The following is a 144179-nucleotide window of genomic DNA, read 5'->3' as shown; positions in this document are numbered from 1 at the left end:
AGCGCCAGCAGGTCCCAACGAGGATGAAGGTTGCAGAGGGCCGCGGCAGCGCCAGCAGGTCCCACGAGGATGAAGGTTGCAGAGGGCCGCGGCAGCGCCACCAGGCAGGACAGTAGTTCACAAGGCAGGGCTGTGGCAGCGCCAGCAGGCCGTCAAGGATGAGTTCTTCTCGGTGTCTCTCGACTCCAGGATACAACTGCCTTCCTGTCCTGGGGCTGCCTCAGTTATAGGTCTGGCGCCCTTTGATGTCCGGACCCTCGCTCTTGGAGGTCGGGAGGTCTGGGATGAGGGAGTCCAGACACCCAGCAGGGGGGTGGAGCCAGCGCCCGAGGAGGCTGGGGGTGCTCGGCACCTGGCGGGGGAGAGCCATCGACACTTCTTACTCCCATTGACCTGCCAAGTGGTCCGTTCACCTCCTGGGTGGAGGGTGGTGCCGGGATGTCGGGGCCTGGCCAGGCCCAGGGTTGGGGTCGGCCTGAGGCCGCGCGGCCGCGTGGTGCCGTGTCCAAGATGGCGGCTGGGCCGGGCAAGGGTGCTGACGGTGGCCCGGGCCCTGTCCTGCGGGGAGGGAGCAAGCCCTTCAGGTGGCCTGTCCAACAAGGTGCATCTGGGTGCCCTGAGTTGGGTCTGGTATATCCCTCCAGCTTTTCTCATTGTTCCCATTCAACTAATAGCTTTTAATTTATTCATTGTTTGGATCAGGATCTTAAATCTATATATTGACTGGTTTATCAAAACAGTAGTAAATCCGTTGCCATAGAATGGGCGCAAATTTACTAAGTTTTAGTATTCACTGATATTGACAGTAGTAGGGTAGGCAAGCAGCACCAGTCCTCAAGTTTCCAGGCACACTACTGGCGATCAAACACCCGAAAAGGTGATGGGATGAAAGCTTGCAAATGGCTGAGCCAGTGGCAAGCGCTCGGGGTAACATTCCAATCCATCGTTTTTCACTCACCTGCTGTGCCACTCTAGACAGAGGCCCAGCTAATGCCAATTCGTACTTACCCCGTTGCTCATGGAAGCATCCCACCCCGAATCCTGGTCCTCTCACCCCTCCAGCCTGCAGCCCAGTTGTGAAGTTTGAGATTCACAGCCCCGGATCTCACTGGTGGAGCCTCTCCTGCTAGAAGCCAGGTCTGCTAGTGATGCTGCTGAGAAGTGGGAACCAAGGAGGGATCTGTCAGGGCACATTGATACATGTCATGGACTGCAGAAAACTAAAGTTCTCGTGAGTGCTCCTCCTTGCCTTACACGCACACACATGCTAACGCGGGATTTCTGGTTACTAGTTACATTACCAAATCCCAAACTACGTCGATTGAATCGTTGGTACCTGTCATTGAGTAAAAGGTAATCTAGCAATAAGTCAATCAATTTAAGAACTTACACCACTCTAAATGACCACTGACCAATTTTTAAGTTTCAAAGATTTAATATAAAGTCAAAGATAACTGAAGATACAAACTTCTCAAAATGAGATTAAGAAGGTAAATCGGTATCACTATGAACATGAACTTTTTGAATAGTCTGAGTCTGAAAAACAAAATAATAAGTACAAGCTCAAAAACCATAAGGGTTGTCAAAATGGATATAAGTTGTAACCTCAAAGTCATTACAGAAAAGAAAATTAAGGTTAGTCTGTCCCTACACTAAACTAAGTGACATCCCTACTTAACAAGATCTTTACCCCTCTAGGTGTCAGCCGTGGTGACTTCCTAAGAAGATCACACACTTCTCTTTGTCTCTCCTCTGATAATGGGTCTCTCCTGATCAGCCTATCTGCCTACCCATCCGCTTCCTTAGGCTCCCAAAATCATCTGCTCTGCTCTCCTCCCGGGTCTCTTTCCCTAATACCAAATCACATTTCTGATAGGAACGCCCCTTGGGACGCCCCTCACGTGGTATCTCTGTGCGCGGCAAACTCCATGATGGTACTCTTGAAGACCCTCGTTAAAGTTGACCTTGGTTCCCAGGCTTCTTCTCCAATGCGCCGATACCCCCTAAATTCCTGGAAACTCCTACAGGCCTGCGCAAGGCGCCACTGAACAAAGTCCCTTTCATTCGAGCTGATTAGGACCCTCGCACCTGCATACAGCTCGTCCTGCAGTGGGCCTCAAATTCCAGACTCCACCATATCTTTAGTCGTAAAACACTCTCAAAGCTCTGTGCTGGACACCTCACGACCTCTTCTCTAACGAGCACATGGCAATTTAAACGACATGACATTATCTGCTCTGGCCTACTTGATTTACATGCAGCAGGTCCCTGCACTCTTAAAACGTTAACTTGATTTAAACAGCAAACATTCTTAACTAGCATACGTTTCTAAAATAACACATCTATAAAGCATATACTTTTAACCCTAAGTTCAATAGTACATTTGGAAGAACCATGTCAACCTTATCTCACATTATTTTAGCAGCACGTTCAGGTTTGCTGTGAATTGCCCTAAGGCCTACACATTATACTGGATTTCAAAGTTACATTTAATTCGGACATGATTCTTTTAACATGAGAACATGAGGTTTTCACATATATTCCAACATTTCTACATTAATCTCACACCGTTATAATTATAGTTACTCCACTTAACATTCTATACATTTCGCTACTGAATATAAAACACTCTGTATATTTCACTCCTGGATATAAAACACTCGTGTGCAAAACATGTTTAAACTAACTACGTGCTTGTAAATATGGCGTACTTATACATTTTTTTTCAAACTTGTGCTCTCTCAGTCCCCCCTTTGATGACCTTCAGGGGTCATCATCACCAAGACACCAAAAAATGTAGAACCCTTCAAAGTGAAGACAGGGCAGTGCCACCTCTTTTCATACTCTCTAATGCTTTCAGACTCTTATATTGAGTGTCCTGCATCGCTGTCAACTCTTCTTCCTGTTTCTTCATAGCTCTCTGCAACCTATTTGCCCTATAACATTGATACAAACGCACCAATCCCCACAAAGTGATTACACAAATCACTATTATGATGATGGGTTTCAGTATGTACCAAACGATACCCTTTCCTAAGTTGGCAAACCAACTTCCAACTTTACCCATTCCATGACCCACTTTTTCCCACACATTTACCTTTGCCAGGTCCTCAACTTCGTAGTGTATGGCAGTGATGTTTTGTATATACTTCTCTAGAGGTTTTGAATTGTCTGGAATGTAAGTACAGCATTCCTGGACCTTCAAGGCCTTACAGACTCCTCCCTCTTTAGCTAACAGAACGTCTAAAGCAAGTCGGTTCTGAAGAACCATTGCCCTAATCGATTGCATCTCCCCTTCTATCAGCATCAAGGATCTTGCAGTACTGGCAGATAGTCTATCTATGACTGTAGCTAACCTCCTGATCTTAATGTCAGTCAATATCAGTCCTAAGATAGGGAATGCAGCGCCTAGTACATCTCCAACTACCTCTGCTGCACCCAGCCCTCGCTTCCATCTAGTTGGTATTTCTTTCTTTGGCGTGTCTAAATTCTCAACATGATATATTTTAGGGAAGACAACAGCCAGATAGCATGATCCGTACCAATTATCTGGTAACTTCACATAGGCATTTCTTCCACATACAAAATATACATTTGGTATTGCTTGCATCCCTTTCAAAAAGTCCTTAGAGTAATACTCCAATTGAAAGGCATGTTCACAATTGACTTGACCTACATAAAAGTTTTCATAATAGGAGTAACTCCTGTGAATGCACAGTTTCCCCCGTTTCTCCTTATCCAAAGCAATTGGACCAATACTACCTTTTCTTTGATGTGCCCTTTCCTCCTTGGTCCAATCTGTTTCCCATTGTCCTGATGCCTTCAAAATCTTCTGTCTCCTGTATCTAGTATCTACCTGTCCTATAAACTTTTTCTCAACTTCTGATATTTGACAAGTCAGATTGTTTCTTCGAGCATGTGAAGTATCTAACGTTTTCCATGGAATAAACCATTTGTGTAATCTGTCTTCGCTTTTATAATAGTCCCATTTGTTCAAATGCTTGAAATTCGGGACCTCTGGCAATGTCGAGTCGAAATTCGAGAAATAATACTCAAATCCATCTCGTCCATAAAATATGCTCAACAACAACAAACTGCATGTGATTCCATATGTCAATGGAAGATGATGGTATCTGATACCCTCCTCTACCGAAGCTGGTAATTGCATACAAACGTAACAATCCTTCACTTCCATGGCATCAACATATTCATAAAGCAATTTAGCATAAGCATTTGACTTGTAATTTCCCTGTGACGCATCTGTATGTAGCCTTTTTATTTCTGCATCTAACAACGCTTTGTCTTTATCATTGATGTTTCCCTTTTCCTTAATAATGGTAGTTTTCGGTGTTGACACTCCCTTGACCTCCTTGACTGCAGTTTCATCCCTTTCGTGTCCCACTAGGAATGAAACAGTTACCACTAAAATTATAAGAGAAACCACTATTCCTAAAAGTGTAACAATTATACATTTTGCCCTGCGGTTCGGGTTGCCAGCCTCCATGTTCTCAAACAGTGTAGTTCTTGACTTTCTTCCAGCATTCACTTCTTCTCTTTCCTGAGCCAAAAGTCTTTCTTTCTCGCAATGTCTCTCTTTTGAACACTTGGAAGCTTGACAATTTATTCCGCAAAACAGTTCAAAGTCCCGTAGAAATTAGACAACCCTAGCCCTTCTCCATCCACTAAAATGAAACCCCTACCATTTTTCTTCTTCCACTCGGCGCTAGGTTATCTTGCAAAAATTTTACAATTTCTTTTCAACAGTCTTATTTTCGTCAACAGTCTTATTTTCGTCTGAAGTTATGTATGACTCAAGGAGTGACACTACGTCTTCATAAATGTCCATCCGAAGTATCATTCCCTCAGGTTCTGGGCAGTTCGTACCACAACATGGAAAGTCAACTTTTTCTAAGATTATTCTCCTTATTTCGCTCAGGACAAGTGGACGGACGAAATTGAGAGTTAGCGTTTTTTCAATTTCTACTCCTGGTACTATCCGTTCTACATCCACAATTACAAAGGGGTCCGTTCTAATCAAGATCACTTTCTTCACCTTTCCAGTTCTGCGCCCCTTTGAAGACATTCGTAATGATATTAATCCACAACAATAAGCGCTCCTAGCATTTCTACTACTCGCTCAAGCATTTCCAAACGAAGAAGAGTTCCCTCCAATATTGGATATCGTGAACAGCAAACTGGAAACTCAACTGTCTCTAAAATCAATTTTCTTATTCCACTCAGGAGAGCAGGATGAACGATGTTGAGTGTCAGCAACCTTTCGGTCTCCGCTCCTGGCAGTAGAAACCTTATTTGCACTGTGATGATCGGGTCAGTTCTGATCAGTTCCACTTCCCTGATCCTCCCTGTTCTGTGTCTCCCAGACATCTGCAACAAGGTAGGTCCAGTCGGGAGTAGAGTATCTTCTGCTAGGCACTCGCACCCTTCTTGATCTTCTAAGACCCTCCTCGGCTTGATCCTGGATATCTTCTTCTGGATCTGAGTCTTCGGATATAGGAGCAAGCGTTTCTTCTTGGGCCGACCTCAAACTTAGCCTTCTTCTCCTTGCTGGCCAAGTGGCAGCTCCAAGCCTTATTCTCCTATTCCTTGTCCTCTCACTTGGTTCTTGGTCGCTCTGATACGGATCTGAGTCTGAGTCGTATTCACTTCTGCTCTCTCCTTCAGTTGCGTCTTCTGTCTCACTGCCGTCCTGCCTTTGCTCTTCTTCTGAATCCGTTGCGTTCCCAACTTCTTCCGACACCCCCTCAGCTGCCTCAATCCCTTCTTGCAACTCTTCTTCCACTTCCGGGCTTTCGTCTGGGATGGGAGCTGTTCCTTCTAGAGGTGCTGGAACTCTTCGAGTATGGGAAGCATGGATCCAATTTGGCAGCCCCCCGCACTTCACCGCGGTGTTCGTTATCAGGATTACCTGAAAGGGCCCACGCCAGCGAACATCTAGGCAGTTCTTCCGGACGTGTTTTTTAACCAAGACCCAGTCCCCTGGGTTCAGATCATGACACAGGTTCCTCGATGCTGGAACTTCAGCCGCATGCACCTGAAGGGACACAGAATGGATGGCGTCAGACAGTCCTTTACAATAATCCAAGATCAGATCATCTGTAATATTCAATAGGGCAGTAGTTGGAACTGTAGGAAGTCTCATGACCCTCCCCATCAGGATCTCGTGGGGAGAGAGACCTGTCCTCCTGTCAGGTGTGCTGCGCATGCTCATGAGCACTAAAGGAAGAGCATCTGGCCAACTCAAAGATGTGGATGCCACTACTTTAGCCAATCTATTCTTCAACGTGCCGTTCACTTGTTCCACAATTCCTGAAGCTTCTGGTCGATAACTACAATGCAGCTTTTGATCGATATTCAGTGTGGAGCACAACATCTTCACTATTTCGCTGTTAAAATGTTTTCCTCTGTCCGATTCCAAAGAGGCAGGCACCCCGAAGCGCGGTATCAACTCCCTGAGCAACAACTTTGCCACTGTGAGTGTATCGCACCTACGTGTAGGGTACGCTTCAACCCATCTGGAAAATACGCATACAATCACCAACACATACCTAAGGCGATTGACTCTTGGCATTTCGATGAAATCTAATTGCATTCTATTGAAAGGCCCCCCCGACCTCCCAATGTGACTCAGTGTGACTGGTGTTCGTTTGCCTACGTTCAGTTGTTGGCAGGTAACACATCGCTTACATACTGATTCTGCTGCTATTCTAAATTTAGGGCAATACCAAGTTTGCCTAAACACTCTCATCATAGCATCCCTTCCTAGATGTACTGGACCATGTATTTCTCTCGCCATGGGATTAGCTAATTCTTCAGGTAACACAGCTCTCCCATCTGCTGAAACCCAAAAATCCATTTCACTTCGCACACAACCTGCTATTTCCCATGCCTTTTTCTCTGTTTCAGGTGCGTTCTCCTGCATTATTCTTAAATCCTCCCAAGTGTCTACAGTTTCTAACATCATACTTAATTCAGTCTTTTCTTCTGCACCTTCTATTTCCACCTTTGAGAAAGAATAATTTTGTTCCGCACAATAGCGTGCGACTTCATCAGCGTATCTGTTGCCTTGTGACACAAAATCTGTATTCTTAGTATGAGCTACACATTTTACTATTGCGATGTCAACTGGACCTTGCAATGCTTCTAACAACAGCCGCACAAATTCTCCATTTCGAATGGGCGAACCAGAGGAGGTCATGTAACCCCTCTGAGACCTCAACTGCCCGAAATCATGAACCACACCGAAACCATATTGGCTGTCAGTGTATATGGTGACTCTCTTTCCGTTTCCTGCTATGCAGGCACGAGTTAGGGCAATGATTTCTGCTACCTGTGTGGAATGTACTCCTTCCAGGCAAGCGGCTTCCACAACTCCAGTAATGGTACAAACAGCATAAGCTGCTCTCAACCGACCAGTATCGTCTCTTAAACATGAGCCATCAACAAAGTAAATTTCATCGGGGTCAGACAAGGGCTCATCCACAATATCTGGTCTGGGTTTCGTGCATAGTTCAGTCACATCAAGGCAATCGTGGTCTTCACATCCTTCGCCTTCTATTACAGTAGGTAATGGCATTAAAGTAGCAGGATTCAAGACAGAGCATCTCCTGAGGGTCACGTTCTCCGCGGCAAGAATAACTTGCTCGTAGCGCGTGAGCCTACTATTGGTCAGATGCTGCGTCTTCGTCCTGGTCATTAGCAATTCAACTGAATGTGGTACATACACCACCACTGGATGTCCCATCACAATACTCTCGCTCCTTTCAATGCTGACACCCGTTGCAGCAACGGATTTGAGACATCCGGGCAACGCTGCGGCTACTGGATCTAATGTAGCCGAAAAATATGCAACTGGTCTACGGGCATTTCCGTGGGTCTGTGCCAAGACTGACAAAGCACATCCCTCTCTCTCACAGCAATAGAGTGAAAATGACTTTTCGTAATCTGGCATTCCCAGAGCCGGAGCACGACATAAATCGTCTCTCAGCTGTAAAAACGCCACCAGACATTCTTCATCCCATGGTACCGGATCACTCACCTCCTTGTGCGTCAGTTTCTGTAAGGGCTTTGCTTTCAGTGAAAAGTTAACTATCCACTGTCGGCAGTAACCCACCATTCCTAGGAACATTCTAACTTCTCTCTGTGTTGTAGGCGCATTCATTTTCATTATCGCCTCAATCCTCTCTGGTGACACCTTACGTTTTCCTTTCTCTAACCGGTGCCCTAAATACTGTACTTCTGTCAGACAATACTGCAACTTGCTCGGAGATACCTTATGTCCATTTTCAGCTAAATGGTTCAGTAAGGCAATTGAATCTGTTTTACAGGCTTCCTCTGTCTCTGACGCAACAAGTAGGTCATCTATGTACTGGACCAGAACCGAGTTCTGCGGCAGTACTAGATTTTCGAGATTCTTCTTCAACAACTGATTGAAGATGGATGGGCTGTCTGTGAATCCTTGTGGGATTCGACACCATGTTAAAACGCGATCTTCCATTTTAAAAGCGAAAAGATACCTGCTCTCTTCATCCAATGGGATTGAAAAGAAAGCCTGACAAAGATCTATCACTGTGAACCATTCTGCTTGACATGGTATTTGAAACAGTATCACTGATGGATTTGGTACCACGGGACAACATGAAACAACTATGTTGTTAATCTTTCGTAAATCCTGAACTATCCTAAACTTCCCGCTAGGTTTCTGCAAACCCATAATCGGGGAGTTACAAGGACTACCCACGATTTCTTTCAGTATTCCCTGTTGTATCATTGACTCGATCACAGGTTTTATTCCCGCAATTGTTTCCTGGGACAATTTGTATTGAGGCGTTCTTGGAAACTCAACATTTGGTTTTACCAAAATTTTTACCGGCTCTACCCCCTTAATCAATCCTATTTCTTCTCCTGTGAAATCCCATACCTCTGACGCCACTGCATCTCGTAGGTCTTGGGGAAGATCTTCTATTGTCAGAGTAGGATATAGTTCTACACAAGATTTTGAATTGGCCACCTTAAAAGTAGCATCTTCGTCGGTAGTCTGTACCTCCACTCCTTGCGGGGTGCAGTATATGGTGCAGTTCAATTTGCACAACAAATCCCTTCCTAACAGACATACCGGACTTGAGTCACAAACCACAAACTGATGTTCGTTCATGTGGTTTCCAATTTTCACAGACACTGGTTCTGTCAAAGGACTAGTCATTCTTTTATTTGCGACTCCTACCACCTGAATTGTTTCCCCTGACATTGGCAAGTCTGGAACCACCGCTGATCTCAGAGTCGAACGAGTAGCCCCAGTGTCCACTAAGAACGTAGTGGGACACCCTGCCACTTCTGCCTCAACAAATGGCCCTCTCTGATCCACTTCTAAGACTGCCCCAAGGGTACAGTCCTCTTCACTGCTCACCCGTTGTCCTGTCAATGGATCAATGTAATAACACTTTTCTTCCTCGATAAACAGAGGCATTTGTTTAAAGACCTTTCCCCCAGCTGCTATCTTCGGTGGCTGTGGGAATTGGGCCCGTGGAGCCGAAGTCCCCCCTTTGGCCACCTTACTACTTGGGACTGTCACCTTTTGCACTGGGACTTCTTGGACCTGCTCTTCTACTTCTAGCTCTCCATTTTCAGGGTTAAAGGGACACTCGCGTCGCCAATGCCCCACCTGGTGACACTGATGGCACTTTGTCGTTTTCTTTAAAGTGGCAAAGTCTATCCTAGGTCTCTGCCCTTCCTCATTGTCCTTATTCTGACCGTTTGGTTTTCGTCCCATCCCCTGCTTCTGCTGGCCACCATAATCCGGCGGACTGCATTTGCACCACCATCAATTTCTCCTTTAGATTCTTGGCTTTAGAATCTATCTCGTCACTGCAGTACCTCGCATAACGTAAAATCTCATCTAGTGGTTTGTTCTGCCAACAGATTAAATGTTGCTGTATCATCAAACAAATATCAGGTCTCAACCCCAGGACAAACTTTGACACAAACTGCCCTATATCTTTGGGATCCATTACATCTAGTCCACTGTATTGCTTGAATGTTTTCAATAATCTTTCATAAAACTCGTGAACTGTCTCCTTGGGTTCCTGCCTTGTTCGGTCTATTTTTACCCAATCTATGTCCTGTGGTGGTACCTTATCTTTCAGCCATGCTATTACCCTTTCATACTTTCGCATGACAATCTCGGACGGTCCATTAGTCCGAGCATCCCTCACTGGTTCAGTATTTGGCCATTCAACACTAGTCTTACAAGGGGTCCACAGATCAGATGGGACCACGATGTCAAACAACGTGTTCAAATCAATCCACAATACCTTCGAAATTTTAACAAACCTCTCTACCTGCTTATACCACTCTACTGGATTGTCCCGCAACTTCGGAAATGAGTTGGTGAATGCAGCTAAGTCTCCTCTACTCCAGGGCACATGTACATAATTTCCATTTGATATTTCTCGCAAAGGGAATGCCTCCATATGCATTACCCTTCCCTCGGGGGTCATCACATTTGCACTTCGTCTAACCGTGCCCTTTTTCGACCACCTTTCTTCCCATTTATCCAGTTCCCTCCACACTCTTATCCCTGATACCAGCTCTCTTATGTGTGTTTTTAATCCAGTAGTTCTCTTCTCATCTAGATCCTGGTCTGCGTACTGTAATCTGTGGTTACTCTGCAATGCCCTTGTCCTAGACAAATCCACGGCATATCTATCTGCCAAATCAGTCAGTTTCTCATGAAACGCTCTAGCTTTCCTAGTAATATCCTTTGCCATGAACAATAACTCATCCTGTTCATACAATTCTATCCTTTCCAAAGGCAATGTTCCATCTATTATCTCATCAACATCTGATTTTAAACTAGTAACATCAAGCCTTTTTGCCTTAATTTCAGCTTTCAAGACACTCAATTTAGCTCCTCCATCCGCATCTCTCCCATCCCAGCTCCGAGATCTACGTTTAGGTATTGGTGAGTTATAGGGAGTCCTCCCCTGTTCCCATCTCTCTAGGTCCCATGCCTTTCCATCTTCTCGGGGTGGGTGGTGAAACACTCCTTCACGCCTCATAGCCCCTCTCTCCCCATCCTGGCTAATTTCACGGGATGCAGGGTAAGATGTTCCATTACTCCCTTTTTCTTCACTACTTCCCTGTGATTCCTGATTATTCGAGGCGTGGCGGGACCTATCGCTGTTCTCCTTTCTCCAATGTTGAACGTCTTCCCCGAGTGTATGATGAAGGCACCTAAACCTATTCTGAAAAGCCCGTACCGCCTCATCTCCTCCTTTCCCCCAGAGACGGGACATTTCCTCACATTCTACAATCCTAGTATTTTGTTCCGGCTGTTCTCTCTGATTTGTAGGACATGCATCCCCTCTATTCTCTTGACTTTGGCCTTCCCGGCCCTGACTGCTTTCGCTGGCCCCGCAATGAGATACAGTCCCGTTACCCCTGCTTTCCCACTCTGGTTCCGTTCTTGTCCTGTTACTCGGAGATACTATGGACCCGTCCCATTCCCTCAAATCAGCTCTTAACTCTGAATAGGATCTTGGCCGTGGTCCCCTTAGATCCATTGGTCCTCTCGGACCTCCCTGTTCTGAATTGGGACCGACAGTTATGTCTAATGGGGTATTCCATGTTACTGATCCTGGCAATTGTTTCCATGCATTTGTCACATTATTCCTCCTTTCCATCTCAATCCTTTCCCTATCCAATTGCCTTTGTTGTTCCCCTCTATCTCTCTCAGGGTTATAGATCGAAACTATGGGTCCTATGGTAACAGGCACTTGAAGAGCGTCTGGTAATCCCACAGACTCAGCCCTTTCGGTGGTTGGCGTTTTCTGCACTACAAACCTTCCCACTACACTCTGTACAGTGTTGTTTGGAGGTGTTTCTCCGCCTTTGATAGGTGTCCATTCCGATATAGGGAGTGGTGTATATCCCTCTATGTCATTCCCATCTTCCCTTGCGAGCCCTCTATCTTCTATCAACCCCACTCTCGGAGGTGGTCTATCCATTAACAATCTGTTTATCAGATTGTCCTCCGACTCGCTTTCCTCGTCTTCTTCCATGAGGTTTCCTCCTCCTCCTGCCACCTCCCTCATCGGATACATTTTTTCCACCTCAATAGCCTGTACCCTCCATCGCTTTGCTTCCTCATCCCATTTGGAATCTCGCACTGCCCTTACCGATCGCGTCAGCCTTTGTTGACGCCTGTTCAAATTTCGGTCGTGTGCAGCCTTAACCCATGCATTAAGGGCCTCAAACTGTGTTGGTCTAGGTGAGGGTTTCAATGAGGACATGGTTGCTTTTAGCCGATGTAACACCTCTAACTTAAACGTTCCGTACTTCGGGAACTGCATTTCCTCATTCCCTTCCGTAAGCTTATTCCAAGCCCCAATCCATAATATGGTATGCAGCCCCACATCCGTTGCCATATAATGAGCTGGCGTACCCTCTGGCGGAGCCTCTTCCCCGTAATAATGTTCACTTCGTTTACGTTTAAAAATCCCTTTCAAACACTTAAAACACTTCATGATTTCTCTTTTCTCTGCGTTTGTTTACTTCCTGATGACACTCCACCAATCTCAGCGCCGTTCTCACTAACTGGCCTATCCGTACGCGACTTTCCTCCGACGTCACTCTAGCCGCCCAACCAGAGCGCGGCTCTAGCTAACGTCACACCAACCGCTCAATCACAGCGCGGCTCTAGCCGACGTCACCCGTCCCCCTTCGCAGCAGTTCCCCTCCTTTCTCAGCTCGTCTCCTCGGTCATGCACGCGTCCCATTCATACTCTGAAAAATGATTACTTCCGTCCAAGCGATCACCTTTCTTGACTGTACGCCCACAGTCTTTCTGTAGTTGTCACCTTAACTTGGCGAAATATCTTTCCGTTTACTTCCAGACAATCGCCTTCTCCGATAGGTTACTCACACACAGTAACTTTCGACCAGCGTCCGTTACTCATACACTCACTCTTACACTCCCCCTATCTTGGATCCACGGCGGTCAATGGTACCTCGTGACCTCCGTACTATGGTCGACAACTACCCTGGATGTTCGATACACCCAAAACCACTTAAGCTCTGGCCTGAACTTAAGATTTCACCAGTTCACCCGTTTACCAGGTTACCAGCTTACCAGGTTGCGCGCGCTCACAACCTTCTCTCATTCACACTACAGGCATTCAACTCCGCAAGACATTACAATACAAATACAACACAAAATACCGCAATCTGTTCACGCATGACCCTTTGTTATACTCACTCTCTTCCGATACTGCTGCTTTTCTCGCACCGTCTGCACCTTTCGGCACACGATTCTTCCGCTGCTCGTCTTTCGACGTCTCGGGCCTTGGGGTAAACTAACCTCTCTAGATTACCTTCCTCAAGAAGATAACCATCCTCTGCTACCAACTGCTAACGCGGGATTTCTGGTTACTAGTTACATTACCAAATCCCAAACTACGTCGATTGAATCGTTGGTACCTGTCATTGAGTAAAAGGTAATCTAGCAATAAGTCAATCAATTTAAGAACTTACACCACTCTAAATGACCACTGACCAATTTTTAAGTTTCAAAGATTTAATATAAAGTCAAAGATAACTGAAGATACAAACTTCTCAAAATGAGATTAAGAAGGTAAATCGGTATCACTATGAACATGAACTTTTTGAATAGTCTGAGTCTGAAAAACAAAATAATAAGTACAAGCTCAAAAACCATAAGGGTTGTCAAAATGGATATAAGTTGTAACCTCAAAGTCATTACAGAAAAGAAAATTAAGGTTAGTCTGTCCCTACACTAAACTAAGTGACATCCCTACTTAACAAGATCTTTACCCCTCTAGGTGTCAGCCGTGGTGACTTCCTAAGAAGATCACACACTTCTCTTTGTCTCTCCTCTGATAATGGGTCTCTCCTGATCAGCCTATCTGCCTACCCATCCGCTTCCTTAGGCTCCCAAAATCATCTGCTCTGCTCTCCTCCCGGGTCTCTTTCCCTAATACCAAATCACATTTCTGATAGGAACGCCCCTTGGGACGCCCCTCACGTGGTATCTCTGTGCGCGGCAAACTCCATGATGGTACTCTTGAAGACCCTCGTTAAAGTTGACCTTGGTTCCCAGGCTTCTTCTCCAATGCGCCGATACCCCCTAAATTCCTGGAAACTCCTACAGGCCTGCGCAAGGCGCCACTGAACAAAGTCCCTTTCATTCGAGCTGATTAGGACCCTCGCACCTGCATACAGCTCGTCCTGCAGTGGGCCTCAAATTCCAGACTCCACCATATCTTTAGTCGTAAAACACTCTCAAAGCTCTGTGCTGGACACCTCACGACCTCTTCTCTAACGAGCACATGGCAATTTAAACGACATGACATTATCTGCTCTGGCCTACTTGATTTACATGCAGCAGGTCCCTGCACTCTTAAAACGTTAACTTGATTTAAACAGCAAACATTCTTAACTAGCATACGTTTCTAAAATAACACATCTATAAAGCATATACTTTTAACCCTAAGTTCAATAGTACATTTGGAAGAACCATGTCAACCTTATCTCACATTATTTTAGCAGCACGTTCAGGTTTGCTGTGAATTGCCCTAAGGCCTACACATTATACTGGATTTCAAAGTTACATTTAATTCGGACATGATTCTTTTAACATGAGAACATGAGGTTTTCACATATATTCCAACATTTCTACATTAATCTCACACCGTTATAATTATAGTTACTCCACTTAACATTCTATACATTTCGCTACTGAATATAAAACACTCTGTATATTTCACTCCTGGATATAAAACACTCGTGTGCAAAACATGTTTAAACTAACTACGTGCTTGTAAATATGGCGTACTTATACATTTTTTTTCAAACTTGTGCTCTCTCACACACACGCACGCACACACACGTACAGCACAGGGCACTGTCTCCTCCTTTCCTATCCCCATTGATACTTTCACACAGCAGGTACAGCCGGACAGCACACTGCCCCCTCCTCTCCTAGCCACATTGCTGTTTTCACATAGATGCAGCACAGCTGGACAGTGCACCACCCCCTTCTGTCCTATCCGCATTGCTATTTTTACACACTTGCAGCACAGCCGCACAGCACACTGCCCCCTCCTGTCCTATCCACATTGCTGGTTTCACACAGATGCAGCACAGCCGGACAGCACACTGCCCCCTCCTGTCCTATCCACATTGCTGTTTTCACACAGATGCAGCACAGCCGGACAGCACACTGCCCCCTCCTGTCCTATCTACATTGCTGTTTTCACATAGATGCAGCACAGCCGGACAGCACACTGCCCCCTCCTGTCCTATCCACATTGCCGTTTTCACACAGATGCACCACAGCCGGACAGTGCACCACCCCCTTCTGTGCCATCCACATTGCTATTTTTATACACTTGCAGCACAGCCGGACAGCACACTGCCCCCTCCTGTCCTATCCACATTGCTATTTTCACACACTTGCAGCACAGCCGGACAGCACACTGCCCCCTCCTGTCCTATCGACATTGCTGTTTTCACATAGATACAGCAGGGCCGGACAGCACACTGCCCCCTCCTGTCCTATCGACATTGCTGTTTTCACATAGATACAGCAGAGCCGGACAGCACACTGCCCCGTTGTTGAACTTGGCCCTCTTGGCAGGGTCATCCCTGAACTTTTTGCCTTCCTCCAATATTCTCTCTGACCTGTTTTTGTTGGTTTAAGGACTCTGCTGACCAGTGCTAAAGTGCATATGCTCGGGGGCGTGGCCAAGCAACATGGCCGACAGGACGTGAGCTTCACCAGCTCCGTCCGAGGACCCACTATATCCTGCCTAAAAGATCCTTGCTGGACCCTCCAAAGGGGTGCTGACGGTCCGGATCCTCTCTCGTTACGTCTGGGACCCCCACATTGCCAGGAGAGCCTCCGGTGCCCCAGTAACGCCGCCGGAGAACGAAGCGGCGCTCTGAAGGCTCCGCCTGTCTCTACGCGAGACCGCGGACTGGGCCTGCGCGCGGGAGTAGCGGTGCGCGCGGCCCGCTTGAAGAAGGCGTTTCACGGCTACGGAGGAGACCACGTCCACGTCGGACCCCCCGATGGTTGGAGATGTATAGCGGACATCCTGAGAGGCTAGTGGAGGGCTGAACTGGGGTCCGGTGACTCCCGCTGACCCGTGTAGGGGGTTGAGGTGCCCGCCCCTCCCCCCGCCGATCCTCTGCTGCACCGGAGCTCCCGGCTGTGGAGAGCAGCTCCGGGTGAGTGATTCCCCTGGTACCTGGGGCTCTGCGTGAATCTTGGGGGACTGAGCCAGTGCGATCGCCGAGAGCTTGACGCTGGTCCGGCCGGAACTGTTGGCCTTGGGGCCCACCTCCGCACTGAGGGCCGGTGCGGCCTGCGCGGGCTGCCCCTTTTGGTTTCCCTGCAGCTGTGGGGATTGCGGCCTCCGTCCCTACCACGGAGCACTACAGCGGCCCTTCCACGTGGAGCCTGCACTGGCGCTGGGACTGGTGGCGACCTGCGGTGCCGACCTCAGAGGGACACGGGCGGCTTGGAGCCCCCCCATGGACTACGTGCCATTTTGCTTGACTGCCGGAGCAGCCTCCATCCTGCGTGGCAGTGGAGTACGGACTGTGGTGCCCCTGGCCCGCGGTGCGCCCTACCCCTAGAGGCTCGAAAAGCGACCTGTTGCACCCGGGAGTTGAGGGGGCTCGCCCGGGGTGCGCTGGTTGGCGGGGGTACCGGCTGGTAGGCTGTTCTCGACCTGATTGCTGGAGATCCTCCCGCCCGGCCCGGTGAGTGCATCTTGAACACTGGTTGCCACGCTCTCCCTTTTCTCGTGGTGGGAGTCACTGCTTGGACCGGATCTGCCTGGTGCTGCCTGCTGAATTGTCCTCTCTCCCGGTCCTCCCGTCTTCGCTCTGTCGTTGGGCTCTGTACCTAACCGGTGGGACCAGGTGAGTCCTAGCTGAGACGTTTGATGGGGGCTCTCGATCTGTCCCCCAAGATGACGACCCGCAGGGATAGAACTGCGAAATCCTCCCAACCCAACACCATCGTGCAGTATACCACCCCAAGACTGCCGTCACAGAGGATCACACGGAAGACAGGACCGGAGGATGGGGGCGATGACCCGCATGAACCTTCCCGGGCGGAGATCCTGAAGGCTATCCAGGGATCCCATTCTGCCTTGGAGAGGCAGATCGAGACTGTATCGATCGATGTAAACCTCCTCCGGACGGATCTCCGTAAGGTGGCAGACAAGGTCTCAGACGCGGAGGGCAACATTGCACAATTACAAACTGAAGTGGCTTCCCTGCAAAAATCAGTTACACACCTGACGTCCACTACCCGTGCACTGGAGAGAAGAGCTGAAGATGCGGAAGGTAGGGCCCGTCGGAGTAACATCAGGGTCCTGGGCGTCCCGGAACGCCTTGAGGCGGGGAACGCTGAACGCTTCTTGGAGACGTGGATCCGTACCCAGCTATGCCCGACCGGCCTGTCCAGTGTCTTTGTCATTGAGAGGGCACACAGGGCCCTGGTTCCCCCTCCACGCCCGGGCGAGTCACCTAGAGCCATCATTGCAAAGATTCTGAACTATAAAGATCGTGATTGTATTCTACGGGCCGCGAGAGAAATGGGGTCCATCACCATTGAAAATAGCCGTGTTTCCATCTATCCTGACTATACTCAACAGGTGCAGGAGCAACGGAAGTCCTACCTGGGAGTCAAGCAGGAACTTCGGGACATGAAGCTACAATACATGCTCCTTTACCCGGCCAAACTCAAGGTGCTCTCCCAGGGACGCGCTCACTTCTTTGAGTCCCCGGCGGAGGTGTGGGAGTGGCTCGAGATACGAGGAGACGACCTACCCCCTGGTGAGCGAGGCGGCCCCCGCGAGACCTGGGGGACCCGGCCCCCGAGGCGCCGGCGAGGCAGAGGGAGACGTAGATCTGGATCTCGGGGTTCTCCCGAGCCCCGGATTACCGTGGGAGAAGATGGGGCGCTTCACGTGAGACCATCGACGGCGGGGGCCGCTCCAGAGTCACCTGAGGCACCTGCACCTAGCGAGATCCTGGTCCCGGATACCTTGCAGGAAACTTTGCCGGATGTACACTCCGCTCCCCCGGTGATACCGGAAACTGCCCTTTCCGAAACACGACCTGAGTGAACTCTGATATGAGGTACTGTCTTGTTAAAATGTTGTTGCCCTAGGAGGTTGGGTGGGCCACCCATCCTGGATTTTGTCTACCCAATGCTGTCTCTACCTGGTGCTGGGAACCCTGGTTGGTGGGTTGAGAAGAGGATGGATACCCCGTTGGCCGAGGTGATGTGGTGCGAGGTCCAAGAGTTTATGGCGTACCGTCGCCCAGAATTGGAACTGTCTATCATGGACATTCCCGGAGACTGTCCTGGAACATTGGGTCCTCGGGGAGTTGGGGGGGAGGGTGGGTGGTTCTGGTCGGTTGAGTGTGAGTGTGGGGTGCGTGTGTTGTATGGGGTGGCTGTGCACGTCCTGGCACTGGCAGGGGGAGGGCAGGGTAGCGTTTTTGGTTGTTGCTGTCCTTTTGCTCGCGGGTGGGGGGGGGAACTGGTTCTGATGGGGTGTTGAGTCCTATTGTTTTTGGATGGCGCTGGCGGGGGTGGGCGGGATGGCGTGTTTTCTTGTTGCATCATTCCTGCTCATGGGTGGGGGAAGGGGGGGACGATTTCAGAGGTTGGGTGGTTGCGGGTAATGTGGGGATGGGGGGAGTTGTGGGGGGAATCTGTTTTTGGCATAGTGTGAACTGCTGTTCACGCCCTTGGGAGGCTGTTTGCAGAGGTTAAACTTGGGTGCCCGGATGGGCAGGACCAAAGCTTATGGGATTTACATTTTTAACTTGGAACGCGCGTGGCCTGGGTACTTGCTCCAAGCGGCATAGGGTGCTGTCCTTCCTTCGTCGGCATGGAGTGTCTATGGCGTGTTTACAAGAAACGCATATGAATGAAGAGGGTGCTCTTAAGTTGGCGAAGAAATGGAGGGGTCAGATGTTCCATTCCTCCTTCTCTACCTATGCTAGGGGGGTCCTGATCTGGGTGGCTCCCGGGGTTCCCCTGGCAGTCCAGTATGTTGAGGCAGATGTTGAGGGCAGATATGTTCTTATACGAGTAAAACTTGATGGGAGGGACTTCCTGCTGGTGAACTCCTATGCACCTAACGTAGATGACCCGAGTTTCTTTACAGGCCTGCAGGAGCTTATAGCGACAGACTTGGATGCCCCCCTCCTCTGGTTTGGAGATTTTAATTGTGTACTGGATCCACTACTGGACAGGCATCCCCCCCGTGCGGGTACAAAACCTCGGATGACCGCACGACTCCGCGAGGTGATGGATAATCTGGGTGCTGTCGATATCTGGCGCCTCGGCAACCCGGGACTGAAGCTTTACACTTGTTATACCCCCACACACAACACACATAGTAGGCTCGACAGGGTACTTGCTGCCAACATTGGTGCATCCCTTGTCTTATCGGTCACACATCAGGCCCGGTTTTTATCCGACCATTCGCCTGTGACGTGCATGGTACAGTGGGTGGACCGGTCCTCCCGCCCAAGGACCTGGCGGATGCCAGGGGATCTTCTACAGGATCCGGTGGGACGGGACCATGTGGAGACGTCCCTGCGTACCTATTTGGACCTGAACTGGGAAGTGGGTGATATCCCTTTTGCGACCAAATGGGATGCCCTCAAGGCAGTCGTGCGAGGCGCTTGTATGGGTCTGACATATGGAGTCCGTAAACAGCTGCTCCGTGGCCTCACGAGTGCTGAGGAGCGCCTCAGCCACTACCAATCCTTACCGGACCCGGATGGGTTGAACATGGACTCGGAGCGGACGGCCCGAGAGGGCGTCCATGATATCCTGGACCGGCTGCATAGATTCACTCTTGGTCGATATCGCCAACGCCTCCACCGAGAGGGGGACAAGTCGGGCTGATTGCTGGCCTGGATTCTCCGAAGGGAATCGGCCCCTGCGCGGATCGTTGCGTTGAGAAACCCCGCTGGGGTCCCGGTACACTCGGAACGGGACCTCCTTGCGGTGCTCCGCACTCATCTGCAGAAGGTCTATACCGCTGACCCCCCTGGTGACAGAGGCATCATATCAGCCATACCTCCGGGATTTGCCCCTTCAGACCCTCTCTAAAGAGGATGCTGAGGACATGGATGCTCCAGTGACGCTTCATGAGGTCAAGGTGGCGTTGGCCGCCCTACCGAAGGCTAAGACGCCGTGTGGAGACGGTCTTCCCCCAGAGTTTTACCAGGCGTTCGCTGATACCCTCGCGCCCCACCTCCTGCAGGTTTACCATGAAGCGATGGAGCGAGCCGCACTCCCGCCCACCATGCAGCAGGGTGAGGTCTGCATGCTCCTAAAACCGGGTGGGGATAGCTGTGATCCCGCGGCCTACCGGCCAATCACTTTAATCAATACCGACGCCAAAATCCTTACTAAGATCTTGGCCACCCGGCTGGCATCACATATGGCGCGCTTAGTCCATCATGATCAGTGCGGGTTCATTCCGGGCCGCAACACCGACATGAATCTCCGGCGCCTGAACCACGTTCTACATGAGGTGTGCAATAGGGAGGATCCTCAGGTCCTGGTCTCGATAGACCTGGCTAAAGCCTTCGATACAGTTAGCTGGGGGTACCTATTGGAGGTGCTTCGGTTGGCGGGGGTGGGGCCCCTTTTCTGCGCCTGGATTCGTATTCTATACAGTGCGCCTACAGCCAGGGTCAGACTCGGAGCGGCCCGCTCGGAGGAGTGGCAGGTGGGCAGGGGCACCCGCCAGGGGTGCCCCCTGTCACCGCTCCTATTCGCTCTGGCGATTGAGCCCCTAGCGGTGTACCTCCGTGCGGAGATGGCACCCTGGGGAATACGGGTGGGGGATGTGGTACACCTAGTCTCGCTTTACGCAAATGATGCGTTGTTCTTCCTGACCTCCCCACGGGAGTCGATACCGATCCTGTTACGCCACTTGGAATGCTTTGGTGCAGCTTCTGGGCTGCGTCTTAATCCTGAGAAGTCCCTGATCTTTCCCCTTGCGGGATGCGGTGAAGACCCTAGTGTGGGTTTCCCGCCCCTGGGACTGCGGTGGGAGATGGAGGCCTTCCGCTATCTGGTTATTCAGGTGGCTGTCTCTGATGAACAGTTGCTGGCCCGGAACGCCGACCGGGTGCTCAGTTCCCGACAACAATCTGTATCCTTCTGGAATACGCTTCCACTCTCTCTCATGGGACGGTTGGCCGTCTCGAAGATGGTGATGCTGCCTAGAGTATTGTATATCCTACAGAATACCCTCTGTCCTCTTCCTCCTCATATTTTCAACAAGCTTTATACAATGCTCACCTCCCTGCTTTGGGCGGGCAGACGCAGCAGAGTTGCGTTACGTACGATGGTCAGACGCTGGGAGGAGGAGGGCCTGGAAGCCCCGCGCTTTGATTTATACTATTACGCGGCCCAACTTATACCAGCTGCGCGCTGGTTCGCGGGCGCGGACAATTGGGAATTGCGACTCCTGGCTGGTAGCGCAGATGAGTAGGCGTTACAAGTGGCTCTGATGCGTGGCAGAGGAGCGGATGGCGCCCTGCCGTATATTGTCCGACACACTGCGGGACTTTGGCAGCGAGTGGTGGAAAGAGTGCTGAGACGGGCCCCTTTTCATAGGGAGCTACCAATATGGATATTGGCACCGGTCGCACTAATGGAGGAGCACATGTCGTTTCGGGAATGGCGTGAGGGCGGCTGCGACACCTTGGCAGACTTGTATCCGGACGAGTCATTCGTGACCCTGGAGAGAGCTATAGAGGCCTTCAGTCTTACTGGGGGCCAATACCTTCACTATGGAGGCCTGCGGGACATGGCGAGAGCGACATGGCCACAGTTCCCTGAGGCGCCCCAGGTGTCCCATACTTTGAATATCCTGCTATCGTGCGGCACGGGACGGCGATTGATAACGCTGTTATATACAGCGATGAGATGCGACTCAGCGCCTCCGATGTCCCCGTCCTGGGCGGCATGGGAGGCGGATCTAGGGGTCGCCCTAGACCCGAGACAACGGAAACGGGTAGGGACGCTTACCAAGAAGGTGTCGTGTAACGCACGTTTCAAGTTGATCCATTTTAATTTCACAAAGACAACAAGGGTCCTCAGGGAATAATAATAAACAGAAAAAATAGTTTTACAGACCACAATCGGTACTATAATCAAATTTCCAGACCCAGCCAGGTGAGGAATTGTTTATTTTGAAGATAAAAAGGAAGTGTGGTTGACCTGAAGGTGGTCAGTTATGAACAATTCAGATGGGGCACAGTCCTGTACCTATCCATCAAAGAAAAGAATGTAGCAGAGGTGCTACAAAGGTAAAAGAAAGGGTTTACAGGCAAGAGGTTTGGAGCCAAAATGTCGCTTGTAAATTAATGAACAATGCAAAAGCAAGTTTCGACATGCAGTATTTACAGAATGGCATACAATTGAATTTTCTGTAATACTGTTTAAACCGTCAACGTTTCGATCCCCTGGCTCCTAATGAACCGGGATCATCATCAGGACTATTAAAACATTTGCCTGTTTCTAGGAATGCCTGTGGAAAATGAAAGAGGAGAAAAAGAATAGAAAACATAAGGCATCCGCCTAAAAAAGATATATACAAAACATTTACAAACAGTTTGCGTGCCGAGGACTACTTACACTATGCAAGTTTGTGCAGTTGACCTGAGGAGTACTCATAGTGGTGGAGCCGTCTGGTGATTTGAGAAAAACGGATTCAATGGTGAGCGTGGGCAATTGTGAATTAATGAGTGAAAAACTCCTGCTGTTGTCGGAGTTCTTCGTGACTGGGTGCCTGTCATGCACGTGGGGTTTTTGTCATAGCGAGCAGTGCCTCCAGTGATTAGAACATATCACGAGCGCGCAGTGAGCGTGTGGGACCATGACCTATAAGTGAGGCCGAATTGGCCAGTGAATATATACCATGCACAGGCGGGGTGTCAGGTCTGAGAAGGAAAAACCTCCGTGTTCACGTATTTCGAGTGACTATTATAGCCAGTACTGACCTGCCGGGCAATTAGTAATGTCCTTGTCAGGCACTAGAGTGGTCAGAATACCGAAGGATTGTCGGTACCTGGATAGGGAAAAATAAACCATTGTTTTAAGGAAGGTGCCTATTGTGCAACTCAACCACGTGGATGTTGAAATTGGCAGTTTACCTGGTTGGGAGGCTGGGAAATTAGCCTCAGAGTAGAGCGAGCCTTATAGATATCAATCGAGGCGGTAACTTGCGTCCTAATTTTAGGGCGAGTATTGTTCCAACAACCGGTGGGCTGGAAAGAAACAAGGGGGGAACGAGGTTTAGAAATTGGGCGGACGGAAACCTCGAACGGGGTTTCCAGGGGAGCCCTAGGGCGTGCGCTTACCTGTTGTTGCCTCGTGAATTGGGTCAGGATGTCATTTCATGCACCGCACTTACGTAACCCCAGTTGCTCTGCACCGCATTGCGGCGGATAAATCGGATGCCTGTCCTAGGTGTGGTTCAGTCGGAGCCGGATTTCTCCATTTAGCTTGGGAGTGCCCGCTGGTCGGGGACTTCTGGAGGGTAGTAGTAGCCCACATCCGGAGGGTCACGGGACTGCGTCTTGACCTGACCCCGATCCATTGCTTGTTAGCCCTGGTCCCCAAACCTAAGAAGAGGATTCTATCATATTTTGGTGCTGGCTAGACGGCGGGTGGCTATTACCTGGATGGGACACAGGGCACCAGACATGACATTGTGGCTTCGGGATGTGGGGAATGGACCCTAGCTGAAGAAACGCACATGCAACATACGCGTAGAGATGAACGGCTACAGGAGGACTTGCTTGCATGGCGTATGATGTGTGCTGTGGGGTTGTCTGACAGCGACTCCGATGCAACTAGTGCTGCATTGTTCTCATCCGAGGAATCGGGACCTGAGGAAGGGGTGGCGGGTGCTGGGGAGGGAGAGTAGGGGCTGGGGTAATGCCCTGATGACTGCGCATATGTTACTTATTGTCAGTTACTATACTTGCACTGCATCCCGTGGATCTGATTCTTGCATCTCCTGTTATATCTGCAACTGTTGAAGCCGTACTAGGACTGTGAACTGCGTACACCTGTATTTATCTATACTGATGCCAATCTTGGGGGGGGGACTGTATTGTTTATTCTGCTGAAAAAATAAAGTTAAAAAAAAAAAGTGCATATGCTCTCCCTACTGTAAATTGCTATATTTGAATTTGAATTTGAATTTGTAGAGCGCGAATTGCTGCCCTGAGGCGTCCAAGCGCTAGTGATAACCGGAACCTACCGGAGAGACATAGGAGGGGGATGAGGTTAAAGGGGTGAGTTAAAAAGGAAGGTTTTGAGCTGTTTGCGAAATGAGGTGAGGTTGGAGTTGGCTCTGAGGTGAAGTGGAAGGGCATTCCACGTCCTGGAGGCATTGTGGGCGAAGGTCCTGCCGCCAGACCTGGCTCTTTTTATTCTAGGAGTCACTGCTAGAAAGGTCTGGCTGGAGCGGAGACTTCTGTTGGGCGTGTAGTGAGTGACTAGGTTGCGAGTAATACTCGGACCAGTGTCCCAGAAGGCTTGATGGGCAATACACATTGCCTTAAAAAGAATTCTTTGACGAACTGGTAGCCAATGGAGGCTGGCCAGTCAGGCCCTTACTGAATGTCTGCGAGGGATCTCCAGCAATAAGCGGGCTGCGCAGTTCTGCACTATCTGCAGCCTGCGCAGAGTGTAGTCTGGGGCGCCAAGATAGAGCACATTGTTAAAATCAAGGCGTGATTGTATAAGCCCTTGTATAGCCACCTGTTTTGCTTCCATGGGGAGGAGGGGGAAGATTTTCTTTAGCATCCTCATGATGCCAAAGCAGGTGGCTGACAGTTTCGTGGCCTGCGTATTGAACGATAGGGATCTGTCCAACCAGACTCCGAGGCTCTTGATATTGTCTTTGGGAGTTGGTGGAAGACCCAGACACGGGGGCCATAGGGCATCGGGGAGGCGGAGATCTGGGGGGCCTAGGAGCATCAGCTCCGTTTTGTCCCCGTTCAACTTGAGGGATGAAGAGGACATCCAAGTCTTCACCTCTTCTAGGCATGTGATTGGTTTCCATGATTGGCTCATTGGATTTACTGTCAGTCCCCAGTAAAGTGCACCAGGAGTGCCAGGGCTTGTAAATACCAATACTGCTAGTGGGCCTGCAGCGCTGGTTGCGCCACCCACAGAAGCAGCCTTTTAAAAAATGTCTGAGGTCTGCCACTGCAGAACCTGCGTGCAGTCTGGTACTGTCATGCTGGCTGGGCAAGTGCACACACTTGCCAGCCCCTAAACCTTCCCTTTACTTTATATTAGTCACCCCTATGGTAGGCCCAAGGGCAGGGTGCATTGTAAGCATAAGGTAGGACATGCCCTGATGTGGGTGCCATATCCTATTAGTGAATTACAGCCATTTTCGTTTTCACTGCCAGGATGTGTATCTGCTGTCTGGGTTGTGTGAGTGACAGGGCTGGGGATGACAGGTGGTGAATAGAGAGATTACACCAGGATGGGTGGTGGGAGTGCCCCTTGACTCTGAATAGGGCTGTGCTCTGCCACCACAATGCTGGCTCCGCCTGCTGGGGAGCGACTGATGACTCTGCCCGACACCTGGTCCAGGAAGAGGGAAGACTGTCAACAAAGTGCTCCTGACTGTACTTGTCATCACAATGCTGGCTCCACCTCCTGCGGAGCGTCTGCTGTCCCTGCCCCATACTCTGAAAGAAGAAACCAGAGCCTGGAAAACAAAGTGCTCAGAGACTGACTGGATTAGGCAAAGGCCCCCTGCCCTGCAAGAACAAAAGAAATGTCCTATAAAAGTAGGAGCCCTGCTCCTAAGAAATCAGATCCTGTTTACACCAAGAAGAAACTCTGCCTGAATGAAGGACCTGGGAAAACTGCATGGAGGAGTACTGTCTCTAATCCTGAGAGACTGGCCTGTGGTGGGTGCCTTGCTGCATGAAGGAGAGAAGACTGAGAAAGACTTTTAATTTCAACTTGTGCCTCTGCTGTGAACAATCTCCAAGGGCTTGCGTGTGAGCCTGCCCCCCTGAACTGTGCCCCAGGAACATTGGGCGCTACCCCCCTCCCTGAAGGAGGAACTGCTAATGGTGTTGCCTGTCCTGCAGTGCCCACGAAGAGAAGCTGAGTGCACTGTGTAAACGCGCCCTCTGAGGAAGCTACGCATCACTGGTCCCGCCGAGCAAAGTGACCTGTGACCTGGCCCAAAAGCTGCAGCCGCAAAGTAAAGCCCTGCCCCGTCTGGCCTGCACACCGTATCTGCCGCCCAGAGCCGAGCCGTAGCTCACGCAGCAAAAGAGGACCTGTCCGGTCCGAGTACCGCGATGCTGTGGCACCCGCGTCAGAGATCGCATCACGAGGAAGGACGTCTGCCTGCTTTGCTTACCTGCCGTGAGCCTGCCAAAGTGCGCCCGGCCGCACTGAGACTCGCCATCAGCCCAGACTCCCCTTCAGGACCCCAGGACTCAGCACTTGTGAGCCTGTGTCCCCCGGAGCACCGCCAACCAACGGAGAAGTGACCCCTTGGCCTCCGCGCCACCCCGCCCTCCAGGACGGCACCGCAACATAGGACATCAGCATAGAGCCGTCCGCCCCGATCTACAAACCAAGGTAAAGAACTGTGCGCCTCGTAGGGACCCGAGACTGTATTAAGCTGGAGTGTGCGCTGAGACCTGTGCGCTTCCCCGATACACCTCGCACCAACTCTACGCCTCGTACCATCTGCCTTAAAAACCTGAAGTACATGCGCTGAAGGCTGTGTGCTGGGCTTGAGTTGAGGGATACGCTGCGAGCGGTGCGATTGAAGTCAGAAGCAGCGTACGCTTGCTCCCAAGCGAACTGTATGCCCCGTACCTCTCCTCTACATCGACCGCACCGTACGCTTGCTCACGCGAGAAGCGTGAGGTGTAGTGGGGCCCTTCCCTGAAAGCCGTACGAAGCATACAAGAGCGCTACGAAGCGCACAAATCTAAGAGAACTGCCTAAAAGAACCAAAACATTGCATTTTAAGAACTGTGGCATACTGAAAGTAACTGGAACCCTTCCTAAAGTGTGGTAAATAAATAATTAATTACCGGTTCTATTTTTGACTGGATACAATATAAACAGATAGCTCAATAAATAAGAGTCAAGATTCGAGGTAGCTGAAGTTGACAGGCTTTAATCAGGCATAAAAGGACAGGAACAGGACAGCCTGTACGGGAATGGGATGGCAGGGCCCGGCAGCTGCCGGGGCAGGATCTGGGAATGATGCGCACAGCTTTTAATAACAGAACATTAGTATATATAGTTAAACAAAATACATTGCATTCAATACAGTAGGCGTAGCAGTAGGCGGAGTTTGTAGCAGTCGCGAAAGATAAGGCATAAAGTGGGTGTAACAAGAGGTGTGTACATAGACATGTGATGTAAACGTAACAGAAGTGTCATAAACGGGGCGGAAACATGGAGGGGGCTACCTGAGCAGCTGGGACCTCTAACCTAGTGGTGCGCGCAAACTGGCAATGACGTGTTACCAGGGAGAACTGGGGGCTATGACTTCTGCGCTAGAAGAGGAGACTAAAGTCTAGAGTGTCAGAGCGACATGTACCTAAAGCCTATCTAGTATCTGGTGTTTAGAGAACATGTTGATAGAATCCAAAAGTTATCAGGGTAAAGGCTAACAGACATTAAGACTGGTGCATGCATAATTCTACATGTAGCGCTTGTGCGAGGAATATTTTATGAATATAAATACAGTATTTCTCTTACATGGAGACATAAAGGCTAGACCATGACGGAAACTATTGATGCGATTCAGTAGCTTAGGAATGCAGAGAAGGAGGGCTGGACTGATAACTAGAAACATAACATACTCTTGGCAGACTGAGAGGCAGAGCCAGGCCGAGCCGGGCACTGCGTGGCATGAAGTAAGCTAAGGGTCAGGGATACAGGTGGGGGCTGTATCGCTCCTCGGAGAGGGTTCAGGAGACAGGAGCTGAATCTGAGTCCGGGCCCTTTTGAGGCCTAGAAACGGGGACAATTCAATGAATTAACGTGCACACTGTAAAACGTGGCAACGTAGCTTTACATAGGCCTAATATTCGTTGCTTTCACGAAGACTGGAAACTGGCATACTAGAGATGGACACAACTGTAATTGCGTCTTTAATCGATCAGGGGGGAATACATGCATATCGATCATGCACATATAGCATAAGATGGGGAACACGTAGGCACATACAACATGGCAAAATTTACTTTTCCACATTCCCTCCTTGTGCCCTACGTTTCCATCAGGAAACATCAATATTCATGATACCATCTATCATTTCATATAGCATCATTTGCTCGTCTCGAATTGTCTTGGAACGGGACTTAGGACTAGGAATACAAGAGGTAGCACAAATGCCGCAAATCGCAGGGCCACATTGTATACAGAGGCAGCAACTGAATATGATCATTACTGCAATACCTAGGAATGACAATACTTTCCATCCCCAGGCAGATATGATACTCCAGAGCCAACCGGACCATGTCCAGGTGCCTGGATTCTGGTGTAACTGATGGGCAATTTTATGAAGTCTGGTTATAGCTGAATAAACAGACGGCGCGTTATTAGGAATGAAAATGCAGCAACTAGATCCGATGACTCTACATGCTCCTCCTCTATCGGCCAGTATGACGTCCAGAACGAGACGATTTTGGAGCACGACAAATCTCATAGCAGATTGCTCTTCGGTTAAGTTACCTAGAGCAGAAGTAGTCTCATTCACTACTGCTTCAAGGGTTCTGGTTAATCTACGGATTAGCTTACTATTCTGGATAGGGCCTATAAAGAAGAAGAAACCTCTATTAAAATCTGTATACTGTTCTAGAGCAGTTTCAGTTTGATCGACAATTGGGGACTCGATCTCCCTTCTATGTCTGACGTGTACTAGATGTGTGTTTCTGTGATAATCTGATGGGGCTAGAAAAACTGGTGGCAGTAGGAAGGCAATGTAACATGTTCCATCCCAATCGAGGGGCAGACGAACATATGCGGTCTGACCACAAACAAAATAAGAATGACGTGAGGCTTTGAAAATAGATTTCCCACTGTCACTATACTCGACAGTAGTAGTACAATCACTATGTCCTACATGTGCGGAACCATTCTTTCGGACACATAATTCGCCTTTGACTGGTAGTACTGAAATAGCAGGCAAATCTGGAGTAGTATCAGACTGAACATTCAGGACCATAAAATTCGAAGAATAATTACCTAAATTATAAACTTCATTTTCTAGATCTAACCCTGTTCTATGGGAGAGACCTTGCTTGTCAGGAAAACATGTTCTATTCAGAAGGGACATATCATTGGAAGATGACGTTAACGTGGACCATGCTCCACACGAACCATTATGTGAAAACGGATAGGGAAAGAGTGGCAGAACTCCCTTCGGTGTCTGGAAAGGGGGGAGTCGACCACACACCCAACAATTAGTGGCATTGCTGGTCTGGTGTGAATAGTGTAACATTCTAATGAATGTATTATTACGCATAGCAAGACGATAGGATAACTCGTGAGGAGGCAGATCACTAAATGTGTGCTCTACTGTAGCATTAGAAAACTTATTTACATGAGAAATTGGAAAACATAAATGCAATGCATAACTTGTGCAGGTAACCATTAAACTTAGAAACAATAAGAAACTTAGAACGACGATACATCTGATAGAGTTTTGACTAACTCTCTCACTATGGGGGTCTATCTCATACATGTCAGGGACCTGTCTAACCGTTTCACCCGAGAGGGACTTAGACAATTAAACTGGCTGACTTATTTTACTAGACCGGAGCTTTAACTTATACTCCTGCTGCGGAGTTTTCTCTAACAGAGGAACTTTCAGTTCAGGTTCAAGTTCTGGTTTCAGGCAGTCTTTAAAATTTTGGCAGTCCTTTTCGAATGTCTTTTTACGAAGTCCATGGAATTTCTTGATGTGGGACAGATGGACCCATCCCTTGCAGCCCTCCAACTTCACGGCCGTGCGGGTGGTCAGAAGGACTAGTCGTGGCTCCCTCCAACGAGGCTCTAGCGGACTTGAACGATCAAAGTTCCTTACAAGGACAAGGTCGCCTGGAATGACCTCATGCGGTTTCACTTCGGTATTGTCTGGAAATGCGGCGGCAACCTGTGAACGACAAGAGTGTAGGGCAGACATCAAGGAAGCTAGGTAATCTGTCAGCATATTACTGGAAACATCTGTAATACTGCGGGGTCTAGGTGTACCCCACATATTTGGGGGGCGTCCGAATACGACCTCATAAGGGGACAGACCTGATCTGGAATGTGCAACCATCCGCATGAAGAATAATGCAACTGGCAGAGCAACTAGCCAGTCTACACCTTTCTCTTTACATGTCTTGGCAATACGGATTTTCAGAGTTTGATTATGTCTCTCTACGAGACCGGCTGCTTCAGGATGGCGCACACAATGGAACTTCCACTGGTACCCTAACAGAAGGGAAACATGTTTCATTAACTCAGATGAGAATGGCTGGCCGTTATCAGAATACACGACCCTAGGGAGTCCATAGCGGGGAAAGAATTCACGAACCAACTGCTTGGCAGTGGTCGCGGCTGTGTAATCTGGGACTGGATATGCTTCTGTCCACCTGGACAAAGCGCATACAACTACGAGGACATACTTGAAACCTCGACATCGCTCCATCTGAATATAATCCATCTGGAAGACTTCAAAAGGGTGGTCAGGAGGTTGGAATCCACCTTGTTCCACCGGGACACTTTTACCTGGATTGAACTGACAACATATCATACAAGTACGGACTTTCTGCTTGGCTGCAGCTCGTAAATGCTTGTTGAACCAAAGGTTCTGAATGGTGTCTAACATAGCTTTTTCTCCTAGATGTGCTGGACTATGTGCGGTATTAATAATGACTTGAACCATAGAGTCGGGGAGAAACCATGTGGCTTTTCCCTTCGTCACCCATCCCTGATCTGTCTGGACCCCTCCTTGTTCGGACCATTTCCTGATTTCCTCGGGAGTAGCATGTAACTGTATGTCTATGACATCTTGTGTAGGGTCCTTAACTGTCATACATGTAGTCTGATCTGGAGTTAGTGTCTGTGTCGTGTTAACTGGAATGTCTGGTGTCTGAGCTGTAAACTTGGCTGTTCGATCTGCTAGATCGTTACCTTGGGAAATGATATCAGTAACTTTCGTATGTGCCTTGCACTTCATGATGGCGATAGCTGTCGGTAAATGTATTGCATCTAACAGAGCTTGAATGAGGAGACCATGCTGAATCTTGGTTCCATGAGAAGTCATGAAACCTCTCTCCTGCCAGAGCACACCGAAGTCGTGTACAACTCCGAATGCGTAACGTGAATCTGTATATATGTTTACTTTCAGGTTCTTAGCACGTATGCAGGCTTGGGTCAGAGCAACTAGCTCTGCTGCTTGAGCAGACAGGGTGTCAATACGGTGTGTTTCTATAACTTCGGTTACAGTAGTCACTGCATACGCGGCTACTAGTTCTCCTGTACTAGTTCTCATACATGAACCATCCACATAAAGTGTCAGGTCGGGATTAGGTAATGGAATGTCTGTCAGGTCTTGTCTTGGCTTAGTCATAGTGTTAACAACTTCCACACAGTCGTGTGTGGCAGGATTTGAAGTAACTGACGGTAACAGTGTAGCTGGATTTAAAACGTTGCAGCGTCTGATTTCTATGTGTGGCTGGAACAGTGTTAGTTCATAACCTGTTAAACGTGCAATTATCAAGTGCTGAGTCTGTGTTCGGTTTAAAAGAACTTCCACGGATTGTGGAACTTGTACTGTCAGGGAATGTCCTAATACTATGGAATCACTTTGTCTGATAGCTAGAGCTGTGGCTGCAACTGACTTGAGGCATGCAGGCAGAGCCTGGGCTACTGGATCTAATGTGCTCGAAAAATAAGCACAGGGCTTGTACTGTCCTGCTTGATCTTGTGTGAGAACAGATAATGCAGTACCATCACGTTCTGTGACAAAAAGTGTAAAAGGCTTACTGTAGTTCGGTGTAGCTAGAACAGGTGCTTGGCATAAGGCTTTCTTTAATTCATTAAAAACAAGTGTATGTTCCTGGGTCCAAGGGAGGACAGTCGATACGGCTGCCTCTTGTGTTGTTAACTGTATCAGTGGCTTGGCTAGAAATGCATACTGAGGAATCCATTGTCTGCAATAAGAAGTGAGGCCAATAAAAGCTCGTACCTCCTTCTGTGTCTTGGGCTGTGGAAGACTCGCTATTAACTGGATACGGTCTGGTGTCAACTGCCTACCCCACTTGGACAGTAAGTGGCCTAAGTAGATCACTTGCTGGACACAGAATTGTAATTTGGAAGGGGACACCTTGTGCCCCTGCTCGGCCAGAAAATACAGAACTGTAAGTGATGCTCGCTCGCAATCACGTTCAGAACGGGCTGTGATCAGTAGATCATCGACATACTGGAGCAGGGCAGTGTCAGCTGGCATGTGAATATTGTCTAGTTGTCTCTTAAGTGCTTGACTGTAGATACTAGGACTTTCTGTGAAACCTTGAGGAGCTCGTGTAAATTTATAGCTCCTTCCATTTAAACAAAAACCGAAAAGATACTGGCTGTCTGGATGAATCGGGACACTGAAAAATGCATTCTTGAGGTCGATGACAGTGAAAAATGTAGCTTCAGAATCAATGGCTGTCAATAGGGATGAGATATCTGGGACTAATGGATACTGGGGTATGATACATTTATTAAGCTCTCGAAGGTCAATCACTAATCGATATACTGGAGGTGCATTTGGATCAGTACGTTTCATGACTGGAATGATAGCAGAATTACATACATTGGAGTCAGTTTCTACAACCACTCCTTGAGCAATGAGCTCGTCAATAATTTTGGATAAGGCTGCTACAGCCTCAGGTGGCAATCTGTACTGTCTGATTCGTGGCAGGACTATACCTTGCTTGAGAGTCACACGATGGGGTGTGATTTGCATAAAACCTACATCAGTTGGACCTTGCGCCCATAAATGCTGCGGTACATTTGATAATCTTGGATCAAAATCACGTAATACATAGTGACCTTTAAAGTCACGCAAAAACAATCGGATTCCTTCTGGGGAACAGCATATAACTGCACCTAATTCTTTCAATGTTTTAATACCTAACAAATTTTCTGGACATGATTTCGTAAGTAACAAATCAGTGGTTCGGGACAATGGACCAACTTCTAGAGAAACTGGTTTGGAAATCTCGTTAACAATGGGCTTTCCTGAAAATCCAAGGGAAACATTTCTAGAGCCTGAGAGCGGAGCCCCTGGAACCTCGTCATGACTGATAGTAGTCCTACTTGCCCCTGTATCAATCAAAAACTTTCTGTCTTTCCCTAATACTTGACTGTGCACATAGGGACCCTCTTGATCTACAGGTATCTCGATGAGAGGCAAGCCTACCTCCCTCTCTAGGCTGTTTCATGAATACTGTTGATACTCTGGATACTCTGTCTGGGCATACTGGTACATCTGCTGTGTAACATGCTGTGTTGCAGCAATAGGCTGCGGTGCTGGAGCTGTCTGTTGTGCATTCTGTGGTGACTGAGAAGTCTGTGAAACTTGTTCTTGTCTAGGCGGACGTGGTCTTTCTTTAGTCTTACCAGTGGCTATATTGTGTTTCAGAACTGCACACTCGTTTATAAAATGACCTGGCTGTTTACAATAATTGCATGTCCCTTTAACGGGAGCTGCAGGATGACTGGCTTGATTCGGACCCCTCTTCTGACTGTCTTGTGGAACAGATTGTGCAACTAATACTTTCATTTTCGTGTCTTTCATACGTCTCCTTTCGTGTTCTTGCTCTTCCCTGATTCTGTTCTGGTGATACTGGAGCATCTGAAGCATCTGTGACGGGGTACTAGCTTGCCAGGTACTTTCGACTTTCAAAACTCGATTTTTAACTTGTGGACTTGAATTCTCGACTAGTTTAGTAACAAAAAGATGAGGGTATGACTCGCTACTCGTCTTCAAACCACTGTTAATAATAAAACATTTCTCAAATCTAGAATAAAAATCACTAGTGTCTTCATCCTGTTTCTGTTTGCATGCTGAGATTGCATCCCAATCTTCCTTTTTCGTGGCTAGTAACCTTGGCAAGACCTGTATCAATAACTCGGGCAATTCTTTACATTTGTCCCCAAGACCGGTACCTGGTACTCGTATTTTATCTTCAGCTTCTAGAGCTGTCCAATCAATCTTTTTCTCTCCCACCTCCCATTCTTTTTCCTTGAGTTTTTCATATACCCCTGCGGGCAACAGGACCTTTAACATTTTAATGATATCTGGATACGTGTATTCTCCCATACGGAGCATGTCTTTTACTTCTCGATGGAACCCTGCTGGATCTTTGTCGTGACAGGGAATTAATTTCTTCATCTCTAAGAGTTCCATCTTTGTGATAGGGGTGTAAACAAATACTCGTTGCATTTCACCACCCGCTGTCCTAACTGGGTGTACTTCTCGTAACGGATGCTGTCTATCTATGTAAAATGGTTTACTTTCTGGGGGTGAGACATGAACAAAATGCGGATTCAGAAACGTTCCATATTTGTGGCGCTGTTCTAGAATGACACTAATTAAATCGGTACCTAAACCTTTCCATCTATACTGGAGTAACTCGTTCAGAACATCATGTAACGGACCTGGATCAGAATGTTGTCCCTCATACAATGTAATGAGGTGCTGGATCATATACATACCCACCAGTCGCTGCTCGGCTGGGGGCAGTTTCAGAAACATTTGTGCCACTATTTCGTCTGGAAAAGTGGTAGAATCAGTAGTCCATCGGACCGCTGATCGGGCTAGTTCTTGTTCATGCATGGTACTAAGTTCACTATAACCGATTCGTGATTTCAGAATGTGATCGGTAACTTGAAATACTTGCTCAAGAGAACCTTGTTCTGGTGCTGGAAGAGAGAAAACTTTCTTGTGTTCTAGACGTGAATGTCGGTCGGGAAGTCTAGTTCTACCTACATACGCTATTCTGGTAGGATTCTCGTCGTTTACCTCTTCAGTATCAGAGTCGTCTTCTTTCTCGCTTACTTGTGCTGCTTTGCGTTTCTCGTGTAACCTTATTATTTCCTTACGAATTTTCTTGTACATACTCTCTATACAACTTAGTGTCCTGTGTCTACCCTCGGCTATATTATCACTCCATTTTGTCAGAACTCTCATTTCGGTCGGGTCTTTAGTCGGATAATCTTGTTCCCTTATTAAACAATTAATTAGAAACTTTCAAAGCATGAGCTGGGTCTCAGCTTTCCTTTGAGACATGGCTTCGCCAATACTTTCTGGATCTACTCCTGTACGGATGAAACGATATATTCTGTCTAGATCTTCTTTCATATTCGGTAGGGTGTCCAAATACTCGGTCACCCGTCTTACACGCAATGAATATATGACCATATTATCATCGCCTGGGACTGGATCATAACGGCATTCGGTAAGAGCTCGCTTGATATCTGCAACGGACTGAGATTTAGGCGTACGCTGTAACGCACGTTCATGTAACTCGAGTAGTGTCACACGTTTGTGTTGGGGCGGGGTACGAGGAGGATCTCCCCCCCCCGCGGCTCCTAAACTGGAATCGTCGACGGGTACTGTACGGGCGGGCAGAGTGACTGATGTGGCGGGTACTTGTACTGTGGGCTGGACCGGGGGTACCGTAACAGGTGCTGTAACAGGTGCCCCGGTGGCTGGAGGAACAGGAATTACATTATTTACAGGAGCTGGCGGAACAGGATTTGCATATTCTGGGACTGTGTCGTCCAAGTAGGACGAGAGAAAGATATCAGCTGCGGTCGGTTTGTGACGTAGCTTAATCGGAACTAATGGCGGCGGAAAATTACATGGTGCTTCCGGGGTTGCTTTGGGCAAGCCCTCGGCAAGAAGAGGATACATACCCTTAATGAGGGCATTCCTCTGTCTGTCTGACTGTTCGGCTTTAACTCGTTCACCTATTTCGATTAATTCCCTTTCTTGGGCTCTTTCTGAGGATTCTCTACTTAATTCTGACTTTCTGATTTCTTTTTCGGTTCTTTTATGAGATTCTTTGCGCCATAACTCGATGGCATCTTTCTGGGACTGTCTGGCTTTCTTCTTCCATAATGCTTCTTCTACTCGCATGATGCACTCGGCATCCCACGTACCTGATACAGGCCATCTATATTTCTCTTCTAATTCCTTGGTGTACTCGACCCATAAGTCTAGATATAATATGGCACTTATGCCATGCTTATGATACATAAAATGACCTGGACTGTCCCTAGGCGGGACAGGAACTGCTTCCTCGAGCAGACCTTTCCTAGTTCTTAACTGACGTAACTTTGAGAACAAAGGCATGACTTAAACTGGAGTCTGGACACGATACAATACACGATAAAAACACAATAATAACTTGAAAACAAATCACTCATACCACGACATTGAAAACACATGAAATAACATTTAAAATAACAGTTCGGACAAAATACTACCTGAAATACTGAGAACAGAACACATGAATTTCTCGAGAACAGAACTTACTGGAACAGAAACTTACTAGAATGACTAGATGTACTGCTAAAACAGTACGAAACTTACCGGTCCCATAAAGAGACACGTCAGGACCCGCATCCACCTAGGTGGACACTTCGTGTTGGATCTGTGTACCCAAACCCACGGACCAGAGACAAATTAATTGACCCTGTCTAGATACTACCCCAGCAACGGTACTCACCGGGCAGCAAGAACGGAAGGCCTCGGACTGGACTGGACTGCTACGACGACGGACGGACGAACTTCGGACTTCAGTTACAGGTGGGCCTCCGGATACCTCGGACCTTGGACTCTCGGCTTGGGCTCTGGTCGGGACTCGCCGCGTTCCTCCACCGCCTCGTCTGGACGCTGGACCGCAACCTCCGTCTCCTCCGTGGGCCTGAGGGATACTTGAAGCAGAAATATCTGCACGTGCACGGTATGGTTCCGTCACGGCTGCAGAGGATCAGGGGGCCTGCGTGGCTTCTCCGGCGCGTGGGGAAAGGGCAAGTCCCTATTCGGGCGCCATTATGTGGTAAATAAATAATTAATTACCGGTTCTATTTTTGACTGGATACAATATAAACAGATAGCTCAATAAATAAGAGTCAAGATTCGAGGTAGCTGAAGTTGACAGGCTTTAATCAGGCATAAAAGGACAGGAACAGGACAGCCTGCACGGGAATGGGATGGCAGGGCCCGGCAGCTGCCGGGGCAGGATCTGGGAATGATGCGCACAGCTTTTAATAACAGAACATTAGTATATATAGTTAAACAAAATACATTGCATTCAATACAGTAGGCGTAGCAGTAGGCGGAGTTTGTAGCAGTCGCGAAAGATAAGGCATAAAGTGGGTGTAACAAGAGGTGTGTACATAGACATGTGATGTAAACGTAACAGAAGTGTCATAAACGGGGCGGAAACATGGAGGGGGCTACCTGAGCAGCTGGGACCTCTAACCTAGTGGTGCGCGCAAACTGGCAATGACGTGTTACCAGGGAGAACTGGGGGCTATGACTTCTGCGCTAGAAGAGGAGACTAAAGTCTAGAGTGTCAGAGCGACATGTACCTAAAGCCTATCTAGTATCTGGTGTTTAGAGAACATGTTGATAGAATCCAAAAGTTATCAGGGTAAAGGCTAACAGACATTAAGACTGGTGCATGCATAATTCTACATGTAGCGCTTGTGCGAGGAATATTTTATGAATATAAATACAGTATTTCTCTTACATGGAGACATAAAGGCTAGACCATGACGGAAACTATTGATGCGATTCAGTAGCTTAGGAATGCAGAGAAGGAGGGCTGGACTGATAACTAGAAACATAACATACTCTTGGCAGACTGAGAGGCAGAGCCAGGCCGAGCCGGGCACTGCGTGGCATGAAGTAAGCTAAGGGTCAGGGATACAGGTGGGGGCTGTATCGCTCCTCGGAGAGGGTTCAGGAGACAGGAGCTGAATCTGAGTCCGGGCCCTTTTGAGGCCTAGAAACGGGGACAATTCAATGAATTAACGTGCACACTGTAAAACGTGGCAACGTAGCTTTACATAGGCCTAATATTCGTTGCTTTCACGAAGACTGGAAACTGGCATACTAGAGATGGACACAACTGTAATTGCGTCTTTAATCGATCAGGGGGGAATACATGCAAATCGATCATGCACATATAGCATAAGATGGGGAACACGTAGGCACATACAACATGGCAAAATTTACTTTTCCACAAAAGTATAAAGACTGTATTTGAATCCTGCTTGAACACTTCTATATAAAGAGTATATTTTTATAAATACAGTCTTGTGTCTCTGTGTGGTGGGTTGGTGATTATTGTGGGACATTGCAAATGCTTAACCGTATGTACTCCAGAGATTAGCCTTGACTGCTTGCGCCACACTACCTAGAGGAAGAGCAGGGGTTATTTCCCCAGAGTAATCCTTTGCCCTGACTTAGAGGAGATGGTCCCTGCTTGTCGCAAGTACATACCTGCGCCAACCAGAGACCCCCAATTCTAACATTGGAGGCAGCGGTGAGGATCACAAATTTGCATTTGTAGTGTCTGCACAAGTGATTGTTGACCATTACATAGGGAGTCCAGTCCAGTAACTGAAGCCACAGACTCCTTTTGATTTGTGCTTTGCTAGAAGAGATCTCCATGTGTTTTTGAAGTCATGCCTGTGTCAGTGAAAATGGAAAAGGCAGCACCCATTTCTTCTATTAACTGTGATTGGGAGACACTAGAAAACTACAGCAAGAAACAGCTCAAGAGCTTCTGCAACAATGTGAACATTTCCATGACCGGACTCTCCAGAAGGGAGCAGTTCCAAAAGGCGCTGAGGGCCTTGGTCGAGGCAAGGAATGCCCCTGGAAAGGATATTGAATTTGAGGATGCAGAGCAGCAGCTGGAGGGGCCACAGGGTCCAGGAGGGAGGGGTGCAACCTCCCCGTTGGGTAGCAGTGTTTCGGCCCGATGTCTGTCGCCAGAGGAGCTGGCAGGTAGACAGGCAACCCGAGATCATGAAATGAAGTTGGCAGAGCTGGAAATAAATGGGCAACTGGAGCTAGAAGCTAGGAAGTTAGCCCTGGAAGAAATGAAAATGCAGCTTGCGCATGACTTAAGAATGAGGAAACTTGACTTGGAGCTCGAGGGGCTTGAGGCCAGGAGGGCTTCAGCCCAGCAACCAGAAAGGTGTGTAGCTCAGAGATTGAGCTTTGCTGAGTTGGAGGTGGAGTCCAGCCCAGATGGTGGCAGCAACATTCATGTATCTAGTGCTGGGAGAGTAGTACACACACCCAGAGATGTGGCACCTGACTTGGAGGGGGTTAACATACACCAGGAGGTGTATGCAGCACAAATATGCAGCACAGCCGGACAGTACACTACCCCCTTCTGTCCTATCTGCATTGCTATTTTTACACACTTGCAGCACAGCCGGACAGCACACTGCCCCCTCCTGTCCTATCCACGTTGCTGTTTTCACACAGATGCAGCACAGCCGGACAGCACACTGCCCCCTCCTGTTCCATCCACATTGCTATTTTTTACTCTTGCAGCACAGCCGGACAGCACACTACCCCCTTCTGTCCTATCAGCATTGCTATTTTTACACACTTGCAGCAAGTCGTACAGCACACTGCCCCCTCCTCTCCTATCCACGTTGCTATTTTTTACACTTGCAGGCACAGCCGGACAGCACACTACCCCCTTTTTGTCCTATCAGCATTGCTATTTCTACACACTTGCAGCACAGTCGTACAGCACACTGCCCCCTCCTGTCCTATCGACATTGCTGTTTTCACACAGATGCAGCACAGCCGGACAGCACAATGTCCACTCCTGTCCTATCCACATTGCTATTTTTACACACTTGCAGCAGTCGTACAGCACTCTGCCCCATCCTGTCCCATCCCATTGCTATTTTTACACACTGGCAGCACAGCCGGACAGCACACTGCCCCCTTCTGTCCTATCTGCATTGCTATTTTTACACACTTGCAGCACAGCCGGACAGCACACTGCCCCTTCCTGTCCTATCCACGTTGCTGTTTTCACACAGATGCAGCACAGCCGGACAGCACACTGCCCCCTCCTGTCCCATCCACATTGCTATTTTTTACACTTGCAGCACAGCCGGACAGCACACTGCCCCCTCCTGTCCCATCCACATTGCTATTTTTACACACTTGCAGCACAGTCGTACAGCACACTGCCCCCTCCTCTCCTATCCACGTTGCTATTATTTACACTTGCAGCACATCCGGACAGCACACTATCCCCTTCTGTCCTATCAGCATTGCTATTTTTACACACTTGCAGCACAGTCGTACAGCACACTGCCCCCTCCTGTCCTATCCACATTGCTGTTTTCACACAGATGCAGCACAGCCGGACAGCACAATGTCCACTCCTGTCCTACCCCATTGCTATTTTTACACACTTGCAGCACAGCCGGACAGCACTCTGCCCCATTCTGTCCCATCCCATTGCTATTTTTACACACTTGCAGCACAGCCGGACAGCACTCTGCCCCCTCCTGTCCAACCCCATTGCTATTTTGCACACATGCAGCACCGCTGGACAGCACACTGCCCCCTCCTGTCCTATCCACATTGCTATTTTGCACACATGCAGTACAGCATGTCCTGTTAGGCAGATTGTGTTCCCTGCACACAGACTATTTTTGGACCGGAAAGGGCCGCGTGCGCCGGGCAGGCTCTGACCTTGCAGGTTTGCATTACACAGGCCCTGTCGGGAGGATCTCGGAGGCAGCAGTGACTGCAACTCCACAGCGCAGCAGCACTGCACTGACTGACAGCACTCCAGGGTACAGCCATGCATGGAGACAGCAGCTCCAGCCACTGGTATGTCATGCACTGCAAGGGCTGAGAGCCACCGGTGGGAATGATGCACTCAGAGCTGTTTCCCACTCTTGCTACATCATAAAGGAATTCCAAGCTTCTCTGGCTAAGCTCTCTGAGAGCCTGTCAGGGCAGTGTTGGAAGCCATGGAGCACAGCTTCTGGAGGAGGGGGCACAGAGAGTGCTGGGGTGGGCTCTCTAAGAGCATGTCAGGGCTGTTCCGCAAGCCATGGAGCACAGCTTCCTGTCGGAGAGGACACAGAGAGTGCTTGGGTGGATCACTGATACAACATCGATTCTCATAACATCGAACTACAGAATTATTGAGTCAACAATATCGTAAACAAAAATATCGACACACAATACACAAAAAAGAAATAACACTAATATCGATAAAACAATATTGTTGAAATAAATCTCGATGACAAAAATATCAACGACAAAAATATCGAACACAAAAATATCGATAACATTAAAATAAAATGAAACACATCAAAAATATCAATACAAACAATATCGACAACACAAACATAGATAAAATACATATCAACTATGTTGAAAATAAAATGTAAACATAAAAATATTATTTATAATAATAAAATGAAATAACATTTACCAATTACTTTAAATAAACATCACAATTAATTACAAATTACCCACATTAATTTAAACAAATAAATGAAATATACAAAAACAAATTAGTAAACAAACATAAATATATAATATATAAAAAAACATTTATCTATACATAAGAATTAAATAACAACAATAAACACAATAAAAACAAACAATAAATAAACAGAATAAACATTAAATAAATTACAAGGTAACAGCAAAAAAATCAAAAAAGCTATCTCAACCAATACATTTAAAGCACATGAACACAAAACAATAGAAAACCCAAACTAATTAAACAAACACTATAAAAACAATGAAATAATTAACATAACATTTACTGTATAGCGTACAACCACGAAGGAAGAGCAAATGAGAGAGAGAAGACAAAACAAAAAACAACTACACCAAAAATTATTCCAAACATCCATCAATAAAGGTAAGAACTATACTTTATGAAGAAATAAATAAAAAAAACATGTAAAATATTATAACATCATTTCCTTTATATATTACAGATTCAACATCACTAAAATTTCTTCTAGAAAATTCAACACAAAGATTTACGTACAGAACAACAATAAAATATAACACTAGGGGGCCGATTCCGATCTGGGTCGGAAAGCACTCCATCCGAGCCGGATCCGGGGTGTTTTCTAACTGATCCGGATTCCTGCAGTCTGACCGAGCGAGTACGATGCAGCCATATGCTGTCAGACTTGTTTCGGTCGGAATCCCATAGAAGTCAATAGGAGCCGGTCGTACAACGCGTACGTGGGCTCACATTGACTGAATGGGTACGTCGAGGACAAGTGCACCCCCTACAGTGGGTACGCATCGGTTCCATCCACACCGTACATGCCTGTCTCCTGTGTCTGAGATTTAAGGATGCGGGTAACAGGGGGACCGACAAGGACCCCCGAAGTCCAACTCCGGGAGCTATTGTGAGCCAGGCGCTCTGACTCAATCCGGCTGTCCGAATCGAGCATCGTACTTGCTTGGTTGTGAAACGTCTCCATTGTGTGCCACGGTTTGCTTGTGACCGAGTCGTACAGAGCGGTTCAGACCCGGAAACGATTCGGACTGAGGTTTCGTGCTTGTTTGTATCGTACTTCGACGTCCGGACCCGTGTACGACTCAGACAGAAATTCAGCCTCCGAATCGGATCCGCTAATGCCGAACCCAATTTGGTGCCCTTCTGACCGAGATCGGAATCGCCCCCAAGGTAAGTATATGACTTTACCAACCACTAACGTAAATTATTTAAAAGAACTAAACTAAATAAAATAGCAAAATAAAGTTAAGAAATGTTCTTTTATTTTTAACAGCTTCTACAAAAATCGACAAAACCAGAAACTCTACCAAAATCACTCCATCAACTAAAAAAAGTAAGTATATTTATTTAATTACAAATAAATACAAATAAACACTTAGGGGTCGACTCTGATTCGGGAAACGAATCCGTACGATGATTCGTATTCGTACAAATCCGTCCGAATCGCGTAGTACGATCCGTAGTCAAAGAATACGTACGAATGTTTGTGAACCGTACGAAAAATGAGGTTAAATCCGCACGACATAGAGCCGCACAGTGAACCGTACGATTTGTAAACATGCCGTACGACCCGCCAAAGTACGATCCGGACCGGGGACCGAGAATGTCATTCATATGGAAAGCGGCGAATGAGCTATTCGTACGGAGAACCACACATACACATACGCACCATACCCCTGCGATCATGGGAGTACGCACTGTACCCCTATGTTCTGCACCCCTACGCACCGTAAACCTACACACCGTACACCTACGCTTCGTACACCCATGCACCGTACCCCGATGTACCATACCCCGATATACTGTACCCCTACTCTCCGTACCCCGATGCACCATACCAGTTCGCACCGTACCCCTGCGATCATGGGGTGCACTCGCGTACCTGGGAGGGTCCGTTTCGCACATGTTTCGAGTCGAAATGTGCTTTTACGGATGTTTTAAAGTCCCGTAGAAAAAGAGTCATACGGAGTGTCGTCCTGACGAATCGTACTTGCTGGTTCGTAAAAAGCTGCTTTGATCAGTACGAACATTGCGTACTCCGTGTTCCGAATGCAATTCGTACGGATTCTTAAGTCTTATGGTCTTTCGGACGATTCGTATGGAGATCGGCGTTGTGTTCTGATCGTACTTACTCGTACGTATGGGGACGTTGAAGGTGTACGATTCGTACGGGAAAAACGCTTCGTACGGCGATTCGTAGGGGATTTTACCGAATCGGAATCGGCCCCTTAATAATATAAATAATCAAATTAACTAAAATTACAAAGTAATGTTTTAATTTCCACAGATTATAATTCACAACAACTCCACCAAAAAACCCTAAAACAAACATTATGGGGTTTTTTATAATGGCGGGCAGGTCGCCACCGCCCGTATGGCAGTGGCGATCTGCCCACCATTGTTCACCGCCCGCCTCCCATTTCCTCCGCCATATTAGGATGGCAGGGGGACCCCGGCGGATGGAAAGACCGTCCGCCAGTTTTCGGCCGGTCTAAGAGGAGACCGGGCGGAAAAAGGGATTGATATGGTGGCGGTGTTTGCAAGACACCGCCATCCATATCAAGATCTAGGCGGTGACGTGCCTTTCCATGGTGGCGTTGCCGTCATGGAAAGGCATGCCTAGTCTGCATGTGGGGGCACGTTGCGGGCCCGCAGGGTGTTTGGGGGTGGGGTGTGCACATGGGGGTACCTATGGTGCCCCCCTGTATTTGCATGCACAATGTGGCACGCACCGCCACGTTGTGCATGCAAATGCACAAATGCCTTTTTAACATTGCGATGGGTGCTGCTGAAAACCAGTGTGGCGGGCGCATCCTAATTGGATTTGCAGGACCACCGCACACAAAGCGGGCAGGTCCCATTTGCCGAAAAGATGGTGGGCGGGATAGACCCCTTTGTTTGAAAAAAAGGATAAAATCAAAATACTAGAAATGTATAATGCAAAGTAAGGGGCCTTTTACGATGTCCGCACACCACCGCCATGGAGCAAGGGACCGACCGCCGATGTTGAGGCGTTCCCGCCATGCAAATTAGGATACACACTGGCGGGCGTATCCTGGGCCTTTTACATTGCAGGTGAACCTGCTGGCTGCAGCCCCGCTCGCAATGTAAAAGGATTGTGAACAGCATTGCCATGGACAACATGCCAGGCACCACGTGGTGCCTTCCACGTAGTGCATTGCAATGTATGGTACCCCAATATGCATCCCCCACGCCCCCAACACCCTGGGGGCCCGCAATGGGCCCCCAATATCAAAGACTGCATGCCTTTCCATGGCGGCATAGCCACCATGGAAAGGGCAATTTCCGCTTACATCATAATATGAATGGTGCTGTCTTGCAGACGCCGCCACCATATTGTGTCCCTTTTCCGCCCGGTCGACAATTTGACTGACTGAAAAGCGGCGGATGGTCTTTCGGTCCGCTGCGGTGCCCCCGCCATACTAATATGGTGCGGGAGAACCAGGTACATTTGGCAGGCGGATCACAACCGCCGGCCCGGCGGTAGCCGCCACCGTGCCAGCGGTTGTGATCCAGCCATCGTAATCGGCCCCTAGGTATCTAAAATAGCCAACAATTAGACCTAACTATTAAAAAATGATAGATTTAATAAAAAATGAATTATTACTAACAAACACTTTTCTCTTAACAGCTTCTACAAAATTCAACAAAAAACAAAATCAACAAAAGATACTTCACCAACTGAATTTAGTAAGTATTTTTATTTCTTCAATAAAATAGACAAAAAAAGCGAATAAAACAAATAAACTAAAGCTATAACCTTCTTTTTTATATTTCACAGATTACAGCTCAGTAAAAGCCCACCTAAAAACAACAAAGCAAGGATTAACTTCGAAAACAGAGACAAAAGCAAAATTACAGAAAAAGATAAAACCAAGCATATAAATTAACCACAAAAACACAAAATAACAAAATTAAAACAAATTAAAAAGCAAATATAACTAACAAATATTTTTCTCTTGCCAGCATCTACAAATTCAACCTACAACAAAATCATCGACAAAAACATCTTTAACGAAAAATAGTAAGTATTTTTTTCCCAACTATATAAAAATAGAAGCTAAACAAATAAAATAACACACAATAAAATAACACAATAAAATTTAACACTTTAATAACAATAACATTTTGCTTTTATACCAACAGAAAAAACAAAGTGGATGAACATCAACAATAGAAAGAAGATCCATCAAGAAAATAAAACCAAAATACATGTAAGTTTCTTTCAAACATATTAATTAATCAAAATGTTTATTGTTCAAAATAGTATAATTAATGAACATATATACATATATTCGCAGATTAAACAAAAAATGGCAGAGGGAGCAAAATTAATTACTTCACAAAAGGGGAAACTACTTCTCTGCTACATGGGATACACGTATACCCAAGAGAAAACGAGTGGAAACAAAACACATTTGAAATGCAATAAATATTACTCAAACTCTTGCTATAGTGGAGCCACTACAATAGAAGCCAATGTAGTAAATGTCAAAGAACATAACCATCATCCCAATGTAACTGAAATTGAGATTAAAGATGCTTTCGAGACAATAAGAGAAGCAAGTACCAGCTCACAACAAACAAGTACCCAAATACTTAAAAGTGTGTTAACTAGGGTGCATGAGCATGTTACGGGACAGCTACCATCCATCTCCACTCGGAAGAAATTAATTTCCCGAACTAAAAGAGCTACAGCTCAAACACCACCCACTCCTTAAACGTTTGCTGAAATACAAATATTACCTGAATATACCATCACTCACATAGATGAAAAATTTCTCCATGATAACAAAAGTCATGAAAAACGAATTCTCATCTTTGCAACTAATAACTTACAAAAACTTAAAAAACTGCGAAACGTGGATGATGGATGACACATAGGGCCTGATTCTGATGCGGTTAGGAAGGCCTCCTAACGGCATTTGCTCCGTCCAAATCAGATTGGGAATATGTCTTTCTGACCGGCTCAGAAAAACTTCCAACCGACCGAGTATGATGCGAGCTAGGCTTTAGGAATATCCCAATCCCGAGCGGCTTCCTACCTAAAACGTGGGAACCACCTTGTGCTCCCTAGTTGCTTTTTTTATAACTTGTATGGCACTCTTAGCATTCGTGGGTGTGATAGTAATCTTTAGTACACAACCCTCATTTATCACATTAACATACAACTAATCAACGGATAGGTTTAATCATTCATGCAATGTCATCTTCCTATTGCCGGGCTCACGCATTTTGAACATTAGTTTGTTCATTATAGGACAGCTTTAATGATGGTATTAGGATTTGCTTGGGGATGCAAGATTCAAGAAATCATTGAAAAAACAGTAAAAAATGTGAAAATATTTCAACCACTATTATTTTATAATGAAAACCAAGTTTTGTTCATGAATCAGTGAATTAATATAGCATTATCATTCCTAAATTAGCATTTCTGGTAAATAAAAAAGCGTGAAGAAGACAGAACACAAGCACTTTTTTAAAGCCAGCACATGAGCTGAATAGGAAGTGAGCTGAAAACCGAAGGCCACTTCCTAATAATTATGAAAAGGCATTATAAAATAACTGCGACAAATTAAAAACAAACTCTCTGAATTTTTTATTTGCACAGATTATCGGCACGCAACTCTTTAGGAAGTATACAGCATGCATCGCGCCATCAAAACAGACGTTACTTTTATCCTTTACGTTTTTGCACCAGAAAGCAGAGCAGGGCCTCAATTGCAAAGCAAGGGCCGGGCCGCAACACATGCACAACAAAGCCGGACACTAGTTAGCACAGCATGCCACTAAGCGCCAGCTAGCATGTCTTTATGAACTTGTTCTCTAGTCATCTACTGCTACAGGTCTCATTAACATGGCGCCAGCCGCCAACTGTAACAGAAAACACTTGTTGCTAGCGCATGATCATGCGCGTTCACAACCTCCATTAATGTGGCGCCAACCGCCACCTGTAACAGAACACACTTGCTGCTAGCATGTGATCACACGCGTTCACGACCTCCATTCACCCTGCGCGTGCATATGTCTTGTCTCCCTTCCGAGGCAAGTCGACAACAAAAGATCTCCCTGGCGACAGCGCTTTCGCGCTGCGTTGCCAGGCGAGACCTAAAAACCTAACACCATCATTGCCCCTGTCTGGACAAAAATCATCAACTCCTCTCTCACATCAGGTTGTGTCCCAGACTCCCTTCAGCTAGGACAAATCACACCTTTACTCAAGAAACCAGGGACGACCCCAACAAGCTCAACAACCTCAGACCTATTTCCAACCTTCCGTTCCAAGCACTTTGTCGAAGTGCATTCTCCAGCAACTTAGCAAACATATTGACAACTTCAACCTCCTCGACACTTTCAGTCAGGTTTCAGGAGAAAGGTTGTAGCACCAAAACAGCAGTGCTCAATGTTACAGATAACATCCACAGAGCCTTAGATGATGGTTCTGCCTGCCTCCTCATCCTTATTGACTTATCAGTGGCATTTGACACAGTAAACCATTCAGCTTTACTTCAGACTCTGAAGTGCCAATGTGGCATTAATGGCACAGTACTAGAATGGTTCACTTCCTTCCTTCAGCATCGTTCGCAACAGATTAAAATCAACTCCTGCCTCTCGGTACCAACACAAGTCAAACTTGGAGTCAAGCAAGGACCGATCCCATCACCATCTCTCCTCATGGAACCCCTTGCAATTATATGACCACCTATATGCTGATGACACACAAATATACTACAAAATCAAATCGCCCACTGACGTCCGACACCTCAACGTCACACTTACCAAGATCCAAACCTGGTTTAACGCAAACCACTTAAAACTGAACCCGGGTAAAACTGAATTAATACTGTTCTCTCCGAAAAGTAACCACCAACCAACTCAAGTCTGGCTCAAGGAACTGGATGCTCTAAACTGCTCCCTCGCCCTATCCGACTCAGTAAAATCACTAGGCATTACCCTGGACAAGAACTTGTCAATGAAGGACCACATAAAGAATTCTGCAAAAGCTCTACTCCCTAAAACACCTCAAGAAAATGAAACCTTTCATTCCTCAAGATGATCTCAAGACAATAGTACAATCCCTAGTCCTTTCTAAACTGGACTACGGTAACACCATTCTAACAGGTGCTCCAAAAGCTCACCTAGCCCCACTAAGGTCAGTCCTTAACATGGCGGCCTGACTCATAACTGGCGTAAAAAGATTTGAACACATGGAGGGCGTGAGTTTTGAGTGTCCAGGGTTTGGTTCTGGGCCCCTCGGACAGACTGTGGTGTCGGTTGTTGTTCTTGTATATGATCATTGTTTTTGGTTTGGTTGTTGTTCCTGTGCATGATTGTTGAGTTTTGCTCCCCTTGGGCCGTTGTGCTCCATCGTCTAGCACATTCTTCGTTCACCCAGATGTATGGGTGATCTGTTGGATGTTCAACATTTGATTCGATGCCTTTTGGACTCCCCATTTGTCTCTTGTTTCGATTGTTGTTTTGGGTGCTGGTTGTTGTTCCTGTATATGATTGTTGTATGTGCTCCCCTTGTCTCGTTGTGCTCCATCGCGTGGCCCACATTCCGACATTGTTTGTTTTGCTTTTTGAGCTAGAGTGCTGTCATATACGCTCCACCAATGTATTTGGAATTTGGGTTGCCTACGGTGCCCTGACCTATATAACCTTCCTACCCAAGTATCTTCGAAGTAGTCTAGGAAGGGAGTTCATTTTATTTTATTTACCTGATAGAAGGGGCTTTCAAGAAGTAGAGATTGTAATGGGTTTGTACTTCAGTTGTTGGTACATAGGCCAGGGCTAATATTTTTTTTATTTGGTAGGTGAAGTTGCTATTGATGGCCTAATCTATACTTAAAGTAGATTTTTGTATGTGCCTCCAGATACTTTGACATACGTGGTAGTATCAACCTTGTATTGCAGTGTGTGGGTATAATTTGAAAATTGATTAAATCATTGATTGTTCAAAATCAATGATGATTTTTTGTGGAAAGTAGTTGTCAGTGTATTGTTTTAATATTGTCAGGAGCTCTATGTATGTGGTGTTCTGTTTATTAGGGAGTAGTGCCTATATGAAGGGTATGTTAGTATCTTCATATTCTCCGTGGATTGTGTATAATTGATAAAAAAGGCTTCTGTTATGTAGCAGTAGATGACCTGGGAAATCCAATAAATCCATAGAAGATAATTCAAAAAACAAATTCATTCGAAAAGGGAACCCCAAAAAAATGCAAACATACACCAGTAGAAAAAAATATGCAATCCTGTCAATAACAAAACCCTTAAAAACCTGAAAATGTGTTTCGAAAAACACAAAAATTAAACTGTAGAAAAAGGCTCCAACAACGCAATCTTCTCAATAACAAAACCCTCAAAAACCTATAAAATAGCTTAAAAAATGCTCCAACAAACCCCCAAAAATAAAAGGAAATTTTAAAATTCTTGTCTTCAACAAACAAAATGCATTTCCTTTTTTGTAAAAAAAAAAAAGAAGGGTTGAGACCACCATCCGTTCACAATCGAGAAAAACCTGTAGATAAAAATAAAATAAAACCCACCCACAATACAATGTACAAACCCACAAATATTAACATTAAGAATAAACACAAATTCAATTCAATTCAATTTAATAATCTTTATTCAGATATAAAATATCCATAAAAGCACAGTTCAAGAATATCAGCAAAAGTTCGACTTTTGTTAAAAATACAATATAAATACAATAGGTAAAAAAAAGGGGGGTTATCCGATTATGAAGACTTCGGTTATAAATGTATGTTAAAAGAACATATTATACAAAACAACGCTATCATAGGGATAGTTGAAAGTGGGCAGATAGCAGCATAATAATCTTGAGCACTTTCAAAGGTTCGACAAACAGATAGCAGCGTATTACAATAAAGTGCAGTTGATTGTAAACGATTTTAGCAGCATAATATAAGGTTCAACAAACAAATAGCAGCATATTATAATAAAGTGCAGTTGGTTGTAAATGGTTTTAGCAGCATGATATCAGGTGCAATTTAAGTTAAATCTTTTAGGGTAGTCCAGTCCACAGGTAACGATTTCGTTTGGTGCTCGCGCTATAAGGTATAAGTAAATTTGTCCAGTGGAAAACAGTGTTGTGTATTCAGGGACACCCAAATGAGTTAATAAACACAAAGTAACACTATTAAAAACACATAACTAACACTGCATAACACTCTACTCTAATCCAACACAACGGCAAACACATAAACTAAACTACCAAAACAACACAACCACACAAATAACGAACAAACAAGGTTCTCACAAACTTAACTACACTAATACTACCTCGCTCCTACCCTAAACTACCTTAAAAGCTAATTAAACCAAACTTACCTTAAACGGCGATACACAACTCCCAACCACGAGGTTCTGTCTTCTAAAATGACATACAAATTAAGCAAATAGATAGTAAAGTGAGAAAACTAGAATAAAAATGGCCGCATAATAAAAAAAACTTACTCCCCACAGAAAACGATGGAGAAATAATATTAAAATACAAAAAAATCTATCTTTTTATATATTGTATTTTATTTATTTGTTCAAAAAATATGCAAAAAACTGTAAAATATATCAAAAATATTATATTATCAAAAACTAAAAATAGAATATTTAATGTTTATGAACATTTATGTTTATTTCATGTGCTCTAAATTTACCAAAAATATATTTTTACATATTGTATTTTTTTATGTGTTCCAAAAATATGCAAAAAAATGTAAAATATATAAAAAATATTATATTATCAAAAACTAAAAATACAATACTTAATGTTTATGAACATTTATGTTTATTTCATGTGCTCTAAATTTACCAAAAATATATATTTGTAAATTATTTAGTATATTAAATATTATTTCAATAAATATAATATTCAATATACCAAATAATAAAACATTAAAAAATAGACAATGAAAGTCAAATGTTTTAAAATAAATAAACTATTGATATATTTACTTTACTAATACATGACTATACTTAAAAAAAACAAGTTTTCAATTATGGTTTAAAAATATATGTATATTAAAAATATATTAATTTTGCTATTCTACATTAAAATGTATGTTAAAAACATTGTAAATTTTACAAATCTACATGAAAAATGTATATTTACAAATAATGTTAAAAATATTTTATACTTTGAAATCAATTTTGAATAACATCAAAATACCTGGATAATGTTTTTAATATTGTGAAAAAATGTATAACAAATGCAAATGAGAACAAATGAACTGTAAGATAACAAAAAAAATGTGTAACCAATAAAAATGTTTACAAGAATAACTAACATACATCTCCTTTCTTATTTAACCCGTAAACCGCGTCGTAAAATCCATCGGGGTGCGGGTGTTTCCGTGCGCGGGCAGTGCCGCGTCGGAGGTAGTGCTCGCTACGGCCGTTGGCCAACGCACGCAATGAATGGGTTAAATGCAAATACAAAATAAAAAAATACAAAAAAGTCACTGATAACAATGAAACTGTGCTATGCCTAACTCCAAAACCATCAAAACACATGGTAATTGTTGGATAATAAAGTAAATTAAATTACTACTCCAAAACCAACTAAACTCAGGGAAAGTGCTGGACAATAAACCTAATTAAATTACTATTCCAACTCCAAAACCAAAAAAACTCATGGAAAGAGCTGGATAATAGACCTATTTAAGGGGTTCCTTACGATGGCGGAAGGCCCACCAGCAGTGCGGTGGCGGGCCTTCCTCCATCGGAAAGCAATTTCCCCCTGCCACATTACGATGGCAGAGGAATCGCTTTGCGACCTCGACGGTCGCAAAGACCACCCGCCACGCTTCCATCTGGTGGAGCAGTCAGCATGTGTAAAATGGCGGTGGTGTCTAGCAGGCACTGTCCGCCATATTACAATGCTGGCCGCAGCCAGCTTTTCTGTGGTGGGTAAACCGCCATTAAAAGGCTAGCGGGGATTGGTTTTGGGGGCCCGTTGCAGGCCCCCCTTGTGCTGGGGCGAGGTGGTTGTGCACAGGTATGGTACCCATGGTACCCCCTGCATTTCCCTGCACTGAGTGGCAGGGACCACGTGGTGAGGGAAACTCAGGGAAAGTGCTGTATAATAAAACATAATAAATCACTATTTCAACTGCAAAAAATAAACTCAGGGAAAGTGCTGGATAATAAAACAATATACATTTACTATTCCAACTCTAAAATCAACAAAAAAAACAAGGAAAGTGCTGGATAATAAACCTATTTAAATTACTATTCCAACTCCAAAACAAAATAAACTCAGAGAAAGTGCTTGATAATAAATCATAATAAATTACTATTCCACCTCCAAAACTAAAAAAAACTCAAAGAAAGTTCTTGAGAATAAATAGTAATAAATAACTATTACAACTCTAAATGTATAACCAATAAAATAATGTTTTAATCAAATTTAGCTTTATGATACATTTTGAAATTAAAAAAGTAATAATATTTTTCTACAAATTAATTTTTGGGAAAATACATTACCAAAAAATAGAACAATGTACTCAAATATAAATATAACCTCGATATTTTTACAAAAATTTCTAATAAAAATTATCACTTTTTAAAATTTTGCAATTTCTACTTTTAATAAAAAATATTTTTGAACAACATTAAAAATCTACTCCCTACTCTTATCCACTATAAAATCAACATCACACTACTAAATTCTCTCTAACAAAAATGGCATTTTCACTATACCGAAAACAAACCACTATAAAAATTTTACAGATTTTAAAAACATTTCTATTTTCATTATATTTTTGTAAATACTCCACATACATATCCCCTATAAATACATCTCACAAATAAATATTTGAATTTAAAAAAAAATATTTTTTAATTATTTATATTTTTTTAAAATAACTCCCCACCCTTATCCCCTATAAAGCCAAACTCTGAAAACTTTACAAATGTATTTAATATTATACCAATTTTTTAAATGTACTCCCAACCCTTATGCTAAAATTTAACAAAAATTTAAAAAATATTGAAATTTTAATCCTACATTTTTAAATTACTCTCCACCCTTATCCTCTATAAATCCAGCATCCCACTCCTAAAACTTAATTAAAAAGAATAAAAAAACTTTTTAACATATATCTTTTTAACCTATAAAACATAAAATAACTAATACTAACTTAATAATAATAATAAAACACTAACATTAAAGAAAAAAATGAATATAATATTTTTGATATCAAAATTTACAAAATCAATATTTTTTAAATACATACAATTCAATATTTTTAACTATGAAAAAACGTACACCATATTTTACACCATCGATATTCTTGAGTCAATATTAAAGCAATTCGATATTTCCACGTTGATATTCTGTCTCTGCACCACTGGGGTGGGCCCTCTAAGAGGTTATCAGTGCTGGAAGTCATGGAGCACAGCTTCCGGAGGGGGACAAAAGAGCACTGGGGCGACCTCTCTGAGAACCTGTCAGGGCAGTGTTTGCAGCCATGGAGCACGACTTCTGAGGGAGAGAGGACAGAGTGTGCTGGTGTGGGCTCTCTGAGAACCTAGGGGCCCAAAACCAGCCCCCATCCCTGACGACCCACAGGGGAACTGCCCGGTACCCACTACGGCCAGTCCGGCCCTGACAGAGTGTGTTGGGGAGGTGGCTCTCTAAGAGCCTGTAAGTGCCAGAAGCCATGGAGCACAGCACCTAGAGGAGGGGGCACAGAGAGTGCTGGGGGGGGGGGGCTCTCTGAGAGCCTGTAAGTGCCAGAAGCCATGGAGCACGGCTTCTGGAAGAGAAGGCACAGAGAGTGCAGGGGGTTGGTGGAGAAAGCCAGGTTTTTCTTGTTTTTGCATTTTGGGTATGGAAAAGAGGCCATGAAAAACACCCCTATAAATCACTGTTATCCATCTATAATTCTATATGTCGCCCACTGCAACACACTGCACTGAAGAGAATAAGTCCAACTGCAGCACTCAGCATGTATTAATGCACTGACATACAGCACTCAGAACTGCATCAGTGCATGGATTGTATTTCAAAGAGCAGCACAGACTGCACTTGTTTAGAGCAGCCAGAGATCATCAATGTACTCATCTTGAGGGACCCAAACTGCAGCTCTGCAATGATTTATATAATTCCGACCTGCAGCACTGCGATGAGTTAAATCATTCTGAACCGCAGCACTGCAATGAGTTAAATCATTCCGAACCGCAGCACTGCAATGAGTTAAATCATTCCGAACAGCAGCACTGCAATGACTTAAACCATTCCGAACTGCAGCACTGCAATGAGTTAAATCATTCCGAACCATAGCACTGCAATGAGTTAAATCATTCCGAACCACAGCACTGCAATGAGTTAAATCATTCCGAACCGCAGCACTGCAATGACGTAAATCATTCCGAACCGCAGCACTGCAATGACCTAAATCATTCCGAACCGCAGCACTGCAATGAGTTAAATCATTGCAAACTGCAGCTCTGCAAAGATTTATATCATTCTGAACTGCAGCACTGCAATGAGTTAAATCATTCCAAACCACAGCAGTGCAATGAGTTAAATCATTCCAAATCACAGCACTGCAATGAGTTAAATCATTCCGAACCGCAGCACTGCAATGAGTTAAATCATTGCAAACTGCAGCTCTGCAATGATTTATATCATTCCGACCTGCAGCACTGCGATGAGTTAAATAATTCCGAACTGCAGCACTGCAATGAGGTAAATCATTCCGAACCGCAGCACTGCAATGAGTTAAATCATTCTGATACACAGCACTGCAATGAGTTAAATCATTCCAAACCGCAGCACTGCAATGACTTAAATCATTCCGAACCGAAGCACTGCAATGAATTAAATCATTCCGAACTTCAGCACTGCAATGAGTTAAATCTTTCCGAACCAAGTACTGCAATGAGTTAAATCATTCCAAACCGCAGCACTGCAATGACTTAAATCATTCAGAACCGCAGCACTGCAATGAGTTAAATCATTCCAAACTGCAACACTGCAATGAGCTAAATCATTCCGACCTGCAGCACTGCAATGAGTTAAATCATTCCGACCTGCAGCACTGCAATGAGTTAAATCATTGCAAACTGCAGCTCTACAATGATTTATATCATTCCGACCTGCAGCACTGCAATGAGTTAAATCATTCCGAACTGCAACACTGCAATGAGTTAAATCATTCCGAACCACAGCACTGCAATGAGTTAAATCATTCCGAACCGCAGCACTGCAATGAGTTCAATCATTCCAAACTGCAACACTGCAATGAGTTAAATCATTCCGACCTGCAGCACTGCAATGAGTTCAATCATTCCAAACTGCAACACTGCAATGAGTTAAATCATTCCGACCTGCAGCACTGCAATGAGTTAAATCATTGCAAACTGCAGCTCTACAATGAGTTAAATCATTTCGACCTGCAGCACTGCAATGAGTTAAATCATTGCAAACTGCAGCACTGCAATGAGGTAAATCATTCCGAACCACAGCACTGCAATGAGTTAAATCATTCCGACCTGCAGCACTGCAATGAGTTAAATCATTCCGACCTGCAGTACTGCAATGAGTTAAATCATTCCAAACTGCAACACTGCAATGAGTTAAATCATTGCAAACTGCAGCTCTACAATGAGTTAAATCATTTCGACCTGCAGCACTGCAATGAGTTAAATCATTGCAAACTGCAGCACTGCAATGAGGTAAATCATTCCGAACCACAGCACTGCAATGAGTTAAATCATTCCGACCTGCAGCACTGCAATGAGTTAAATCATTCCGACCTGCAGCACTGCAATGAGTTAAATCATTCCAAACCACAACAGTGCAATGAGTTAAATCATTCCGAATCACAGCACTGCAATGAGTTAAATCATTCCGAACCGCAGCACTGCAATGAGTTAAATCATTCCGACCTTCAGGACTGCAATGAGTTAAATCATTGCAAACTGCAGCTCTGCAATGATTTATATCATTCTGACCTGCAGCACTGCGATGAGTTAAATCATTTCGAACTGCAGCACTGCAATGAGGTAAATCATTCCGAACCGCAGCACTGCAATGAGTTAATTCATTCTGATACACAGCACTGCAATGAGTTAAATCATTCCAAACCGCAGCACTGCAATGACTTAAATCATTCCGAACCGAAGCACTGCAATGAATTAAATCATTCCGAACTGCAGCACTGCAATGAGTTAAATCATTCCGAACCGCAGCACAGCAATGAGTTAAATCATTGCAAACTGCAGCCCTGCAATGATTTATATCATTCCAAACTGCAACACTGCAATGAGTTAAATCATTCCGAACCAAGTACTGCAATGAGTTAAATCATTCCAAACCACAGCACTGCAATGAGTTAATTCATTCTGATACACAGCACTGCAATGATTTATATCATTCCAAACTGCAACACTGTAATGAGTTAAATAATTCCAAACTGCAACACTGCAATGAGTTAAATCATTCCGACCTGCAGCACTGCAATGAGTTAAATCATTCCGACCTGCAGCACTGCAATGAGTTAAATCATTGCAAACTGCAGCTCTACAATGATTTATATCATTCCGAACTGCAACACTGCAATGAGTTAAATCATTCCGAACCACAGCACTGCAATGAGTTAAATCATTCCGAACCGCAGCACTGCAATGAGTTCAATCATTCCAAACTGCAACACTGCAATGAGTTAAATCATTCTGACCTGCAGCACTGCAATGAGTTAAATCATTCCAAACTGCAACACTGCAATGAGTTAAATCATTCCGACCTGCAGCACTGCAATGAGTTAAATCATTGCAAACTGCAGCACTGCAATGAGTTAAATCATTCCGAACCACAGCACTGCAATGAGTTAAATCATTCTGACCTGCAGCACTGCAATGAGTTAAATCATTCCGACCTGCAGCACTGCAATGAGTTAAATCATTGCAAACTGCAGCTCTGCAATGATTTATATCATTCCGAACTGCAACACTGCAATGAGTTAAATCATTCAGAACCACAGCACTGCAATGAGTTAAATCTTTCCGAACCACAGCACTGCAATGAGTTAAATCATTCGGAACTGCAGCACTGCAATGAGTTAAATCATTACAAACCGCAGCACTGCAATGAGTTAAATCATTCCGATCTGCAGCACTGCAATGAGTTAAATCATTCCAAACTGCAACACTGCAATGAGTTAAATCATTCAGACCTGCAGCTCTGCAATGAGTTAAATCATTCCAAACTGCAACACTGCAATGAGTTAAATCATTCCGACCTGCAGCACTTCAATGAGTTAAATCATTGCAAACTGCAGCACTGCAATGAGTTAAATCATTCCGAACCACAGCACTGCAATGAGTTAAATCATTCAGAACCACAGCACTGCAATGAGTTAAATCATTCCGAACCACAGCACTGCAATGAGTTAAATCATTCCGAACCGCAGCACTGCAATGAATTAAATCATTCCGAACCACAGCACTGCAATGAGTTAAATCATTCGGAACCGCAGCACTGCAATGAGTTCAATCATTCCAAACTGCAACACTGCAATGAGTTAAATCATTCCGACCTGCAGCACTGCAATGAGTTAAATCATTCCAAACTGCAACACTGCAATGAGTTAAATCATTCCGACCTGCAGCACTTCAATGAGTTAAATCATTGCAAACTGCAGCACTGCAATGAGTTAAATCATTCCGAACCACAGCACTGGAATGAATTAAATCATTCCGAACCACAGCACTGCAATGAGTTAAATCATTCGGAACCGCAGCACTGCAATGAGTTCAATCATTCCAAACTGCAACACTGCAATGAGTTAAATCATTCCGACCTGCAGCACTGCAATGAGTTAAATCATTCCAAACTGCAACACTGCAATGAGTTAAATCATTCCGACCTGCAGCACTTCAATGAGTTAAATCATTGCAAACTGCAGCACTGCAATGAGTTAAATCATTCCGAACCACAGCACTGCAATGAGTTAAATCATTCCGACCTGCAGCACTGCAATGAGTTAAATCATTGCAAACTGCAGCTCTGCAATGATTTATATCATTCCGAACTGCAACACTGCAATGAGTTAAATCATTCAGAACCACAGCACTGCAATGAGTTAAATCATTCCGAACCACAGCACTGCAATGAGTTAAATCATTCGGAACCGCAGCACTGCAATGAGTTAAATCATTCCGAACCGCAGCACTGCAATGAGTTGCATCATTCCGATCTGCAGCACTGCAATGATATAAATAATTGCAAACTGCAACACTGCAATGAGTTAAATCATTCCGACCTGCAGCACTGCAATGAGTTAAATCTTTCCGAACTACAGCACTGCAATAAGTTAAATCATTCCGAACCACAGCACTCCAATGAGTTAAATCATTCCAAACTGCAACACAGCAATGAGTTAAATCATTCTGACCTGCAGCACTGCAATGAGATAAATCATTGCAAACTGCAGCTCTGCAATGATTTATATCATTCCGAACTGCAACACTGCAATGAGTTACATCATTCCGAACCGCAGCACTGCAATGAGTTAAATCATTCCAAACTGCAACACTGCAATGAGTTAAATCATTCCGAACCACAGCACTGCAATGAGTTAAATCATTCCGAACCACAGCACTGCAATGAGTTAAAGCATTCCAAACCACAGCACTGCAATGAGTTAAATCATTGCAAACCGCAGCACTGCAATGAGTTAAATGATTGCAAACTGCAGCACTGCAATGAGTTAAATCATTGCAAACCGCAACACTGCAATGAGTTAAATCATTGCAAACTGCAGCACTGCAATGAGTTAAATCATTGCAAACTGCAGCACTGCTATGAGTTAAATCATTGCAAACTGCAGCACTGCAATGAAATAAATCATTGCAAACTGCAGCACTGCAATGAGTTAAATCATTCCGAACCGCAGCACTGCAATGAGTTAAATCATCCCGAACCGCAGCACTGCAATGAGTTAAATCATTCCGATCTGCAGCACTGCAATGATTTAAATCATTGCAAACTGCAACACTGCAATGAGTTAAATCATTCCGACCTGCAGCACTGCAATGAGTTAAATCATTGCAAACTGCAGCACTGCAATGAGTTAAATCATTCCGAACCACAGCACTGCAATGAGTTAAATCATTCCGACCTGCAGCACTGCAATGAGTTAAATCATTCCGACCTGCAGCACTGCAATGAGTTAAATCATTGCAAACTGCAGCTCTGCAATGATTTATCATTCCGAACTGCAACACTGCAATGAGTTAAATCATTCCGAACCACAGCACTGCAATGAGTTAAATCATTCCGAACCACAGCACTGCAATGAGTTAAATCATTCCAAACCGCAGCACTGCAATGAGTTAAATCATTGCAAACTGCAGCACTGCAATGAGATAAATCATTCCGAACTGCAGCACTGCAATGAGTTAAATCATTGCAAACTGCAGCACTGCAATGAGTTAAATCATTCCGAACCGCAGCACTGCAATGAGTTAAATCATTGCAAACTGCAGCACTGCAATGAGTTAAATCATTGCAAACTGCAGCACTGCAATGAGTTAAATCATTCCAAACTGCAGCACTGTGATGATTTACATCATTCTAAACTGCACCATTACAATGATGCGCAGCTTTCCATGTGCAACACTGCATTGAGGAGCAGATCTCTGTATGCAGCACTACGCTGATGAAAAGTCACCATGTGCAGCACCACACTGATGAGCAGCTCTCAATGCACAGCACTGCACTGATGTGTACCTTTCGATGTGTAGCACTGCACTGATGATCAGCTCACCATGTGCAGAACCACACTGATGAGCAGCTCTCAATGCACAGCACTGCACTGATGTGTACCTTTCGATGTGTAGCACTGCACTGATGATCAGCTCACCATGTGCAGAACCACACAGCGATGAGCAGCTCTCTATGTTCAGAACCACACTGGTGAGCAGCTCTGTGTGTACAGCACCACACTGGTGAGCAGCTCTGTGTGTGCAGCACCACACTGGTGAGCAGCTCTGTGTGTGCAGCACCACACTGGTGAGCAGCTCTGTGTGTGCAGCACCACACTGGTGAGCAGCTCTGTGTGTGCAGCACCGCACTGAGGAGCAGCTCTTCTTATGGAGCACTACAATGAGCAATGGTAAATTCCAGTTCATGAATAATGAGGTCACAACTATAGGTTTACTCCAAAGCCAATGTCCCTACTCATCAGCTGGGCAGCACAGGGCAGTCTCACAACAGACTCACGTGGGCCGCTCCCCCTCTCTTACGCACAACAGTCTAGGAGAGGGGTGGAAGGTGGAAGGAAGACCAGGCCCTGCTAGACCACTCACCCAGGATACTACATGTACACTCACAAGAGCACACTGGTCTGCAGCACTTCAAACGGCAGCACTCAACCATGGACTGCAGCACTCTGAACTAAAGCACGGCATGGGATGGCAGCAGGTGAAACAGCAGCACTGCACCAATCACAGGTCTCCAAACCTGTGCAAGGTACTTATGCACAACTGGGTCAGATTGGCTGCAAAATACACAGTTGCACCGATTTACTGCACTCTGCACTGCACCAATGCACTTAAAGCCCTGTAACACTCAACAAGGGCACGCTGCACTGACCTACAGTACTGGAAACCGCAGCACTGCACGGATCAAGGTCACACAAACAACTGCACTGTACTGATCTCCGGCAGTCAAAACTCCGGTGCTGCACATGTGAAGAGCGCAACAGCACCCGACCTGCAGCATAGCACAGATGTGCAGCACTCAAGACACTGCACTGAAATGCACTTTGGTATTCCACAATGCTACACCGACACTCAGCACTCTAAAGCACACGCTGGAGTGCAGCCTGCATTCATCACTGCAACATATTGTGATCGGCAGCACTCCACACTGCACAGATGAGGTGATGTGTTCCCTGTAAATTGCAACACTGCAGTGGCCAACAGGATTGTAAAGTGTAGCGCTGCGTGCACCAATGGCAAGCAGTGGCACTAGATGCACAAGTCAGCAGCACTGCGCGGTCTACAGAACCCCAAAGATTGCAACAGAAACAAGATGAAGTCAAAACAACAGCACTACATACCCAGCACTGCACAGTTGTGGTGCTCTCCAAACGACAAGATTGTGCTGTGCCTCAGGGCTCACAACTGCAGTAACTTCAACAATGCCTTGTCTTGATGACAAACCACAGAGAAGGGAGACTCTTCGCCCTAGCCAGGAAGTGGGGGGCTGGTGGGGATAGGGGGGGAGGGTGCCTGCTTCTAAATACAATTAGGAACACTGGCAACCCACTGGTTTCTGAGAAATGTCTGTGCGGCCAGAAAGAGGACATGGAACACTTGATGCTGGTTTCCAGCCACTATTGTAAGGGCAGGTTCAACACAAAGGGGAAGATCCTGCTGAAAGAGCACCTGGCAACAGAGCAGAGCAAGTATTCTTTTAATTGAGTGACCTGAAGGGCTCTGAGGCCAGGGCCACAGGCTTCTATCTGAGGATCAGCTGGGAAATCCGTGCACAACTTCAGAATATTTAACAAGTTTATTTTGTGTGTCCACCATACCTTATTATGGTTCTGTGAATTTTCCCGCCTGTTTGTCCTCAACTACTGCTTTACGCCTCGGTGCTCTCCGGCCTGTTTTATATTTCTCTGATCCACTACATTTAGGGCCAGATGTGCGACTTCTAGAATTAGCGACACGCAAATTGCACAAAATTGCGACTCTCAAATTGCGAGTCACTAATTCTAATGTACGTAGAAGACTGGTCCCAAATTGCGAGTTGCAAATGATTCGCATCGCAATTAGCGAGAAACATAATTTCAAATTGGTAAGTGGTTTATAATAGCAACCGCGGCAGGAAAATGTGATTTGCGCTCGCAAATAGCAACTGCAGGAGAAAAGGGCGTTTTGCGGTTGCAAATAGTGACTGCTGGTTAAAAACAGCAGAAACACTTTCTGTGACAGCAGAAGGACCCCAAAACAGGAAGTGGTGTCCCTGGAGGATCCCGGTCAGCAGTCAGAGCACATGATAAGGTGCAGCAGCACCACGAGAGGACTGAATCGGACGTCTTCTCCATCGCTCATCTAGTGATCGCGGTTGCGACGCTCCCCTTTTCACTTCACCGGGTGGTGAAGCTAATTTATTTCCATACATTGGAAGATCTCCTAAAAGAAATCCAGGATAGGTGTCGGCTGACACCTTCCATCGTGTAAGCAACAAGTCTACGCTATAACTTCCTTTACTTCCAGGCTGTCCGCCTCTTTTTGTCCTGATGAAGACCCGCTTCGGATGCAATTAACTGTGCACCACACTTTAGGGTCGAAACGTCGACGTTATTTACATCAATCCGTCCATGAAGAGTTACAACACTCTAAGCAAAAGAATACATTTTGTTGTGACCAATGTAACGCATATGGACATCTGATATTCTATGTTCTTTAATAATGTTTATGCTAAGTGTTTGGATCCCTGTATAAACCAAGTTTCACGTATCACTACCAGTCACTGAAACCGTTTCACTGTATGTACGATTTTTTACCGTTTTTATTTAGGACAGCCACAACATACACTGTAATAATATCTCCAAAATAAGAAAAATGACTGAAAATCTAAGAAAAGTGTTGTGTCTTTATGATGTGTGCATAGCATGTTCTCCTATAATGTATGAAGAGACTTACTATTGATTTAGATACACAAAGAAATTGCCTCATTCCCGACAGAACCACTATTCTTGTATCACTTTAGGACCCAGGTTCTGAGGGTTACGGGCAAACCCCATTATGAAATGAAATGAAATAGACGTATTTGTAAAGCGCACTGATACTACTAAGTGTCCTGGCGCTGTACTCATACCGCTAGGGAACCCTTCCTGGCTTTTCCCCATGAAATGTCCACTCCTGGGCATCCCCAGGGTGCAACCAGGCATCCCCAGCGCTGTAGGGGGCCGTTGTGGAGACTAAGCAAGCTATTGCCCAGAGTTGCAGCGTGGGACCCATGCTTAGAGTAGGCACCGAGGCGAGAAATCAGGTCCGGGGGAATTATGAGCCCAAGATCCGCCGAGACCAGCCGAGGCCAGCCTAGGCAGGAATTGAACCCTGGTCCCGGGCCAGACCTCTGCATCAGGGTCTGCCACTCTAACCATTGAGCCACACTTCTCCACACAACTCCACATAACTACAAGCAGCACAGACCTACACCACAGGCAGGCTCAACAAGCAGAGTGGGAAGGCAGCAAGGGAGGGAACTGGACAGCCTCACTGGGGAATGCTGCTACAGCCATGAGCAGCCTTTGGGCATGCATCTCACACTGCCCCCGAGTCTGAGAAACGAAACATCTGGAGGAAGATCCAGCTGAGCGTCAATGCTCTTGGTGTGGCCGACAGGTCCATTGATGAAATAAAGGAAAGGTGGTATGACCTGCGCTGACGGGCCAAGGACAGGGTGGCAGAAAGGCTGTGTGATGTCCCGGGAACAGGAGAAGGGCCATCCAACGTCACTGACCCCTCAGCTGCAGGAGCAATGGTGGAGGGAACCCTGGAGATGAAGGCGGTGGTTGGCTTTGGAACCCTCAACACATCTCAACCCCCACTACCCCCTGATAAGTGCAGAATGTCTACCATGTCAGCAGTCCAGCCACAACCCTGCTCTCCACATGCATGCCACACCCTCATCCGGGTACACCAAGATGCTCCATTTGCATGACCCAAAAGTCACAGCTGTTGCATTATGGGAAACATAGTCAGTGACATAAACAGTGCAGTTAAGATCTGACATAAGCTGAGCAACAGAGTACCACCACTGAGAGTCTGTCTCACACATTTATTTTATTTATCTCCCTTATTGCCACATAGATACACCTCTGGGAGGAGAGGAAAGGCCTGATGGTGCATGCGAAGGCCAGGAGCAAAGCCAGATGGGTGCAGGGCAGGATGGGGCTACCGGGAGTCAGCAAAGTTGTTTCCATGTCCAGGCCAGTGCTGCATCCAGTTCACCACAGACTCCAGTGATACATGCCCCAGCATCCCACCAGCCAGACACAATCAGACTCAGTCCTGTCACCTTGGTCTGTCTGCTGTGTCCAACACAGCAATCAAGAAGGCGGCTGCAACAAGGCTGGACACTCTCCCAGGCTGGATCAGATAATCAGTCGGTGGTTGGTGGTCTTGAACAGGCCATGTTGAAGGTTCAGCACCTGCAGCAAAAACAAATAAGGCCAATTAACAATAAGATGAGCCAAGGCTTTGATAACATCACCCTACAGATGGCTGATAACCAGGCACGTGTTGAGGAAAAATGTGATGCCCTATTGGGCACCTGTCTACCAAGTTGTCAGAGGAGGGAGGGCATCAACTACGCATGGAGCGTGGCCGGGCACATAGGATGGAGGCAATGCCCAGGGGAATTGGGAGGTAGGCACAGGCAACCTCCCAACACACAAAGCGCACCCTGGCCCTGCAGATTGAGATGGGACACTACGGTGGTGACGTTGCATGAGGGCCACAACAAATAACCGCAGCCGTGGAGGTGATGCAGACCGCCACATTTGCCATTGGTGGAGCTGGAGAGTCAGCAGACAGTGAGGTCTTTAGCCGCAGTAGTGTCTCTGCTGCAGACACACAAATGCAGCATAGGAGCAGCAGCCGCCAGCCTGCCATTCCACCTGCCAGATCCCCCCTGCTGGATTTAGAGGGGAGAAGTAACTTTTGACTGGCAATGTGCCATACAGTTTCCCACATTATTACTTTGTAGGTGGTGGAGTAACCACACGAAATGTATGACTTTGTTCTGTTATGCTGATGAGGAACGCGTAATCCACCAAGGCTTTTGTGTAACCTGAAAATAAAGGGAAACCTTTATCGTGAAATTCACATTTCGCATTTGTCATTTGTCGAGGGTAGTGTGTCAATGGATTGATCGTACCTTGCAAAATAATGTCTGGCTATGTGGTCCCTGCGCCGTCTCCCCTCTGCTGCTGTGCTTTGATCGATTTGCAGTTGGACGGGTGGATCAGGGTCATCAGCCTCCTAGTCTGATTCAGGACCCTCTATGGGTGAGCCACTCCTGCAGGCAATGTTGTGGAGTATGGCACAGGTTGCCACAGTTTTTCACACAGTCTCAGGCGTATAATGCAAGGCTCCGCCACTCTTGTGTAAGCACCAAAAGCGTGATTTGTGCAGGCCAAATGTGCACTCACTCATGAACCTGGTGCGCCTATGTGCCATGTTGTGCCACCTTTCATGTGGGTTGTTAGGAGACAGGTGCGGTGTGAATATCCATGGCCACAGGGCATACGCACTGTCACCTGGTGAAACAAATATATGGGAGACACAACATACAGAGGACACAGAATGTGCCACTATATTTTACTGTGGACATTACCTAGTAGGTATCCGTCATCAAATTCCCCTCTTTCTAGTCGTTGGTTTATGCCACTTTGCCTAAAAATGTAGGAGTCATGGGTGCTTCCTGGATATTTGGCCACAATGTCCGTGATGATGCTGTATGCATTGCAGACAACTTGAATGTTGAAGGAATGTGTGCTTTTTCCGTACCGGAATATTTACTTGAGGTGAGATGGGTCCCATCTATGCACCCGATGACGTGTGGAAATCTTGCTATCTGGTAGAATGAGGATGATGTGCAGAACATCGTACTCCAAGCAGCTCTTCACGAATACCATGCTAGTCATCAGAGGCTGGATAAATAGCAATTAGTTAAAACTCAACTCTGATAAAAACAGAGATTATCATCTCCATCAAAAAAATTAAATTACTGGACTCCTCCTTAGTGGCCAGAAGAGTTAGGTCCCCCACCTAACCCCAAGAGCATGGTAAAAAGTCTTGGCATCAAAATTGACACAGTCCTATCCATAAAAATACAGATAAGCACGGCTACGCTGTCCTGCTTTTTCCAACTTTAAGGAAAATTTAGGAAAATCAGACGAATGTTCACCAGGGAGGCACTTACATTGTTATTACCTTGATCCTGTCTTGAATTGATTATGCTAATGCTACTTACCTGGGTCTCCCTATTAACCGAAATCACAGACTTCACATGATACAAAATCAAGCTGCTAGAATGATCTTTCAAGAGCCTAGACATTGCCACACAAAGCCGCTGATGAGGGGGCTTCATTGGCTCCCAGTAGCACAGCGATCCATGTTTAAAACAGAATGAATTAACTTCAAAGAAATCCACAATAGAGGTCCCAAATACTTATCCACAAGGATCCACAGATATTCCCCAAAATGCAACCTTAAGTCTAGGCAAATGAATCTACAATCAATCAAATCAATCCAGCAGGCGTTTGTTAAGTGCGACTACTCACCCGTAAGGGTCTCAAGGCGCTGGGGGGGAGGGGTTAGCAGGGTCCAGTCCATCAAGGGGGGGGGGGGTCTGTCGAAGAGCCAGGTTTTGAGATTTCTTGCGATGATGGGGAGTGATGTTGTCTGTCTGAGGTGGAGCAGCAGGGCGTTCCAGGCTCCGGCCGCGAGGAAGGAGAAGGAACGGCCTCCCGATCTGGTCTTTCTGGTGCGGGGGATCACAGCATAGGAGAGCTGGGCAGATCGTAAGGTCCTCTGGGGTATGTGGAATTTGAGTCGGCTGTTCCGGTATGCTGGTCCGGTGTCATGGAGGGACTTGTGGGCATGGGTGAGCATCGAAGGTGACTCTAGCTTTGACGGGGAGCCAGTGGAGTGTGCGCAGTTGCTGGGAGATGTGGCAGTGTCTTGGCATGTCGAGGACCAGTCTTGCGGCGGCGTTCTGGATGTTCTGTAGCTTGTGGGTGAGTTTTTTGTTTATTCTGGCATAGAGTGCGTTGCCGTAGTCGAGTCTGCTCTGCTGGTGACAGGGTGTGAGTGACGATCTTTCTGTGTTCGAGGGGGATCCATTTGAAGGTCTTACGTAGGAGGCGGAGGGTGTGGAAGCAGGAGGACGAGACAGAGTAGATCTGGTGGTCCTTTTTGAGCTCGGAGTCCAGGATGATTCCCAGGTTGCGTGCGTGGTCCGTGGGGGTGGGCGGGCTTCCGAGGGCGGGGGGCCACCAGGTGTTGTTCCATGCATCGTGGTTTGGGCCCATGATGAGTACTTCTGCTTTGTTTGTGTTTAGTTGAAGACAGCTGTTTTTCATCCATTTGGCGACGGCTTCCATGCCTTCTCGAAAATTGTGTCTGGCGGTATTGGGTTTGATGGATAGGAAGAGTATGAGTTGGGTGTCGTCTGTGTATGACACAATGTTGAGTCCGTAGGTTCTGACGATGGGGGTGAGCGGAGCCATGTAGATGTTGAAGAGTGTTGGGTTGAGGGAGGACCCCTGGCGGACTCCGCAGGTGGTAGGTGTAGTGTCAGAGGAAAGAGGGGAATCTGACCCGCTGCATTCTGCTGGAGAGGAAGGAGCAGATCCAGTTGAGGGCCTTGTCTTGGATCCCTGCATCGTGGAGTCTGCGTATTAGGATGCGGTGAGAGACTGTGTCGGACGCCGCTGAGAGGTCGAGGAGGATGAGAGCTGCTGTTTCTCTTTTGTCCAGACTACTTTGTCTCCTGGTGGTCCAGAGATTCAGATGCAAAAGGATAGGAGGCTCACGATTTTCCACGCTAGGACCCCAGCTCTGGAACTATATGCCTATTGCAATCAGACAGACAGCAAATTAAATGTGTTTTATAAAAAAATTGAAAACATGGCTTTTTACTCAAGCCTATAGCTAGATTCAGATTCAGTGGTGACCACTAACATAGCTCCAAGAGACCTGTTGGTGTACATGGGCTTTATAAATCCCCCCTAACATAACATAACAGAATATAATGTTTATATTTTATTGTTCCACATGATCCCTTGGCAGGTAGATGTGTTGGTGTATGAGGTGGAGCATGGCGTCTAATAAATTGTGAAAGAAATGCAAAAGTGCACTCTGAGACAACCATCCAGCCACTGCAATGGCATCTTGGTAACTACCGCCGGTCAATAGATGGAGGGGGCACAACACAACACCTGTACATGGGTGGGGACAGTATTGCTGCACTGGATTCTGCTCTATAGTTGTGGCTTCAAGGTTGCTATTAGCTCTAGAACCACTTGTCTACTCAGCCTGCACCCCTCATATATCTCTTTCTCTGTCTTTTCAAACAAGGTTATCCTCACTCTGAAAATACTTTCCTGTCTCCGCCTCCTCTGCTGAGCATCCATAATTTACATCCTCTTCACTATCAAGTACAGGGCAGTTATAGTTGAAAGATTTCTGATCCATTCTGGGCCTGTTTTGATAGGTTGGGCCCTATCATCACCTGTTTTGGATTCATAGTAAATTGCAAGTGCAAACGGGGAATTTGCGCGAACTCACAAGTTACGACTCATTTGTACATGCCGATTAGCAACTCGCAAATTGCAACTCGCTATTTGTGACATGCAAATTACACCGCAGATGTTTGCGAGTCGGTAATCGGTCGCATCGCAAATTTCTGATTTGCAATTGCCTGTCGTACATCGCGCAAGGCCCATTTTGCAGTTGGGAATCGATTCGTAACTGTTTTGAAACTCGCAAAATGGTCTTACATCCGGCCCATAGTGTTTTAGTCTTGTTTTTTAAAAGTATTTGTATGTGTATTTAACTTGTTTGTGCAAAAGGCGACTTGTTTTGTACTATGGGCTGAAAGTACTTTATTAAATATCAAATATCACCACTGCAGTACTGCAAGGGTAAGCGTCCTCTGGGCTGCAGCATCCCAGTCATCTGTATTCTCGAAACCAGAGCACTGCTATTCTTCTTCTTACTGCACAATGTAGGGTAGAATGCACAATCTAGAATACAGCACTTTAAGCTACATAGGTTCACCGATGTGCAGCACAGCAATGCTGCACTGGTATTCATCAAATCACTCTCTTCAAAGCTGCATTCATTGCAGAGCTCCAAATTGCTGCAGAACAATGACCTGCTTCACTCAAAGCGGCAGCAGTTAAGCAATTAGACTACTCCAAGCTGCTGAAATGCATTAATAAAAGCAGTGAGAACTACCCTGATATACAGTACTCTAAAGTGCAGCACTACACTGAATTGCAGCACTTAAGTGGCATGACAGCACTGATCTACAAGCTCCAAACTGCAGTTTAAGATTGAGCTGAAGAAGTCCATCTGCCAGTTCTGAATCAATAAACAACACAAGCAGAAAGTGCTTGAGAAGTATGTGTGGGATGCTCATGGTCTTTATCCTTCTGCACTTGTAAGAGTGCAGCACCAATGGCTTGGGTAGATGCGTTGGTCTCAACAAGGAATCTCTTAGGAGGACCAGGGTGGAGATAAACCTGAGCAGATATTAAGCCTCCTCCAACAATACCCTTCAAAAACGTGGACTGTCAGAAGAATGTTGAGAATGGTCTTTACTATATCGCTGATTAAACCTAAAAAAACACAAAGTGTGAGTTTCTTTGACAGTAATTGAAGAGGTCAATCAATAACTCCTGCAGTGTTACAAGGAACTATAGAAAACCAGGAGAAGTTATTAAAAGTTCAGAACAGTCCACACTTTCCATTTAAAAATTGCAGTTTTCAGATTTATCCACAAACTAATCATTGAAGAAATTCATGAAACATGTTTTATATTTGGATCACATGAGGAAGAAAATATCTCAAACTCATCCAAGTATACCTAAGCATGTTACTTCAGGTTATCAGAAAATGGAATCCATTAAGTGTAATAATTACAGAGGCCATTACTCTGTATTCATAATGACTAAGACATGCCCTCGAGGCAATTATCTACACATAATCTTCCATAATTAGGAGTAAGTGGTGGGTTCTATGTAAATCTAACTTGCTACTATTCAGGCACCTCTGACTCCTCAATATCACTTAGAGAGGTAATAGATGTTAATAATTTTGAGGCATTATCTTCAGTTCTCTATAATCAATACAAAGTCAAAGATCCAAAGTATGTTTAGGTACAATCAACAATGTTGCACCGGCAGCCAAATATGAAGTAACAATAAAATTGTGATCTCGTTTTTTCTTAAACAAAAATTAATATTTCTTTCTAGGATTCAATGAATTGATGTGTCCAAATAAAACCACTGCTCCACACTAATTGCAGTAATATTCTAGACGAGGTGGCAAACTGAATTATTTCTCTTCCATAAAGACATATGAGTAGCTAAGAGCAGCTGGGCAGTTAGCTTGGTTTGTCAATAGCATGTATCTGCTTTAAATTTCAGATCTTTCCATAGTATCCTTCTTTTCCACTAAAATTGGTGCCAAATGACCAGAGGAAGACATAACATTTTAACAGACTCTTAACTGATTATTTCTCCCAATCATTAGTAGGAGTATGTTATATGAATCAAGGAATTCCAAACACTGAACAATTTTTGGGCTAACAATACGTTTAAATTAAACAATGTCCTTGATCAAGGATTCAACCCATCACTGTTTTGCTTTCTACAAACTCTGCGGTAGCAGCAACCTTATATATCTGTGAAATGAAAAAAAGCTTCCATGGATGCCGCTGGAGTTTGCACCCTGGCCTAGCTGGTGCTTTTAGAAATGCTGTGACATCCCAGCCTTTTTCAAGTACCCTACATTTCTAATGTGAAGCATCCAATCGCATAAGTAATCAATGCTCATTGTTAAACATTTTAGGAGGTTAAGTCATGGGAGGGTGGGAAATATGGTGTACATAAGGGTGGCTCTGCATAAAATGTTTGAAAACTGCTGCATTAAAACGTACGCCCTTTGCCACTTTAAAAACATTCCAATTCTTATGTTTTTAAAAGAGCAGTGCCAAAGAGGGAGTTAGGTCAGAAACGGATCACTGACAGAATACCGAGCTACAGGAATATTGAGTCTACAATATCGATGGACAGAATATCGACAGCCTATCTCTACACTGGTAAGTACAAAAATATCGAAACAAAAATATCGTTGTTTAAAATATCGTTATTTAAAATATAGTTATTTAAAACATCATGTTTTTAAATGTTTTAAAAATAATATAAAAATAAGTAAATAAATATACTTTATAAAAACATAGTTAGAATGATTTAAAAATGTTAATGATAAATGATAAATGATAAATGTAATATCAAAAAAATTAAACATACATATGTAATATTTTTATATATATTAACTAAATAATATTAATAAATGGTTATTTTATTTAATTATAAAATGTCAGAAACATAAAAAAGTTATAAATACATATACATAAACCTGTAATATAAATTTATAAATACAATATATATATATTACATTAAAATATTTAAATTAATATTTATTAAAAAAATATATTTTGCACTACATTAACTGTAAAAGTAGGGAAATGTTGGATAGCGTAGGGGAATAATTTACTGTTCCCACTACAGAAAATGCAACAGTAGGGAAAGTGTTGGATAGTGGGTGGGTGAAAATTACTATTCCCACTCCAGGGAGTGCAACAGTAGGGAAAGTGTTGGATAGCGGGTATGTAAAAATTACTATTCCCACTCCAGCGAGTGCAAGAGTAGGGAAAGAGTTGGATAGCGAAAGGGAATAATTTAGTATTCCCTCTCCACCAAGTGTAACAGTAAGGAAAGAGTTGGATAGTGGAGGGGAATAATTTAGTATTCCCACTCCTGCAAAATATTTAAAATTAATTAACAAATAATTAATTTTTCAAAAATAATTTACCTCCCACTATATTCCCCTGTAAACGTCAGCACCAATATTGTGAAATATTACACAATTAACATAATTATTTAACAATTATTTAATGAACTCATAACAATTACCAGGCAAATTAAAAACAATCAACAATAAATTAGTTCACACAATTAACACTATAAAATAACTTTAAATAAATATAGTATATATATACAAAAACTCATAAAAAATTACACAATTAACATATTTACTAATTATTTATGAATAATTAATATCCAATTAATAACTACTTAATAACACGTTTTAACACAATTACAAATATAAAATTAAAATATTAATCACATAAATATTATTTTACAAAATTATTAATCAATTCGTTATGATTAAATTACTTCCCACCGTACTCCCCTATTAAACCACAACCCACTCTTCAAAAAATTACACAATTAACATATTTACCAATTAAGTATTAATGACCAATTAATAGTTAATAACAAATTAAGTAACACAATTAACAATATAAATTATTAAATACAAAAATATTAATTAATACAATTTTTAATTCATTCATTTAAATTAAATTACTTCCCACCCTATTCCCCTATACACCCACAACCCGCAACCCGCTACGGAACTTAAACACAATATTTATGTTTTTTTTAAATTAATAACTTCTAAAAATGTATTATTAAATATATTATAATTAAATTACTTCCCACCCTATTCCCCTGTATACCCACAACCCGCTGCGGAACTAAAATACGCAAAAATGTATTAACATAAAATGAATTACTTGTAATGAATTCAAACATACATTACACAAATAAGCTATACTTTTAACACATATACTAACATACAATTACACTTTTAAAAAAATCGATATTATTAACAACGATATTTTTACTAACGATATTACTAACATCGATATTAATTAAAACGATATTTCTTACCTGCATGTCGATATTCTTGATGGTCGATATTCTGTCATATCGATATTTAAACATCGATGTAATGGTATATCGATATTTAGACATCGATATTATGTCTGCATACCGTCAGTGAAAAACTTGTGGCCCAACAGTCCCAGCAGCCAAAAGCCGAGCAGCTGCTAAAGGACTGGCGGCACCACGCGTGGTGACCATCTAGCGTCCAGCATTTCCTACAGGTGTGTGGTTACGTTTCTGACTGTGCGATCTGTGTTTGATGTAAATACCACTTGTGCCTCACCCAATGTATTCCCTGTAACAAGATTTCTTGTAGCAAGCCTTGTAATGCAATGTGGTGGAGGACTGGAGGAGAAGGCAGATGGGAGATTGATAGAGAAAGCAAAAATATTTTCCAATGGAGAATAAGGTTGGCGGAAGGTCAGAAGAGCGGCTAGTAGAAGGGACTGTGGTGGAAGAGGGAAAGCGTGTAAGATAAAAGGATGTGGACAGCGAAAGGATGAGCAGGGCTAAGCGGAGAATGGGGTAAAATCTCTGTGGTAGATCTGAAGGAGGAAGTATGAGTAGGCCAATCATTAAAGGGAGATGGATAAGGAGGGAAGAAGTGCTAAGTGGTTGTAGGACGAGGAACAGAGGAGGGACTCATAGGTAGGTGAAAGGGCTTGCTGCTCTGGGACAAGAGGACGATGCACTTTGTGGCAGAGAATTAGGGACTGTTTGGTGGAGGATGATAGAGAGAAGGGCAGCAGGGTTTGCACTTTGATGTTTAAAGTCCCCTGAAGCACCCTTGTTCCATATACTGTCGCTATACACGTGCCATCATGGGGTTCTTTAGAGAGATCTAGAGAAGGAGGCAATGGAAGAGAGATTGAGACCAAGAAAGAGAGAGACTGAAAAAAAACTAAAAATAGAGACCTAGAGAACGTGACAAAGACCAAGGTAAATTTGAAGTTGATAAGATTCTCTGAGGGACAGAGGGACACAAAGAGAAAGAGAAACATATTAGTGGTTCAAAGTGAAGAAAACATTAAATTATACTTTTAGAATGAAGGGACAGTTGTTGTCTCTGTCTTAACCTCTTCGACGCTCATGACGAGCTGAGCTCGTCATGAGCCACGACGGAGCTCCGGTGCTTTGACGAGCTCAGCTCGTCATGGCCCGCCGAACGCTCAGGTGCGGGGAGAATTCCCCTGCTGTGCTGAGCGTTCCACGGGAGCCAATACACCTGTGACGAGCTCAGCTCGTCATGAGCACCGGAGCGCCGTAGCTCATGAGCATGGGGGCGCTGTGCACACCCCCCTCACCCCCAGCAGAGCGGGGGAATAACCCCCACAGCGAAGGGGTTAAAATGTTACACTGCTTATTTGCATAGCTCTATTTTAGAGCTTTGATAAGGTCATCTAAAAGCACAAAGTGGGAAAGAGACATGGGCAAGGAGAGACGAAAGGAAAGGATAGTTGTGGGTGAGGCAGGTATTGATCAAGACATTGGTATCTTATTGGAGAGGCAACAGTGATGTATAGGTAACCAACCTCAGGCATTGTACAACAGGTAGGGAGAGAGGAAAAGGAGATACAGATGGTGGCAGGAAAGATGATAGGAGGGGAGTAGGTTTTTGGGGTGACAGTGAGAAGAATCAGGTAGTGCCAGTGCTTTGTAAACCATGGGATGCTAATAGCGATGCCGTCAAGGTAGGCCGAAAAGAGTCCATTGAGTCAGGAAACTGCTCAGCCGCTCTGCAATATCTACAGCTGAACTCTAACGCGCGTGCTCCTCATAGTAACATTTTGCTGAGTGGCCACTGCTGAAGGTGGAGTAAGGTGTGGAGGAATAACTGGGGTCTTAGGAGGGCAGAGAGGGCATGAAGGATAGGTATTAGGGGGCATATTACTAACAAATACCGATATTTATCGCTAAGTAGGCTTAGCGGCAATATTTTTATCGCCGCGCATCACCGTTTTTTATCGCTGAGATAACTTGCTATTAGCAAGGTTTATCTCAAAAGTGATAAAAATCCAGGCGATAGCAGCGAAATGCGTGAATATCACCGAGAATACAGCTATATTCACGCATTAGCGATGAAATGCTCTTAGCCATGTTATCCACCTCCCATTGGATAACATGGCTAAGAACTGGTCTGGGCAAGTGTTAGTATTTGAAGATATTCGCGCTTAGCGCGAATATTTCCATCACTACGCCTGCCTTGCTAATAGGCGATAGCGATGTTAGCGACTGCTTTCAGTCGCTAACAGGTTGGGTACGCCCACTTTGCATAAATATCGCTGACATGCAAAGCGGGCCCCAAACCGCTCGCTATCGCCTACAAGCTGTCGCTAACTGCTGTTAGCGACAGCTTGTGAATAGGGCAATAGAATTATCACCGTTTAGCGGCCGAAAACGGCTGCTAACGCGGCGATATTCGCCTATCGCCCTCCTTGGTAATATGCCCCCAAGTCTTTTCGCAATTGTTTATGGAGTGTGAGTGATTGGGTTAGGTTAAGTGGAGGAGCAGCGATCATTTCCTAGTTTATCCAAAACTGTTTTCTCAAATGTTCTGAATTTCTACACATCAATGCTGTTGGAAGCCAGTCTACCATAGTTCTATAAATACATTTTTATGCTCCTACTGAACATTAACTCAAGACGCCATATTTCATGATCCTTTTGCTTCAAAAAAAGGATTCCAATTAAATATATTCACCATGCTATGTGTAAAACATTGAGTATAATTCCACAGGTGGAAGTTTTTAAGTTGTAGCATTTTTTTCTCCATGCACTGTTGCTACACATTTCTAGAAAGTATTACTATTCAAACCTCTCCTGGTAATAATATTCCTGTATGTGGTACATGCTTGGGTATTGGGTCTGTGCACCAAGGACTTCACGTGTATTCATTTATAAAGTTTTATATAGCACGAACTTGACCCGTGGGGGTATCAGAGCGCTTTACAGATAGTCGGAACAAAATGGAAAACAAAAAAGCAATCAAAAAAGTAACCATGAGAGATGAAAACAGTGTAGGTTCACAGATTGAGGGAGGCAAAATCTCTTGGATGACTCAACTACCAAAGTGGAATGACATCAAGCACACTCACCACAAATGGCTGTTCACGGCTCACCCCTTCACCAACAGTGAGATCCTCAGCAGATTCCATTGACTCCTCTAGCTGGAAGAAAAGGAGAGTGAACCAAAGGCCATTTGAACTAGGGTCAATTTGTGATCTTGCCACCTTATTGATGAACCACAGAACCAGCAGCTGGCAGGAGAGTGCCATGATAGCAAATGGCCTTACAAGGTACACCTGTTAATATGCTCGTTAAGTTTCATCTGTACGGTTAGAGGCACCATTGATACCCACACTTCATGCTCAGTTTCTGCACTCCATCTGCTGTTAACACCAAATTCTTTCCAAATAGATGCATTTCAAGAAATGGCACAAGCCAAGGGGCATATCAGCACGGGCCGGCGTTAATTAGCGCTCAGCGCGAGGATAATTATCGCCGGCTAACGCTGAATTTTATCGCTGAGATAGCGTGCTACCAGCAACGCTTATCTGAACAGCAATACAATTCCAGGCGCAAGCTGTCGAATGTGCGATTATAGCTGGAAATCCAGCGATAACCGCACAACGTTTGGCGATAGTTTGATGATAGGGCAGGGCAGACTCAGCCATGATATCCACCTTCCATTGGGTATCATGGCTAAGTCACACTGAAAGCAGGCGTAAGGAAAGTAGCGATAACCGCGGTTAGCGCTACTTTTCTTATCGCTATGCATGATAGCGTGCAGCTTGATCATTGGAGAAATGTCGGTTAGCGACATTTCTCCCGTTATCTTGGGGAGGAACGCCCACTTTGCATCTCATTAGAGATGCAAAGTTGGGAGTTAACCCGTTGGCTGCTGCCGGCGGCCAATGGTCATCGCGAGCACTACCTTGGTAGTGCTGCGCACGTCCGTTGGCCGACGCTGCCCACCCGTTTTTCGAACGTTCAGCACTGGAACTGAACATTCGACGCAGCCAACGGGTTAAGATAAATGGTGTTGAGACATGGAAACACACGTTAGCGTGTCCATGCTGATAGTGCGATAAAATTATCGCCGCATTTCGTCGAAAACGGACGCTATAGCGGCGATAATTGCATCGCCGTCCCTTGCTGATATGCCCCAAAGTGTATTAAATCAACGAATACTTGGTGAGAGAAGGAACTCAAGATTACCGTGCACTACCACTGAACGTAGATTCACTGTTTCGTAAGTTACAGTGCCTGGGAATGAGGCATCCTTCTGAGGCACGGCAAGAGAGCTGCTTCCAATAGCCTCCTATTCTAACACAAACCTATTGTGTGCTGAGAAATGCGCTATGAACAGAAAAATGACAAAACAAGTGCATTTAAACTGCACCATTGGAACACAGTTTGAAAAATCTCCTTTGTGGATCCATGCTTTAGTATCTTGTTTATTTTTTAAGTGGCAATAGATTAAGACCAACTCAACTGGCCCAGAGCCTCTTAGAATGCCATTTATTGTTGCTCAAAACTGCACATCCTACTTGGTCTACTGGGTAAATGTGCATTTAAATGTAGCTTTTCACGTACAGACTGCTAAAATGACTTTGTGGAGAACCCTTAAACCCCAGTAAAGGTTGTTAAATTGAGACCAATCCTATTGGCCAAGTATGCTTTAAATGCACCAATGGCTTGGAATTGTCCAGAAAAATGCTCCCCATATTATTCAGCACCCAACAACAGTGAGGAGAGCCCCTGCACGACCTTTTGACCCTGGTTCTGCATATGGCCTCTTGCCCCATTGTTCAAAGTGTCAGCCCTCCCCAAAGTTTGCTTCTAGTTGCCTCCCTTCTGCACGGACTCATCAGCTCTCGGGCTCAAGTGAGGGTTCGTCCCTCAGAGATATTTTATCGACAGTAACTCGAACATGAAGTTTTCTGGCAGGAAACCCTGATATGAATCTATAAACACGAGCATATGGTGTGCAGGCGGACTGCAGACCAGCTCCTGCTTCTGTCAAGCGGCTCTTTCGCACCAGAGTCCCAGCTACCAAGTCTGGTATGGGGGGGGGGGGGGGGGGGGGGGGGGCTGAAGTCTGTGCTGGCAGGGAGGGGGAGGGGGCTGCGAGCAGATGGAGGCTTGTTATGTTTGTTTGTGAGGGCTGCATTGAAATAGAAGAAAGACTCCCAGTGTATGCATTACAATCTAAGTGGATCAATAACACCTCCAGTTACAGCGCTTCGAGGCTGCCATTATATGGCAGTAAGCACTATATGAGTGCGGCATCTTCTCATTGTCGCTGCTTCAAACTCAGGGTCGCGCCATTTAGGAGGCAAAGACCAGGCTTAGGCCGCCTTCCAATTTGAAATAATGTAATTGCATTTTTATAGCACTTACTACCCCTGACGAGGCGTTGAAGTGCTTTTCAGTGAGTAGTACGCTACTCCGGGTCTTGTGGCTCAGTGGACTAATGCATCCACTGCGGGGCCTGTGTTCGACCTCATGGTCGCAGGTTCATATCCCAGCAGGACCACTCAGCCTTTCATCCATCTGAGGTCGATAAAATGAAAACCATTGAGTTGGGTAACAATTCACGTCTGTTATTCAGCGCCAAGAGACCTTGTTGAGGTGAACATGGACTTTACAAATACACGTGTTATGTTACCCCAGAACCCAAAAAGTATTAGTGGTAAATTAGTATAGGGAAATATTAAATTAATTTCGATGAGTCTGTTCGCTGGATTGAAAAAGATAGTGGAGGGATAGAAGAGGGAGAGGTTTATTTCGGGATCATAGCAGTAGGAGGAAGTTTAGGATTAGTAACGGAGAAATGGAGGAGGGAAGAGTCTCTGGAGGTTGATTAGGGAGAGAGATGAGGTACCGGATGAGTCTTCGAGGGATACATGAGGGAAGGGTCTGGAAAGGCTTGTTTGGGAGTTCTGAATAGCAAAAGAGGTTTGAGATGAAGCAAGGAGGGGTAGAGGAGGGAAGTGTCTAGAAAGGGTTATTTTTGGGATCATGATAATAGATTGTGGTTTGTGATGAGTTATAGAGTGGAGGTAAAGGATATATTGCAAGAGGGTTATGGTGAGATAGAGGGTAGCGTATAATAGAGAGTGGAAAAATGAGGTTTGGGATGAGTCAGAGAGGGGAGGTAGAGGATATATTGCAAGAGGTATAGGGTGAGATATAGGATAGTGCATTGGAGATGCTAACTAGGAGTAAAGTAATAAATATAAAGATACATAAGTATATGAAAGGTATATATGTATAAGGAAGGTAATACATCTAGATTAAAGTTGCTTTTAATAAACTCAGTCTTTCATGTGTTGCTGTACTATAACCTAATTTAAAAAATCCCCATTTGTTCTTTTAATAATTCAATAGTGCCACAGTTGTAGAGTTATGATAAAAAATGTACTTATATATGCAGTAACCTATATACATGTTAAACATAGAATAATGTAACCATAAGTAATATGTAGATTTGTTAAGCAGACGTAATGAATATCTATATATTTAGAAAGATAATTATTATACACTTTTATACAAAAGAATAGACATATCTAGATACATACATGTAATCCAAATAAAAGCTTATATACACAGGGCTTTTGCCGTACATTTATGTTTGAGTACGGTCGTTATGTGGGGAGGAGCCAACTCATGAGTATGAATGAATGTGTGAATGCACTGTGTGATCTTAGACAAAGCATGCCATTCTGCCTGTGCTCGGTCCTCGTGCTTTACTTGAGGCCCTGTTCAGACACAAGGGTTCGCTTGTTAGGTCCTGGTCCATCCTGGGAACCCCACTACCAATTTAGCGGCTAGAAGGCAGATCTATAGACTTCAAGGCACTCTGTGTCTCCTTGGGAAACCTCTGCTCATCATGCTGCGATGTATGTGACAACAAAATCACAGTGGTAGTGAGAAGCGATTATGGGAAAGATGCCCTCTTCTCCCATCACCTTTGGGAAATTTCGCACCAACCAGCTTCCATCCTGGAAGTGCCTGCAAGAGTGAGCCACTTAGGGCACCCCATCACCCCCTTGTGGAAGCGTCATGAGCTCTAGGCACTTGACAGGACTTAGCGTGTGGATCAGAACTTCTTGTAAATGTGCTATGGTATTGTTTTGTATTGTAATTGTATTTGTATTTGTATAGCGCTTACTACCCCTGACGAGTTGTCATAGCGCTTTTTCGGCGAGTAGCACGCTACTCCGGGACCCACAGAGGATTAGTGTTGAATTAGTATAGTGAAACATGCAAGTACATTTTAAGTGGTGGATAAGTTAGTCAGTTATTTGGATTTGGAATGATAGCAGAAGGATAGAGGAGGAAAAAGGTTTGTATTTATATAGCGCTTGTTGACGCACGCTATTCAGGAAGCCTATAAAGGATTAGTGGTGAATTAATATGGTGAAATATGAAGTAATTTCAGTGGTGGATATTTAGGCAGTGACAGCACCAGATTCTGACGCTCTCATGCTGCCCTTCAGTGGCAGACCCTCACACTGCTCACATTTCTAGCGCCTTGAACTGTCCACCGGTGCAGCTCCTCACACTGCCTACGTTGCCAGGTCTTTGCACGGTGCTGCCCATCAAGGCAGCTCCTGACACTTCCCACAAGGCCGTTTCTGGATACTACCCGCAGTGCCAAGTCCACATGCTGTCCGCTGGCCCCATCTTCTCACCACCTCACTATGCCCACAAGTGTCAACTCATGCCTGCAAACTCGCCAACCGTCCATACTGTCAGCGCTACCCCACTGCGTGAGTGCCAGGCCCTTAGCATGGGCGAGCTGTGCGCAGGCCCGGGGCGCCAATTTTCTGAGGTGTGCATGGAACTGTGTGCATTGAGGTTATGCCAACAGCAGCGCCCTCTTCATCCTGCACCGGCCTTGTCCTTGTCCCTGCCTCTTCGTTTCTGCCTGATTTGCCAGTTTAAAGTGGTTTTAGTCCTTCAATATCATACAGCGGGTGGTGTTTTAACACCCTTTAGCCCCCTTCCTTGCCCTAGCTTCACCCTCTGACACCTGCTGACACAAACAACAACAAAATCAGCATCTGTGTGAGGCAGCTCAGCCATTGGTGGTTCAGGTGAGCTGGGGGAGGTCTGTGGGTGTTTGTGGGCAGTGTCCAGTCCCTGCTCGTCCAGGCACTGACCAGTGAACACAAAAGGGCCCCTCTGCTGCCTCATTTAATTCACCACCATCAACGAGGGCACCAACTGTCTCTCCGCCCGCGCCAGGGCGCTATCTTAGCAAAGGCGGCTCTGCAGATCCTCACACTGCCCACCAATGCCAGCTCCTCATATTGCCCACCAGTGCCAGCTCCTCACACTGCCCATCAGTGCCAGCTCCTCACACTGCCTCCCAGTGCCGGCACATCACACTGCCCACCACTGCCAGCTCCTCACACTGCCCACCCAGTGCGAGCTCCTCTCACTGCTTACCAGTGCCAATTCCTTTTACTGCCCACCAGTGCCTGTAGTGCCTCGCACAGTACTGTCAGTGCCTCACACTGCCCATAGTAGTGTCAGCTCCTCGCACTGCCCACAGTAGTGTCAGCTCCTCGCACTGCCCACAGTAGTGTCAGCTCCTCACACTGCCCACAGTAGTGTCAGCTCCTCGCACTGCCCATAGTAGTGTCAGCTCCTCGCACTGCCCACAGTAGTGTCAGCTCCTCGCACTGCCCACAGTAGTGTCAGCGCTTCGCACTGCCCACAGTAGTGTCAGCTCCTCACACTGCCCACAGAAGTGTCAGCTCCTCGCACTCCCCACAGTAGTGTCAGCTCCTCGCACTGCCCACAGAAGTGTCAGCTCCACGCACTGCCCACAGTAGTGTCAGCTCCTCGCACTGCCCACAGTAGTGTCAGCTCCTCACACTGCCCACAGAAGTGTCAGCTCCTCGCACTGCCCACAGTAGTGTCAGCGCCTCGCACTGCCCACAGTAGTGTCAGCTCCTCACACTGCCCACAGAAGTGTCAGCTCCTCGCACTGCCCACAGTAGTGTCAGCTCCTCGCACTGCCCACAGTAGTGTCAGCACCTCGCACTGCCCACAGAAGTGTCAGCTCCTCGCACTGCCCACAGTAGTGTCAGCTCCTCACACTGCCCACAGTAGTGTCAGCTCCTCACACTGCCCACAGAAGTGTCAGCTCCTCGCACTGCCCACAGTAGTGTCAGCGCCTCTCACTGCCCACAGTAGTGTCAGCTCCTCACACTGCCCACAGAAGTGTCAGCTCCTCGCACTGCCCACAGTAGTGTCAGCTCCTCACACTGCCCACAGTAGTGTCAGCGTCTCACACTGCCCTCAGTAGTGTCAGCGCCTCGCACTGCCCAAGTAGTGTCAGCGCCTCGCACTGCCCACAGTAGTGTCAGCTCCTCACACTGCCCACAGAAGTGTCAGCTGCTCGCACTGCCCACAGTAGTGAAAGCGTCTCACACTGCCCACAGTAGTGTCAGCTCCTCACACTGCCCACAGTAGTGTCAGCTTCTCGCACTGCCCACAGTAGTGTCAGCTCCTCGCACTGCCCACAGTAGTGTCAGCTCCTCACACTGCCCACAGAAGTGTCAGCTCCTTGCACTGCCCACAGTAGTGTCAGCGCCTCACACTGCCCACAGTAGTGTCAGCTCCTCACACTGCCCACAGAAGTGTCAGCTCCTCGCACTCCCCACAGTAGTGTCAGCTCCTCGCACTGCCCACAGTAGTGTCAGCTCCTCACACTGCCCACAGAAGTGTCAGCTCCTTGCACTGCCCACAGTAGTGTCAGCTCCTCACACTACCCACAGAAGTGTCAGCGCCTCGCACTGCCCACAGTAGTGTCAGCGCCTCGCACTGCCCACAGTAGTGTCAGCGCCTCACACTGCCCTCAGTAGTGTCAGCGCCTCGCACTGCCCACAGTAGTGTCAGCACCGGTAGTGTCAGCACCTTACACTGCTGACAGTAGTGTCAGCTCCTCACACTGCCCCCAGTAGTGTCAGCACCGGCAGTGTCAGTGCCTCGCAGTGCTGAGAGTAGTGTCAGCACCGGTAGTGTCAGCGCCTCACACTGCTAACAGTAGTGTCAGCGCCTCACACTGCTGACAGTAGTGTCAGCCCCCTCACACTCCTCCTGTCAGCCCCAGCCCCGCCAGAGCAGCAGAGCTGTGCCTTCCACGGGGTCAGCCCCGAGATCCTTCCGGAGGATGCCTGGAGTCCCCGGGGAGGAGAGGGGGGAGCGCGGCGAGGATGGAGGGAAGGAGGCGAGAGATGCTCTCAAGGTCGCGGCATTGATCCCCCTGCACGGTCAGCGTTCCACCTCCCGCCAGGCCGAGATGTTCCTTCCGCCAGGCCGGGCCGGATGAGCCAGCAGCGGCAGGGTGGAGGGGGCCCTGGGGGTGGCAGTGCCTAGTGGTGGCAGGGAGGGCCTGGAGGGGGGGGGGGGGCAGGAGGGACACCGGGACACTGTGCGAGCCCAGGCGGCCTGGAGGTTGCCTGAGGGGTGGGGGTGGGGGCAGCCTGGAGGGAGCCTGAGGGGGGGGAGGGGGTGCAGCCTGGAGGGAGCCTGAGGGGGGGAGGGGGTGCAGCCTGGAGGGAGCCTGAGGGGGGGTGCAGCCTGGAGGGAGCCTGAGCGGTGGGGGGGGGAGGGGGTGCAGCCTGGAGGGAGCCTGAGGGGGGGGGAGGGGGTGCAGCCTGGAGGGAGCCTGAGGGGGGGGGAGGGGGTGCAGCCTGGAGGGAGCCTAAGGGAGACTGAGGGGCGGGGGGTGCAGCCTGGAGGGAGACTGAGGGGTGGGGGTGCAGCCTGGAGGGAGCCTGAGGGGCGGGGGGGTGTAGCCTGGAGGGAGACTGAGGGGTGGGGGGGCAGCCTGGAGGGAGCCTGAGGGGGGGGGGTGCAGCCTGGAGAGAGCCTGAGCGGTGGGGGGGTGTAGCCTGGAGGGAGACTGAGGGGTGGGGGGGCAGCCTGGAGGGAGCCTGAGGGGGGGGGGGTGCAGCCTGGAGAGAGCCTGAGCGGTGGGGGGGTGCAGCCTGGAGGGAGCCTGAGGGGTGGGAGGGGGGTGCAGCCTGGAGGGAGCCTGAGGGGCGGGGGGGTGTAGCCTGGAGGGAGCCTGAGGGGCGGGGGGGTGTAGCCTGGAGGGAGCCTGAGGGGCAGGAGGGGGGGTGCAGTCTGGAGGGGGACAGAGGTGTGGGGGGGAGAGTGCGGCCTGGAGGGAGACTGAGGGGTGGGGGTGCAGCCTGGAGGGAGCCTGAGGGGTGGGGGGGGCAGCCTGGAGGGAGCCTGAGGGGTGGGGGGGCAGCCTGGAGGGAGCCTGAGCGGTGGGGGGGGAGGGGGTGCAGCCTGGAGGGAGCCTGAGGGTGGGGGGTGCAGCCTGGAGGGAGCCTGAGGGGGGGGGGGTGCAGCCTGGAGGGAGCCTGAGCGGGGGGGGGGTGCAGCCTGGAGGGAGCCTGAGGGGTGGGGGGGCAGCCTGGAGGTAGCCTGAGCGGGGGGGGGGGGGGGGTGGAGCCTGGAGGGAGACTGAGGGGGGGTGCAGCCTGGAGGGAGCCTGAGGGGTGGGAGGGGGGTGCAGCCTGGAGGGAGACTGAGGGGCTGGGGGGCAGCCTGGAGGGAGGCTGAGGGGTGGGGGGGGGTGGAGCCTGGAGGGAGCCTGAGGGGTGTGAGGGGGGTGCAGGTGAGGGGGGTGCAGCCTGGAGGGAGCCTGAGGGGCGGGGGGGTGTAGCCTGGAGGGAGCCTGAGGGGTGGGAGGGGGGTGCAGCCTGGAGGGAGCCTGAGGGGCGGGGCAGCCTGGAGGGAGACTGAGGGGCGGGGGGTGTAGCCTGGAGGGAGCCTGAGAGGCGGGAGGGGGGGTGCAGTCTGGAGGGGGACAGAGGTGTGGGGGGGAGAGTGCGGCCTGGAGGGAGCCTGAGGGGTGGGAGGTGTGGCCTGGAGGGGGACAGAGGGGGGGTGCAGCCTGGAGGGGGACAGAGGGGTGGGAGTGGCTATTGGGGCCAGGCACGCAACGCCCATAGGGCTGAAAGGGCTTGAGCCCCCACATCCGTCGTGCGTCTGTCTGAGCCCGGGCTGCTGGGGGCTCACTTGGCTGGACAGTGTTTGGAGTCTTACCTTTAGCAGCCTGAATTTTTCACAGGTCTTGAAAGGTCTTTTGCATATTTACATGCTATTGTAAACTGTTTAACAAGGCTTGTTTTTTTTTTCTCGTTCAAGTACTCTTGGGCCCCCACTCTGCCTATTCCTTACATTTGTATTTTACATTTACTCCCATAGCATGAGAATGCATTTCATGAAAAGAAATATAAACTAGGGTTGCCAGCAGAAAAGTTTCCACCATGTGCTGTTTAAAGAGCCTGCAAAGGCCTTGTCTTGACACTAAATAAAATTATAAGTAAAATCATATATACATTGATTGTGTAATGTGACTTTTCTGTCTTTGTTCCCATTATCAGTCGTGGATCATTCAGGCAGCCGTAGAACACAATTCAAAATGCTTTTTATTTATATTTGCTGTTCCAAGTATGCACAGATAAGTGCTGAAAATAAGGCTTTAGGTGACTGCTTTTTTAACCATCTGGGACATCAAAATAATGAGCTGGCAACCCTAATCACAAGACTGGAAGTTTCTTGCAGGATCAGCACATTATTTATTTCCTCCACCCTCGATCCTTGATTAATGCGATAATAGCAATAGTTAACTTATATCTGAAATCCTACGTCGCAGTCAATAACAAGCTGAGTTACTTCAAGTGTCTGGGAATGCACCCTGCACTCAGACAACTCACTCCTCATTCTCACCCTTCCCTTTCAAACTCCGCCCGCACTCACAGCGATCACAATGCACTCACACGGATCACCATGCACTCAAACCATTCACCCCGCACTCACAATGACCACACACACGTATGCCACTCACCATGAACTGACACCATTATCCCTCCACCTGCCCTGCAGTCACATGAGCACACCGCTCCGCACTCACCGTGATCACTCTGCACTCACAATGCACTTGCGCTGTTCACCCTGTACCTCACCCTGCAGTCACACGAGCACACTACTCACCCTGCACTCATGGGACACTTGTTGGACAGGGTCATCCCTGAACTTTTTGCCTTCCTCCAATATTCTCTCTGACCTGTTTTTGTTGGTTTAATGACTCTGGGCACTTTACCACTGCTGACCAGTGCTAAAGTGCATATGCTCTCCCTACTGTAAATATGCTATGTGATTGGATTCCATGATTGGCTTATTTGATTTACTGTCAGTCCCCAGTAAAGTGCACCAGGAGTGCCAGGGCTTGTAAATACAAATGCTGCTGGTGGGCTTGCAGCACTGGTTGTGCCACCCTCAGAAGCGGCCTAGTAACATGTGTCTAAGGTCTGCCATTGCAGAACCTGCATGCAGTCTGGTACTGTCATGCTGACTGCGCAAGTACACCTACTTGCCAGTTCCTAAAGCTTCCCTTAACTTCATATTAGTCACCCCTATGGTAGCCCCAAGGGCAGGGTGCATTGTTAGCATAAGGTAGGACAAGCTCTGATGTGTGTGGCATGTCCTAATATTGAATTACAGCCATTTTCGTTTTTCACTATTGTAAGGCTACCTGTTCTCATAGGCCAGAATGGGCTGCTGGAATTATTACACTCTATAATCCCAGCAGGCTCAGGGAACAGGGTAGAAAGTCAAGTTTAGTATGCCTGAACTCAGAATAATCAAATACTTATTTTAGTAAAGTTTATTTTAATATCCTGTGTTTGCAAATACTACTTTTAGAAAGTTAGTATTTGCTTGCCTAACCATTTTAGCCCGCCTCTGCTCTGATGTGTATCTGCTGTCTGGTTTCTGGGGAATTCCAAGGGACAGGCTGGGGTTGACAGGTGGTGAATAGAGAGACTACACCAGGATGGGTGGGGGGGGGTGCCCCTTGACTCTGAATAGGGCTGTGCTCTGCCACCACAATGCTGGCTCCGCCCCCTGGGGAGCGACTAATGACTCTGCCCTGCACCTGGTCCAGGAAGAGGGAAGACTGTCAACAGAGTGCTCCTGACTGTACTTGTCATCACAATGCTGGCTCCACCTCCTGCGGAGCGTCTGATGTCCCTGCCCTGCACATTGAAAGAAGAAGCCAGGAAAAGCAAAACAAAGTGCTCAGAGACTGACTGGATTAGGTAGGGCCCCCCTGGCCTGCGAGAACAAAGGAATGGTGTATAAAAGTAGGAACCCTGCTCCTAAGAAATTAGATCCTGTTTTTGCCAAGAAGAAACTCTGCCCGAAGAGAAGGACCTGGGAAAGCTTCATGGAGGACTACTAGAGAGGAAGAAAAGACTGAAAGACTTTTAAATTCAACTTGTGCATCTGAACAATCTCCAAGGGCTTGCTTGTGAACTTGCCCCCTGAACTGCGCCCCAGGAACAGTGGGTGCTACCCCCACTGGAAAAAGAAGCTGCTGTGAGTGCTGCATCTTCCCCGCAGCTCTACCGAGGAAAAGCTGAGCGCGCCGTGGGAAATCGCTGCGCCCTCTGAAAGGCCCTGGGCACCCTCCAGCCCCACTGGCCCAAGCACCGTGACTGCCGCCTGCCTAACTGTGGTCTGCACCGCAAAAAGGACTTCGCTTGATGCGCGTCTGCCCCGAGGTAAACTGCCCTGAAATCCGCAGCCGTTCATGAACAGCAGCGGCGCGCGGAGAGAAGGAGTATGTGCCATACTCGTGGGGGCCTTTGTCCGCCACCTCGCACCGCTTCCCGGGGCCCGCCCCTTCTTTCCAGAACCGGAGCACATCAGCCAGGAAAGACACGGCCCACAACGCAATGTTGCCCTCCAGAGCCGACGAGCCGTAGCTCGCATCACCAGAGGAAGACACCGCGACGTGGGACATCGAGTCGACCCCTGCATTGTCCGCCCCGGACTCCCTCTCAAGAGCTAAAGGGACCGTGTCCAAAAGTTATCCTGTGCGTCGCGCTCCAGACTGCGGTGTCCGTGAGGCGCGCACCCCCTGTGATAGCTTTGCCCTGTTGTTAGCACCGTACGAGTGAGACTGCCATAGCTTTGCCCTGTTGTTAGCACCATACGAGTGAGACTGCCAACTGATCTCCGCCCTCGGTGTACGAGTCGTACGGCCGCTGTACACCCCGTACACCTTGCTGCCTCAAACGCGCCGTACGCTTGCTACGAGAGACGCCTGAGGTTTAGTGAGGCCCGGTGGGTATTGATAGTACGAGACGTACGAGAGCGCTACGACACGCTCAAGCCTACGCGAACAGCGCAACAACACTGGAGACATTGCCTACAGTACAAAATAACCGCTTTGAGAATCTTTTAACTCTTTGTAAGCATTGAACACTGCATTCAAGAACTGTGGCATTTCTAAAAGTAACTGGAACCTTATTAAGTCGTTGAAACCTGTACCTAAAGCCTGCTTGAGAAGTTTTATATATAAAGAAGTATATTTTTACAAAACAACAACTTTGTGTCTCTGTGTGGTGGGTTGATGGTCTATTGTGTGTGTTATACTAAGTGCTTAACCGTGCGTACTCTGGAGTTTAGCCTTGTCTGCTCGCGCCACGCCACCTAGAGGGTGAGCAGGGGTTATTTCTGAGAGTAAGTCCCTTGCCCTGACGTAGAGGAGAGGGTCGCTGCTTGTCACAAGTACATACCTGTGCCAACCAGAGACCCCCAATTCTAACATTGGTGGCAGCGAAAGGATCACAAATTTGCATTTGTGTAATATATACAGTAGCTGTTGACCATTGCATAATGATTACAGTCCAGTAACTTAGCCACATACTCATTCTTACTTTGTGCTTTGCTGGAAGAGATCTATGTTTTTGTGAAAAGTCATGCCTGGTTCAGTGAGAATGGAAAAGGCAGCACCCATCTCATCTACTGACTGTGATTGGGAGAAACTAGAAAACTACACCAAGAAACAGCTCAGGAGCTTCTGCAAAAGGTTTTACATTTCCATGACCGGACTCTCCAGAAGGGAGCAGTTCCAAAAGGGGCTGAGGGCCTGGGTCGAGGCAAGGAATGCCCCTGGAAATGAGAGTGAATTTGAGGATGCAAAGCAGCAGCTGGAGGGACCACTGACTCCAAAAAGGAGGGGTGCAACCTCCCAGTTGGGTAGCAGTGTTTCTGCCCGATGTCTGTCGCCAGAGGAGCTGGCAGACAGACAGGCAACCCGAGATCATGAAATGAAGTTGGCAGAGCTGGAAATAAATGGGCAACTGGAGCTAGAAACTAGGAAGTTAGCACTGGAAGAAATGAAACTGCAGCTTGCACATGACTTGAGAATGAGGAAATGTTGGACTTGGCCCTTCTGGCAGGTTCACCCCTAAACATTTTGCTTTTAATAGTGACCTGGGGATGGTGATTCTTGGGTTCGGCGCACTTTCACTGTGTCCCAGTGGAAAGTGCGTGCGCACTTTGAGTGCATAGGGTGAGATAGGCCTGCCCTCCCATAGGAATGCATGGGGAATGTATGTGTCCCTGGTAGTTTCTGATGTGTGGGGTGTACAGGCTCGAGTCTGGTATGTGCGGACTCGTGTGATTGAATGCTTCGCAATGATGTATGTGGTATGATTGTGTCGTGCGTGGAAGTGCCACTTCTAGGAGTTGGCATATTAGTATAAAATGTGTCTGGCGTGTGATTGGCTGGAGCTGGCTGGGATGCCAGGCTCCATGAGTCATGATGGGTCTGCCCAGTGGTGAGTGCTGAGATTAGCATGCTGATGTGAGGGGAGGGCTGCACTTGGTTCCTGAATGGGGCTGGGCTTTCCCCACACAATGCTGGCTCCGCCCCCTGTGGTGCGTCTAACGACCCTAGCCTGCCCAGTGAATAGAGTGAGGAGCTGAGGCCATCAAGGGTGCTCCAAAACCAGCTGCGACTGGTTTCTCCCCCACCCTGCACCTACAGACAAAGGATTTACTAGTATAAGAAGGAGTTGTGTCCCCTTACAATTTGTTCTGTTCCTGATGTACTGAGGGGGGGCTGCTGCTGGGCGCCAGGAGGAACCGTCACTAGGATCACCTTCCTGCCTGGAGGGACCAGTGACCAGGGCCCAGCCTTTGCCCCCCCCCCCATCTGGCTGCATCTCTGGAAGGACTTGTTGCTGGACTTTCCCTATAGCGCCTGGAAGTGCTTGATTTTCGCCTCCAGCGCCTGGGAGCGCTTTACTTATCACCATAGCGCTAGGGAGCGCTTTATGGTCTTCTAGCGCTTCATTCTTATCTAGCGCAGGGAGCGCCTTATTTTCACTTGGGCCTTCATTGTCCCATATCGCTTTGGCTGGTGCCCAACCGGCATCCGTCACCCCGTACTGGTGGCGGGAAACTAAGTGCGCGGCTTCAGCAGCGCGCCCCGGAGCTTGGAGGCTCGCTCGAGGGGCTGCGCTGCCATTTGCACCCACTTCAGCCCCCGAAGCCGCCCGCACCTAAGGAGTACAAGTACGGCTCGTACCTGCCCCGAACGTGCCGTCCGCCGCTTCGAAAACCAAAGGTACTGTAATGAATCGCGGTACGAGTCGCACTCCATTACTACGACTCGCACCGCCTGTGTGACTTGAGGCCCCTGGTACGCCTCGAGCCGTGCGCACACCCTGCTGGCATTGGTGAACGTTCTTAGGCCCATCGCCTGAAGGTATGAGTCGCACAGGCTTAGTACGACTCGTACCCCTTGTCTGGACCGGCTGCGGTGTACGCATCTCACGCGAGATGCGTGAGATTTGGTAGGGCCCATTGCCGGTAATCGTACGGAGCGCACAGGGGCGTTCCAGAGGGCCCAGACTTCGAAAACACAGTGCCTGGGCCCTAAAGATAGTGCCTAAAACATCAGAGAAGGGGTCATTGCCTTTTTGAGTCCCCAGGAGGGGGACTCCAGCAGAGGCTCACAGCAGCAGTTGTTTCTCTTGAGTCCCCAGAGGGGGGTCTCCACAGAAGGCTTCAGGCGCTACACTTGTGTTACGAGCCAGAGAGGCTCAAGGCGCCCCAAATGTTCCCGGGTCCCCCGTGAGGAACCCTACCGCCCAGTGTGGCTGCATCTTTGTTTTGAGAGCCCAGAGAGGCTCTAGGGGGCATTTCCTTTGGCCAGAGCCTGCGAGGCTCCACCGTGTTGGCCACATCCTCCTTACAGCTGCCCAGCACTTCGTGGGCAGCTGCCACGTTTCGGCCCCTGACATTGTGACACAGGGCGTCCTAGCCCCAACAAGGCCAGAGGGCCAAGGGACAGTCACAGGTGGGGACTAATGTGAGTTTTGCGCAACTTGTGATTTACTTGCTAAGGTGATTTCTGCGCAATTGTTATTTGATACACCTCTGAATGTTTGTAGGCATCATGTGTTTTCTTTCCCTGCACCTCTGAATGTGTTGTTTATGCATCATGTGCCTTGTTCTTTACACCTCTGAATGTATGTTATGCATCATGTGTTATGTGCTGACACCCCTACAGGTATTGTGATACTTAGGTGGTTGTTCTCCTAGTACAGGTGGTGCTAGTGAGGTCCTGGTTACCAGTAGTTACTGGTTGGGTGCTACAGTGATTTACATTCTATGTTCTATGTTCTAAGTGCTATTTCTAAAAGTGTTACTTCTAAAAGTGCTGATTCCTGACAGTGGTCCAGGTGGCCCTGTCTTGTACATATCCCCTGTAAATTCTGCCCATGCCTGTTGGCGCATTGTAAAGTGTGTGTTTTTATCTAATGTGTTTTGGTGTAATACAAAGGCTATTTTTATATAACCTTGTGTGGAGTTTCCTTTGTGGTGGGCCTTGGGTGTTGTTGCTGGGGTGCGTGCGCAAACACTTAACTCACATCGCCTCCGAGTTTAGCCTTACTGCTCGTGCTACGTTACCAAGGGGGTGAGCAGGGGTTATCTTGGCGTGTAACTCTCTTGCCCTGACGTGGAAGTGGTGGTCTCTGACTGACTTTGGCGCAAGCCCTGGCCAGCCAGGGATCCAATTTCTAACAGGAAACTAGACTTGGAGCTCGAGGGGCTTGAGGCCATGAGGGTCTCAGCCCAGCAACACGAAATGTGTGTAGCTCAGAGATTGAGCTTTGCTGAGTTGGAGGTGGAGTCCAGCTCAGATGGTGGCAGCAACATTCAGTTATCTAGTGCTGGGAGAGTAGTACACACACCCAGAGATGTGGCACCTGACTTGGAGAGGGTTAACATACACCAGGAGGTTCAAGGGAATGAGGTAGCTCCAGTGGTGCACAGTGTCCCTGAAGGGAATAGGGTAACTGGCGTAGGGGTTCATGGTCCTAGTAGTGGGAGGGATTCCCCCGTAGTTGAAGTCCTGGAATGTGAGTATGGAGACCGCCCAGAAGAGTGTGGGTTGTGGGACAGAGACAGTCAGATACTGTCTTGCCAATCTCAGGAGAGTGGTGTGTAGTATGTGTGTGAGGCACTGGATGGTGAGGTGAAGGACAGTTTTGTTGACCCTTGTAGGGGGCTGTGTGATCCAATTCTGGGAGAGCATATTTTAAGTGTCTGTTTTCCAGAGCTATGCCAACCCCTGTTTGAGAGTGAGTTCTCTGACCCCAGGGAGCTCACATTGGAGGCTGACCCTTTGGTGGACTCCAGAGGGTCTGAAGCAGCATTGGGGAGTGAGTCCAACAAGAGTGGCTCAGGTAACTTCCAGTCCTGTGTGATGGAAGAGGTTCAGTGTAGCCCAGCTAGGTCTCAGCGTAGTGGGAGGGGTGTAGGGGCTCGCGTCCTGTCTCAGAGGAGGAGGAGTGAGTGTGGGTGCTGTCCCAAAGTACCCGAAACCCAGTCTCAGGGCCTGGATGATTTCTTAAGGGAACATCAGGTCGAGGGCCTAGGCTGTACTTGTAGGCCATTTGAGGAGGAACTCCCAGTGGCTAGAGAACGTGGAGACTCTGTAAGCAGAGCTCCAGTAGTTCTGGTATCTGGCAGTACCGCTCCAGTTGGGAGGGTGCAGAAGTCCAGGTGGAGGGGTGAAAGGAGGAGAGAGTCCCCAGTGGAAGAACCAGTGGGTCAGAGGCCAGCCAGCAGGGCTGCGTCCCCAGGGAATGACCATGGTGACACCACTTCTGTCCTGGGGGATCTCCGCGCACTGTCAGATGGACAGGGGACGGGAGATCTGCGCAAGGCAGACTGTCACACAACACAGGAAATATGTGTTACCCTCAGGGGGGCATGCGTGCTCCCAAGCAAGTCCTGGTGTTCCAGGCAAGTGTTCAACTGCAGGGTTGGGTCCCTGAGTTGGGAAGCCAGGTTCAGAGGCTGTCTGACCTGGAGGGTGGGACCACTGTAATCAGTGTCCTGACCCATGTCACTTCTAGGGGTACCACTCAAGTTGGGAGTGGGCAGTACTCTGGAAGGGGGTGCCAAGGGAGGGAGTCCTCACCTCTGACCCTGGTGCAGCTTGAGGGTTTAGACCATTGGTTAGAGGACCAGGTGCAGGGTGTCCCCCCTGACCTGGCACCCCAGTTGCAGGATAGCACCCCTGAACTGGTGGGCGAATTGTGCAGGTCACCTGCCACAGGTGCCCTGACATTTCTGGAAGGGGGTACCACTCCAGGTTGGAGGGTACAGAGCCCCAATGAAGAGGACCGGGTGTGGAAGAGCCCACCTCAGTCTCTGGTCCAGCCAATAGATACAGGCCTGGGGCTGATGGGTCAGTGCCAGGATGTCATACCTGACCTGACAAGAGGGAGAGTGACAAAGGGTGCAAGCACCTGGGGCTATTGCCCCCCGCTTTCTAACGCCACAGAGGTTTGAGAGCCCTGAGAGGTATAAGGCCTGGGTCTCATCCCTGACTACTGTCAGTGGCCCCTATGACTTGATGTCTGTCTGTTGGGACACACCTGTGAGCAAGTTAATGTTAGGTGCTGCACAGGTGGTGTCCACAGGTGAGGAGAAGGGTTCCCCGTGGATTGGCTTGGTGGACCCTGAGAATATGGACAGATGATTTCGAGATGGGTTCAGATTGGCGTAGAACTGGAATATGCCCCTGCTGTTGCGGGCCAGGTCCAAGTTATATCGCCCTAAGCAGGGAAGCCCATCACGGTAGTGATTGGTCTATCCTGTGTTTTGGCTGGAAGGGGGTTGTGTTGGACTTGGCCCTCTTGGCAGGGTCATACCTGAACTTTTTGCCTTCCTCCAATATTCTCTCTGACCTGTTTTTGTTGGTTTAATGACTCTGGGCACTTTATCACTGCTGACCAGTGCTAAAGTGCATATGCTCTCCCTACTGTAAATTGCTATGTGATTGGATTCCATGATTGGCTTATTTGATTTACTGTCAGTCCCTAGTAAAGAGCACCAGGAGTGCCAGGGCTTGTAAATGCAAATGCTGCTGATGGGCTTGCAGCACTGGTTGTGCCACCCACAGAAGCGGCCTGGTAACATGTGTCTAAGGTCTGCCATTGCAGAACCTGCGTGCAGTCTGGTACTGTCATGCTGACTGCGCAAGTACATCTACTTGCCAGTTCCTAAACCTTCCCTTAACTTCATATTAGTCACCCCTACGGTAGGCCCAAGGTCAGGGTGCATTGTAAGCATAAGGTAGGACAAACCCTGATGTGTGTGGGAGGTCCTAATAGTGAATTACAGCCATTTTCATTTTTCACTATTGTAAGGCTACCTGTTCTCATAGGCCAGAATGGACTGCTGGAATTATTACACTCTTTAATCCCAGCAGGCTCTGGGAACATGGTAGAAAGTCAAGTTTAGTATGCCTGAACTCAGAATAATAACATACTTCTTTTAGTAAAGTTTATTTTAATATCCTGTGTTTGCAAATACTACTTTTAGAAAGTTAGTATTTGCTTGCCTAACCATTTCAGCCCGCCTCTGCTCTGATGTGTATCTGCTGTCTGGTTTCCGTGTGTGACAGAGCTGGGGAATTCCAGGGGACAGGCTGGGGTTGACAGGTGGTGAATAGAGAGATTACACTAGGATGGGTGGGGGGAGTGCCCCTTGACTCTGAATAGGGCTGCGCTCTGCCACCACAAGGCTGGCTCCGCCCCCTGGGAGTGACTGATGACTCTGCCCTGCACCTGGTCCAGAAAGAGGGAAGACTGTCAACAGAGTGCTCCTGACTGTACTTGTCATCACAATGCTGGCTCCACCTCCTGCGGAGCGTCTGATGTCCCTGCCCTGCACACTGAAAGAAGAAGCCAGGACCTGAAAAACAAAGTGCTCAGAGACTGACTGGATTAGGCAAAGGCCCCCCTGGCCTGCAAGAACAAAACATATGGTGTATAAAAGTAGGAGCCCTGCTCCTAAAAAATTAGATCCTGTTTTTGCCAAGAAGAAACTCTGCCCGAAGAGAAGGACCTGGGAAAGCTGCATGGAGGTCTACTGTCTCTAATCCTGAGAGACTGGCCTGTGGTGGGTGCCTTGCTGCAAGAAGGAGAGAGGAAGAAAAGACTGAAAGACTTTTAAATTCAACTTGTGCATCTGAACAATCTCCAAGGGCTTGCTTGTGAACTTGCCCCCTGAACTGCGCCCCTGGAACAGTGGGTGCTACCCCCCCTGGTAAGAGAAGCTGCTGTGAGTGCTGCATCTTCCCCGCAACTCTACTGAGGAAAAGCTGAGCGCGCCGTGGGAAATCGCAGCGCCCTCTGAAAGGCCATGGGCACCCTCGTCCCGCCGAGCAAAGCAACTGCTACCTGACAAGCCCCAGCTTACACCGCAAAGACCAGCCCCGCTGGCCCAAGCACCATGACTGCCGCCTGCCTAACTGTGGTCTGCACCGCAAGAAAGGACTTCGCTTGGTGCCCGTCTGTCCCGTGGTAAACTGCCCTGAAATCCCTAGCCGCCGCTGTTCGTGAGCAGCAGCGGCGCAAGGAGAGAAGGAGCACGCCCCGTACTCGTGGGATCCTTTGTCCGCCGCCTCGCACCACTTCCCGGGGCCCCGCCCCCTCTTTCCAGAACCGGAGCACATCAGCCAGGAAAGACCCGGCCCACAACGCAACGTTGCCCTCCAGAGCCGACGAGCCGTAGCTCGCATCACCGGAGGAAGACACCGCGACGTGGGACATCGAGTCGACCCCTGCATTGTCCGCCCCGGACCCCCCAAGAGCTAAAGGTACTGTGTCCAAAAGTTATCCTGTGCGTCGCGCTCCGGACTGCGGTATCCATGAGGCGCGCACCCCCTGTGATAGCTTTGCCCTGTTGTTAGCACCATACGAGGGAGACTGCCAACTGATCTCCGCCATTGCTGTACGAGTCATACGGCCGCCGTACGCCCCGTACGCCTTGCTGCCTCCAACGCACCGTACGCTTGCTACGCGAGACGCGTGAGGTTTGGCGAGTCCCGGCGGGTATTGATAGTACGAGACGTACGAGAGCGCTACGACGCGCTCAAGCCTACGCGAACAGCGCAACAACACTGGAGACATTGCCTACAGTACAAAATAACCGCTTTGAGAAGCTTTGAACTCTTTGTAAGCATTGAACACTGCCTTCAAGAACTGTGGCATTTCTAAAAGTAACTGGAACCTTATTAAGTCATTGAAACCTGTACCTAGAGCCTGCTTGAGAAGTTTTATATATAAAGAAGTATATTTTTACAAAACAACGAGCTGTGTGTCTCTGTGTGGTGGGTTGATGGTCTATTGTGTGTGTTATACTAAGTGCTTAACCGTGCGTACTCTGGAGTTTAGCCTTTTCTGCTCGTGCCAGGGGTTATTTCTGAGAGTAAGTCCCTTGCCCTGACTTAGAGGAGAGGGTCCCTGCTTGTCACAAGTACATACCTGTGCCAACCAGAAACCCCCAATTCTAACAACACTTCACTCACCTGTCCCCCTCATTGCTCACTATGCAGTCTCACTCAAACAAGCCCATCACTAACCATACATTCATTCCTCCCATTCTGCACTTACATCCACACCCAAATTCATATGGTCACCTCACTCACCCTAAGTCACTCCTCTCACCCTACTCTCACACTGTCGTATCGCTCACCATGCACTCACATGGGCACTCCTGTCACCCACACAGCGCAGAGGGTTAATGTGCCTGTTCCAAAGAACTTGTGCCATGTAGATCACAGAATTGAGTGTGAGTAACTATGAGTAGTACTATGAAAAAAATGAAATGTTTGTCAGAAAAGGGCTATAGAGAGATGAGGTGCATTGTTGGCGGGTGGTAGTGAAGGAGTTCATGGAGAAGAAGGAAATGGAGGAGGGGCACCAAAAAAGACTGTTGCACTGTGTTACGACCAGCACTGGCTGGGAGTCTTAGCCCCCCCGCCCCTGAAGTTCGGGTTTAGTTGCGCCCCTGATCGTGGCACTAAGTGAGTCATGGGTGTAGTCTGGTTAGGGTGACCAGGTTTCCCGGATTTTCCAGAACAGTCCTGCGCCAAACACATTTAAAATAAATAAATAAATGTCCTGGTTTTGAGAGAGGCTCAGGGGAGCAAGCACATTTACCACTGTACTCTGAAGGCTCATGTTCACACCAGCCCCCTCATGACACCAGGGACAGAGTTTGTTGTCTGTGTTGCCTGGCCTCAGTCACTATGTACCGCTTTGTTTGCCATAGGTTGGCAGGGTATGCTCAGACTTGAGTCCCTTGCTCACTTTGCCACTGGATTCAAGCAAGCCGGGCTGAAGACGGCTGATAGCCAGAAAACGGTCCTAGGACGCTTGTTTCCGGTCCAGGGAAGGCAGTTCGAGCTGGACTGTTCCCATGAGGCACAGGGTGAGACTCATTTACATATGGCCATGTCTGAACTGGGGTGGCAGAATGGGCTAAAGAACGGTGATGGATTAAACCCAGATCTCTTGACTGGTTGTGAGTGTTTGATTGGTTCAGATGCTCCGTCCATCACCCCCCCTTTTGTACCGCTCAGTCATTATCACAGCAGAATTTTATTGAGGGGTAAATCAGTCTCCATGGAGCCCATCACCAAAGCCGGGATCACAAACCTCTGCCCTTGCAACAGAAACAAAGCTTCGGGGAGGGATTATATGTATATCTTCTAAAAAGAGAGAGGACTTTTTCTCTCTCTCTGTATATATGTATATGTGTGAACAAAGGCTCTCGAAACGCGTCACTGCTGAAAATTGGGTTACATCTTGCCTGATCTTCGTGGTCCGTCTCCTTCTTCGCCAGCTATATATATATATATATATATATATATATATATATATATATGTGACAAAATGTTGGTGCTGGTCAGAGCAGTGCCAACATCTAGTCCTATATCTATATCAAAGTTGGCTGTCCTGGTTGTTTGTAGTGATAATCTGGTCACCCTAAGTCTGGAGGGAGACGAGCCTGGGAAGTGAGAGCTGGAGGGGGCTCAGGGACACTCTGGGAGCCCGGGTGCAGTCTGGAGGAAGACCGGAACCTGGGGAGGGAGAGCAGCAGGGGGCACCGGGATGCGGCCTGGAATGAGACAGTTCTATGTGGTGGGCCTGAGGTCATGAATGGCAGGACACATGAACAAGACAAGAGTCTGTAGGCCAGCCAGGAGCGTGTAAAGCACTGGTATGACAAGAAGGCTGCCATGGCTGAGTATCAGCCAGTTCATTCAATAACATTCAAACAAATAATCAATGGAAAAATGTGTGGTGGAAAGGAAGGCACCTCACGGGCGAACAACCCTCGGGGAACTTGGCAGATGTTACCAATTCCACCACACATTTTTCCATTGATTATTTGTTTGAATGTGGGCGGATGTACTGTCTCACTTGGCCAGACATCTTTGGCTTTGTCGAGTTGAACCTAACCCGTATCCTCCTGGTTTTAAGTAACAAACATTGGTTTGATGTGGACTGGAAGTTATAAGAGAACACACACCACACCATAAATAGGAAGGGGGTGTTTCTGCTATTAGACAGTAAAATAATCCAGATCTGTGTTTACTCATGGTGATGTGACATATGCTAACCAGTATCCATGGTACAGGGATTTTTTGTTATTGAATTCACTTGAGTGGAGGGCGATCCCTTTGTGTACCTTGCTTTTCCCTCTTGGCTCCTTTGTGTTATGAGATGAGTATCAGCCAGGCCAGGTGTGGGTATTGGGGCCTGTGGCTCCCAGGGTCCCCTAGGACAAATGGACGAGGCCCTGCCAGATACTGGAATAGAAGCGGGAGGTCTCCAACCGGGTAGACCTGGGAACCCCCAGACACCCTCATAGGGTGATCAATGGAAACAGGTTAAAGCCGCACCATGACGGGGCAGACATTCCCTTATGATGACATATGGAGGGGAGGAAGAGGAAACTCACCCCCTCCCGGACCACCTGTAACATAATGCCAAGGATGGCTCAGTAGATGTTGGGGGTAATTAAGCCATTCAATAGCCCTTAGGTCAGCCTAGTGGTGCTGGTACCAAAACACAACCTGAAAGGTGGGTACCCTGAGTTGAGATTTTGTGTGGACTACATGGGAGTCAATGCAATGACCAAGACGGATGCTCTCACCATGCCAAGACCTGATGTGCTCATCAATAAACTTGGGGCTGCCAAAAACCTGACCACATGTGACCAGACCTCAGCATACTGGCGGATTGCCGTGAACAGAGGGAGGCAAGGATAGGTCTGCATTCTCTAAATCAGTGGGCCACTTTCATTTTGACATGAGGCATTTTGGTTTAAAGAATGCCCCTGTCACTTTCCAAAGGTTGGTGAACGGATATTCTGTCTGGACTGGAAGCTTTTAGGGGAGCACATCGGGATGGTGCTCTGCTTTAGTGGACTTGCTCCTTCCACTGTGCAGCGTTGTCTGGTAGCTGCTGCTGCTATCCCCATCTGCTGCTGCTACTGACTCGGAGGTCAGGAGTTCAAGGCCCTTCTCCACAAGCAGGCTCCTGTCTATACCTCATCCCTGGTGGTCCAGTAGCAGAGGTCACTGCTCTGCTGCTTGACTGCCCTTCTGTCTCTCGCTGCTGTTTCTGTCCCTCTTTCTGTTTTTCTCTTTTGTATTTCTCCCTCTGCCTTTTGGCTATGCTTTTTTTCTATTCTTTTTTTCCTGACTTCTCCATCCTCACCACTGCAGCAGCCATCCCCGTGCCCTGCCCCCTCCAGTGTCCCTTCCCACTCCTGCGTTTCCCGCCTCCCAGCTGTCCAGCCCCCCTTCCAGTACTACTTAATGACAGCTACTGGGCATCCATGCAGCAGGTACGCCTAAGGTGCCCCAAAGGCAAGTCCACCTGCGCCCGTCCGTGACAAGACTGCTACAATGCCGACACCCTCCTTGCCTTCAACCCAGGACGCCATGCCACCTGCCATCTAGCATCACCCAAGAAGACCTTTGGACCCTTCGCCTTCCGGAACTGCAACCGCACCTTCAGCCGTGCCAACATGCCTGCTCCTCTCGCCGCCCAGCCTTCTGGCTCAACTGCATCCTCCTCAATGTGCGGTCCCTCTACAAACACGCCACAGAAATCTGGGACCTCCTCGATGCCACCTCTCCTGACATCGCTATCTTGACAAAAACCTTGACCAAACCTTGCTCTGGACCGGAAATCGCCATCCCCAAAGGCTACAAAATCACCCACAAGGCCCGCCCGACTGCCCAGGAGGAGGCATCGCCATTGTCCACAAAAGCACACTCTGACTGACCACCCACTCTAACAACCCAATGAAGACCATGGAACACCACCACTTCCCGATCCGGACCCACCCCAACACCACCCTCCATGGCACCCTCGTCTACAGGCCCCCTGACCCCCTTTTACAGATGCCATTGTAGACCTCATCGCACCCCAGGCTCTTGCATCCCCCGACGACATCCTACTCGGAGACCTCAACTTCCACATGTATAACCCCAGTGACCAGAACACCGGCTCCCTTCTGGAGAACGTCGACAACATCAGACTCAAGCAGCTAGTCGCCGCACCGACCTACACAGCCGGAAACACGCTCGATTACTTTTTCTCTGCCAGCGAGAACATCAGCTACAGCCACACCGCCGAACTCTCCTGGACTGACCATCACTGCATGCATCTCGCCTTCGCCATGACCACAGTACACCACCATCATCATCGTCCCCACATCCCCCATCACAGCTGGATCAAGGCACACTTAACAACTTCTTGTCAACTCCCTCAGCACAACCACTCCGCCAACGGATGCCAACACAGCAGCATGCAACCTTCACCGATGGATGTCCAATTGCGCCGACACCCTGGCCTCCCTCAAGAAAAGTCCAGGCAAGTAGCACTCCAAGAAGGCCAGCTGGTTCACTCCCACCCTCCATGAGTCCAGATGCACCTGCAGACGACTCAAGAAGAGATGGAGGAACAACAAAACCCCAGGAACTCCTGCCACCTTCAAATCTGCTATTAATGCACACCACCTTCCCGAAAACAGCAATGAAAATGGCCCACCAAGACAGAATAAACGCCGACACACACAAAAACAAAGAACTCTTCGCCATCATCAAGGAGTTCGCCAGGCCCAACAGCAAGACCATAGACAGTCCCCCCTCCAAAGACCTGTGCAACAAACTCTGCACTTTATTCCACCACAAGATTAGATAGATCTACAACAGCTTTGACATCCTAGACCCGGCCACTAAGCCCGCCACCATCGCACACAACCAAGTAGCATCCTAACATCGTGCTCTGCTGGACCCCACTCACAATAGAGGACACGTTCAAGGCCATGAAGAGCATCCACACAGGAGCATTGACATATCCTTGCCCGTACCACATCTTCCACAGAGCAGCGGCCGCCATCGCTCCCCAGCTTAGCCATACCATCAACTGTTCCATCAAAACTGCCACCTTACCCGACACCTGAAAACACAGCAAGATCAACCCCCTACTGAAGAAGCCATACTCCGACCCGACAGACCTCAAGAGCTTCAGACCCATCTCCCTCCTCCCCTTCCTAGCCAAGGTCATCGAGAAGGCCATCAACGCCCAACCACATCCTGGACACCTCCCAACCCAGCTTCTGAAGCAACCACAGCATGGAGACGGCACTCCTCGCCGCCACCAACGACATCCACTCCCTCCTCGACCAGGGCGAGACTGCAGCCCTCATCCTACTAGACCTCTCGGCCACCTTCGACACCATTTCCCACCACACCCTAATCACGAGGCACCATGACGCCAACATCTGCGACAAGGCTCTGGACTGGATCCACTACTTTCTCACAGGTTAGACCCAGCAAGTCAGACTACCACCGTTCCTCTCAGAACCCACAGAGATCAGCTGTGGAGTTTGTACCTGAGCCCCACCCTCTTCAACGTCTACATGGCCCCCCTTGGAGCTATCATCAAAAGCCACGGACTTAACATCGTCTCATACGCCGACGACACCCAGCTGATCCTCTCCCTCACCATTTAACCGACAACTGCCTGAACCAACTTCCACAGTAGAATGAAGGCCATTGCTACCTGGATGAAAGATAGCTGCCTCAAGCTCAACTCAGGCAAGACGAAGTCCTCATACTGGGACCCACCCCCTCCGCTTGGGACGACTACTGATGGTCAGCCGCTCTGGGATCTTCCCATACCCTGACGGACCACGAACAAACTCGGCATCATACTGGACACATCGCTCACTATGAACTACCAAATCACCGCAGTTTCCTCAGCCTGTTCCCACATGCTCCGCCTGCTTCTAAAAACATTCAGATGGATCCCAACAGAATCCAGAAGGATGGTCACCCATGCACTCATCGCCAACAGACTCAAATACAGCAATGCACTCTATGCCGGCGTCACCCAGAAACAGCTCAAGAAACTTCAGAACATCCAAAACGCCGCAACCAGACTGATACTCGACATCCCCTGCCGCAGCCACATCACGCAACACCTCCGAGAACTCCACTGGCTCCCAGTCAACAAGAGAGTCACTTTCAAGCTCCTGACTGACGCCTACAAAGCTCTACACAACGAAGGACCAGCGTACCTGACCACCGCCTCACATTCTATATACCCGCCAGACAACTCCGATCCTCCCAACTCGCCCTTGCCTCCATCCCCAGGATCCACAAGACCAGAACCAGAGGAAGGTCGTTCTCCTACCTCACAGCCAAGACCTGGAACACACAACACCTCCACCTCAGGCAATCCTCGTCGGTGACCCAATTCAGGAAGGACCTGGCTCTTTCAATGACCCTCCACCCTGTCCCACCAGGAGCTCCCTGGTTCCCCAGCACCTTGAGACCCTCACGGTTGAGTAGCTGTGCTATACAAGACCCCGATTGATTGATTGATTGATGTATTTTGCTCCTCCTGGCAGGATCACCTCATGCACCTGAAGGAAGGGCTTTGGGTCCTGCAAAAGTCAGACCTGGCTATTATGGCAAGCAAGTGCCAAATAGGGCAAGGGACTGTTGTGTACCTCGGCCACCTTGTAGACTGGGTCATGCACAACCTCTCCAGGCCAAGATCCATACATGTCTGGCTTGTTGACTTCCTAAACTACAATCCAGGCCAGAGCCTTTCTTGGCCTGCTAGGGTATTATAGGAGGTTTGTTAAAAGGTATGGCTCTATTGTAGCCCTCTTGGTAGAATTCACCTCTACGTTACAGTCAAATAAGTTTCTTTGAACTGAAGGGTGTCAAAGGGCATTCGGCACACTGAAAGAGGCAACGTGCCCAGCACCTGCCCTTAAAGCACCTGACAATAGCAGAGTTTGTTGTCCAGACAGATGCCTTAGAACATGAGATTGGCACAGTGTTGGTACAGAGAAATGATGCTGGTGAAGATGATCCAGTTTCCTTTATTAGTTGGCGACTCCTTCCAAAGAGGCGCTTTGGAGTGCCGTTGAGGTGAAAGCCTTTGCAGTGGTTTGGTCCTGACGAAGATGAGACCCAACCTGTTTAGGACTCACTTCAGAGCTCAAACTGACCACAGCCCTCTTAGGAAGCTAATGCTGATAAGAGAGAGGAAAATCCCAAACTGCTGAGGTGCCCGTTTCCCTGCAGGGAATGGACTCTACAGTGGAACACAGATCAGGGAGTGACCGTGCCAATGCATTTGGCCTTTCCAGGTTTTCCCACTTACATGACAAGAACTACCACGGGATAGGTTAATTGCTTATCGCCTTTCATCTGGAGGGGGCCATGTAAGAAAGCGCCTCGTTTTGTTCGGTCACTCCCAAATATTGGGACTTTTGCTGCTGGTTTTTCCACTCAGAACTGAACTGGTCCCTGCTTACCAGGCAGCAGGGCATGGGCTCTGTTCCCTAGAAGTAGACATACAATTGGCTAATCCCTGATTGGTATATTTAGCTACCTAAAAGGCGCTAGTATATGGCACAAAGTGTACCCAGTTCTGATAAGTTAAATATTTCTAGTAGACTACAGCAGTTATTGTGCCACCACTTCACAGAGAAGGGTTGACTCCAGGTCTGTCACTGCAGTCTAGTCGCCCAGTTTTTTACTGCCAACTCGACATGGCAAAATAAACCCTTTTACCAAGTCAAAACCTTAACTTTTAATATTTATAAGTCACCTCTAGAGAAGGGGTTAGCACCCATAAGGCAAGGTGCTAACTAAATATTAAAAAGAAGGTCATGTTCCTTTTATGTTTTACATGTCTGGACAGTGAAACCTTGAAATTGTCGACTTCACTGTAGCAAGGCCGGTAGTCCCATTGACTCACATGGAGTTACACCAGCCCATGCACTAAGTGCTAGCTTCCACTTGAGGCCACCAAATATAGTACACCAAGGTGTCAAGTGCTAGTTGGCTAGCCTCCTGTTAAGCTTCGGGGACACAAAAGCTAAAGAAGCCCGCATCTGCAAAGTGTCTGGCTGACCATGAGCCACTGAACTTGTTCTGAACTCCACTGGTGTGGCCCGTGAGATCGACTCCTAGCCCACAAGAGGTTCCGCCGAGGTCCTGAACCCTTGGCAGATGCTAGACAGTTCTCTTTCTCCCCACAGAACTGCAACTTTCCAGTCAAAGGCAAAAGGTAATGTTTTTGGGGCAGAGAGTCCAAGGCTCATAGACTTGCCAGTTTGGGGGTAGCCTCGAATGCCGTGAAGAACCATGGATCTTCACCGGACCACCAGACTCTGCCTGTCCATTGATGTCAAGCCCAACGTCGGCTTCAAGCTACAGAAGATCCAGCCGACCGTAATGAGAAAAAGAACCAGAAAGGTTTCTAAGGGGCAGATTTACAAGCCCCATGTGCCGCCGGTGCATCATGTTGCGTGACGCACAGGTGGCGTAGCCTGCTAAGGGATATTTACAAGCACAGGTAAAGTCACCCTGCGTGACTTAACCTGTGCTTGTAAATATCACCCCTGTTCACGCAGCACTTTGCGTGTTAGGGGTGAGACATGGGTGTTGCTGTGGGTGTTCCCACGCAACACCCATGTCCACTGATGCATTTCCAGATTTATGAGAAATCGTAAACCTGGAAATGCGTCAGTTTGCTGCGCCACCGTAGGGGCGGCGTAGCCAAGCGAAACGAGGAGAAATGTTTTCATTTCTCCTCGTTTTTTCCTCTTTCAATGCGTGCTGCAATCTACAGCACACATTGAAAGAGGAAAATGTCTGCAGTGGATGTATGTCGTTACAACGTATGCTTTTTCCACGCATGCCTTTACAACGCAGGTTTTACAACGCAAGTTGTTACAATGACTTGCGTTGGGGGGCGCTGGATAATGAATAGTTTAATTTACTATTCCAACTCCAGTCCCCGTGGATAGTAGGGAAGGTTTTGGATAGTAAATTAAACTATTCCCTATCCTACAGCGCCCTCCAGCGCAAGTCGTTGTAATGACTTGCGTTGTAATTCCTGCGTTGTAAAGGTACTGCGTGGAAAAAGTTTTGTTGTAAAGGATGTTTCCCCCTGCAGTGATTGCTGTGTGCAGGAAGGGGCCCCTTCCTTCACAAAAGCAATCTCCCCAAGGCTCAGGCATCCTCCCACCATGGTGCAAGGGTGCCTGCGCCGGCGCATGGCAGCTGTTTCTGCGCCATCACAGGGGAGAGCACAGGAATGCGACATATCATTGTAGATATTTCGCATTCCTGTGCTCTGGAAGTGCCGCAGCGTGGCGCAGCCAAAGGGCTTGCGGTGCCGCGCTGCAGAACTTTCTTGTAGATCTGCCCCTCAGTGTCTAAGAAAAATCTTAACAGGGACCAAAAGCTCATAAAGTATTTCTAAGAGTTATAAGCAGTGATTTAGAAGCTTTTAAAACTTTGTTTGGCGTGAAAAGCAGTGATTTATGAAAACCTTGCAAAAATCATAACTCTGGTTCCCTTTGTCTGATTTTTGTCATTTTAGTGTTTATGTAAAGATAAAAGTATGTACTTATTTATAAATTGATGTGGATTTTAATTGCGTTGTGTTTCTTTCTTATTAACTATTTTGGTGATGATGAATGCTTTACACTTGTTTTCCTTTGTGGTAGGTGCCACAGCTACCCAGGACTGCTCTACGGTTTGATTTAAAGAGAACCCTAACTGGACCTGACCAGGAACAGTGACATTATTACTTGCTGAGGTCTCACAACCACACAACTCATAACCCACTTTTCTCACGTCGAGGTAGTGAAGCTCTCCTTGTTTGTGCAAGGGCACCTTTACCTGGGCCACACCTTTGATCGTAAACAATGATCCTAGCTTAGAGACTTGGGAGGATTTTGTAACTTGCTTCAGGAGGGTTCTTGAGAGACGACAAGAGGCCTATCTGGGGTCCTCATCATTAACACAAGGTTCACACAAATTATTATCCTATACTGCCAGTTTAATAAATATTTATCAGAGGCTTCATGGGCAGGTGAAGCAGCTTCTGCGTCTCTGTAGCACGCCTTGAGAAAGGGTCTTAAGGATGTGACGTCTACAATATTTAACGCTCTCGTAGATGCGATTTTGCCGATGAAACAGCAAGTGGCTAACTCTAGGAATTAAAAGGCGTTCTTGCATTTTTCAACATTGGCACGTCTTTCTTCACCCCCAATCATTGGTGGCCCTGCAGAAGAACCAGTGCAAATTAATTCAATTAGAAAAAGACTTAAGGGCATATCAACAAGGGTGCGTTAAAAAATAATCGCCGCTTTTGCGGCAATTTTCGGCCGAAAAGCGGTGATAATTCTAATGCCCTATTAGCAAGGACACGCTAACTCGTGAATCCATGCTTCTTCGCCCTTTCCCTCAATGCCCAGAGTGGGCCTTCCTCCCCAGGATAACGGGAGAAATTTCGCTAAGCGACATTTCTCCTATTATCAAGCCTCACGCAGAGCAGCATAACGACAGGAGAAGTAGCGATAACCTCTACTATCGCTACTTTCCTTATGCCTGCTTTGAAACTGACTTAGCCATGATATCCAATGGAAGGTGGATATCATGGCTAAGTATGTGAGGCACTATCATCAAGCTATCACCAAAAGTTGTGTGATTATTGCTGGATTTCCAGCGATAATCACACAGTTAGGCAGCTTGCACTCTGAATTTTATCGCTGTGAAGATAAGCGTTGCTAATAGCACGCTATCTCTGCGATAAAATTCGGAGTTGGGTGGCGATAATTATCCTAGCGCTAAGTGCGCTTAGCGATAATTATCGCCCCCTCTTGATGATATGCCCCTACGTTTTCAGCAAAATGAGCATAGAAGTTAAAAAACAACCTTGTATCTGTCGAAGGCGGCGAGGTGTGGTGTAGCGGCCAGGGCAGCTGACTTTGGAACACAGGGTTCACAGTTCAATTCACAGCTACAGCTGCAGCTCAGTTCAGCACCATGTGACTCTGGGCAATAGCTCACTTAATTTCCACGACGGTCCCCAGCATTGCCTTGAGACCCGTAAGGGTGAGTAGTTCGCACTTTACAAATACGGATTTACATTTATCTATTGCGGTCACGTAGGGCGCTTTGTCAGACGCTACCCCTCAGTGGCTGGAAAATTCCAACAGGCTAGAACCAAGTGAGTAACACTATACACCTTATTTAGATTTTTACTTAACGATTGAATTACTTGCATTAGCTATTATTTACATGTTTTTACTAATAATATTTTTTAAATGATGTGCAACACTTAACTATTATATTATATTACTATATATTTATTTTAATTATTATTTATTTAATTACTTATTTTAAATTATTTTTTACAATTATTGCACAAATATTAAATGTGATGCCTGTATCTGAATATACCTTATGTTTTAGAAGAGAGGGACTTGGAGCACTTCAAGGTTGAGCATACATTCTCCAAACAACTAATCAAATTCCATATTGGTATGCAGTTCCTAATTAAGATAGTTTGTCTATACAGGTCAGATACGTTCCACAGAGTATGATGTGAGCATTACTCTGTAGGAACAAACACCCTCACACAACTGGATAGGTGCCATGCGTCATCATTGGGCTTTTGTTCCTCGTCGGGCTGGCGCTGCAATGCTTAACGGGGGCACCCTCAATGGGGGCTCTTTGCCGGAGATCTTTTCAAAAGCTGTTTGGCTAAAAATAGGACAGGGGGTCCTCTTCAAAAGAATTTTAATGATTGAGTCCTACTGCCTTTATTAAAATCAGTGGTGATATCTATTAGAAGTAATTATGTATAATAGCTGTAGGTCAACATGTTTCGAGCCTAAAGTAGTCACATAAATGATCTAGTGGCTCTTCCTCAGGACCAGTATAGCCTAATCCACTCAGTGACTGGAGTTTCAAAACATGAGCCTCTATATTTACTTTCAGTCACATATACTTCTCTTGGCATCAGTTAAAAATTAGATTGCCAAGACTAAAATTAGGTAGATTTCTTGACTCCTCAAGGCATGCGAGGTGACAAGCTCTTTGGCGTGAGTTTGTGGCGGGTCAACGTACTGGTTAAATCTACTGGCATCGGCAAACTCGGACTATGAATATATCATTGCATTCAATACCCCTATTTCCCTTACTCCTGCTCCTTTAATTTGATTTTACAATACATTTTTGAAATAATGCATATTTTTTTTTTTTAAAGATAATATGCAAATATTGAAATTAATACCTGAGAATGAATAAACACTCTTTTTCCTTATAACTCTTTTATCTCATCCATAAAATGTGTTTTATTTATTTCAAAAAATGTATTCTATTCATTATTATAATTTGGAAACTATGCATATTTATTTTTACCTACAAAATAATACAAACGTAATAATATTCATCCCTGAGAATTAATATATTTCTCCATTCTATAACCCTTACATCCTGCTCCTAGCATTTTAAAATGCTGGATAGTAAATCATTCTTAACTACACTTTAAAAACCAATACTTTCTTTTATACCCCCTTAGTTATTCCACCCCTCTTTCCCTAAATTATTTATAATAAAGTCAATTTAATTCTCCTACTATGGGGTGATCTCATCCAACCCCTCTGTTTAAATTAACTTTAATAAATGAGCAATTTAATATATGTGTGTGTGAGTGATCCCTCTCTAGCCCCCCTATTTTAATGTTTTCACCCTCCAGGATTATACATACGTTCCAGTACCCTTGATGGGATAATTCTAACAGGCTATATGTGTTGATAAATGCAATAATAATAATAATAATAATCTACATTTGTAAAGCGCGAACAATCACCCGTAAGGGTCTCTACGCGCTGGGGGCCGTCGGGAAGATTAAGCGAGCTATTGCCCAGAGTCACATGGTGCTGGGCTAGCCTGCCGCCGGAGACGGGGATCGAACCGTGATCCCCAGATTCTAGAGTCAGTCGCCCTGGCCGCGGTGCCTCACCTCTCCAATGAAGTGAACGTGTTTTGTTGTTCTAGGGGCACGAGTCGGACTTTCTGTGTCATATTGTGGGAACAGCAAATATGAATTTCCCCTCAACAAGTGATGTATTTACGCGGCCTATCATGGTAACCCGTGATGGCCAATGTCCTTCATGGTTGTCTGTGCTCACGTAGACAAGGTGGACAGACAGACCTCATCGCTGAGGTGCCTCCTCCTAGACTACAGCTCTCACCTTCCTTGAGTCAGAGTGTCCCCTCCCTTGAGTGTGCTTCTTACATAGCCATGTCAATCTCTTTACAGAATATGGTGGTGTCCCTAAAGTCTCTAAGATAGAGTTCACTATTTCACCTTCCGGAAAGCAAACCAACCTTCAAACGGATATACATATGAGTAAACACATTTGGATGTCGCTGTCCTTACAAGAACTTGATTGAAGACAGCTGTGGGGAAGAAATATTCAACTTGACACATACAATGAGCAGGGTGAAGCACAGGGAGCAACAGGCATAAAGCATTAAAACTCGAAATATCCAATGAGAAGCAGATGAGATACAAGAACCCAGTGAGAAGCAGAGAAGGTAGAAGCATCCAATGAGAAGCAGATAATGTAAAAGCATCCAATGAGAAGCACAGAAGGAAGACACATCCAATGAGAAGCAGAGAAGGTAGAAGCATCCAATGAGAGGTAGATAAGGTAGAAGCATCCAATGAGAAGTAGATAAGGTAGAAGCATCCAATGAGAAGTAGATAAGGTAGAAGCATCCAATGAGAAGTAGATAAGGTAGAAGCATCCAATGAGAAGCAGATAAGGTAGAAGCATCCAATGAGAAGCAGATAAGGTAAAAGCATCCAATGACAGGTAGATAATGTAGAAGCATCCAATGAGAAGCAGATACGTTAGAAGCATCCAATGAGAAGCAGAGAAGGTAGAAGCATCCAATGAGAAGCAGAGAAGGTAGAAGCATCCAATGGGAAGCAGCAGACATGGTAGAATCATCCAATGAGAAGCAGATAAGATACAAGAACCCAATGAGAAGCAGAGAAGGTAGAAGCATCCAATGAGAAGCAGATAAGGTAGAAGCATCCAATGAGAAGCAGATAAGGTAAAAGCATCCAATGAGAGGTAGATAATGTAGAAGCATCCAATGAGAAGCAGATACGTTAGAAGCATCCAATGAGAAGCAGAGAAGGTAGAAGCATCCAATGAGAAGCAGAGAAGGTAGAAGCATCCAATGGGAAGCAGCAGACATGGTAGAATCATCCAATGAGAAGCAGATAAGATACAAGAACCCAATGAGAAGCAGAGAAGGTAGAAGCATTCAATGAGAAGCAGAGAAGGTAGAAGCATTCAATGAGAAGCAGAGAAGCTAGAAACATCCAGTGAAAAGCAGACAAGATAGAAGCATCCAGTGTGATGTAGACAAGGTGGACTCAGCCTGGCTAGTAGGAGACATCGGAATGGGAGGAGTCAGAATGAACATGAGGGTTCTGAAACTTCAGGAAAAAAACAGCAAGCACAGGATAAGATGAAAGAGGGCTTGAAAACAGAGGCATGCAGCACACTGACTGCAACTCACCAACTGCCCACCACTGGGAAGAATGAAGGGGATGTTATACTCACCTCATTGACTTTAACAAAACCAATGAAATCCTCTCTGCTAAAGCTAGGAAATGCCCATTTTAATGGAAGACAGTGACATGGTACAACATGCAAGTTCAAAGCCCATCCAGGATTGATCAGGCGTGTGATCCGAAGCCTTCAGGTGGAATGTCCTGTGGGGAACTGTCTTGATGCACATACTTGTCTCTTATTTGCTTATCCAATGGGTGCCAGCAGCTCAGACCATGAGCGGTGTTCTCCCTGTACAGACTTTGGTGCTCCCCGATGGACCCATCTCTACTTAGTGAATTCTGTACACGTGCATGAAGCAGTAAAAACTTCTCCCTTAGAATGACAAACACGAGCTGGAGTTTAACGTTTTGCTCAAGGGATATAGGTACAGAAATACATAGCTAAACCATCAATCAGGTTAATGTATACGCATATAAATCATAAGTACAAAGAACTCAGTAAAGTTCAATAGAAAATCCAGCATTGATTCACTTTCTATGAAAGGGGAAATGGCCGAATACAAATGTGAAAAGCAAGTCTTTATATAGGACTTTTGACTAAAGATTTTATACACTCACTACACAAGCACATGGTTCTCAGGGTATGCATCAATGAGAAACAAACAAAAAGAAACAATTTACTACAGAATACATTTGATGAGTCTCCCATAATACTATTGCATTAGATCCAGATGTTCTCAAAGCCTACACAGGTAACATACATTGGTACAGAGTATTCGACTCAGCCTGGGGCAGCCCGGCTGTCCTGGATTAAGTGCATCGCACTCTGTGTGACTGTGAAAGTCTTAGTCTTTCAGTGTAACACTCACAATTCTTTATTACAGCAGGAGAACTACGGCAGCGAGGATCACGTGGTACATTAGAAGGTCACATTCAAAATGGAAGAAAGCATGAAATTGACGTATGTTAGCGTAAGCTCGATTTCTAGGGGCCCGAGACACAGAACTTACTTAAAACAAGATCCTAAACTTACTACTTTTGGTATTCACAGAAGGCATTTAGTAGTAGTAAAGTTAGGATTTTGTCTTAAGTTTGACTTAAGGCAAACCTAAGACAGACTTAAGACAGACTTAAGTTAGGATTTTGTCTTAAGTCTGTCTTAAGTCTGTCTTAAGGTTGTCTTAAGTCTGTCTTAAGTCTGTCCTAAGTCTGTCTTAAGTTTGACTTAGGTTTGTCCTTGTATGATCTGAACTTAGCCACAAGCATTATCGAACCCAACGGGTTTCAAGTGGATAATACGCCCGTCTCATTTTTTCTCACAGGAATCTATACCCTTGCATAAAAAGACTATCTACAATCCACACCAGTTTTGGTAACTGATTCGTCTTTTATGCCAGTATTATCGAAAGAGAATAGAGAGAGAAAACATGAATAAAAAGCCTTTCTCTTTGGATGCCTGAAAGAAAAAAAAATTGGTATAATCAATTATTTTATGTGGAACTTTATGTGAGAATTCATTTTTATTCAACAACTCAACGAGTAAAGAATATTTAAATGATACTCGAATACTACACAGGTTGTGGCCATAAACAAAGGAACCTGTGCTAAACTAATAAGTACCTGTTAATCAAGCGTTTTTCTATAAATATCTCGTCTTCAACACAGACGCTCTGTCCGATACAGATTTTGTATGTTTATAATATTTTGTTGCAAATGACGGTCTCCTGATGAAGGCAATGGCCGAAACGCGCATAGTGTTCCAACCCACCGCATTGCCAACTTCAATGATCTTTTGAACATCTAGTCATTTGAAGTGTTTTTGTGTATAGTTTTGTTGTTTCTCAATATTGTCCAATACATGTCAAATTGATTTAAAATGATATAAATGTTTTTTATGAATTGAGTGTTTATAAAAAAAACTATGAAAAAATATATATGAAAAAACAAATCAAAGAAAAAAATATAAATAAATGAATATCATCTCTATAAAAATTGGTTATTTATCGATTCTCTATCACTTTGTCACATTTACTGCTTTATTATAAAGATTTACCCTATAGGAAATGGCACAAAAACTATAAAGTGTTTGCTACAATTTCTCTCCTTTTTCTCAGGCACTGGAACACTGCAGATGCCGATGCAAGTCCAAAAGGCATGCCTATGAACCAGTAACCCCCCAAAAAGCGATGAACGATGTTAAACTCCTGTTGGATGGATGCAGCTGGACCTGATGATAGGCCGAGGTTAAATATATTGTCAAAAACCACTAGACACCCTTAGACTGTGACCTGAGTTCACCAATCCCGGGTAGGGGAAATTTGGCATCAACAATATTCTTGTTTAAATCTCTGAGGTCAATGTATAATCTGTAGCCATAAGGTATCCGAGCCACAACTAAAGGGGCCAACCATTCAGCAGTCTCCACAGGTTCTACGATTCCCTTGCTTACTAGGGCCTCCAAATCTTCCATCACACTGTCCTTCACCCCGACCAGTATGTTCCTGATCTTGTGACTTACAGGCACAGCTCCCTCCTTCACCACGATTTTGTAGACGGGCCCACTCAATTTCCCGACTTTGCCCAAAAATACACTAGGAATCTGTTCTAAGAGTCCTTCCTCAATAGGAAACTCTGGTTCACCCAGTACCTGAGTCGCCGCTGTTTTGATCAAGAGTAATACCCAAAGTCCTCTGGTCAGGGCAGGACTGAAAACACAAAGCAGCCCTGGCAATTCTATTGGACCGGCCCCCATGGTGTGGAAAATTAGTGCGTTTTGGTGAACATTATCTGCGCCATCTTGCCTCTTCCCCTGATGCCACACTTTTGTTGCGCGCGTCCGCCATTTTAAGATGCCCCGATCAGAACCAACCCTTTTGCATGCCGCTGGCCCCTGACATAGCCCTTTGCCTTCGCTAAGCCTGCCCGCTGACCACCCCCCCTGCTTGCACCTGCCTGGAGTCATAAACCCCTCTTCGGCGCTGCTCTGCCCCCGGCCCTCATCCTGTTCCCAGCGCGACACCTCCCTGCTTTCCTTTCATGATCTCCGGCCCTTAGATGCAAACCCCCTTTTTCCCCGTGTGCCCGTTTTTTCCTCCCCGTTCCCAAGCCGACACCCAGCTCTGCCGATACCACCCTCGCCCCTCCCCGTACAATAGAAAGCTTCCCCCATCAAAGAAATCCCCGGGTTGATCAAAGCCCCCGCCCCATGAGATCCAATCAGACTCCCCTCATCCCGTGAATCGGCGGATTATCCAGCTGCGCGATGCTCACCACCTGTTGTGATTGGGGTGGGGATTTCAACTGTAAATGTGTGTGGGAACGGGCCCCAAAGGGGGATTCCGGGTATGTCTTTCCGTATATCAAAGCTTTGTCACATATTTGTAAACTGCAATAAAAACCGTAAAACACTGTATATAAGGGGCCAGGCCTCAAATGTACGTTAGAGCACCTCTGAACGATACCTTCTGTCCGTTTCGTTGTGTTCTCCTCCGGAGAGAATAAAAAACCTTGTTTCCTGCTTTCCAGTCTCCAGCGCCTGCCTCTTCATTGATTTAAATAACTAGAGGGTCACAGAGGCAATACCGCCGGGCAAATATCGATTGTCCCCGACCCGATTGAAACTGTTTTTACAATTGGCGTCCCAAGCGTGGGGCCCATCAGCGACTCGTGGATCCAGTGGGAGAGGTCCCGACGACAGAGTGAACGACTGCAACGATCGGGAGAGCTCTTGCCCAATAGACCCTCGTCTGGCAGCCGATCATCCGAACTTCACTAGTTCCGAACAGACCTCTCTCGAGTGATCTACGGTCCTGACTGGGAACCATCAGGAGTGCCGTGAGAAATACGAGAAAAAGAGGACGATCGGGCGCTGGATTCGGAAGACAAGAAACTGTCCACATGGTCCGGGTAAGGTCGTGTTGCCACGACAAATTGCGAAAGAATTTGTCTTGATTGATTGTCAAAAAATACTAGTATTGCCTTGTTTATTTTTATTTAGAGATTCACTGTCTGCAAACGGAGAAGCAACAGGCTCTCTCTCCCTTTGCAAGCAGTGGAGGATAAGTAGGGTAGCAGCCGTGCTTGTTCTTTTTCTCCCCCACTCAATAATTGCTTGAAACTGAACTGTTGTTCACAAACTATTGTTTCCTGGAGATTCTCTGTCTGCAAGCAGGGAAGAGACCATCCTTTTTGCAGATAGTGAAAAGGGTAGGTGACGCAGATCTTTGCGGTCCTACTCATTCTCCCCATTGTTATTTTGTTGGTCTATTGGTTTTTTTGGGATCCATGAGGTATTCACTGCCTGCAAACAACGTAGAATAGAAATATTCTGTCTAGTCTTTGCACCTAGTGATAAGATAGGCAGTGCTGACTTTTTAGTCCCTCGTTACGAGCCGTCATGTCTGTCTTCTCCCCATTGATAAATAGCCTGTTTAGCCCGGACCGGGTGTTAGAAGTGGACCATATGGCTCCACTAGAAGGCACCCCTAATAAGGACATGTTCATAAACTATGGGTTAGTTACCATAGCTTATAATAAATTATGGCACAGGTATACCGAAGATAGCCAAGACAAACAGTGGCCACTGGCAGGATCCTTCGACCTTGATAAAATAGAAACGTTAGAAATAGCCCTTCGAAATAATAAGACAACGCCAATTATGCTCGACAGTCTCGGTATGTGGCGCAGAGAGGCTATGCAACGACAGAGAAAAGACGAGGATAAACCAAGTAGGGAAATATACCGACAGGACAACCCCAGGACACCGCTACCCACAACTTACCCCCCGACACTATACCAAGGACGACCAGACTTAGGGTCAGACCAATGCGCTTTTTGTAGGTATGTCGGACACTGGAAAGCCCAATGCCCGACTCTACTGAGCGTGAGTAGGAGCAGAGGACCGACAGGAACGACAGACCGACAGTACGAGAAAAGGCGCGAGACAGAGAAGAACCCGACTTACATAGACAGGCCAGACAGAACCACCACGTTTGATTATGCCCGATGGCACAGATTTCGCCAGGAAAATCTCAGCGGCATGATCAAGTTCTCCTAGGTCGGGCAATGTCAAGACGGGAACCCAGCCTCGTTTAAAAAACTTACAGACGGAAAGAGATAATTATGACCGATAACTGTTTTTATATTTGTCTTGGGTCTTTGTATGTCGTACTTGTACTGTCCCCCGTCTGAGTTCGTGTGTATGTAATGTACAAATCTGCGTCATCCCTTTTACACGTGTTTCCGTGTTACTCGACCCCTGTTAGCAGAAACTTAGCATAAAAGCAACCTGGAAAGAAAGAAATGATAAAACAAAATCCGTAGAACATTAATAAACTTGAACTTTTAATTTAACACAACAAACAAGGAATAATAACGATAAACTGTAGAAAATGAAAGTCAAACGGAACATTCGCCCCCCCCCCATTCTGGAACCTTCCAAAATAGGGTAGGGTTACGGCTACGCCCAACCAACGGCAACCCATATAAGGCGAGCCCCGCCGCCAACTCTTGGTCAGGAAATCTTAACGTATGGGGGAGCCGGAGGAGAGGCGGGAGCCGGCAGCCTGGGCATTTGCAGGTAGTCCCGCCACATGTCTCTTTGGCCGGCCGCAACGGGCCTGGAAAGACTAAGGTAGTCCCGCCACATGTCAAGAGGAGAACGAGGCACCTCTTCCTTTTCTCTTCCGTCACGGCCGCAGCAGTCCTGGACGGCGGGATGTCCTGCACGTACCTCCACAACAATTTGTCCAAGTTGGACTGGGAGGGAGAGGCGACGCGGACGAGCCTCTCCCACCTCCACCGGTAGGAGGTTTCCCAGCCCCCAGCCCGGCACCGAACACCCCCAGTCAGGCGATGGTGCCCATACTTCCACAGCACCGGACACACCATGGTGGCACCCCAGTACTTGCGCAGCACCGAACACACAATGGTGGCACCGCAGTATTTGCGCAGCACCGAACGTACAATGGTGACGCTTGGGGAACATCGGATGTGGAGAGGCCTTCATGCAGGGCGATGAAAAGGAGCGGCATGGAGTGCACCGGGAGAAGGAGACGATGTGAACGAGTCTCCCTCGCCCCCCAGGTGGGGGCATCACAGCTGCACCCCAGCTGAACGTCCCGCTCTCACAAAACAGGGACCTCTTCCCTTCACTCCAAAGGGTCTCTTCCATTCTTGCAAACTCGACGAGAGTGGCCCCTGTAGGGCCTCAAAATGGCGTCTGGATCCGCTGGAAGGCGGGCCCCGGCCACTAGAGTAACTTTGGCCAGCCATACAACTCGAACATTTGTCCCATGGAGCACGAGCCCCCATCTCCGACAGCATCTCCGCAGCCTTGAAGATCATGCAAAGGTCCCCGGCGGAGCCTTCGGCCTTAGCAGGCTTCCGGTAAGGGACGGCTGCTTCGATCGCCAACGAAACAAACATGACATTGCCACACCTTCTGTTAGCGTGAATTCTAGAACTGCCGAAAAGGACTCTGGTCCAAACTGCCAGTAATGGAAACATTTCCCCCTGATGCTGCTTCCGGACTGTGCCGGCCCCGCCCAAAATGGCGCTGGTATCAATCGGAACTTACGAACACCTCGTGGTGTTCCTTCGCACTAATATAAACTTGATGTTCTGAGATTTTTGTGATCCTTTGTACACTTGGCTAGAAAAGACAAGGAGAGCTCACTCGACGAACTGTATGAAAAGATCCCCGTTACAAACGTTGATTACAAATATACAATGTATTATATTTTTATAACTGATGTAGACCTCATTTACGATACATGCGTACGGTATGTATATAGGAAATCTGATTACAACCGTTATGATTATGTTTCTAAATTATGAAAATATATGCCCCCGAACCCCCAGCCAATTAATAGACGTTTTAGTCTCTTACAAATGAATGAGTAAAACTTTCCGATGTTTTTACTGTTGCAAACGACACCCCCCACTGTACGCACTTTAGCCATTGCCACGACCGACCAAATACGACCACACCCTCCTAATCCATATGCTGAAATGAATTTGCAAATTAAAGTCTTTTAAACTATGGACGGGTATTGCATGTTTTATTTTAAAACAATATGGGATGGGTAGGAAAGTTCTTTTTCTGTGCACCCTACTCTGCTCTCTCTTTAAGGTTAAAAGAAGATGGTTGCCCGGCCTTGGAGGACGGATCGGATCGACAACCCGACGCTCCGCATTAAAAGTACGCGACTGACTCATGAACCCTCGCGTAGAGGAAGAACGTGACTTCCAAGGATGGGTAAAACGAATGGTGTAAATGAGGGAATGTAAAAGGAGGGTGAAATGAAATAATGTAAATATTGTAAAGTACAACGTTCCGAAGTAGCAGGGACCCAAGAACCGAAGAACTTTAGAACGCCACGGCGTCGAAAGAGGTTTAAGGACCCCGATAGTAAGATATATCCTTTGACTAGATACCTCGCACTAGGCACCTCTGGTTTCCTTTTTATGTTTCCCCGCACACGCCCTACATGAACACACTACCCCCCGACTCCGAAAACCATATCTCCGGGGACCCTGCCCCAAGGAGGAAAAGACGAGTAAGAGGTAAGTAAAGGACTTATGAATCCATGTATTTGAATGCGCGCGAATGCTGTCTCCCCCACCCCCCCCCTCTTTTCCTCCCTCTGCAGGTTACGTCAGAAATTACAGCCGAGGTGTGGCGAAGATCTGAGACCTTGCCATGTCCAAATACACGAAACGGACTAGCGCCGCAGGGTAGTGCCCAAGCACGCCTGCAAATTACTCACGTATCGAACAAGCCCGAAATATTAGCACAACCTGATAAAAAATGACCACCCTTAAACCAGACCGGAAGAATGAACCCATGTCACGTATGATGCGAAACTGTGAGGGAGTGTGTGTGTGCGTGTGTGTGTGTGACTGAAACATTGACCCAACTGGTCAAAGGACCGAGAATGCGAGAAAGTGCGACAAAATGGTACCTCCTTTTTTCTTCTTTCCTTTTCCCAAAGCACGTCCCCTCTACCCTGTCTAATGCTCAAACTGCATGATTACAAGATTCTAACGTGGACTCGTGAATACCCTTTACTGTGTAATGCACTAAATAGCCTTTCTTGAATGCACTGCCGCCCTCTCCGTTGCACGTGCACTATTTAGCCTGCCGTTGCACACTCTCTCTCTCTCTCTCTCTCTCTCTCTCTCTCTCTCTCTCTCCCTTTTTTGCACTACCACTCTCCCGAGTGGTTAGCCCCGAAATTGGCAGATCGCCACCCCTAGCACACCACCTAATTGGCTTCAAATACCGTCAGTATTTGCACAAACATTTGTCTTTAATGCAATCACCCTGAGGCCGCGTCATTACCTCTCCTTTTCCGCTAGAAGTCAATAAACCCAGGTTGGGCCGTAAGGGAAAGGACAGGTAAGACAACAGAGGTTCCCTAATCTGGCCCGAAATAAGGGAACTACATGTCAACGGCTCCTATAGTATAAAACAAGGACCTCAGAATACGCGACCCTCCCCTCCCCGAATCGTCGCAATACCGAAACCAGAAAAACGATCACCTCCGTTGCCTCCCCTGTCTATGTCCCTGGTTGTCTCCCATAAAACCCCTGTCCCTCCTAGTTAAGTAACCGGGCTGTAAAAGGTTACGTAGGACCCAGAATGATGTTTTACAAGGTTAACAGACTAGACCAAGGTAAAGAAATCATCAAAATGAACCCCGCAGTAGTTGAAAAACAGGATGCACCGATAAAAAGGAAATGTTTAGCCATGTTCGTCTCTCAGCAAAATACCTGTGTAGTACCATGTTGACGACTCACTGTACCCTTTTGTAAATGTGAAACTCTAGAGAATGGCATATCTTTGCCAGACTTGTCCCCCGAAGGTGGGTTACCATCAGACGAACCGTCATGCCTGTAATAAATGATTCTGAAGGAAAGTCATAGTAAATCCAGCAGGTCCGCCACCGGTCATTCATATGCCAGTTGTGAACGTTAAAAATGACGGACATTTTCATTCTTTGCCTGGAGCTGGGAGAGAAATAGACTTTTTTGATTATCTTCATCCGAAAATTTTCTAAAAAACTGTCTTTTCAAACTTGTTTAAGGGTACTGCTGTTGGAGGAGAGAAGGACCGGATGTGGGAGCACGAGGCCCGACTGCAGACTAAGGGACACCTGCGACATTAGCCAAGGCGAGACCACGACTGAAAAGAGCTGCAGGACGAGGCACTGTTTCCGACAGCGTGAAAAGAAAGGGTCGACCTGATGCCCCTGCTCGACGTCCAGTGCCTGTCGACAAGTCCCCGCTCTCCGAATTCCGTCACACGCCCGCCTATTTGAAGTCTCTCGGTCCCCTAGTTTGTTCCTAATTTGGCCTTGCTCCATCCCCCTTTTTCCTCTGACCTACCCTATGGACTGTCTTGAACGCTCTTCTTCCATCGGAACTTTCTGACAATCACCTCAAAGGACACGGGGCGAAAAGGACCTTTCCGACCAGAAACGCGAGGAAAGGGTCGTGCCCTGCAACGCAGAACTTAGAACAGAGCCGGACTTGTAGCTCCACCGCCGGTGCTCAACAGCGCCAACGAAAGATCACAAAGAACAATGAGAACTCGTAAACTTCGAACATTTGGCATCCTCAAACCACCGTTTTTTTCTACGCCTCATTTCTCTCCCAGCCACCATTGTATTGATCCTGCTCCAATCCGAATCCGAAATATGTATTAACCTGCCAGTTTATGTTATGATATGTACTTGCTGCTCGCCGTTTTTGTATTTCATTCCTATGACTTTCCTGCTGAACAAATTTATCAAAGTTCATCAAATAGGTGCACCTCCTAAAAACTAGAAACCTCAAAATGTATTGTTTACAACTCTTTATCTTGGGTTTCCTACAGTTCTCTCTCTCATGCTCACCACAATAGACCCGAGTGGAAGATGAACCAACAAGATGTCTTGAATATGTTAAAGGAGGGACTGTGGAAAATTAGTGCGTTTTGGTGAACATTATCTGCGCCATCTTGCCTCTTCCCCTGATGCCACACTTTTGTTGCGCGCGTCCGCCATTTTAAGATGCCCCGATCAGAACCAACCCTTTTGCATGCCGCTGGCCCCTGACATAGCCCTTTGCCTTCGCTAAGCCTGCCCGCTGACCACCCCCCCTGCTTGCACCTGCCTGGAGTCATAAACCCCTCTTCGGCGCTGCTCTGCCCCCGGCCCTCATCCTGTTCCCAGCGCGACACCTCCCTGCTTTCCTTTCATGATCTCCGGCCCTTAGATGCAAACCCCCTTTTTCCCCGTGTGCCCGTTTTTTCCTCCCCGTTCCCAAGCCGACACCCAGCTCTGCCGATACCACCCTCGCCCCTCCCCGTACAATAGAAAGCTTCCCCCATCAAAGAAATCCCCGGGTTGATCAAAGCCCCCGCCCCATGAGATCCAATCAGACTCCCCTCATCCCGTGAATCGGCGGATTATCCAGCTGCGCGATGCTCACCACCTGTTGTGATTGGGGTGGGGATTTCAACTGTAAATGTGTGTGGGAACGGGCCCCAAAGGGGGATTCCGGGTATGTCTTTCCGTATATCAAAGCTTTGTCACATATTTGTAAACTGCAATAAAAACCGTAAAACACTGTATATAAGGGGCCAGGCCTCAAATGTACGTTAGAGCACCTCTGAACGATACCTTCTGTCCGTTTCGTTGTGTTCTCCTCCGGAGAGAATAAAAAACCTTATTTCCTGCTTTCCAGTCTCCAGCGCCTGCCTCTTCATTGATTTAAATAACTAGAGGGTCACAGAGGCAATACCGCCGGGCAAATATCGATTGTCCCCGACCCGATTGAAACTGTTTTTACAATGGAGGAGGGGGTGCCAGAGTGATGCATTGATGCTTCATTAAACCGGCTCACAGTTCTGCTGCTTTAGTTACGGGGGTCAATATTGCAGCACTACACAAAACCGGGCCACAGTAACAAAAACAACCCCCACTGCTCCAAAACCGGCACCCACCCTTCCAGCCTACTGGGAAAACATCCAGTGCCTGCTACGGCCAGTTCGGCCCTGCCCCTGGTCCATCCACCCAAGCACCGAAGGGCCTTTTTGTGCTACGTACAGTTCCCCCTGGGCTGTCCTACCCTTGAACTCAAATGTGACAGCTCTACGCTCCTCCACTGGAATATTTTCGCCAGTAAAAGTAACAGGGTGTCTGTTGTACTTTGTGTAGGAAGACACTAGTAGCCAGGTTGTAAGTTCTTACAGTCTTCTTTATTAATCCATGTCAAGTGGTATCAAACAAGGATCAGCCATGTAACAGCCCTTAACCCAGCTCCCATATCTCCAACACCACCTTAGGATATAACAGTGTCTGTCACAATCTGTATTTTTACCCCGCCAATGGTCATGTTGGACATAGGCTTCTTCCCGGCCAATACATTCACATCCAACACTGCGTCCTCAATGCTTAAGATGCCTTCATCACCCAATGACTCATTCTCCCCTTCCAGTCCTTCCTCATCATTATCCGTTACACACTTAATTGAGTTCTTGTCCATCCTATTTTACTTTTTCCTGCAGACCCTGGTCAATGGCCAACAATCCCCCAATATGCACATTTACATTTAATAGTGCAATTTTTATCTCTGGACAGACGGCCCTTATTCGCACATCAGAAACATACGGGCCGCCTGTCATTCACAGCCTTTTTACTCTTATCTTCCTCAAGGGGCTTTTCCCATTCTGCTTCTCCATCTTTCTGTCGCTCTCCTTGACATTGGACACTTTACACACTGTCGTTTTTCAATGCAGCTTTGGCACATCTTTTTGGCATGTCAGCCTTTTTTACAGTGACTACAATTTCATTTGGTGGCCATCGCCAAACACCCACAATTTATCTTAGATACCTGTATCGTTAGAATGCATGACGATTTGGTCTCTTATAGGATCGTATTGCAAGGCACAAAATGTACGAGAAATTGCTATTTTCTGGAGGGCAGCCATGTAGTCTTCTACTGATTCAGTTTCCGCTTGTTTCCTTTGGAAAAAGAGTATATCTGTCAATGGCTGCACATCAGTAGGTTGGTGGTGGGCATCCAGATCCTCAAGAGCATCCTCAAAGACATCTGCATGGGAAGCAGGTCTTGTTTTTTCCATCTGGCTATATACTTGTAAGCCCTCAGGACCAAGACTGTGTAGCAAAATGTTTTTCTTCCTGGAAGAAGTGAAATCTTCTCCATTTTCTTCCTTGATGCGGATATGTAATTGATAAAATATTCCTTCCAGTCTGGCTATTTCATCTGAGGCTCACCAGCATGTGGAAGAAATGAAACAGGTGGAGTAAGGCCAACATTTTGTGTATTCATTGCCAATGACATAGGTATTGCCCAACACCGTATTAAATTATAAATACAACGGGCCCGATTCACAGAATGAACTTAAGACTAAATCCTAAACTTACTACTATTTGGTATTCACAGAATGCACTTACTACTTTCTGGATTCACAGAGTGAACTTACTACTTTCGGGATTCACAGAATGAACTTACTACTTTCGGTATTCACAGAATAGATTTAAGACTACTAACTTTACGTCCGCACTCGGGCCGGTAATTCCAGCCCGGGGGTGGAGCTTGCGACCCAGAGGTGGAGCTTGCAGCTGGAGGCAGAGCCTCCAGCTCGGAGGTGGGGATTTAGCCATGGTTGAAATGTCCACCTCTGGGCCGGAAGCTCCGCCTCCGGGCCGCAAGCTCCGCTTTGGGGTCGCAAGCTCCGCCCCCAAGCCAGAAGCTCCGCCTCTGGGTCGGAATTTCCGGCCCGAGTGCGGACGTAAAGTTAGTAGTCCTAAATCTATTCTGTAAATACCAAAAGTAGTAAATTCATGCCGCTCCACATGCTCTCTGTAATTCCATTCCGTGTAGGCGTGTGGAGCCTCTGCAGGGATTCAGTGGAGTCGTGATCCAGCACTCGTCGCCAATTTGTAGGGATGATGTGTGCAGGAGATGGTGAGTAGCAGGTTTATTGGAGAGCAAGCATGTGGCATCTCAACGCCACCAGTCTCTCCTCCATCTGTCACTCCCCGCTCCCTTTCATCCCCACAATTCAGAACCTGTGGCATCACGTTACCAAGACACAGGTAACCTAGGTACCACGTGGCCCTTCCAGCGCTCAGACACCTGTGGGAACCTTTATTCCGCAGCATCTTTTGTCAAAATACAAGACTTTTTTAAAATCCATACACACTGCCAAAAAACTGTCTGCTGGAGACATGTGCCCGTCTCATCAAAGGCTCCTAGACTGGGGAATTGTTTCAAAACATTCTGTTGCCATGGGATCGCAGGGAGTTGTCTTTTTTTTCGCGCCATTTTGGTATCTCTGCTCTCCAGGGTATCCCTGGCTGCAGGAGAAAAGGGAGATGTTCGGATAGGCTGTGAAAGGTCTGTGTGGCAGGAACCTGTGCTGGTCCGCTGACAGGCTTTCCAGTTAGTACTGTGCCACTAAAGGCTTGTCGGGTGGGAACTCGGTTAATGTTGTCAGTTCAGTCCTTAATTTGTAAAAAAAAGAAGAACTAGGACCCTTGTCAGGAGTCCACTTGCACCACCCATTGCCGCTGCCAGCGCTGCCAATGACAGCACCAACACAGCTACTAACCATAGCACTCCTACAAGTGTGGCAATTCTGGCTATTCCAGGCCCCCAAAGCTATCAGAATGGCTTTGGCAGCAGGTATCAGTAACCTTCAATGTATGTTGAAGTAATAAACAACTGTTGTGGTAGTCTCCAAACTCGTCAAACAGCGCCACCACGTGGCAGACTGTCATAAGTGCTGGTGTTGCCAATTAAGTGCTGGTGCAGAGCACCGGAAACCACCGCCTCAGATTAAGCACCGCCTCCGTTTGGTTAGTGGTCGTATGCCGCTCATGCTGTCCATTGGCTGATTCGGTGTTATATGAGGCTGTCTCTGAGATGACAAAGGCCTTACCCACAAACAAGAGCTTCCCTCTGTGCCAAGCAGAGCTTAGGTAATTATGACTATGTAAGATAATGGTTCACCAACCACTCACTCAGGAGAAGGAAAAAATGAAAAGCAATACATTGCTATAAACAATTAATGTGATGTGCTTAATTAGCAAACCACTGGCTTAGCTTCTGTATATGCAGACAGCAATTTAATTAAGGAAATCAATTAGTACAAATAGTCATGAAATCAAGCAGCAGAGTGACGCAAGGAGATTGCTCAGAGTTCCCAGTGATCCCTCAGAGAAGGAAGGCGTCCAATATGTGTGTGTATAATGTGTACAGAGCAAAACAAAGGACTATGGTCTGAGCAATGGAGCTGGAGAAAACAGAATGGAACAGCACACAGCCCGTCCAGCAAATGTATTCAAAGCCAAGGTCTGAGTGTGGAAAGGATGTATGACATTACAACGCATGCTTTTACATCGCATGCTTTTACAACGCGGTTTTTACAATGCATACCATTACAACGCATAGTGCTTTTAGGCGCTGGTTAGTGAATTGTTTAATTTACTATTCCAACTCCAGTCCCCGTGGATAGTAGGGAAGGTGTTGGATAGTACATTAAACCTATTCCCTATCCTAGAGCACCCCCCAGCGCAATGCGTTGTAATGGTTTGCGTTGTAAAAGTTGCGTTGTAATGGCACTGCGTGGTAAACGTTGCGTTGTAAAGGTTGTTTACCTGTGGAAATGTTGATGCTTGTGTGTCATCAGACGGGTGAACAGTGGCGAGAAGCTTGAACCCTGAGCTTTCAGGCCATGCCACCATGACAGGAGGAGATGTGGTCTTACAGCGACGTTGTCAACTTTGGAGCTTGGGAGCAATGTTCGAGTCCTGGTGGCGGCTCAACATTCTGTGATTCTGGGCAAATCACTTGGGGGCATATTATCAAGAACTGCGTTAAAAATGATCGCTGGTTTAGCGGCAGAAAACTTCCCCTAAAGCGGCCATAATGGCCTTGATAATAGGCCGTGGAGAATTCCAATAGAAGCCCATGTTCCCACCAGAACGTGGGTTTCTATGGGAATTCTCAAGGGCATAATATCAAGCCCATTATGGCTGCTTTAGCGGTAGTTTTCTGCTGCTAAACCGGTGATAATTTTAATGCCGTTCTTGATAATATGCCCCTTAATCTTCCTGCATCAAAAAAAATAAGATCTAACCTTGTGTAATGTAATCTGGTGCTCATGTACAGTTCGCTGATGCATTTGGGCCAAGTTCCTGCTACAAAAAATAGAATTACCGGGGTGTGACTGTGATTGTCTCTTCCTGGACTTATATTGTGCCCGGTCAACAGGATTCAACTGACAACTAGATCCTACAAGTTTTGTTGCTCCCAATTTCTGGGTGCACCTGTTCACACTATTGGGAAAAAGGTCATGAATTTTGCTGTTTTAACTGTCTTCCCCCATGGGTGCCCTCTTTCAAATGCCAACTGTCTTCATTCAAACAGACATGTTCTAATTTGTTCTCCTCCTGATGAGACCCCGTTAATTAACTCTAGAGGCCGAAACTTCATCAACAATGTGTACCAATTGATTTTTTTAACTAAATTGCTGCCTCCATACAGAACAGCTGCGCCTGTTGTTTGCTGATTTATCAAATAACTTTAATTGTTTATTGTAACTTATTTGCTATTCATTTTTCATTCTCCTAATGAATTACCCAGAGTAGGCCAAAGGTCTGGCTTCCCAAAGAGACATTGCCCCAGCCAGGCAGAACCTACCACTCCTGTCAGGGGCGGGTGATTGCACTCACTGTATAACCTGCGCTCACCCTGGGGTAGCGTGGCACTGAGCAGTCAGGCTTACCACAGAGGCAATGTGTAAAGCAAAGGCCCAGCACGCACTCACGATAAATACCATGATCATCACAAAAAAGACTTCACACGTGATGTATGCAAATAACCTTTGTTTTCAACTCACATAATAATCAATACAACACGAAAATCATGTAGTTCTGGGGATAAATCACTTCGGAATTATTACTAGCAGTGCTAGGCCTAGCCGTGTTCAAATGACATTAGCAATATGCACACATGGTAAAGATCCTATTCTACACTACCCCAGCACCCTTATGTATTGCAACACGTTGTCCACCCCAAGACCACACTAACAATTCTTATTATTCAATACCACACAGTACCTAATGCAATGCAACTAATACCCAGCAGGTTACACTCTGCAGACCTCATGGTCCTAAGCTTCCCACGGCCCTCTAACTCTCCCTGACTATCCTACACCCACAGATTGGAGACACCCACGTCTTCCCCCCGAGCAATAGACCACAAGTGGCTGAAGTTACTCTTAGTCAGGGTACCAGGAAGCAGGTGGGGGTAGGCCGCAAGGTCAATTAAGAGGCAGTCCGCAAAAGAGGTTTTGCAGGGACTCGAGAAGTTCACCCATAGGATGCAGAGCAGACATGGGCTGAGGGCAATAGACGGTCACACCCAAGGGGTCTCCAAGGCCTTCTGGTACCAACCCAGTTCTGAGAAGCACAGGAGAGTCACGCAGTCTCCTGACCACCTGCTTCCGATAGTTCTCTGGGGTGTACCTCCAGCCCCGTCAGTCACACTCTCCACCCATGCTTGAGCCTGCAATTCTACCTGGCAACACAGTGGGCTCGATTCACAGAACTAACTTAAGACAAAATCCTAAACTTACTACTTTTGGTATTCACAGAAGTTAGGATTTTGTCTTAAGACAGACTTAAGACAAAATCCTAACTTAGGTCTGTCTTAAGTCTGTCTTAAGACAAACTTAAGACAAAATCCTAACTTCTGTGAATACCAAAAGTAGTAAGTTTAGGAATTTGTCTTAAGTTAGTTCTGTGAATCGGGCCCAGTGTGTCGTCGGGAAAGGTCAGGTGAGGAGAGGGTAGTTGGTCAGTTGCGCTGAGGGCCAAGGGAATAGAAGATGAATGGAGAAGGAAGCAGGAGGGCCTCTCTGAAGGCGGAGGCACCCTGTCAGGTAAAGGCTGATCAGAGTTGCACCAAGGCACTCCAGGCACAACTTTGTGAGCTTTACGGTCACATAAAATGAAGTGTTGCAAAGTCTGTACCTCCTTGGAGATGAAGCACAACGTCCAGTGCACGTCGATTTTGGCCGCACCAGACAGCTCCAATCACTGACACAATCGAAGAGTTGCAAATTCCGTACCTCAATGGAAATGAAACACAAAGTCTGGTGCACTTCTATATTGGTCGCACGAGATCGTTCTGGTCACAAACGCAGATGCAAGTTCAGTAATACCTCACAAGGTTGAATGAAGCACTACTACGGTTACGCCCGCACCTTTGAGGGTCGCAACCTGTGAATCGGACACCGCACGCACTGCGTGTTGCACAAGAGAGATGCGGCATGATTGACAAAGTGGGCCACGCTGGGTCCTGCAACCGGTGAATCCACCCACCTCCAACTAGACACTTATGCATGCCAAGGTCCCCACGATGCTGGGGCCACACACTTTAGATGCAGGCTAGACTTCTGGGCTCTGCACAAGGCGGTACGGTCTCCAGGCATAATTCTTAGTTCCACGCTCACACCGTGCTACCAGCTGGAATCAGGCAGACGATGTGGTCACTTGAGAGGGCACTGTGCTTCAGGTGTCAGGTAGATGGTGTTGGTCCCTCTTGGGAGATCTTTGATGTCCCTGAGACCTTTGAGAGAACAGGGGACAACTTGACAAGCCCTTGGAGAGCACCCTTCAGGGTGCCAGACAGCAGCAGATAGTTGGCCCAGGCCAGCCACTATTCAAGAAGGGCACGCGGACCCTTATATTTGAAGTAATCCTCCTTGTGCACAACAGAGTCCTCTGGCAATGTGCACCACACAGTTCCAGGTTCTCTGGTCCCACATCTCCACAAGCGTTTCTCACCCTCTGCTGCAGGATGGCTCCAGTAGTTAGACTGGAGTGTGCCTTGGACATTGGAGGAGGTTTGAAGGGTCTCCTTTTGAACCACAGATATCTCCCCTAAATTTCCTTTTTGTCTGCCATGAGACCATGGAATGCAGATCTTAATTCATCTTTAGTGGGGCCACAATCTGGTCCTGGAGGCTCCGTGTCAAAACCTCTTCCTACAATCTCTGCAGCCAAGCCCGCAAATATCAGAGGTCGGTCGTTCCAATTGAATGCCCAGTGTTTTATAGCTGTCACTTGGGAATGCCCAGATGTGCTTCCCCAACCTCCAGTGTGGACTGGAGCCAAGCACCAAGGTACACAGAGTGTTAGAGCATAGAAATTCCCAATTTTCAGCTGTGGCATTTCTTCGCAGATCATGACGAAGCCACCTTGACCACAGGCAAGGGGTTGTCGCTGCGAATCCAATGATAGTATATTTTTTTTTGCAGGAGGAAAAAGCTAAAACTTTGGGGAAAGGCTGCCTGAAGGGTTCAGGTCCAGCAGACATTGACTTGAAAAGTTATTGGTTTCCATTTGAAGAACCTCCATAAATTTACATATGACCTGAATCTAAGGATGATCGACATTGAATTTTGAACAGAAAGGATTTTTTTTTTAAATTGTGCCTGCATAACACTCTTAAAATAGAACTTAGTTTTAACTCGCATTTTGGAAGATGCCTCTTTCTGAAGAAGACTCATTTGTGTCCTCACTTAGATTTTTTAAGCCGAAGATAAGGTTTTTTAATCCGCATAGGTTGTTGTGAACATTTGAACTGACATTTCTTGAGTTGCCCACATTGATTGTTTAAAATCTTATTTACTATTTCCCTAATGATGTTAATTCTAACATTTTATGGAGCGTTTTTTAATTTTGTAACCTTATTTTTGAGACTGCTTTTTTATTCAGAGAAGGAGTGTCCTATGTCCAGCTACCCCTGTCTTCTGGCCCTTATAATGCAGCAGGAATTTCTGGGTACTGTACCCCCACCGGGTATGAGGGGGACCCTAGCCCCGGTCATACCGCTCTATCTGCTCCTAGCGAGCCCTTCCAGGGGGATTCAGAGGGGTTCAGCTACTGTGCTGCTCAGAGCGAGCCCTTCCAGGGGGATTCAGCTCCTGTGCTGCTCAGAGCGAGCCCTTCCAGGGGGGTCCAGCTCCTGTGCTGCTCAGAGCGAGCCCTTCCAGGGGGTTCAGCTCCTGTGCTGCTCAGAGCGAGCCCTTCCAGGGGGTTCAGCTCCTGTGCTGCTTAGAGCGAGCCCTTCCAGGGGGTTCAGCTCCTGTGCTGCTCAGAGCGAGCCCTTCCAGGGGGGTTCAGCTCCTGTGCTGCTCAGAGCGAGCCCTTCCAGGGGGGTTCAGCTCCTGTGCTGCTTAGAGCGAGCCCTTCCAGGGGGGTTCAGCTCCTGTGTCCTCTCAGAGCGAGCCCTTCCAGGGAGGTTCAGCTCCTGTGCTGCTCAGAGCGAGCCCTTCCAGGGGGGTTCAGCTCCTGTGCTGCTCAGAGCGAGCCCTTCCAGGGGGGTTCAGCTCCTGTGCGGCTTAGAGCGAGCCCTTCCAGGGGGGGTTCAGCTCCTGTGCTGCTTAGAGCGAGCCCTTCCAGGGGGGTTCAGCTCCTGTGCTGCTCAGAGCGAGCCCTTCCAGGGGGGTTCAGCTCCTGTGCTGCTCAAAGCGAGCCCTTCCAGGGGGGTTCAGCTCCTGTGCTGCTTAGAGCGAGCCCTTCCAGGGGGGTTCAGGTCCTGTGCTGCTTAGAGCGAGCCCTTCCAGGGGGTTCAGCTCCTGTGCTGCTCAGAGCGAGCCCTTCCAGGGGGGTTCAGCTCCTGTGCTGCTTAGAGCGAGCCCTTCCAGGGGGTTCAGCTCCTGTGCTGCTCAGAGCGAGCCCTTCCAGGGGGGTGCAGCTCCTGTGCTGCTCAGGGCGAGCCCTTACAGGGGGTTCAGCTCCTGTGCTGCTCAGATTGAGCCATTCCAGGGGGTTCAGCTCCTGTGCTGCTCAGAGCGAGCCCTTCCAGGGGGGTTCAGCTCCTGTGCTGCTCAGAGCGAGCCCTTCCAGGGGGGTTCAGCTCCTGTGCTGCTCAAAGCGAGCCCTTCCAGGGGGGTTCAGCTCCTGTGCTGCTTAGAGCGAGCCCTTCCAGGGGGGTTCAGCTCCTGTGCTGCTCAGAGCGAGCCCTTCCAGGGGGGGTTCAGCTCCTGTGCTGCTCAGAGCGAGCCCTTCCAGGGGGGTTCAGCTCCTGTGCTGCTTAGAGCGAGCCCTTCCAGGGGGGTTCAGCTCCTGTGCTGCTCAGAGCGAGCCCTTCCAGGGGGGTTCAGCTCCTGTGCGGCTCAAAGCGAGCCCTTCCAGGGGGGTTCAGCTCAAAGCGAGCCCTTCCAGGGGGGTTCAGCTCCTGTGCTGCTTAGAGCGAGCCCTTCCAGGGGGTTGCAGGTCCTGTGCTGCTTAGAGCGAGCCCTTCCAGGGGGTTCAGCTCCTGTGCTGCTCAGAGCGAGCCCTTCCAGGGGGGTTCAGCTCCTGTGCTGCTTAGAGCGAGCCCTTCCAGGGGGTTCAGCTCCTGTGCTGCTCAGAGCGAGCCCTTCCAGGGGGATGCAGCTCCTGTGCTGCTCAGAGCGAGCACTTCCAGGGGGGTTCAGCTCCTGTGCTGCTCAGAGCGAGCCCTTCCAGGGGGTTCAGCTCCTGTGCTGCTCAGAGCGAGCCCTTCCAGGGGGTTCAGCTCCTGTGCTGCTCAGAGCGAGCCCTTCCAGGGGGGTTCAGCTCCTGTGCTGCTCAGAGCGAGCCCTTCCAGGGGGGTTCAGCTCCTGTGCTGCTCAAAGCGAGCCCTTCCAGGGGGGTTCAGCTCCTGTGCTGCTCAGAGCAAGCCCTTCCAGGGGGGTTCAAGTCCTGTGCTGCTTAGAGCGAGCCCTTCCAGGGGGGTTCAGCTCCTGTGCTGCTCAAAGCGAGCCCTTCCAGGGGGTTCAGCTCCTGTGCTGCTCAGAGCGAGCCCTTCCAGGGGGTTCAGCTCCTGTGCTGCTCAGAGCGAGCCCTTCCAGGGGGTTCAGCTCCTATGCTGCTCTGTGCTGCTCAGAGTGAGCCCTTCCAGGGGGTTCAGCTCCTGTGCTGCTCAGAGCAAGCCCTTCCAGGGGGGTTCAGCTCCTGTGCTGCTCGGAGCGAGCCCATCCAGAGGGGTTCAGCTCCTGTGCTGCTCAGAGCGAGCCCTTCCAGGGGGGTTCAGCTCCTGTGCTGCTCAGAGCGAGCCCTTCCAGGGGGGTTCAGCTCCTGTGCTGCTCAGAGCGAGCCCTTCCAGGGGGGTTCAGCTCCTGTGCTGCTCAAAGCGAGCCCTTCCAGGGGGTTCAGCTCCTGTGTTGCTCAGAGCGAGCCCTTCCAGGGGGTTCAGCTCCTGTGCTGCTCAGAGCGAGCCCTTCCAGGGGGGTTCAGGTCCTGTGCTGCTCAGAGCGAGCCCTTCCAGGGGGGTTCAGGTCCTGTGCTGGTCACAGCGAGCCCTTACAGGGGGGTTCAGCTCCTGTGCTGCTCAGAGCGAGCCCTTCCAGGAGGTGCAGCTCCTGTGCTGCTCAGAGCGAGCCCTTCCAGGGTGGTTCAGCTCCTGTGCTGCTCAGAGCGAGCCCTTCCAGGGGGTTCAGCTCCTGTGCTGCTCAGAGCGAGCCCTTCCAGGGGGGTCCAGCTCCTGTGCTGCTCAGAGCGAGCCCTTCCAGGGGGGTTCAGCTCCTCTGCTGCTCAGAGCGAGCCCTTCCAGGGGGTTCAGCTCCTGTGCTGCTCAGAGCGAGCCCTTCCAGGGGGGTTCAGGTCCTGTGCTGCTCAGAGCGAGCCCTTCCAGAGGGGTTCAGCTCCTGTGCTGCTCAAAGCGAGCCCTTCCAGAGGGGTTCAGCTCCTGTGCTGCTCTGAGCGAGCCCTTCCAGAGGGGTTCAGCTCCTGTGCTGCTCAGAGCGAGCCCTTCCAGAGGGGTTCAGCTCCTGTGCTGCTCAGAGCGAGCCCTTCCAGGGGGGTTCAGGTCCTGTGCTGCTCAGAGCGAGCCCTTCCAGGGGGTTCAGCTCCTGTGCTGCTCAGAGCGAGCCCTTCCAGAGGGGTTCAGCTCCTGTGCTGCTCAGAGCGAGCCCTTCCAGGGGGTTCAGCTCCTGTGCTGCTCAGAGCGCGCCCTTCCAGGGGGTTCAGCTCCTATGCTGCTCAGAGCGAGCCCTTCCAGGGGGTTCAGCTCCTGTGCTGCTCAGAGCGAGCCCTTCCAGGGGGTTCAGGTCCTGTGCTGCTCAGAGCGAGCCCTTCCAGGGGGGTTCAGGTCCTGTGCTGCTCAGAGCGAGCCCTTCCAGAGGGGTTCAGCTCCTGTGCTGCTTAGAGCGAGCCCTTCCAGGGGGTTCAGCTCCTGTGCTGCTCAGAGCGAGCCCTTCCAGAGGGGTTCAGCTCCTGTGCTGCTCAAAGCGAGCCCTTCCAGGGGTGTTCAGCTCCTGTGCTGCTCAGAGCGAGCCCTTCCAGAGGGTTCAGCTCCTGTGCTGCTCAGAGCGAGCCCTTCCAGAGGGGTTCAGCTCCCGTGCTGCTCAGAGCGAGCCCTTCCAGGGGGGTTCAGCTCCTGTGCTGCTCAGAGCGAGCCCTTCCAGAGGGGTTCAGCTCCCGTGCTGCTCAGAGCGAGCCCTTCAGGGGGGTTCAGCTCCTGTGCTGCTCAAAGCGAGCCCTTCCAGGGGTGTTCAGCTCCTGTGCTGCTCAGAGCGAGCCCTTCCAGAGGGGTTCAGCTCCTGTGCTGCTCAGAGCGAGCCCTTCCAGGAGGGTTCAGCTCCTGTGCTGCTCCCAGCGAGCCCTTCCAGAGGGGTTCAGCTCCTGTGCTGCTCAGAGCGAGCCCTTCCAGTGGGGTTCAGCTCCTGTGCTGCTCAGAGCGAGCCCTTCCAGGGGTGTTCAGCTCCTGTGCTGCTCAGAGCGAGCCTTTCCAGGGGGGTTCAGCTCCTGTGCTGCTCAGAGCGAGCCCTTCCAGGGGGGTTCAGCTCCTGTGCTGATCAGAGCGAGCCCTTCCAGGGGGGTTCAGCTCCTGTGCTGCTCAGAGCGAGCCCTTCCAGGGGGGTTCAGCTCCTGTGCTGCTCAGAGCGAGCCCTTCCAGGGGGGTTCAGGTCCTGTGCTGCTCAGAGCTAGCCCTTCCAGGGGGGTTCAGGTCCTGTGCTGCTCAGAGCGAGCCCTTCCAGAGGGGTTCAGCTCCTGTGCTGCTCAGAGCGAGCCCTTCCAGAGGGGTTCAGCTCCTGTGCTGCTCAGAGCGAGCCCTTCCAGGGGGGTTCAGCTCCTGTGCTGCTCAGAGCGAGCCCTTCCAGGGGGGTTCAGCTCCTGTGCTGCTTAGAGCGAGCCCTTCCAGGGGGTTCAGCTCCTGTGCTGCTCAGAGCGAGCCCTTCCAGGGGGGTTTAGCTCCTGTGCTGCTCAGAGCGAGCCCTTCCAGAGGGGTTCAGCTCATGTGCTGCTCAGAGCGAGCCCTTCCAGGGGGGTTCAGCTCCCGTGCTGCTTAGAGCGAGCCCTTCCAGGGGGTTCAGCTCCTGTACTGCTCAGAGTGAGCCCTTCCAGGGGGGTTCAGCTCCTGTGCTGCTCAGAGCAAGCCCTTCCAGAGGGGTTCAGCTCCTGTGCTGCCCAGAGCGAGCCCTTCCAAGGGGGTTCAGCTCCTGTGCTGCTCAGAGCAAGCCCTTCCAGAGGGGTTCAGCTCCTGTGCTGCTTAGAGCGAGCCCTTCCAGGGGGGTTCAGCTCCTGTGCTGCTCAGAGCGAGCCCTTTCAGGGGGGTTCAGCTCCTGTGCTGCTCAGAGCGAGCCCTTCCAGGGGGGTTCAGCTTCTGTGCTGCTCAGAGCGAGCCCTTCCAGGGGGGTTCAGCTCCTGTGCTGCTCAGAGCGAGCCCTTCCAGGGGGGTTCAGGTCCTGTGCTGCTCAGAGCGAGCCCTTCCAGAGGGGTTCAGCTCCTGTGCTGCTCAGAGCGAGCCCTTCCAGAGGGGTTCAGCTCCTGTGCTGCTCAGAGCGAGCCCTTCCAGGGGGGTTCAGCTCCTGTGCTGCTCAGAGCGAGCCCTTCCAGGGGGGTTCAGCTCCTGTGCTGCTTAGAGCGAGCCCTTTCAGGGGGTTCAGCTCCTGTGCTGCTCAGAGCGAGCCCTTCCAGGGGGGTTTAGCTCCTGTGCTGCTCAGAGCGAGCCCTTCCAGAGGGGTTCAGCTCATGTGCTGCTCAGAGCGAGCCCTTCCAGGGGGGTTCAGCTCCTGTGCTGCTTAGAGCGAGCCCTTCCAGGGGGTTCAGCTCCTGTACTGCTCAGAGTGAGCCCTTCCAGGGGGGTTCAGCTCCTGTGCTGCTCAGAGCAAGCCCTTCCAGAGGGGTTCTGCTCCTGTGCTGCTCAGAGCGAGCCCTTCCAAGGGGGTTCAGCTCCTGTGCTGCTCAGAGCAAGCCCTTCCAGAGGGGTTCAGCTCCTGTGCTGCTTAGAGCGAGCCCTTCCAGGGGGGTTCAGCTCCTGTGCTGCTCAGAGCGAGCCCTTCCAGGGGGGTTCAGCTCCTGTGCTGCTCAGAGCGAGCCCTTCCAGGGGGGTTCAGCTTCTGTGCTGCTCAGAGTGAGCCCTTCCAGGGGGGTTCAGCTCCTGTGCTGCTCAGAGCAAGCCCTTCCAGAGGGGTTCAGCTGCTGTGCTGCTCAGAGCGAGCCCTTCCAAGGGGGTTCAGCTCCTGTGCTGCTCAGAGCGAGCCCTTCCAGAGGGGTTCAGCTCCTGTGCTGCTTAGAGCGAGCCCTTCCAGGGGGTTCAGCTTCTGTGCTGCTCAGAGCGAGCCCTTCCAGGGGGGTTCACCTCCTATGCTGCTCAGAGCGAGCCCTTCCAGGGGGGTTCAGCTCCTGTGCTGCTCAGAGCGAGCCCTTCCAGGGGGGTTCAGCTCCTGTGCTGCTCAGAGCGAGCCCTTCCAGGGGGTTCAGCTCCTGTGCTGCTCAGAGCGAGCCCTTCCACGGGGGGTTCAGCTCCTGTGCTGCTCAGAGCGCGCAGCAAAGCTTTCTAAACGCATTGCTGTCAAAAGGCGGCTTTAAAATAGCAAATGCGGCCTATTTATAGCCCCGCTCTCCTTTTCCGAGTGTGAACGGCTTTATATTTGTAATTTGTGTTAATTGAATTATTTTGCACCGTCTACCAAGTTAAACAAACGCTTTTCCTTGATGCAGATGCGGGGGCGTGTTCCCACCCTGCAGGTGCCGGGATAATTTACAAGAATTACCGCCGCGGCGAGCGAGCGGGGACCTGGCAACAGATGAAACTGTGGCTCAGAGCTCTTAGCGCTCGGCTGGTCCTGGCGGACGACTTGTCCAGTAGCCAGGGGCGCAGCTAGACCCGAACTTCGGGGCATATTTACATGGCTTTATCTCCGCTTTTTTGGCTTACAAAGCCAAAAAAGCACAGATAAAACCAGCGCCCTATTTACAAGAGGGTGCTCGCATGCATAATCGCATGTTAGCACCCTTTTTCCCCAACGCCTCCCAATGAGATGCAAAGTGGGCGTTACTGAGCGTACCCCGGATGGACTACCTTGCAAATATCGATTATGTTTACATCGGGATATTTACAAGGCAGCCCACAGCACACGTTAGATTTTGGCGAAAACAGCAGTTTTCGCCAAAATCTAACGTCTGCTAAAATCCTGACTTAGCCATCCCTAACATAGGGGGTGGATTATGCTGATAAGATCCTGTGGGTCGTATCAGAAAGGTTAGCGCCCTTTTGCAGGGAACATCGCTGGAAAACCACCGATGTTCCCTGCAAAAGGGCGATAACCTCTCTATCTCTAGAATTTTTATCGCCCTGGAGAAACGCGTTGTTAATAACGCGCTACCAGGGCGATAAATTCCAGAGATAGCCTGTGATAATATAATTATCGCTAAGCACGTTATCGCTGGCCGTTGTTAATATGCCCCCTCGGAAGGGAGTGTGGCGTTGTGGGGGCGGGGGTGAGGGGTGAGGGGGCTAGTGTCTAACACTCCCAGCCAGGGCTGGCCCTAACACTGGTCGCACATGGTGCAACAGTCTTTTTGTGGCACCCGCTCCTCCATTTCCTCCTACTCCATGAATTCCCTCACTACCACTCACCAACAATGCACCTCATCTCTCCCTAGCCTCTTTCTGACAAACATTTCATTTTTTCATAGCACTACTCATAGTTTTCTCACACCCAGTTATGTGATCTGCATGGTACATGTTCTTTGTAGCAGGCACATTAACCCTCTGCGCTGTGTGGGTGACAGGAGTGCCCATGTGAGTGCACGGTGAGAGATGCAACAGTGTGAGAGTAGGGTAAGAGGAGTGACTGCAGGGGGAGTGAGGTGACCATATGAATTTAGTTGCGGATAAAAGTGCAGAGTGGGATGAATGAATGCATGGTCAGTGATGGCCTTGTTTGAGTGAGATTGCATATTGAGCAGTGAGGGGGTTAGGTGTGTGAAGTGTCCCATGAGTGCAGGGTGAGTAGTGTGCTTGTGTGACTGCAGGGTGAGGTACAGGGTGAACAGCACAAGTGCATTGTGAGTGCAGAGTGATTACAGTGAGTGCAGGGTGAGCAGGTGAATGGTGTGAGTGCATGGCGATCAATGTGAGTGCATGGCGTTCAGTGTGAGTGCATGGCGATCAGTGTGAGTGCATTGTGATCGCTGTGACTGCAAGTTGATCGTGAAAGTGAAGGGCGAGAATGAGGAGTGAGTGGTCTGAATACAGGGTACATTCCCAGACACTTCAATCAATCAAGCAGTAAGGGGTTTATAAAGCGTGCTACTCACCCATGAGGGTCTCAAGGTGGGGGGTGGGGGGGTGCTGCTCCGGATCAGTCGAAGAGCCAGGTCTTGAGGCTCTTGCTGAAAGTGTGCAGAGTGGGAGAGCATCTGATGTCGACCAGGAGTTCGTTCCAGGTCTTAGCCACGATGTAGGAGAAGGCTCTTCCGCCTGCTCTGGTTCTGCGGATGCAGGGGGCCTCTGCCAGGGCGAGGTCGGCGAAGCGGAGGTTCCTTTTGGGTACATGGAAGGAGACTCTTTTGTTGAGGTATTTGGGTCTGATGTTGTGGAGGGATTTGTAGGTGTGGGTGAGTAGCTTGAATGTTACTCTCTTGTTGACAGGGGAGCCAGAGGAGGTCTCGTAGGTGCTGGGTCATGTGTTCGTGTAGTGGGGTTCTGACGACGAGTTTGGCTGCGGTGTTCTGGATGGTTTGGAGCTTGTGTAGCATGGTCTTGTTTACTTCGATGTAGAGTGCGTTACCGTAGTCCAGTCTGCTGGTTATGAGTGCATGGGTGATGGTCTTTCTGCATTTGGGGGGATCCACTTGAAGGTCTTGCAGAGGATGCTGAGGGTTTTGAAGTAGGTGGAGGCGTCAGCGTTGATCTGGCGGGATGCCGTGCTTCCGGGCATGGTCTGTCGGGGTGGGTGGGTTTCTGATGGCAGGGGGCCACCAGGAGCTGTGCCACACAGTGGAGGAGGGTCCAAGGACGAGGAACTCTGTCTTCACCGAGTTCAGTTTTAGGCAGCTGTTGCTCATCCAGGCTGCAACATCTTTCATTACTTCTTGGAAGCTGAGTTTGGTGCCTTTGGGGTTCTCCGTGAGAGATAGGATGAGCTGGGTGTCGTTAGCATAAGATACTATGCTGAGCCCATGCTGTCTGACGATGGCAGCGAGGGGGACAATGTAGATGTTGAAGAGTGTGGGGCTGAGCGATGATCCTTGGGGTTTAGAGAGGAAAGGAGGGAGTCTGATCCTTTGGGTTCTGCCAGAGAGAAAGGAGCATATCCAGTCAAGGGCGGTTCCTCGTACACCAGCATCGTGGAGTCTGGCTGCAAGAGTGCGGTGTGAGACGGTGGCAAAGGCTGCGTAGAGGTCTAGTAGGATGAGGGCCGCGGTGTGTCCTTGGTCGAGTAGCATGCAGATGTCATCGGTGGCGACGGGGAGGGCGGTCTCAGGACTGTGGCTGCTGCGAAGTCCAGACTGTGAGGAGTCGAGGATGACGTTGTCTTCGATGAAGGTGGTCAACTGGGCGTTGATGAATCTCTCGATGACTTTGGCTGCGAAGGGAAGGAGAGAGATGGGCCGGCCAGTTTTTCAGGTCCGTTGGGTCGGCCAAGGGTTTCTTGAGGAGGGGCTTGACCTCTGCCTGCTTCTAGCCGTCGGGGAAGATGCCGGATTCGAGGGAGACATTGATGGTCTGGCCTAGTTCGGGTGCCATTGCGGCGGTGGCTCTGTGGTATATGTGCGGTGGGCAGGGGTCCGTGGGGACTCCTTAGTGGGTGTTCCTCATGGTCGTGGTGATGTCTTCAGTGGTGGCAGGTTTCCAAGTGGTTGTCAGTGGTGGAGAGTGGGATGGTGTCTGGAGTCTGTTCGCTGAAGTTGTCGTTTTCAGATGGAAGAAGGAGCTGAGCTTGTTGCAGAGGTCCTGAGATGGTGTGACGTCCGCGGCTTCGCTAGAGGGTTTGGTGAACTGCTGTATGATGTTGAAGAGTTCTTTTGTGTTACTTGCGTTGGTGTGGATTTTGTTCTTGATAAAGGTCCGCTTGGTGGCTCTTATGCACTGGTGGTATTCATTCATGGCGTTCCTGTAGTTGTTCCAGTCTTCAGTGGTTTTCCTGTTCCGCCTGAGTTTCTCGAGGCGTCTGCAAGAGTACCTGTCTTCTTGGAGGTCGGTGGTGAACCAGGCGACCTTCAGGGGGCGTTGTTTGACGGGGTGGTGGAGGGGTGCAAGCTTATCAGCGCAGCCGGCGATCTAGCGGTGCACTTCTTTGGCTGCGGAGTTGGCGTCGGTCGTGGTGGAGGGGGGGTTGTGGAGGAGGGTGGTGCTGTGATCTTACTCCAGTTCCTTCCTTGAAGTAACTCAGCTTGTTATTGACTGCGGTGCAGGGTTTCAGATATAAGTTAAACTATTGCTATTATTACATTAATCAAGAATCGAGGGTGGAGTAAATAAATAATGTGCTAATCCTTCAAGAAACTTCCAGTCTTATTATTAGGGTTGCCAGCTCATTATTTTGATGTCCCAAACGGTAAAAAACAAAAGCATTCACCTAAACCCTTATTTTCAGCATTTATCTGTGCATAATTTGAACAGCACATATAAATAAAAAGCACTTTTAATTGAGCTGTAGGGCTGCCTGAATGATCACTGACTGATAATCAAAGAGAACAAAGACAGAAAATTCACATTACAAACGAATCCATACTTTTTTATTCATAACCCTATTTACTGTCAAGACGAGGTATTTGCAGGCTCTTTAAACAACACATGGCTGACATTTTTTTGGCAACCCTTTTTTATATTCCTTTTCATGAAATGCTTTCTCACACTAGGGCAGTAAATGTAAAATCCAAATTTAGGAAATGTGATGAGTCAGGGGGTACTGAAAACAGAAAAAAACGAAGCATCCGTAACCAGTTTACAAAGGTATGTAAATATGCAAATGGTCTTTAAAGGTCTGTGAAAAACTCGAACTTGCCGGAGATAAGTCTCCAGACACTGCCCAGCTGAGCACACAGCAGCTCGAGCTGCAGCAGCCCAGGTTGAGACACACAATGGTGAGGGGCCATGTTAGACGGGGACCTGGAGGGTCGGCCGAGCACAGTGATCGCACAGACAGGTAACTTCCCCCCCACAGATGGACACCACACAAAGCTTATGGTAACACCTTTTATAGGCCCTTCGGGTAGTAGAGTGGTACGATACAGGGCGATCAGGACACGATGATCCTCTCAATTCTAGTCTCTAGTAAGGGAAGGGGGTAGCGGGACAGTCTTGGTACCCACGGGTACGGGTGTGTAACGGTGATAGCTCACAATCCTCGAGCTCGGTGTTCGGAGGGGTCAGACCGCGGCAGCGCCGGCAGGTCCCGAAGAGGTCGTAGGTGGCACGGGCCGCGGCAGCGCCAGCAGGTCCCAACGAGGATGAAGGTTACAACGGGCCGCGGCAGCGCCAGCAGGTCCCACGAGAATGCAGGTTGCAACGGGCCGCGGCAGCGCCAGCAGGTCCCACGAGGATGAAGGTTACAACGGGCCGCGGCAGCGCCAGCAGGTCCCACGAGAATGCAGGTTGCAGAGGGCCACGGCAGCGCCAGCAGGTCCCACGAGGATGAAGGTTGCAGAGGGCCGCGGCAGCGCCAGCAGGCAGGACAATAGTTCACAAGGCAGGGCTGTGGCAGCGCCAACAGTCCGTCAAGGATGAGTTCGTCGCGGTGTCTCTCGACTCCAGGATACAACTGCCTTCCTGTCCTGGGGCTGCCTCAGTTATAGGTCTGGCGCCCTTTGATGTCCGGACCCTCGCTCTTGGAGGTCGGGAGGTCTGGGATGAGGGAGTCCAGACACCCAGCAGGGGGGTGGAGCCAGCGCCCGAGGAGGCTGGGGGTGCTCGGCACCTGGCGGGGGAGAGCCATCGACACTTCGTACTCCCATTGACCTGCCAAGTGGGCCGTTCACCTCCTGGGTGGAGGGTGGTGCCGGGATGTCGGGGCCTGGCCAGGCCCAGGGTTGGGGTCGGGCTGAGGCCGCGCGGCCGCGTGGTGCCGTGTCCAAGATGGCGGCTGGGCCGGGCAATGGTGCTGACGGTGGCCCGGGCCCTGTCCTGCGGGGAGGGAGCGAGCCCTTCATGTGGCCTGTCCAACATGCGTCCCCACCAGCTGAAGGCGGGGAGAGTCACCCATCTTCTTGGGGACTTTCCTCGTCGAGGCGGAAAAAGCGGGACAGGCCATCCGCGTTGGCGTGGTCTTGGCCGGGTCGATGTTCCACAGTGAAGTCCATCCCCTGCAGGGAGATGGACCAACGTAGTAGTTTCGGGTTTTCCCCCCGCATCTGCATGAGCCATTGCAGGGGTCGATGATCGGTCTGGACCCGGAAGTGGGTGCCGAAGAGATAAGGCCGGAGCTTTTTGAGGGCCCACACCACGGCGAAGGCCTCCCTCTCGATGGTGCTCCAGCGTCGTTCTCGGGCCAGGAGCCGTCTGCTGATGAAAGCCACTGGCTGGTCAAGTCCTTCGGGGTTCAGCTGGGAAAGGACTGCCCCAACGCCATGGTCGGAGGCATCTGTTTGGACGATAAATTCCCGACTGTAGTCGGGGGCCTGGAGCACCGGGGCGGAGCACATGGCGGCCTTCAGCTTCTCGAAGGCCGCTTGACAGTCTGGGGTCCAGTTGACCGTCTTTGGTTGGTTTTTGGAGGTGAGTTCCGTGAGGTGCCCTACGATGCTGCCATAGTCCCTCACGAACCGTCGGTAGTAGCCCGTGAGTCCCAAGAAGGCGCGGACCTCGGTCTGGGTGATGGGGGACTGCCACGACTGGATGGCCGCGATCTTGAGTTGCAGAGGGGCCACCAGACCGCTTCCCACCTGGTGCCCGAGATAGGTCACGGACCCCTGGCCAATTTGGCACTTGCTGGCCTTGACCGTGAGGCCAGCTCGTTGGAGGGCCTGTAGCACCTCTCGGAGGTGGTGGAGGTGGTCGGACCAGTGGTGGCTGTACACAGCGATATCGTCCAGGTAGGCGGCGCTGAATCCTTCGAGTCCTGCCAGGACCTGGTTTACTAGCCGCTGAAAGGTTGCTGGGGCATTCTTCATGCCGAATGGCATGACCTTGAAGTGATAGTGGCCATCCGGGGTAGAGAATGCAGATCGTTCTTGGGCCCGGGGTGTGAGACCGATCTGCCAGTAGCCCGCTGTCAGGTCGAAGATGCTGAGGTAGCGGGCAGCTCCCATGCGGTCGATTAGTTCATCGGCTCGGGGGATGGGGTGTGCGTCTGTTCTGGTGACCGCATTCAAGCCCCGGTAGTCGACGCAGAACCGGAGCTCCGGCGTGGCGCCGGGGGCGGCCGCTTTGGGGACCAGTACCACTGGGCTGGCCCAGGGGCTGTCTGAGGGCTCGATGATCCCGAGTGTGAGCATCTTGGCCACCTCCTCTTGGATGCAGGCCCGTACCCGATCTGGTACGCGGTAGGCCCGATGGCGGATAGGGGGGCTGTCTCCCGTGTCCACGTCGTGTAAGCACCAGGGGGTGACCCCTGGGGTGAGGGAGAACAGGGTGGAGAACTGTAGCAGGAGGACTCGGCAGCCTTGGCGCTGTTCCAGGGTGAGGGCCTCCGAGAGTCGGACCCCGTCCATGGAGCCGTCCTTCTCCCATGACCGTAGGGGGTCAGGGAGGGGTTCGGAGTCCTCCTCGGTTCCATTGTCGGTTGCCATCAGGAGGCTGAGTTCGGAGCGTACAAAGTGGGGTTTCAGTCTATTAGCGTGGAGGACCCGGAGAGGGTTTCGGGAAGATTCCATATCGATGAGATAGGTGACAGGGCTCTTGCGCTCGATTACTTTGAAGGGCCCCGTCCATTTGTCTTGCAGGGCGCATGGTTCGGTGGGAGACATTACCCACACTTGTTGACCGGGTTCAAATTCGATGGAGGATGCATTTCTATCGTACCACCTTTTCATGTCCTCCTGACTGGCCTCCAGGTTTGCTTTTGCCATCTCTCTGAACCTTCTGGTCTGGTTGCGGAGGGTTAGGAGGTACTTGAAAACATCTGGAGGGTTCTTTAGAGGGGGCATTTCCCAGCCTTCTTTGACTAGGCTGAGCGGGCCTCGCACCGGGTGTCCATACAAGAGTTCGAAAGGGTTGAAGCCGAGGGACTTCTGGGGGACTTCTCGGTAGGCAAAGAGAAGGCACGGTAGTAGCACATCCCACTGGCGACGGAGGGGCTCTTCCAACCCCCCAATCATCCCTTTGAGCGTGCGGTTGAACCGCTCAACCAGTCCGTTCCCTTGAGGGTGATAGGGGGTCGTGAATCGGTAGGTGACCCCACACTGTTGCCAGAGGGACTTCATGTATTTTGAGATAAAGTTCGTACCCCTGTCGCTGACGACTTCTCGGGGGAAGCCCACTCGAGAGAAGATCCCCA

The sequence above is a fragment of the Lissotriton helveticus genome, chromosome 5_1 (assembly GCF_964261635.1).
Source record: "Lissotriton helveticus chromosome 5_1, aLisHel1.1, whole genome shotgun sequence".
NCBI lineage: Eukaryota > Metazoa > Chordata > Amphibia > Caudata > Salamandridae > Lissotriton > Lissotriton helveticus.
This window is presented reverse-complemented; position numbering follows the sequence as displayed.